Source organism: Gossypium arboreum, chromosome 10 (genome assembly GCF_025698485.1).
Source record: "Gossypium arboreum isolate Shixiya-1 chromosome 10, ASM2569848v2, whole genome shotgun sequence".
NCBI lineage: Eukaryota > Viridiplantae > Streptophyta > Magnoliopsida > Malvales > Malvaceae > Gossypium > Gossypium arboreum.
Genome location: NC_069079.1, coordinates 127497469 through 127610372, shown reverse-complemented (window position 1 = coordinate 127610372; position 112904 = coordinate 127497469). Strand labels below are relative to the sequence as shown.

Below are 112904 nucleotides of genomic sequence, written 5' to 3'. Positions count from 1 at the left end.
TTTTCTTATGATATATTAATTATTAATCCAACCAGTTCAGTTTAAATATCATTGCCAATAAGTAGATGGATGAGTCAAAATTAGTTCTTTTTCTTCAAATATTTAAATTAAGTTCAAATTTTGAAGTCAATTTGAAAGAGTTTTACTTGAATACTACCTAATTTAAATAGGGTTAAGTTTAAATTGTAGAATGGATAAAAACACTTATGAAAATACCAAAAATAGTCTATAACACGACAAAGAGACTTATGATTATATCCAAAAAGAAAAAAGCTTATTTTATAGTAGGAGTTCTGAAAGCAATTTTATAATTTGAATTGATTTAATTAAATTAATAATTAATTATTTAAATGAAGTATAAAAATATTAATATTTTATTTATTTTATTTTATTTTACTTTGAGAGGATTATGAAGTTTAGTTCACTCAAGGTTGATAGACTCCTCAACAAGTTCAGTTTCGAGAGTCCTGTTTTTTAATTTTCTTAATTACTTGAGTGTTTGAAAACAAAATTTAAGTACCTCATCAGATGTCTTAATATGTGAACTATTCACATAGCGCATAGTCTGGATTAAACCCATGCCCTATAATATAAGTATAATGCATTTGTTGATGAGCTAGCCTAAGTAGTACTAAACTTACACTTATGCCTCATTTAAGGTACAAGTTTAAACCCTATTAACGGTGAACTCTTCATTTTCTTTGGTGATTTAACGAGATATACTAATATTCGAGTTTTTGAAAACGTTAAAACAATGCTAAATTTATTTAGAGATTCATCAATTCACAACAATCACCTTTCACAAACTTCTTCCAAAAAACAGTCATGAATTTTTCAACAATAATATTAATTTAGGAGTCAAATTGAGGTGAAAGGAGTGAGTTGCCGGTGAAATTCCAACCCAAGAACTACGGCATACAATAATATGATGGTATGCATTCTTGAGGAAAGATTTGATTAATAATATATATTAGATGGGATTTAAATTTAAATCCATTTATTGATGAGAGTAGTTGGCGGTTGATCCACTACTAAAATAAAGAGGTGCCAACTAATTAACAAGTTATTCACCCATCAATTCATTCAAGGCCTATGGCCGATTCACCACTCACCCTTCTGTTTTTATTTTTGACAACTTAAGTGTGGACTGGTAAGGGGTAGGGGTTCAACCCTCCACCCTTTCCCAAGTAGAGGCGGCTGCCCCATCATGTCATTAGGGTGCCGAAATAATTTAAACCAGAAGTGTTTATTTGCCAGATGTTAAATTCGGGTTAGATCAAACTTAAATATAATATTAATTAAAATATATAAAAAATTTAATTGAAGTGAACTGAATTAAAAAAAACTTAATTTTTTGATTTATTCAATTTTTGGTAATCAATTTTATATTTGATTTATGTAAAAAAATTGAAGGAAATAAAATTACAAATACCTGTAGTAGAAAAAAAATTCCAACTAAAAAAAAGAAGCTAAAATAAAAAAACGAACCGAACTGAACCAATTGGATGCACACCCTTAATTTTAATCCATTTTATACTTTTTAAAACTTGACTCAACCAGAAATATGAACTTAAAATATTACCCAAGTTCACCCGTATGGATAAAACATCAAAAACAGTTGATCATAAGAAAGCCTTTGTTTAGCCACCTGACTAATATCCACAGTGGCTGTTCAAAGCATTATAGTGAAAAATCCATCTTGCATATACAAGTTTTGGAGACTATTAGTTCTAAAACGAATCATCGAACTCGGACCCGAGCTTGAATAAGATGATATAAAACAGATCGGATCAAAATCTGATCCAGGCGGTGAACAAGTCTATGCAAAATCCAATCAACAGCGCATGTATACCCGATGCTTAAGGCCACTAAGCATTGTAACACTAATAAAACTGCATGAAACAAAATTTCTAGCAGAAACAAGTTTTGCTATAGGCAGAAGTCTAGCTATTTCAGTTGGAAATGGGGCTTTGCTATCAATGGGAACCTAGATCACATTTCATAAGGTTGGCTACCACCTTACCACACAACAATCATTCCACAGATTTGACATTAACTTGGAGGCAAATATTATCAAATTCACAAGCTACCAAACAATAAGGCATCACAAGGTGCAACAAATGTAGGGGTAGAATGCTGAAAGTTTTCCAGATAACTGATATAAAGTTTCAACAAGGACTATTAGCATTTATCAAGCAAAGGATACATTACCAAACAAGAACCATGCATTGCAAAACTATGGAGTTTTTTTCGACGAACAGCTGACAAAGAGCATAAACATTAAATTCCATCACTGTAAGCCAGAATTCCAGGCATAACTCATTAAGCAACTTTGCAAATATCCTCATACTCGATAGCCTTAAGCACTCTGCCGTCATATACTCCCTTCTCTATCTGCACCTTTGCACAAAACTTCTCTGTATCCACACCTAACAATCTTGCACTTGACCCACGATACGCTCCGTTTACTATCCTTACCATACCCCCAATTTGTGGAATCACAGTTTCGAGCTCTTCTTGGTCAACTCGTAACACGTGCTTACTCTCAAGCATTTCAATCTCACCTACATACCTATCGATAACTTTCCTCACAACTCCTTTCTGCTTATAGTACCCCTTTTGCGCCAATGCCTTACTCATCACCTTCACAATGATCCCCTCACAAAGCCAATAGTCTTTCCTATTACTCCTCTCCTTTGCTTTCTCTTCTTCCCTCATCAACTCTTCCAAAGCATTTTTTCTCCCACTATTTTCTTTCCTCTCAATCCTCGCCTTTGCCTTCATCTTCTCGTTCTCTTCATCTTCAAAAACCAACCGAGCAGTACTCGAACTCTCCCCTTTCTCACCTTTCACAACACTTCCTCCTCCTAAAGAAAACCCTATTTTCATTCCATTCTCTAAATTCACCTCTTTGATTACAGCTTTTTTCTCGTTCTCCTCAGCTTCTGAAGGGTTTTTTAACTGCTCAGCTTTCTCAATTTGCTTCTGAATTTCCCTTTCGTGTTTCTCTTCCTCTACCATATCCAATTTAATCCTTTTATTCTTCATTTTCTCCTTAAAAAGCGTCTCTGAATCTCTATCAATATAAGTAATAAACCAACCTTTGGGTGTCTCATCAACCTTACATTTCCCTGTCCTTCCCAAATACTTAACGAACTCAGTTAACGTAGCCCATTGGGTCGAATTCATATGAACATGATGTCGGTCATTAATAAACTCATTGTAAACAACAGTGGCAGCGACCCGACTGAACCGGTGGCTCCGTTTCATAAGGTCGAGGAAGTTCCGTTCAAACTCTTCAGAGTACCCAGATACGACCCGGTCAGGGTTTTGCCCAAAGATCTGCATTTGACGTTGGTGAGATTCGCTCATGCAATGGCATTTGAATCCGTTTTCGTCTCGGCATTGCTTTTGGCACATTTGACAGTACCATCTCAACTTCTGGAGACCTTTGGCTTTGATTCTATTTGCGATTGCTTTGGGGGTTAAGAAATCATTTTTTCCCATTCGCGAACAAATCGAAAACCCTAGCTAGGGTCTGGAAAAATAAATTAAGCAGAAATTACAATTGACGAAAAAAACAATGACGATTAAGCAGGCATTACAATTGAACAAAAATTAAATCAATCATAAACTACAATTAAACCAGAAAATCAATGAGGGAAAAATATTGAATTTCCTCCTAACTCGATAGCTTTAAAAAAATTCGCCTTCTCAACAAAGCTAACAGAGAGAGATTATGAGATGAGACCGAGAAACAAACAGTTGAATGGAAACACACAAAAATCAAATATAGCAGAGATCAGATAACTGAAAATCTAATGTCTCAAGTAGAAATCAACCTTCAAGCTTAGGGCTTTTAAAATTACCTTATTTAATTTCCTGCACTTTCGGAAACTTCAAGGCAAGAGAAGCTTTGGGTCAGGGCCTGGAGGCGAAGGAAGAGGAGGAGAAGCTTGGTCGGCGGCTAGGATGTGGGAGGAGAGCTGGAGTCGGCAAATTTTAAACGAAATTTTAGAAAAGCTTTTCTCGAAAGTTGAGATTTTTAATATAAAATAAGATTATGGCGTAAATAAATAATAAAATATCTAATTACCGTATCTTTATAAAATATTTATATAAAAGCTTGATTGAAATTATAAAGTTAAAAGATATTAAAAATTTATCTATATTTTTAAAATTTTATTTCAACATATAAAAAATTAAAATAATCATTATAATATATTTTTGTCTTTTAAAATAATTTAATATTTTATAATTTCTCAATTGAATTGGGAATTTGATAATTTTTAATTGAGTTAAATATATGTGAAATTAACTCAATTAGTCACTTAATATAAAGTATAAATAAAGATTTTATATATTACGCTGATATTATTGAAATCAAATTTATTAAGCGTGGCGGACTCGGGATGTTAATCTTATGGGAGCTAAACTAAAATTAAACGTGCTACACAATAATTGATTTAAACATATAAAAAGTAGCGTATTCCAACAATATTCCACTATAATAATCAGTCACAAAGAAGTAGTATTCTAACATGACAATCGACTTAGACATATAAATAATAGATTCAGAAGAAATAATATTCCAACACGATAATTGATTTAAATATAAAAATAATTAACCCAAAAGAAGTAATATTTTTAAAAAAAATGGAAAAATCTTAAATATGGAGAGTGAGTGAGTGACCATGGAACTTGAAAATTGCGAAGAAAATTAGTGAAATCTTAATCCTTGACAGAGGTACAAAGAATTAAGGACATATGTCATTAACTATCAGTATTCAATTGAGTCGAATCGAGTTAGTAAATTTTGAGTTAGTTGAGTTGATGAATCTTATTTTAGCAACCGAATTTAATTTAAAAATTTTTCAAACTGAAATGAATCGAGTAAAAAAATTTTGAATCAAGTTGAGTTGAACTAATGAATCTTATTATTTAATTCAATATTATATTTTTATGAACTGATTATTTAACTAGTAAACGAGTTAATAAAGATGGATTAAAAAGATGGGAAGAGTTAGCTGAAGAAAAGCATACACTGCAGTCGCCTACATATTCTTGCAAGTCGCCATCTTTTACTTCCACCATTCAGTTGACTATTTGTTGAATGAAACGCAATCACATGAGTAATTTTTGTTAGAATTTGAATTAAAATAATAAATATTGTAAATATTGAGAATTAATTTTATATTTAGGATTAAATTGATAAAATTTATAAATATTAAAATGTTAAATTTATTATCGAGCCAATAAAAAAACCAATATTAGCACTTTTTTCAAATTTCAAACCGCAATTAAAAATATTATGTTCAAGAATTGTCTTTCAAAAAAATACTTAATCGAGTTTAAAATGTATATTTGCCTTCACCTTCAATATTAAAAGTTGGTCCATGTTAAATGTTGTATTATATTTTATATTACGTAAATTTTATCACATAAAATTATATCAATTATAATATATATAATATTATAATGTAAGTATTAAAAAATATGTTATCTACGTTTAAAATTTTTAATAAAAGAATATAAACAAATAAAATATTTTTAAAAATAAAAATAATATACCAGAATTTAAAACTCTTTACATATAAATATGTTATCAAATATTTAAAAGGTTTGAGTTAACTATTTACAAAAATAATCGAATTTACACAAAATTGAAAGCTCATATATTAAACCAGATTGAGTTTAAGTAACAATGAATAACACCATACCATATCCATATATAAGTTTAATCCAAAATCGACTCAACTCGATTATGAACACCAGTAACATAGGTGGATCTAAATTCATGAACACAAAATTATTAACTGAAGATAAAGACAAAGAGACATGATTTTATTTATCTAAGAAAGTTTGTTTTCATTTACTGTTTATTTATTAATTTAATTTTTTAAAATTTGTAAAAAGACAAAGAAATTAAAAAAGAAAAGAAAACGAACAGTAAAATAATAATAAAAAGAAAATTTTATTTTCTTCAGAAGGAACAAATTAAAAATTAAAAAAATATGGTAACCTAAATTGACCTAACAATGAAATTAATAAATCTTGTTCCTCACAAATAAGAAATCCTAAATTTACCTAATGAATAAAATTAATAAATTTTGGTCTAAAAGAGATAAAATCCTAAGAACATGCAGATGCATTGAAATCTCTTATGGTTACAAACGCGATTGAATGAGCAATGATGCTAATGGGTTTCAAACCATCCATAAGCTTTGGCTTCAACTCTGGTATCTCCAATGAGTCTGAAAGTTCTAATGTTGTTCCGTTCAACAATACAATACTACTTAAGATATTTCCATCTTTTGAAGTCAAATGATACTTTTCTCGCTCTTTATGTCCTTTAAATTCAAAATTTGGACTCCCACCATTAAAATTTAAATCATGGAAAAAATCGATTTCAAACGAGGTATTTTTCGATAAGTTGATAAAAAACGAAAGAAATCCCAGGCTGCAACAAAACAAAAAATTTAATAAATAAAAAATAAATTAAAATGAATTGAGTCAACTAAAATAATAAAAATTACCTCTTTTTTTGCACAATGAGAGTATACACGCAAATATGAAGAACCCTTATGCGTGACGGAAAGAACTTTACTTCCCATAATTTTATGCCACAAAAGCGCACTGCAGAAGAGATATTTTAACAAATAAAATTAACAACAAATACGGTGGAAAAATATTAAAGTTACCCGTAATAATCTGGATTAGGAACGAATGTGGTAGTATTAAGAAGAGCATAATTGCCCCCGTTAAAACTTGTTTACAATAAACTTTGTGGTTATAAACTGATGTCATTCCCAATTGGTCCAAATCCCTATGGGAGAAGTTAATCATTAGATTTTAATAGGGCCTTGAAAATAATCAACTAATAAAAGATTTAAAAAACAGTTACCAAAAGCCAAATGCAAATGTATACGACACTAATTGGCCACCACTGTTATAAGCTCCACCCGATTCAATAACCCATGCACCAGACCATGGTGCAAATTTGTCAATAGCATTTGGAACATCTATAAATGTTTGAGTAATTTGAGTCAATAAAAATGGATCTTGGACACAATGAACCACATCTGGGTTATTGCCTGCATTAATCATCAATAAAATTAAACAAATTAGGGAAAAATAATAAATTAAACAAAAAAATATTTTAATTGACATATAGATAGATACCGGGTCCAAGATTATAAATATGATGTGTAACTCCATCAATAACATCATGTCCTGAAGCATCCAAAAAAGTATCGAACCATTTCTTGTCATAGAAACCTTCCGGGCCTAAAATCTTAGGTTGAGTTTTAGGATTTGGATACATCTCTTTTACAAGATTTTCAAGTGTTGCCATATCTTTTGCATATTGTTTAGCTTCAATCCTAGTACTAACTCCGGATCCACACAGTTCATTTCCTAAAAAAAGAAATTGCATTAGATGAAAGTCAATAATATATAAACTAATTTGAAAACATAAAAATATTAATATTAATTAAATACCTAATTCATAAGAGTCAATTTTATATCCTTTGGAAATTGTATAACTCATAAGATCTCGAGCATTACGTGAATACCAATCACCAACTCAAAGAGTCTTTTCAGTTTCAGACTCTTTTCTTCCAATAAGAGCATTTAAACCAAATGTAACTTTGGCTCTACAACATAAAAAAAAAGAAGCTCATATCGTAACTATTATTTTAAAGTAACATAGATGTCATAAATATGTACCGAGTTTGATGGAAAAACTCATTAAGTTCATCTCATCTCTTCATGTCAAGACATCCAATGGAGAAACCAAATAAGAAATCCTTGTCTTGTTTTTGAAATGGTTGGCAATTTTCAACATTATTTCGGACGTTGTACACCACTTGATCTTGATGAACATCCAACTCTAATTCTCAAAGGATTAAATGCTGAAACCATAATTATTCACCAAAGTTAATTAGCATATTAGAAGCTGCTATATCAGTAGAAAAAATATTCATTAAAACAACTCCAATACTCACATTTTACAGCCTTTTCAAGAATCTTGTTTTTCAAATCCTACATATGGAATATATAATATAAATTAATAAACATCTAAATAAATAAACCGTCTTTAATCAATATATACTCAAAATATAAAATAAAACTACCAAATTAAAAAGTCCAGCTTGACCCCACGGACATTGATCGTAATCACACTTGTTTGTAGGCCACCAATCAAGGGTAAAACAAATAAAATCTTCATTGGTTTGAGCAATGGAAATTGCTCCTTCAACCACAATTTCAACTTTTTCAGCCTTTTGAGACCAAAAGGCATGACAAAAGTAGGGGTGAGCATTCGATCGAATCGAATCGGATCGAATCGAAAATTTTCGAGTTAATCGAGTTTTCGAATCTTATTTTATCATCCTAACTTTATTTGAAATTTTCTCGAATCGAGTCGAGTGAGATGGAATTCGAATAGAATTGAATCCAATATATTTGTTCGAGTTAAATTTTAAAAAATGATTTTGGGTTCTTGTAACCACTGTCATCCATCGTAATAAAATTTATCCACCTTAATTAAAATTTTTATTAACTTTCATCACCTCATAATTTATTTATTAATCTTTTATATACGGGTTAGTTTCTTTGTTTGCTTAGTTGCTTCAATTATCTTGATTCTTGTCACTATGTATTTTGAATTAAAAATATATTAGATGTAAAATGTGATTTTTAATAAAAATTATTTTAAAGATAAAATGTGAAATTGATACCAATATAAAATTTTAACATGAATATTTAATAGCATAATTAATAATTTAATTTTAATATATGTTATGCTGAAGCGTGTGAAAGAGTAAAATTATTGTCTTGAAAAATCACACCAAGTTCAATTCCGGAAAGAGAGGTAGATCACGAAGATCACTTAAATACCAAGTCTTTCCTAGCAGAATATCCCTCTATCGTAATTTAATAGCACAATAAATCACTACAATCACATTCACAAAATATGCAAAATAAATAATAAAGAACACCAGAATTTTAACGAGGTTCAGCAAATTTTTGCCTACGCCCTCGGGCACTACCAAATATATTTCACTCCAAAAATTACAAGTGAAATTTACAAATAGAGAGAGAGAATAATTCCTTAAATAGAGAATGGCAATTATGGGATGAAGAAAGTAAGAAATGGTTAGGCCTATTTATAGTTGAGGTTCAAGGATCAACTTGCAATGTCCCTATACAATTAGGGACCAAAATTGCAATTATCCCATGCCAACTTTTAACCCAACTTGCCAACCAATATTACTTTCTACTTTCGGTGCCCACCCCATTTGACTTTTCAAACAATGGTGGGTTCCAATAATATAAATATTCAATATGACTAAACAATCCAATAATATAAATAATATAAAATGTAAAATTTAATTTAATAATATAAATAGTAGATATAAATAAAATTATTACTATTTATGTTTAGTGATTTTTTAGATAATTTTAATTTTTATTTGAGAGTATAGGGTGAGAAGTAAAAATTTAGGGGCAAATAAAAGTTTTGGGAGATAAAAGTTTTGAGGGAAAGTAAATAAGGGAGAGTAAAATTTTGGAGGGAAAATATTAAAAAAAATTGGGGGTGGATTTGGGGTAGATAGGAGGTGGGATTAAAAGGAAGTAAAAATTTTAAGAGGAAAATGGGAGGGAGTAAAAATTATGGGGGAAAATAAAAAGTTTTGAGTGTTTTTGGGAATAAAATTTTGAGAAAAAGTAAATGAGCGAGTAAAATTTTAGTGGGAAATGGATTTTGGGTAGATTGGGGGGTTGGAATTGAAGGGGAGTAAAAGTTTTGGGGAGAAAGTGGGAAGGAGTAAAAGTTTTAAGGGAAAAGTAAAAAGGTTTGGGAGTTTGGGGTAAAAATGTAAAATATTATAGTTTGATATTCGAATTATTCGAGTTATTCGAATTCGAAAACTCAACTCGATTCGAACTCGAAATTCGAAAAAAAATTCGAGTTGACTCGAATAACTCGATTAACTCGAATAACTCGATTCGTTTAACTCGAAATTCGAATTTTTTTTCGATTTTTTCGAGTCGAATCGAGTTTTACTCACCTCTAGACAAAAGCACGACAAAAAAAGTTATATTTTTAAAATTCATCATTGAAAAAACACAAACAAAACTTGAATAAATTGATATGATAAAAAATCAATGAATCAATTAACTATTTATAGATCAATAATACACTTGAAAAATAACTCAAATAGATTAGAGTTGAGATTAAATTGAAACAATTAAAACTCTTGAAAGCAATAAATGATATAGTAATTTGATTATAATGAAAATATTTTGATTATTTTAAATAAAATTATCCTAACATCCTAAGCTTTTAATTGGGTTTATATTTTATTTTAATTAAAATTGTCGAAATATGATAGAGTTTTAGTTGGATTTTATATAGAGGTGTGCATGGGTCGGGCTACCCGGCCCGGCCCGAAGGGCCACTCGAAAAATGAGATGGTTCAGGTAAAAATATAGGCCCGAAATATGAGTTTGGGCAAAAAAAAGAAGCTCGTTTAAAAAAGGGCTGGGTCTCGGGTAAACCTTTTTTACCTTGGGCCCGACCTAGCCCGACTCGAATTATATACTAAATATATATATTTTTTATTTTTAATCATATTTACATTCTATTTTTAATTTTAGTATAACCACTTTTAATTATATTTTCAATTTGTGTATTGTTTTAAGAATTGTTTTAGTCTCATTTTTTATATGTTTCTTGTTTTAATATTTGTTTTATGTTTTTAAATGTATTTGATTTATTATATTTTAAAATTTTTTATTTAATGAAATAAGCTAAAAAAATCTAATATGGGCTAGGCTGAGTTGGGCTTGGGCTTAACAATTTATTTCAGGTAGGACTTGAACAAAATTTTAAACTCATTTTTTTAAACGAACCGGGCTTGGGCCTAGAAAATGGGTCTAAAATTTTGTATGACCCAACCCATGTCCACCTATAATTTTATACATGAGGAAAAGTTAAAATTGATTAGGAAAAGTACACGCTGACCGTGGGATCCGAACCCACGTCCACATGTTAAAATCTATAAGCGCTCTACCAGCTGAGCTAAACCATCATATCTTTTTAGTTCAAGTGAAACCATGATAGCTTTTTTCAAGTGAAACCATGGTAGCTTTCTTGTTTTTAGATTATCGTAGACAATAGTATATTTCAAGAGAAAACTGACATAACAAGACATTTGGAACGAGGATTAATCATATATAAATTCTGAAAATCAGAAGCTAAAAAATCTATTGATGTCAACATACCTCAACTTAGAGGTGTGCATGGGCCGGGCCGGGCCGGGTCTATAAAAAATTTCGATCCATTTTCAAGGCCAGGGCCTAGCCCGGCCCGAAATATGGGCCTAAAAATTTGTCCAAGTCCAGCTCGGAAAAAAAATGATAGGCTGAGCTCTGCCCACCCACTCGACCATATCAATTTTTTGGCTTTTTATTAAATAAAAATTTTAAAATATAATAAATCAAATACATTTAAAACATAAAAATAAAATAAATAAAAATGAGATTAAAATAATTCTTAAAATAATATATAAATTAAAAATATAATAAAAAGTAATTATATTAAATTGAAAAATTAAAACAAATTAGAACTAAATTAAGAACCAAATTATATTAATAACAAAAGTATTACAATATCAAAATAACATTAAAAACAACAAAAACAGTAAAGTAAAAGTACTAAAGTTACTTAAAATTAAAAATAAAAATTTTAAAAATAATTTAATATTAAAATTGGGCCAGGCTCGGGCCAAAAAATCTTACTCTGGGCCTAGCCCGTTTTCTAAATAGGCATCGTTTTTTGTCCAAGGCCATTTTTTAGGCCTATATTTTTACCCAAACCCTCTCATTTTTTGGGCAGGCCTTCGGGCTGGGCCGGGCTGCCCGGCCATGCACACCTCTACCCCAACTTAAAAAATCTAGTTTTGTTGATGCTGAAAGAATGCGACAAATTCCTGTTGTTGAAAAGAAAGCATTGTAATGTCATTGAGCAAATTAATCTCTATATATTAAATCAAAAGACGATAGAATAATCGAATAACTTCACATAACGTGTCACGTGCACCTCAAGGCAACGCACAAGAATCAATTTTTAACAATAAAAATGAATAAATTTTCTAACAAAAAAGTTAATTTATTATTATATATAGAAATTAATTTACTCATTTTTTAAGTAGATGGACAAAATGCAAATTAAAAATTTCTTAAGTGTATTGAATTCTAACATTTTTAATAAAGAAAAGATTATCAATTTCAGAAATATAAAGTTCCCATGAAAAGCAATTGACCAACATATTCAATACCATGACTGATACAATGCAAAGACAAAAACGAAGTATTATACAAATTACACTGAAAATTATTGGCAGAAAACAGGAAAAAGAACTCCATACTTCTTCTATTTTCTTGGAGAACATCAAGCAAGTTGTCGGACTTGAGCCTCTTTGATGTTGATCCACACAACACCTTAGATACCTGCAACTTAAGAAACAAGGATTTATTTAAGCACAGTAGGAATGTGGTGGGCTTTGAGTGGAAAGAGAAAAAAAAAAAATTAAGTGTAATTGATAGGAAAGAAAAGTGAAAGAAAAAAAAAAAATGACAGAGGTATATTTGTTAGTTCAACTTTATTCATTTTTTAAATGTTTTACACGAAACACACCTATAAAATATATATATATATATACTTTCCATCTTTCCACTTTATCAAAAAAAGCTTAATTAATAAAACAAATGAGTATTTTATTAAGATAAGAAGGCATTATTACCTGCTGATTGAGTAGCATACAAAGTTCAAACACCACAACGTAACCGAGTTGGATGAAGAAGCTTGTCTCTAATCGAACAAAGCTTGGTAATAACATTACTCATATCCATCCTCTCACTCGGTGATTCGGTAGAACAAGTCAGTCCTATTTCGAATATTGAATTCAAGCACTGAAGATGTATGTCATTTCCCAAGTTGTTTTCATTGAGAGTGATGTCCGCCGCTGTTCCTCCTCTGACACTTTCTTGAAGAAGAATGGGATCTATAATTTCAACCACTCGATCGGGCAAAGCTGCTTTGACAAAGTTACGAAGACTTAAACCTTCTTTGAACCTTTCATTCGTTGGCCTTTTCCCTGTTAACATCTCTAACAAGAGGATGCCATAGCTGTACACATCGCCATTGGTTGACAACTCGCTTCCCATGCCATATTCTATAATTAATTCGTCACAGAATACATATATAAATAATTGTAGTGGATAACCTCTAAATATACAACAAGACTGCTTTTAGATAATTTTTCTTTTAAATAATGAAAGAAATGAAAAAAATGAACATACCAAGTGGAGCATAGCCGATTGTTCCTCTTACTCCAAGGGAGCTTGATTCATTAGTAGAATAGTTTGGCCATTCTCCAGGAAGGATTTTTGCTAAGCCGAAGTCACTTATATGACCAACCATTTCCCCATCGAGTAAAACATTGCTTGGCTTGAGGTCACAATGAATGATTGGCGTCTCACAACGATGGTGCAGATATTCAAGTGCATGAGCAACATCTATGGCCACATTAAGTCTTTGAAAGAAGTTTAGGTTTCTCATCGTCTCTGGTTTATTCATGCCAACCACTGGATGTAGCCAATCCTCCAAGCTTCCATTTTCCATGAACTCATAAACCAAGGCTTTAAAATCATTGCCTTTATAATCGATACCTGAAATGGCTGTTAATACCTTGACAAGATTACGATGTCGAATGTTCTTCAAAGCCTCGCATTCAACCAAGAAACTCCTGGAAGCTCTATGATTCAGAAGATTAAACACCTTTACTGCAACAACTGCTCCATTCGCTTCAAGAATTCCCTTGTATACAGATCCAAAACTTCCCGAACCAACCAAATTCTGAGGGGAGAATCCGTTAGTATCCCTTAGGATGCTTTGGTATGATAACTGTAAAAGAGAATTTTCAACATGAGTTATCGTTGGCTTCTGCTCTTTTTTCTTTCTAAACCAGATGAAGAGGAAAATAAAGAATACTAAAGTGACTCCTAAAATCACAACAATTATTGTGATCTTCAATTTAAGGGATGTGTTTGCTGATGTTTTGGAGTTACATCTTGACAAGTGTAACTCAGGGATGCCTCCACAAAGCTTACTATTTCCCTCAACAAATATAGCACTTGCATTCTTAAATACTCCTTCACTTGGTATTACTCCCTCAAAATCATTGAAAGAGAGATTTAGATATTTTAATGCCCCAAATCGCACAAGAAATTTTGGAATTCCACCAGAAAGATTATTGTTAGATAAATCCAATGCCTCAAGACCTCTCAATGAACTCAAAGATGATGGAATCCGTCCTTCAAACAAATTGCCTTCCAAGAACAACTTCTCTAGACTTACACAACTACCTAGGTTTTCTGGAAGCAAACCAGATAATCTATTTTCAGAAACATCCAATGTACCTAGATTTTTCAGTTTTTCTACTTCAACAGAAAGTTCACCAGTCAAGTCGTTTGACGATAAATTTAGTACAATGGACAAGGATGGAAGTCCAAGTACTTCAGGGGGTATTGCTCCACTAAGATTATTACTAGAAAGATCCATTAGAAGCAAATTTTTGCAATTACCTAGACCTGAAGGAATGCTGCCCTGAAGATAGTTAAAATTTAAACCAAGTTGGATTAACTCTGTTAAATTTCCAATAGAGTGGGGAATAGTCCTAGAGAGAAAATTCATATAAGCTAAAAATATTTTTAGCTTTTGAAGCCTCCCAATATTAAAGGGAATGGGACCTGATAATTGATTTTTGAATACCACAAGCAGCTCCAAATTGATGAGATTTCCAATCCCCTCCGGGATTCTTCCCGATATTTTGTTATTATATATTCCTAATTGTAAAAGAGTTTTAGAAAAATTACTAATGCATTCAGGAAATTCCCCTCCGAAATTATTTTCACCTATATATAAAAATTCTAGACTGGTATTATTGACTAAACTGCAGAGAAAGTGCAAGTCACCTTCTCTCCCATGTCCCAAATAATTTTGGCCTAGTTCAAGGTCATACAGTTTATCTAGCTTTTCTAATGAAGGCACATTTCCATTGAACCTGTTTCCATTAAGTTCAAGTACATTAAGATATGTGGCATTGAATATTGAAATTGGAATTTGTCCCGAGATTTGGTTTTCCCCTACAGAAAAGTACTCAAGATGAGGCATATTGATTTCTAAATCAGAACGAAGAGTACCTTGAATCTTGTTTATACCAATATCAAAGCCTCTAATATTGGAGAGATTGAACATTGCGACAGGAACAATACCAGAAATCGCATTTCCGGATATGGAGAAAAGTGAAAGATTTCTCAGTTGTCCAAAAGCTTCAGGTATAATCCCACTCAATTCATTATTCTGCAAACCAAGTTTCTCCAAGGATGACAAGTTCCCCAACGAAGGTGGGATACTCCCAATCAAACGATTGTGGAAAAAACCCAATACTTTCAGGTTTGACAAGAGACCCAACGAAGATGGTATTTCTCCCGTTAGCTGGTTGTTTGTCATATCAACTAATATAAGCTTAGAACAAGCAGATAAATTAGAAGGAATTTCCCCACTGACGGAGTTATTGGTGAGGTCTAATGCTTCCAGTCTTCTTAAACCACCGATTTCTTGAGGAATTTGGTTGTAGAAGCTGTTGCCTGCAAGATCCAACTCCCTGAGGAAGCTCAAGTTCCCAATGTAGGGTGACAATGATCCAGAGAGTTTGAGGAATCCAAGTTCCAACTTGGTGACTCTCTGATGCTTGCGACCGCATCTAACACCGGGCCACTGACAGAAGTGAATGGAACTATTCCAGGACTCCATAATCTTGAGTTGATCACCAGTTATCTTGGCTTTGAACTGGAGTAAAGCTTGTTGATCAGTGTCATTTCGTCTAACTACAGGGCTTGCTGTTGCTAAACTAAGCAAGTTAAGACCCTGCAAGTTGAAGAATGAGAGAAGCAGCAAAAGGAAAAAAGAGCTAGACGCTTGAAAATGTTTTTTTGATGGCTCCATCAACATTAAACAAGTTGGTAATTGATAAGATGGATTTGTAAATGAGAGTCGTGGTTCATCATGCAGAAGCAGAGTGGGATATATAGTCTTAGAATGATGATATTATCGTATTGTATCTACTGTCATGTGGCTATGATTTCCATGGGCCTACTTTAGTTAAATGCGTCTACTTGGGGTTGGTTTTTATCGTATTCTATCTACCGTCAATTGGTTTAGACTTTAAAAGTGATGTGGGTAGCATTTGCATGGGCCACCGCTCCTTAAACTTATAGCATATATGATGTTTACTTAATTAAACATTGACCTCATATATAATGAACTGATAAGGGGAGACTTCAACGTAAGCGCTGTGTTCATCTCTCAAAATTTACTCCTTAAAATGAAAAAAATTTTATTAAGTCCCTTAAAAAATAATTTAACCAGAAATTAATAGATGATAAAATTATATTATCATCTCTCAAAATTTATAATTCAATTTCCCTCCCCTAATTTTTTTTGAATTTAATCTTTAAAATCATATAAAAATATAAGAAAGGGTGTTTTTATACGGTTGTAAATATATCCCTCTCTCCTTAAATCAACAAGGGTTCTTTGAGGTGATTTTTGGATGAATCCCCCATAAAGAAAGTCATTGCCCCATTGAATAAGCTAGACGATATACATCAAACGTTAGAAATGGATTTTTCCATAGGAAATTATGGTAATTCAATGCTGAACGTTTGTTAAGCAACTAATTGGTGCAATTTGCCACCACTTTCTACACTTCGCATTAATTTCATGTAGAAAAAAAAAAATGAAGGATACTTCTGAGTAGGGTCCCAATTGTGGAGCCACCATTCACTATTAATGTTGTTTAAATTTCCAACGTCTAAACAAAGTTAAGTTCCCTTTCATTTCTTTCTGGAACAAAAATGGAAAATATAATTTTCTATTTCCAAGAACATATATATGATAGCTGATGGATAACCAGATTTGTTGCTTCTTTCTAGTTCTTGGGTCAATGCCCTTGAAGAACTGCCATTTCTGGAGCAATGAGTAAAGCATAAGCTTATGAAATTTCGTTTCTCTGGGACTGGGCATCAAACATATGATGCTCTAATTTTGTAGAAAAGTTAGTAATATATGATATTTGATTGTATGTATGTGTGTGTTTAGGGTGATTATTAGGTATGAATTTATGTTTGAAATGAGTATGCTTAGGGTGTAATATTTATGCTTGTATGCTATTCAGGTTTGAGCTAAAAGAACACATATTAGACACAATTATCATTGAGTCAAGCTTAAACTCAAGCAACTTGAGCTATTGAGTGACTTGATTTTTTGTGTCTTAATGTTTGAATAGTTTCTGAACTTAGAACAAGTCTAGTCAAACTAGTTTGTTATGGTTCAAAGTCAAACTAGTTTGTTATGGTTCAATCTTTATGTTTAATTTTAGAAATTAATTCTAATTTAGCTCAAGCCGAATTTTGAGTCAAGCTCAGAGACGAATCTAATAAAAGGGGCTGGCAGGGGCTTCGACTTATCTAAAATGAAAAATTACTATTTAGGCCCTTTAAAAAATTTTTAAAATTTTATATTAGTAAAGGTAAATTTGTACCTTGTCCCCTCCAAAATTATAAAAATTTGATTTATTAATCTTTTAAAAGTTATAAAGATATAAACTGTTAAAAATTAAAATTTCATTTTGACCCCTCTAAATTTTTTTTTTGGCTTCGCCTCTGGTCAAACTTGAGCTAAGCTATTCCATAACGCTATATCAGTGCCATAAATGCAAAGTGTAACGCCCCAAAGTTTTTATTTGTAATTTGTGAAATTTTATCATGTGATAAATACTTGCTTCAATGGTTAAGGGCCTTATTTATGTGTTAGAGGTCTTTGGTTTGAATTTGAGAAAATAACAACACTGTCGATGCTACATGGCCATGTGGTAGGTCGTGTGTTAGATCATGTGCGACACACGGTCTGAGCTAGTCGGGCCGTGTGGGCCCAAAATTTTGAAATTTTATCCAAAATCGTACACATCGTTCTGAACAATCGTGGGCCTTCCGTGGGGTCAGTATGTGATCAAATAATCTATAAAACATAGAATATGGTCATTTATTAGTGTACTTCTATTGTATGGATGTGTATTTGTGATAACATATGATAAGTTAATCTTGTAATAGGCTATCTGTTATGACATGTGTAAATAACTGTAGCATGTATGATTTCTGTTATGATTATATCTACATTGGGGATGAGTTATATTATGTGGAGGAAGTGTTTTTGTAAGAGGCGATATCTCGCCCATTATACTGGTAACACAGCTGCAAATATTCTGAAAATTATCTTAATGACACTAAGTGGTGTGTAGGGTAGGATGAGTGTTTCATACCCCATATGGTATGTTGGGATAGTCAGAGATAGTGTGCAGCGGATGGGGGTAGGAAAGCATGTCTGTATCTGTTCTGCTCTCATATGATTTTGTTTTTGTAAAATCTGTCTTATATAAATTAATGGTTACGTTGTTTCTATAAAATCTGTCTTATATAAATTAATTGTTACGTTATTTGTACACACTGAGTTTCGAAAAATCATATTCTGTTTGATGGATATTTTCAGGTAATCCTCAGGCTTAGGCAGGTCGATGTGATGGGAGCTCGGTTATTAAAGTTTTCTGTTCATTTTAAATACTTTTAATTTGGGATTTAAGTGTTTTGAAAATTTTGGACTATTTTGGGTTTTGGATTTTATTTTCCGTTTTCCATATAATATTATTTAAATGTTTTATCGACAATGATTGTTTTTTGCAAAAACAACGGGCTTCAAATAACAAACAGTGTTTTCAAAAAAACAATACAACTTTGTAAGGGTTTCCGCTGCAAAATCATAAGTTTTAGAAAATATAAAAAAAAATCGTTTTCAATAAAATATTTAGATAAGATGTGTTTTCGAATAATTCGAGATTTTAAGAGTTTGCGATGATTTTCAAGATACACGAAAACCAAATTTTCAATCATTATACGTAACAACTCCAGATTTGGCAATAACGTCTAGGCCAGGTTTGGGAGTGTTACACAAAGAACTAGGCTCGGTTCATGTTATCAATACAATAACAAGAAGTGTGACTTTCATCTTCACGAAAATTGTGGGGCGGCCAAGCCTATCGCCACCCATTCATTCTTCAAAAACAACAACTAAAAGCTCAAAGAGAAAGGGAAACGAGGCAAAACTTGTAAAGCATGTGGCAAAGATGTTCAAGGTTTCATGTATAAATCCAAGGAAACATAGTTGCATCCTTGTTGTTTGATGCTCCTGATGCGTCGTGAACTAACTAAAAATTTTACAAAGGCAAGTGCACCTATCAATTAATAGTATAGCTACGGTGAGTAAATATATTGTTCCCACAAAGACTACAATTACTAGTAATTACCGTATTTCTATTATTTAATCAAATAATTCAAGTGATTGATTAAAAACTAAAAATAACTAATTTAATTACTAACGAACACGACAAAAAAAACTAATCAGGAAAATAAATGATTAACAACGAAGAAATGAAACAAAACATAGGAAAAAATCCACCTAGATTTCATTTGTTATTATTAATCTAAATTATGCAATTTCTTTATTTAATAACTTGATCCGTTGAAATTCCTAAATTATACAAATATCTCTTTCAAGCATAAAAGTAATTGACTTTAAGTTGATTAATTAATTTTTTTCTAATTAAAAGCCTTATGATGGCATTAACTCGTGTTATGGATTCTCCTATTAGATTTTACTCTAATTCAATAGATTTATATTGTCTTATTTCTAGGATTGCATGCAACTCCACTCAATTACGTAAGATCTACTCCTAAACAGAGTTTATTCAACTCCCGATTTAAGCACACCAAACATGGATTAATAGTTTAGAAATATTAAACTAAGAATTAAACACATATAATTGAGAATAAGAAACTAAGTATTTATTTCAAAAAATAAAAATTAAACGACATACTCTATTATAGGGTTCATCTTCCCTAGGTATTTAGAAAATTAGTTCATGCTTAAAAATAAAAACATCCAAGATACAATATATCCTAAAGAAATAAAAAAACTCATGATTATTTCTTTAGAAATCAATTGGGAATCTTCAATCTTGACAAATGGATTAGTGATTATCAAAAAAAGAAAATAGGGAAAGTTCAAACGGGAGAAAGGAAAATGAAGGGTCATTGATGTAGTATGCTTTGAATCTCATAGTCCAAGCTGTTTTTGGGGGTGTGGTTTCTTCCTTGCTTGATTTTTAGACTATTCTCTCTATTGCAAATAATTGGATGCTGGTCAGTGTTTGATTTTTATTTTTGTGGTAATTTTTTATGGATTTCAAGTTGATTAGCATAAAGTTTAGGGTTCATTCCTGTGTTTGTAAACCCTCCCTTCCCCATTATAATATAATTGTTGACTTGTATACAAAAATTATTTTAATGTCAAAACAATCAATGAGTGAAATGATAAGAACTTAAATGTAATTTCTAAATTTCTTAGTGCTCCATCATAGCTTTCTTGTGTTTATATTATTGTAGTATATTTCAAGAGAAAACAAACATAACAAAACACTTGGAATGAGGCTTAGTCATGTATAAATTCATAAAGTCAAAAGCCAACTAGTTTATTCTTGTTTGAAAAGCTATTGATGTCAACATATCCTACCATAAAACATTGAAATTATTCGATCATCAATACGGTAGATCAGAATCTATTGGTGAATAGAAGAATATATTTTAGGTCCAAGTTAATCTGATGGTTTTAGAGATTGGAGAAGAAATCCTTTTAAATTTTGGCTTGCAAATTCATGTTGTTCGAGAGAAAAAAGAGACCTTTTAATTGGTATAGGTGGTGCAAACAGAGAGGGCCATACAACAATTATTTTAACAGTCTAATGACTTCAATGAAAACTTTTGAGTAGTTTAGTTACCATCTTGTAACTTACAATTCGACTCCTAATACAAGAGCCTTTATGATATTTTTACTGTCAAAAAATTAGAAAAAAATAAAGATTTCTTAGACCTTTGAATTTACGTAACAATCGTATTGTTCCCTCCATGCAAATTAAGGATTTCTTGAATGTACTCATGTCTAACATTTTTAATAGAGAAAATATTATCACTTTCAAAAATATAAAGTTCACATGAACAACCATTGACTAACATACTCAATAACATGACTGATACAATAAGATGCAAAGTCAAAATTCAAAAATAATCTATCTTGCGAAGTGGCCATTCAAGCAATGAAGAACTCAGTTCAAAAAGTTGCAAGTTCATTGGAAGCTTTGAGCTCATTCAAAACTGCAAGCTCAAACATTACTGCAAGCTCAAGTACAACTATGAGCTCATCGAAAGCTGCGAGTTCATTCAAAGACACGAGCTCATTCAAAGATGCAAGCTCAACCCAAGTTGCAAGCTCATCAAAGTGCGAGCTTATAAAGGTTTTGGCGAACCCTCAAATGAAGTGAGAGCAGGGTTTGCATGTGCTGGAATGATGATTTTGTTTAGCCTATTTGTTAACGTTATCTTGCTAAAAACAAACAGAGTTAGCACTGAAATGATGTTTTTAGATACTGATTTCTTCCAATCTGTTTGTGTATAAGTTTTATCTTTACTCTTCCAAGTTGAGTTGGTAGGATTAGTTGATTACTTGTAACCACTTCACCTATATATTGTAATTTTTGGAATGAAAATCAATACGAAATATACAACCAGTTTTATTTCATCTGCTAAGTTTTCTTGTTCTGATCTCTCTCTCGATAAAAAACACCAACAGTCTGACTTGATCACAATCTAGTAGCTTATGATGCAAAGGAAAAAATAAAATATTTTACAAATTACACTGAAAATTATTTGTAGAAAATAGAAAAAAAAAAAAACCCCTCATATTTATTCTATTTTCTTGGAGAACATCAAGCACTTTGTCGGACTTAAGCCTTTCTGAAGTTCATACACACAACACTTAGATACCTGCAACTAAAGAAACAAGGTTTTGTTTAAGCACATCATATCATCAGAAAAGTAGTAGAAATGTGCACTTTGTTGATCGGTTAGAACGAAAACCAATCGATATACCAGTTTTAGACGAAGGAATTCAATCAAATTCTAAGTGAACTACTTGCAACCTGTAAAAAATAATAATAAGAACAAAAATTTCTACAATTAAATCAATTTATAATTTTTTATTTTATGAATTTTAAGTATATATTTAATTATTGTTAAATTGATGATCAAAATAATCGGAGTCTATTTTTTTAACATTGTACAACCCACGCTAAACATTTTAATCACTCATTTTAAGACTTCTATTAACATATTTAATTTAAAAACAATTATAAAATTAATTAAAGGATTGTAAAATTAAATAGCATGCTTTACTATATTCATTACATTATTTGACACATATAAAATTTAAGAATAAGATATATTTGAACCTACCAAAATCAATTGCATACTTGATAAGTTATTTTTGAAAGCAATTAAACTTCGTTAAACAATCCAAGTACATAGAAAAGGCCCATAAGCCCAAACATGTAAGACACTGGGACCAAATAGGCCGAACCCAAGCCTATGGAAAGCAGACCCTAAACTCCGCCATACAACCAGCCCCCCTTACCAGAAGTCTGGGACAGAGGAAACCGGTCGTCAGGACCCAAGCAAGCAAGGCTGAGGTACCCAGGTTCCAGCAGGTTCGCTGGTGAAGTTGGAGCCAAGGTTGCCGTCGACATCATGGAGCTTGTCGGGGAAGACCAATCGACTGGGTTCACTTTATACTTAAGTTCGGATCTTTAAAACAAATTGCCAAAAGTATTTGGATACTTTATATTGTCAAATATTTAGGATTAAATTGAATTCAATAGAGTTCAGACATAATAAATAAATAAATAAACTCATTTAAGTAATAATAATTCTCATATCATATATAATTGGTCCCATGCCCCTGAAAATCATAACAATGCAAAACTTTCAATATTTATGGCTTAGATTTCTCTCACAACATGGGGAAAGCTGCTAAAGTCAAATTGCCGCCTTCACCAACACAACCATCTTTGTCACCTTTCTTTCTGATCTCCATTTATACACTGGCTTGGAGGTTGGACATACTAACTCGTCTTCACGGAGTTTCCGCTTCTGACCCTTTTTCCGTACCATGAAATCGATTCGAAAATTTAAATGCATTGTCCACATTATATTGAAATTTTCTTAAAACATTCGATTGATTGCACTTGATGTTCCTAGAATATAATCTAGATTTTAAATTGGTTCATAAGCTTTCGAAACGATTTAATTGAGTCCAAAGCATCAATATCATATCAATCATGCCCTTCCATCAGTCTAACATCAGCTCAGACATTAAATACAAGTTTAGATTTGACATAAATCATATTTAAAACACATGCTCGAATTTTAAATACATGTATACCTATCGTATGAACAACATGAATCTAAAGTGAGTTCCATTTTTTCAACACTTGAAACCCACACTATCTATCCAATAAGTAGATATGTATTTAAAATTTGTTTTTCGTGTTTTAAACATGCTCAACATCAAAATCAAAGCTAATATTTAATGCCTATGCTGATGGTTAGGTTGACAGGACTTGATTAATACAATAATAATATCATAAGGGCTCAATTACTATGTTTTGAAGTTTGGATTTGGATAATAGTTTAGACTTTGGACTATAGTTTGAGAACGTCTGATGCAATTAAACCCTAAAATATTACCCTTACCTGTAATTCCTTATTCAGTGACATTTCCATATATAGCTTCTCCAGCTGATTCACTCTACTCTTCCTGGATTCTAATTCCCTGTAAGAAGCAGCTGTCTTCCTACATGTGAAAGGTCAAAAATGTGTAAAGATGGGAAATCATGGTCAAGATGAAGACAACTTATGGCAGTGAACATATTGTCAATGGCCATTCCAGTTTTTTATCAAACACACCATGTAAAATATTGTCAATTAACTAACCTTTTAATAAGATCAGGGATATCACCAGAAGGGAGAGTAACTCTGCTTTCTGAAGCTTGTGACTGTAATTCTCTAGCTTCTTCCCTGTAAAGAAGAATATATATGAATACATATTTCTTATATTTCAAAACAATATATAATATCAGTAAGTATAAAATTTACTTTGATTCATCAAAAGGTCTTTTTTTTTTTTTTCAGTTTGTGAAGATAATGAGAACATATACCGCTAAACTGTTATATATCTTAGGGCTCAAAAACTATATTTCAATTAATTTTACCGGTCCAACAACCATACCAATGAAAGCAACCACGGATGCAAAATCAGAGTATTTGTTCTAATCAATGAAAACAAAAGCAAGCAATTTCAACTATATTTCTTTTTTGTTTTTCTCTTTTGGCCAATCAAGGCTGCATTTCTGACACTGTAGAAGTATCACAAATTAATATGATAAATGTTACTAAAACTTCCAAAGAGCTTAAAAAATCAAATGTCATGATGGATATTATTTAAAGAATGTGGAAGAACAATTGAAGATAAGCAGATACTTTTCGGTTGAATTTCAAAGGCGGTAAACTAAAGGTAAATCACTTTTTTACTTGAAAGGTTATCACCCTATACTAGTCTTGTACAACAACAGCTCACAATTTCTGTTTCTAGCTAACAACCAGAGACAAGGAATAAAAAAAAAGGGTGATATACTGATATTAAGAAATCAAACCTATCCTCGGCATAGTAAATGTGTCTGTTAGATGGATGATTATCAACAGAATGCAACACTGCAGTTAGCTTCTCAATTTTCTGCAGCAGAATAAAATAGTAGCGATGATTAGTTGCACATAGTTTTCATCACCATGACCATGTAGGAAATATCATATACCCCTTGATAAACCAAAAATCATTCATTGGTACCTTCCTTTCACTTTGCAATTTCTGTAGTATATATCCTATGTCTTGAGTCTTCATTAGCATGAGTTCTTCTTGAGTGTATTTTTTAGCCTGGCTCCTATACAAATAAAGAATTCAGAAAAGAAGAAAAGAAAACCAAATAAGCTTTCTAGATTTGCAAGCCTAAATAGAAAACAGTATAAGCAAGAAAACTGTATTTTACTCAGGTTTATGAACTCCATCCACAGTTCTCGTTTTTATCATCTGAAAGTAAAATTCATCTGTGTTTCTGAATGCAGCTTTCTCCTTGAGTTTCTGTAGAGCAAATCAACAAAAAAAGCACAACAAAAGAGGAAGAAATTAGTGAGCACATACTATAATATAAACAACAAGAAATTGAATGCAGTAAACAAATAAACTTGCCCGTAACGTTTCTTCCTTCTTGTGGAATGCTTTTGCACGAATGACATAATCCTTGTGTTTCTCAAGAAGCCCAATTTTTTTCCTCGATGACCTAAAATATAACAAGTATTGAACAACACGAAAGCAAATGCACAATAAGGAAAAGCTATGTAGAATGCATGGCTATAATAAATGAAAAAAAAAAAAAAGAGAGCTGAGACTCCCGGTTGAGCTCGTTCCTTGTGAGCACGTCTGCTGATAGCATTCCTTAATGATGACATTTTTAAGGTAAGGTAAAGCAAGCAACCAGCAGAACTTCACGGTTACAACCTAAGTTGCGGATGAAGCAACTTAAGAATATGGTGCAATGCTACAAAATCAAAATAGCCATCAAAATAAATAGAAAAGACTGCAGTCTAAATTTAACCCTAAAACCCTATTTCCATCGAGAAATTAATAACAGCCAAATTCATTAATTCAAATTAAAAGCAGAAAAAAATCCAAAAAAAATTAATCAACTACAAATAAATAATAGTAACATAAACATGATAAAATTTGCTACCGGCCAGTGACAACAGAGGTTTTTTGTTTTTTTTTAAATTCTGTTTAAAGACCTAAGTTATTGATTAGGTATATTTCCAGCACAATTAGACTTAATTTTTTTAAATTCCTTCTTTTCCTGTACAATTTTTTTAAGGTAAAAAAAATCAATTTTAACACCAACAGCAGTGCGTAAGTTAAACAATCACAATTCAACTGAAAAACAAAAAGTTAAATTTTGAAGCCTCATATGCCTACTGCTAAATACACATAAAAACTCAAAATTTAAATACAGAGTAAACAATTAATCCAAATTTGAAGACTTTAACCGAACTTTGAAAAAAAAATAGCGAGCTACTAAGTGAAAAGCGAAGCAAGCAATTGATGGAGACAATGAAAAAAGCAGCGTGAAGGAAGCAATCGACGACGTGAATGGATGCTCCCGGTGGGAAGAGGGATAGGTTTGGGATTTTGGGTGGGAAAGAGATGGGGTTTGGTAGAGAACAGATTGTTTTTAATTGGGCTTGGGTTAATTTATTAAAGGGTTAACTGCACTCAATTAGTGAGATTATATTTTACTCAATTAATTTTAAAAAGTTATAAAATTATTATTGAATTATTAGAAAGTTTTTATTTAAGTCACAGAACTAATTAAGTTTTTTTCAAAAGTTCGACTAGCAAGCTCCAAGTTGATCTGATGGTCAGTGTTGGAGATCAAAAAAGAAAGTTGTCTAGATATTGTTTTGCAGATCCATGATGTTCACGAGAAAGGGAAGGAAGGAGACTTTTCGATTAGTATAGGTGGTGCAAACAAATAAGGCCATATAACAGTAATTTTAACAGTCCAGTGACTTAAATGAAAAGTCTTGAATAGTTTAAGGATCATCTTATAATTTTTAAATTTTAGTGATCAAAATATAAACTTACTAATAGTTTAATGTGGTTAGGTGTAATTTATCTTTAATTAAATTGATTGGGTAATTGGGTTTGTGTTAAGTATAATAAATAAATCTTGTGCTAGTATTAATGGATTGTTGGTTGGGTAGTTAAATTTTGAGTTTAGAGAATTAAATTAAATTATATATTATATTATAAATACATTTGAAATAAATTAAATTAATAATTGTGAGTCAACTAAGCTAGTTGATTCGACTTTGTATATTTTAATAATCGATAATTCATAGTTTAAGTTGATTAAATTTTTAAAAATATGATTATAATAAATTATTATTATTTTAATAATCTCATTATAGGTTCTAATCATATCTTTTTTTTAACACAATACGTAGAATTATACATAACATAGAGGTGCTCATGGCCGGGTTACGTCGGCTCGGGTTCGAGCCGAGTTTAAGCATGATATTAACATACTTTATACTTGCCTAAGCTTGGCCCGACCTGAAATCTAGGCCTAAAATTTTTTTCAAACCCGTCCATATTTGCAAAAGACTAACCCATTAGGTCTGTCCTGATTGTTTTTTTATTTTTAAAAATATTTATATTATATTATTTTAATATTTAATATATTTATTTATTAATTTTTTTATATAGTCATCTTAACATTATTTTAATGTTTACATTAAAGTAATATTATATATTTAGTATAGGTTTATTTTTAACGTGTTCTAAATTGCATAATATATAAAAATAATGTAATATAAAGTATTATAAACTTAAAATGGGTTAGGCCAGAAGCAGACACAGGCCTTGAATGTTCAAGCCCGACCCATATTTTAAACGAGTTTAATTTTTTACCCAAACTCTCTCAAATTTGGAATGGGTTTTCAGACTTGGGCGGGTAGCTCGACCCATGAACATATCTACCATATCCTCTTCTCAACCCATAAATAGGAAGATTATGCGCTTCAGCACACTCAAACCCACGTTTTCTAGCATTGACAACAATACTCATGATAAATTATTTTTAAATTTTATAAGATTTTTAATATTTTTGTTTTAATTGCCAAAAGTAAAAATCTAGAAAATATATTTTTTGAAAATTTTCTAAATTTTATTTGTTAAAATTTATTTTTATTGTTTCTTTTTTGAAATATTTATAATCTATATTATAGAATTCAACTAAGAGCAGCCTCCAAATTCAAGAAGAAAGTTTGACCAAAATATATTTATTTATTTTGAAAACTTGGGATGAAACTTTCTGATTATAGAATACAAAGGGCTTTGGAAAACTATGCAATTCTAAAACGTTGAAAAGTAGGCTCTCTCCAAAGAATTAGCAACACCATTTTATTTACTATATGCATACTAGACATATACAATTTTCATACATTTAATAAGTTATTAGAATTTTTATCAGACACGTATGCATTACCGAGAGATATATGTACTTATGGATGAAATTTGTCGCTAAAACCTTGATACATCGACAATTTGTAATTGTAATAATTTATACAATCGAATAATAATCTGAACACATAATATATGTTCTTTTTTGAGAAGTTGTTGTATTAGAACCACATTATTCAATCTTTGCTCTTTAGAGAGATATAAAAACACATTATATATGTTGTTCCTAAATCTTAAGATATTTTGTTGTTGAATAAGCTAAAACCCATCCACTAAATAGTGGCGAAGCCGATGGGGTTAGCGAGAACCAGTCCCTTAAATAAATGTTATTTATTTATTTAGATCCCTTTATAATTTATAAAATTTTAAATTAATAATGATAAAATTACGCTTTAATTCCTAAAAACGACAAAAATTTTATTTAATCTTTAAAAATTATAAAGATATAGTTTATTAAAATGGTGAAATTGTATTTTTCTATAAAAAATATACAATTTAATTCTAGCTCCCAAAAGTGATAAAAATTTGAGTTAATCATTTAAAATTTATAAAGATATAATCTATTAAAAAGGTAAAATTACATTTTTACTATCGTAAAAATATACAATTTAATTTCAGTCCCTTGCTTTGCGCCTGTCACTAAGAATGCTAGTATTTCACCATTGGTTAATGTCTTTAGGTTTCCCACCTTTGGCATCTACTCAACTAGGGGGAATAACTGGTAAGTATTCATGGTTCAAGTATAATGTTTTAGGTATTCAACTCAACCTAGCTCTAATACACAAGTTTCTGCTCCTTCAATTAATGTTATTTGGTTAAGGTAAGCATTCAAATCACTTTTCTTTTTTGGAGGAATAATTGTTTTTTGTTGGGCATAGCTTAAGCTTTCTAGTCATTGTAATGATCTCAGATTTAGATATCCATAAATACCATGCCTTAAAAGTCTTTTTAATTTGTTATAAACATTCTATGAAAATTAGGGCCTTGCCTTTATTAATCTTCTGCAATTGTTTACAAACTAGTTGTCTACATGTTTAAGGTCAAAGATTGAAGCTTGAGTTTGTTCAGATTTGAAATAAAAATAAAAGAAAATATTTAAGCTTGAATGATCATGTCTTATTGACCTTGATACATGGTCAAGTTGTTTCACAAAAATTGACTTTCAGAAAATAAATTTTGGACTGTTGATATTTTTGTAGACACTCATTGAAATGGATTTAAGAGAAAAGGTAATTCTTAGAATTGATGGAGGTTTTAAAGCTGAAGGTGATGTTCTAATGGCTACAATAATGGGGTGCTGATGAGTGGGGATTGACGCAACTTTTAGCAACGGAGTTTTCCATAAGTATAAGATAAATGACTATACCGACGATGATCTATCAGTATAAGGTTATACAGATGAACCTTTTTCTAACAGTCACCTTTCGTCAGTGTTAAGGAATAAAATGATTGTAATAGTTAGTAGTTAACAGTTAAGTAGTTAAAATTAGTAGTTAGTAGTTTATGTAGTTAGTCAACAGTTAGTTATTAGTTAATCAGTTGTTTGCTAGATTGTATATATAATATAGCTTGTTATTCAGCTATATATATGAATATCAATCATTTTATGCTCATCACAGTCTATTCTTAACATGGTATCTGAGCCATAATTGTTTTTTCTTTCTTTCTTTCATCTTCTTCATGGCAATAGAAGCTATTTCTGGCAATGATAATGAGAACCGCTAGTCGTTCAATACGGCTGCTCTAGTAGATGGCTCTTCTCCCGATCCTGGTAATGGTTTTTTAAGAAAGATTCAGCAATTTCTTAAGCATGACATCGTGAAACTCAGTGAGCATAATTTTCTTTTATGGAAACAACAAGTTATGTTAATTCTTGAAGGGTATGGCCTACATGACTTTGTTCTTGGAATTATTTGTGTTCCTCTGCAGTCGATTGTTGATAGTAATGGTAATCTTGTTGCCAACCCTGAGTTCTTGTTTCACAAGAAGCAAGACAAACTGTTAGCTTCCTGGCTATTATCCATTATTTGTGATGATATATTGGTACATCTCACTGGGGCCCAATTAAGCTTTGAGGTGTAGAGCACTGTTTTGTGTCGTTTGCTTCTAAGTCTATTTTGGCAGTCTCTACTCTGAGACATTCCTTATATTCTCAGAAAAAAAGGGCAGTTAACTGTTAAAGAATACTTAGCCAAGGTTAAAAGCATGTGTGACATTCGCATGGCTGCAGGTAATGTTATTTCTGAGCAAGAACAGATTAGCATCATTCTTGCTGGTCTGCTAGTGGGGTACGAGTCCATTCGAATTGTGGCCTCTGCGATGAATGTTCCTCTTGATCTTCTTGCTGAAATGCTCATTGATTATGAGACTCGACAACAAGATTTGGTTTCAAGTATGTCTCTCTAGGCTAATATTGCTTTGCAACGTGGTACTATTGATAGCAGCACAAGTCAGTTTGATAGAGCTTCTAGGCCACCCTATAGGGGTAGTGGTAGGTCCTCTCGAGGCAGAGGTCGTGGAAGAAAGTTTGTTCATAATAAGCCTCAATGCCAGTTGTGTGGACGGATTGGTTATACAGTACAGAAAAGCTATTATCGATTTGATAAATCTTTTGAAGGTGTTTCTAATCAGTCTATATAGGTGCATTATCATTAGTTTCAATGTTCTTCCAATTTGCTATATAATGGACCCCGTTGTTATTCTTATAGTGGCAATGTACAGTGTTCTAGTTTGCAAGCTAATGCAGTCTCCAAACAAGGATAGTTTCCCATGAGTCCCTTAAATGTAAAGGTTTAGTACCCTGACTCAGGTGCATCTAATCATGTTACCGATGATCTGGACAATTTATTGGAAGTAGCACAGTACACAGGTAACAACAAGCTTTTTATGGGGAATGGTGTGCTAGTACCTGTGGCTTATATTGGCTCAAGCTTTTTTACAACTGACAGTAGAGTTTTTCACTTGAAAAATGTCTTGCATGTTCCTTGCATTTGCAAAAACTTAATGTCTGTTGCTCAATTTGTAAAAGATAATCAAGTTTATTTTGAGTTTCATCATTTCCATTGCTTTGTGAAGGATATCAAGATAAGGAGCATCTTGTTGGTGGGCTGCATAATGGTCTGTACCAACTTAATCTATCAGACTCTCGAAAGTTTAAGACTATTTCTTCTTCTCTAGCCACTGCTCATGCTGCTCATATTGGGTCACCTATTTCTAGTACTCATGTTTTTTATTTGTGGCACAAATGCTTTGGTCACCCTTGTAATAAAACTGTTACTGCAGTTCTTCAAAAGAGTAATATAGTTTCCAACACTTGAAAGTTAAGTTTAATCTATTCAGTATGCCAACTTGGCAAGTTTCATAAGCTTCTTTTTTCTCTTTCTACTACTGTGTATTCAGCTCCTTTTGAGCTTATTGTTTCTAATTTTTGGCAGCCAGCTTCTGTGGCGTCTGAGGGTCACTCTTATTATGTCTCTTATGTCGATGCACACTCAAGATACACTTGGTTGTATCTCATTAAACGCAAGTTTGAGGCTCTTGAGAAATTTCTTCATCTACAAAGGTTTGTTGAAGTTCAATTTGGCTGCCACATAAAGGTCCTTCAGAATGATTGGAGTAGAGAATTTCATTCCTTTTCAACAGTCCTTTCTCAGTTGGGAATACAATATCGACTCTCTTGTCCTCATACCTCTGAGTAAAATGGCTTGGTAGAGAGAAATCACAGGCATATAGTTGATACTGGGATGACTTTGCTAGCTCAAGCTAGTGTCCCTATGCATATTTGGGCTTATACATTCATCAATGCTGTCTATCTCATTAACAGGCTTCCCACACCTGTTCTCAATGGAAAGTCTCCTTATGAAATGCTGCATAAGACTCTACCTAACTACATGCACTTGAAAGTTTATGGCTGTAGGTGCTATCCATACCTCAGGCCGTTTAACACTCATAAGCTGTAGAATCAGTCTAGGCCTTGTGTGTTTCTTGGCTATAGTCCTGTTCACAAAAGGGTATAAATGTCTTGATGACACTGGTAAGTTGTTTATCTCTTAGCATGTGGTGTTTGATGGAGCTTGTTTTCCTTTTGCTGTTTCTACTAGTTTAAGTAATGACTCTGTCTCTCCTAGTTTTCAACCCCAGTTCTAGCATCAGTAGTATCAGATACCAGTTGTGGTCTCTTCTTTGCCTCAGTCTGGTCTTGGTATTCCTCCTATACTTGTTCCTTTAGGATCCACTGGCTTGCAGTTGAGGTCAGCTGCTGACATCGTACCAGGCAATACAGCTAGCAATCGTAGGTCTACTCCCTCTTCTTATCCTCCACCCTCCTCTCATCATGCTGAAGCTTCTCAAATAGACTCACAAGTGGTGTCTAGCAGCAATCAGGTTGTTGCGGCATTAGATGACCCCTGTCAATTTTCATCCCATGCAGACCAAGTCCAAAAGTGGTATTTTTAAACCCATAGTGTTTTCAACTAAGTTAGGTGTCATTATGTCTATCACAATTGAGGAGGCTTTGTCGAGCAAGGAATGAGAACTGGCAGCTCAGCAAGAATATGATGCTTTGCTAAGAAACCAGACATGAGACTTGGTTCCCTTACTTGCAAACATGAGAGCTATAGTGTACAAGTGGGTGTTCAAGCTTAAACGCCATTCAGATGGCACTATCACTTGATACAAGGGTCGTTGGGTGGTCAAAGGGTATCTTCAGGAAGTAGGAGTTGATTTTTACGAGACCTTCAGTCCAGTTGTCAAACCAACAACTATTCGAGTTATTTTAACATTGACTGTGAAGTTTGGATTGCAGCTAATATAGATTGATATCAATAATGCATTTATTAATGGTGACTTTTCTAAGGAAATTTACATGGTACAGCCTCTTGGTTTTGAACAAAAACATGGTGACTTAGGTATACCGACTGAAGAAGGCACTGTATGGTCTTAAACAGGCTCCCAAGGCTTGGTTCTCCAAACTGAGAGATTTCTTGCTTCTCAATTCATTCTAGCCAAGTCAGATGGTTCTCTTTTTGTTAGAAGAGTTAAGGGTGTGCTTTTGTATGTTCTCGTGTATGTGGATGACATCATTGTCATTGGTAATCATCAATGTAGCATTGATGATTTTGTCACAACTTTGGATACAAAGTTTTTATTGAAGGATTTAGAGCCTCTTGGTTACTTTCTTGGAATTGAAGTCCTTCCTACTATTGAGGGGTTGCTTTTGAGTCATCGCAAATATGTTATTGATATTTTAAAAAAAGTTCGAATGGATCAAGTAAAAGGCTTCCTTACACCTATGGTTACTTCAACAAATTTGTCACAACATGTTGGAAGTTTAATTGAAAATGCATCTGAGTACAGGAGCATTGTGGGAGCTCTGCAATATGTGGTCATCACCAGGCCTGATATTACGTTTGCTATCAATAGAGTTTGTTAATTTATATACAAGCCTCTAGACCAACATTTTAAGTCTGTGAATCGTATTCTCAAGTATCTTCAAAGCACCTTGGATTGTGGTCTTCAGCTACTAACTTGGATTTAGTAGGATACTCGGATGCAAATTGGGGAACTGATATGGATGATAGGAGGTCTACTACAGGATTTTGTGTGTTCCTTGGTGGGAATCATGTGGCATGAGGGTCCAAGAAGCAACAAGTTATTTCCAGGTCAACTGCAGAAGCTGAATGAGGCTTTGCTCATACTGTTACTAAGGTAGTTTGGCTTGAATCTCTCTTGTCTGAGTTGCATGTCTTTTCTTCCAAAAAAGCTGCAATCTGGTGTGATAATTCTGGAGCTGTTACTGTTTCGGCTAATCCAGTGTTGCATTCAAAGTTCAAACATGTCGAGTTGGATTTGTTTTTTGTTAGGGAAAAGGTTGCTGCTGGAAAGTTAACTGTAGGGCATGTTCCAGCACAAGAACAAGTAACAGATGTTTTCACCAAACCTTTGTCAGCCTCTTTGTTCACAAAGTTTAGATCGTATCTCAAAGTCATTGCTAAACATGAACAAATAGTAGAAATTAGGAAGATGGAGGCATGTTAAGGTATAAAACGGTTGTAACAATTAGTAGTTAACAGTTATGTAGTTAACAATTAGTAGTTAGTAGTTGATGTAGTTAGTCAACAGTTAGTTATTAGTTAATCAGTTGTTTGCTAGATTGTATATATACCATAACTTGTTATTCAGCTAGATATATGAATATCAATCATTTTATGCTCTTCACAGTCTGTTCTTAACAGTCAGGGTAATACTTTTTCTAGAGTTTAAGATGCTATACAAACAATTTTTAGGTATTTAGCTCCATATGTTGGACCATTGGTAAATGCCAATTTTTTTTTTGTGGTGATACAGATGTAATAAATAATAACAAGACATATGCAATATGTACGAAATTGAAATATAATTTAGTTTAAATTGTGAGTAAAAATAAATTTAAATAGATAAATATACCATATTAAGAAAATTAAATGCACTCCTATTGTTCATTATGGTATTGCCATTTTTCTTGAATTGGTATCGAATTGACTTGTAATATGAACTCAATCAATGACAGTATCAATATATACAAACAATGTACGTGAACCAATTTGTGTAATAAAATTGAAATGCATATAAATATTAAAATAAAACTTTGGTTGAAGAGGTAAAAATGATTTTATTGATGTTGATGACTTGGGTTCAAATTTTAATATTTGCAATTTTATCCTTTTTATAAATAAGGAAAAGGCAAAAGTATTCTTATAATAATACAACTTATTTAAAATATGTAAGGGCATTTTAGTAATTCTTTGATTAAATTGATGTAGAGTTGATTTGTAATACAAGTTCAATCACACAATTAAATAATAGTTTATATATATATATATATAATAGTTTTATATATATTATTTTATTGAAAAAAACCGTATGTTTTATTTTTTCTATTAAAACCTTAAAAGTGTATTTTGATGAAGAATTTTAAATAATATAAAATATAAAACATTAAATATGAATATTTTAATATTTGTAAAAATTTATAAATAGTTTTAATAAAATAAAATAAAAAATATATTGTAATTAAATAAAAATAATTTTCAAGTTTAAGTTTTATCTTATAATAGTACCATGTGTATTAAATAAAATAAAATTAGTAGTAATTTTGAAAAACGATTTATTTAGGTGGAATTTGAGCTATTAAAATTTCATCTTAAAATTACTTAAAATATTTAAATTCTACGATATATTTACCTAAATTAGTTTTAAAATTATGAAAACCTTCGCACAAATAAAAATATATACATCTCCTTTTAAACCTTATTTTTAGAATTATTTTTTTCTAATTTTCATATATAAAATAATGCGAAAAATTGGAAGAAGGGTAAGCCAATAGTTGGCTAGTCAATTCTTGAGAAAATTGGAAACAAAGAAAATTCTCATAACATAATATAATTTTGAACTTTCTTGGAAATGAAGGAGGTCAAACTCCAACAAATCAATAAATACAATTAATCCTCAGGTTTACTTGTAAAGCCTTTTGGAAAATTGGAACAAGAGTAAACCAATAGTTAATTAGTAGATGTTAGAGATTGTGTGATTCGAATTTCGTCATTTGTTGAAGAAATAAATATAATGCTAAAATAAAAGCATTTGTGGGAGCGAAAGGCCGAGGGCCGTAGTCTACTACAGATCCCGTTAAGCACAAAATTGGACTAGGGTTGCAATCTGCCCCCTCAGTACAGACCATATAGCACAAGTTAAGTCCTTATATAACTATTCTTTTTCTATTTAACTTTGATTAGAATAGGATTTTTCAAATTTATAACATTAATGAATTTTTCCTCTACTGCCTGTGATTTTTTTCTTGAAAGAATTTCACAAAAAATCTATCTCTTTTTATTGCTTTGCGATGGTTCTATAGCTATTATTGACATTTATTATAACAGTAGAAATTAAAAACATAAAAATTCTTAACATAATATAAATTTGAACTTTCTTGGAAATGAAGGAGGGTCAAACTTCGACTAATCAATTAATAAAATTAATCCTCAGGTTTACTTGTGAAGCCTTTTGGAAAATTGGAACAAGTGTAAGCCAATAGTTAATTAGTCAATTCTTGAGAAAATTGGAAACAGACAAAACTCTCATTAACATAATATAATGTTGAATTTTCTTGAAAATGAAGGAGATCAGGCTTCAACTAATCAATAAATAAAATTAATCCTCAGGTTTTATTATAGAGCTTTAAATTTACCCCTTAAAAGCCTGCTGCTGAATTACTAAGCTCGGTCTCACACCAATGAATTTACTATAATCTGTCGTCTTGGTTGCTGGTAAGTCTTCATCCTATTACTTATCTCTATGATTTTACTTGGTTTTTTTTTTTTTTGAATTACCTTGATTAGCTTTGTGGAAATCCAATTCCAATAATCATCTTCTTTAAAGCATATGATGCTCTAATTTTGTAGAAAAGTTTGTAGCATATGATATTTGATTGCATGTATGTGTGTTTAAGGTGATTGTTAGATGCAAATTTATGTTTAGAATGAGTATGATTAGGGTGTAAATAAGATATTTGTGTTTATAAACAATTTGAGTTTGGGTTAAAAGAATCCAGATTCGACACAATTAATATCGAGTTAAGCTCAAACTCAAGCAATTTGAGCTATGGAGTGTTGAGTAGTTTCAGAACTTTAAACAAGTCCAATCAAGCGAGTTTGAGTGAAGCATGTTTTAATTTTTTAGAAACAGTGAAAGCAAGAGCTGCAAAAGGGCAAACGCGAAAGATATGAAAATCACGGAGATAAACCATTTCAGTCATCAACACAAGCTTGAGCTAAGCTATTCCGGAACGCCATATCAGTGCGACGGTTGCAAAGAACTAGGCTTCGGTTCATGTTATCAATGCAATAACGAGAAGTGCGACTTTCATCTTCACGAAAATTGTGGGGTGGCCAAGCCTATCGCCACCCATTCATTCTTCAAAAACATCAACTTCAAGTATGAAAAGAAAGGGAAACAAGGCAAAACTTGTAAAGCATGTGGCAAAGATGTTCAAGGTTTCATGTATAAATCCAAGGAAACATATTTGCATCCTTGTTGTTTGACGCTCCCAAGCACCTTGAATGGCAATTTCAACGGAAGGTCGTTGAGACTCAACCTTGAGGTGAAGGCCTCAACCAAGTGTTTGATATGTCAAAACAAGGAAATTTCTAAAGGGAAATTGAAAGGGTGGGCTTATATTTCGAGTTGTGGGAAGCACTGTTACCATGTTGGGTGTGTGAATAATATGAACTTTGAGAATTGGAAAATGGGTTATTTCAATCAATCACAAAGCGGTGGTGTGACAAATGGGTTAGTGTTTATCAAAGAAGAAAATGGGGGAAGTTCAAGTGGGAGAAAGGAAAATGAAAGGCCATTGATGGGATATGCTTTGAATCTCATAGTCCAAGCTGTTTTAGGGGCTGTTGTTTCTTCCTGGATTAGTTAGACTATTCTCTTTATTGCAGATAATTGAATGCTGGCCAATGTTTGATTTTTATTTTTTGTACCCATTAATGTTGTTAAATAATTGCTAATCACATCATTCCTACACCGGCAAACTTTTGTATGTTTCAAGTTGATTAGTATGAAATTTAGAGTTCGATTCCTGTATTTGTAAACGCTCTCCTCTTTCCCTCATTGTAATATAATTATTGACTTGTATAAAAAAATATTTTAATGTCGGAACAAGCAATGCGAGTTGATCAATTTTGTTCATAAGCATGACAATTTTCTAGCTGTAGATCAATAGTATATTTCAAGAGAAAATAGAAATAACGAAACACATGAAATGAGGCTTAATCATGTATAAATTCATAAAGCCAAAAGTTAACTAGTTTGTTCTTGTTTGAAAATCTGTTAGATGTCCAACATATTCTAACAAAAAACATGTAAATTATTCTACCGTTAATATGGTAGATCAAAATTCATTGACTAGGGGAGGAACATACTTTAGATTCAAGTTGATCTGACGGTTTCAGAGATCGAAGAAGACAACTATCTAGATTTTAGTTTGCAAATTCACGATGTTCAAGAGAAATGGAAGGAGACCTTTTGATTGGTATAGGTGGTGCGAATAGAGAATGCCATACAAGAACATTCTAATAGCCCAATGACTTAAATGAAAACTTTTGAATAGTTTAGTAACCAATGGCGGATCCTAAAATTTTTTTTGGGGAGGGGACGGAACTTAATTGTGTATTTTTATGATAGTAAAAATGCAATTTCATCATTTTAATAAGCATGTACCTTTATAATTTTTAAAGGGTTAAATCACATTTTATCATTTTTGGAGGGTCAAAGTGTAATTTTACCATTATTAATTTAAAATTTCATAAATTATAAAGTGCCTAAACTAAAATTTACTATTTTAGGGGAACCATTATGCTCTGCCACTATTAATGATCATCTTTTAACTTTTAAAATCTAATAACCAAAATATAAATTTATTAATAATTTAATGACCTTACGTGTAATTCATCTTGAATTAAATTCATAAGTTAATTCACTTTGTGCTAAGTAAAAATAAATAAATATTGGGCTAGTATTAATGGATTATTGGTTGGGTTGGGTAATTGAACTTTGGGTTAAAGAAATTAAAATTATATTATATATTATATTATAAATATATTTAAAATAAATTAAAAATAATAAATGGGAGTTAATTAAGTAGTTGAATTCAACTTTATATATTTTAATAACCGATAATACATCACTCAAATTGACTAAATATTAAGAAAAATTAAAATTTAGAAATATGATTATAATAAATTATTTTTGATTTTTATAAATTTTTAATATTTTGTATTTTTATAATTATTTTAAGTTCCAAAAGTAAAAGTTCTAGAAAAAAATTGTTTTTCAATTTTTATTTTTATTTTCCTTTTTTGGAAAATTGGGAGTTATTTATAATCTATATTACACAATTCAACTGAGCAACCTCCAAATTGAAAAGAAAGTTTGACCAATAGATATTTGTTTATTTTGAAAATATATCATTATAGAATTAGCATGATATATGCATAATATACATATTAAAAATAATTTTTGAAGTTTAATTTTAATAATAACTAAAAAAACACGTATTTAGATGGAATTTGAAAAATGAATTTGAACTATTAAAATTTTTTATTAAATTATCCAAATATTTTGATATATTTACTCAAATAAGTAAATTCGATTTTAAAATTTTAAAAATTTTGATGCAAATGAAATTCTTCATATAAATTTCTCATCGAAACACACCCTAAAATATATACATCTCTTTTAAACCTTAACTTTAGAAATTTTTTTCTAATTTTTCATATATAAAATATTAATGTGAAAATTGGAAGAAGGCTAAACCAATAGTTGATTAGTCAATTCTTGGGAAAATTGGAAATAGAAAAAATTCTCATAACATAATATAAATTTGAACTTTCTTGGAAATGAAGGAGATCAGACTTCAACTAATTAATGAAATTAATCCTCAGGTTTTCTTATAAAGCTTTAAATTTCCCCCCTAAAAGCTTGCTGGTGAATTGCCAAGCTCGGTCTCACACCAATGAATTTACTATATATAATCTTTCATCTTTGTTGCTGGTAAGTCTTCATAGCCCTCCCTATTACTTATCTCCATGATTTTACTTGCTTTTTTTTTTTTTAATTTACCTTGATTAGCTTTGTCGAAATCCAATTCCAATAATCATCTTTAAAACATATATATGATGCTCTAATTTTGTAGAAAAGTTAATAATATATGATATTTGATTGCATGTATGTGTGTTTAGGGTGATTGTTAGATACAAAATTATGTTTGGTATGAGTATGTTTAGGGTGTAAATGAGATATTTGTATTTATAAACTATTCTGAGTTTGGATTAAAAGAATATGGATTTAACATAATTATTATTGAGTTAAGCTCAAACTCGAGCAATTTGAATTATTGAGTGACTCAAATTTTTGTGTCTTAATGCTTGAGCAGTTGAAGAACTTAAAACAATTCTAATCAAGCAAGTTTGTTACGGTTCAATCTTTATATTGAATCGAGATTGAATTTTAGAAATTAATTCTAATTCACTTACGTCTTGGACTTTGCATTACACCCTTAAAAGCATGTTTTAACTTTTTAGAAACAGTGGAAAACAAGAGCTGCAAAAGGGCAAACGCAAAAGATATGAAAATCACGGAGATAGACCATTTCAGCCATCGCCACAAGCTCGAGCTAAGCTATTCCGAAACGCCATATCAGTGTGACGGATGCAAAGAACTAGGCTTCGGTTCATCTTATCAATGCAATAACAAGAAGTGTAACTTTCATCTTCATGAAAATTGCGGGGTGGCCAAGCCTATCGCCACCCATTCGTTCTTCAAAAACAGCAACTTCAAGTTCAAAAAGAAAGGGAAACGAGGCAAAACTTGTAAAGCATGTGGCAAAGATGTTCAAGGTTTCATGTACAAATCCAAGGAAACATATTTGCATACTTGTTGTTTGAAGCTCCCAAGCACCTTGAATGGCAATTTCAACGGAGGGTCATTGAGACTTAACCTTGAGGTGAAGGCCTCAACCAAGTGTTTGATATGTCAAAACAAGGAAATTTATAAAGGAAATTGAAAGGATGGGCTTATATTTCGAGTTGTGGGAAACATTGTTACCATGTTGGGTGTGTGAATAATATGAACTTTGAGAATTGGAAAATGGGTTATTTCAATCAATCACAAAGTGGTGGTGTGGCAAATGGGTTAGTGTTTATCAAAGAAGAAAATGGGGAAAGTTCAAATGGGAGAAAGGAAAATGAAGGATCACTGATGGAGTATGCTTTGGATCTCATTGTCCAAGCTGTTTTAGGGGGTGCTGTTGCTTCTTTGCTTGGTATTTAGACTCTCTCTACTGCAAATAATTGAATGCTGGTCAATGTTTGACTTTTATATTTTTTACTCATTAATATTGTTAAATAATTGCCAATCATATCACTGACTCGGTTGATTAGCATGAGGTGTAGAATTCGATCATTGTGATTGTAAGCTCTTTCTCTCTTCTCCCGTTGTAATGTAAGTATCAATTTTGGTCGATAATTTTATAGTTAAAGTGAAATAGTAAGAACTTAAATGTAATATCTAATTATTAGTTCTCCATCATAGCTTTCTTGTGTTTAGATTATTGTAGACAATAGTATATTTCAAGAGAAAACTGACATAACAAGATACTTGGAATGAGGCTTAATCATGTATTAATTCAGAAACTTAGAAGCTAACTAGTTTGTTCTTGTATGAAAATTTATTGATGTAAACATATCCTAACATAAAAGATGGTAACTATTACTAGGAAATCTAGTTTTGTTGATGCTGAAAGAATGTGACAAAGTCTTGTTGTTGGAAAGAAAGCGTTGTAACTTATGCCTTAAAGAAATCATTCATTTTTACCATTAAAAAACTAGTATGGCTGATAAAATAACCACAGTTACACATGTCATGCCATGTGTATCTTATTTTGACATATAGGAACCAATTTTGAACTGTAGAAATAGATGAAACTTTTAATAATAGAACCAATTTACTCTTTGTTCTAATGTATAAAAACTAATTTCCTCATTTTTTGAGGAGAAAGAACAAAATATAATCCGACTCTTAATACAAAGACCCCATTATTTTTTTCTCAGTCAATTGATTATAAGAAAAGGCATTGGGATCACCCAACCCATACTAATTCGAACAAGGAATCAAAAGCAACCAAACAATTCTAAACTATTAAAGAATATTTTTACATCCGTATTAGATTTGTATATTTTTCATGTCATAATTAAATTACATTAATTTTCATGGTTGAACTTGTCTTATAATGGTTTTATGAACTTTAACCAAAGTTGGTTTTCTTGTTTCTATAAAATTTTAACACGTTTTACGTGTGGATTTTAGTAACTTCATAGATTTTTTTTAGCATTTGATTTTTGTTATTATTATTCGACTATATATTATTTTTATTATCTTTTTTTTTTTAATTTGATTATATTATAGTTGTACAGTTTTCAAAAAGTTTAACTAAAGTATATAAATAGCTGTAAAATTTGTGACCCTATAGACACTGCAACCGCTGTTATTATTTAACTCAGTTAATGGAAACGTCCATCTTTGAGCTTTGTTCAGACCATGTGCCTGTTGTTCCAATAGGGTCGGAAGCGTGTAAATTATTGTACTAAAAATCACGAAAGTTCAATTCTGTGGAAGAGAGGTGGATCACAAGGATCTCTTAAATACCAAGTCTTTCCTTAGTCAGAATATCCCTTTTATAGTAATTTAATAGCACAATTAAATACTACTATTATACCCTCAAATAATGAAAGAAAAATAGGACAAGAAAGAACACAAGAGTTTTAACGAGGTTCGGTAAATTATACCTACGTCCTCGGGCACTAACACCAGATGATAACTTTACTATCTCCAAAATATTACAAACAAATAGAATTCCTTAAGAATTCTCAAATGGGAGAAGAGAGAAAACTAAAAGAGAAAGATTGGTTGGGATAGTTGAAATGAGAAATGGTTAGGCCTATTTATAGTTGAGGTTCAGGGACTAACTTGCAAATGGCCTAAAAAATTAGGGACCAAAATTGCAATTATCCCATTCAACTTTAAACAACTTGCCTATCACTTTTTTTCTTTCGGTGCCACTTGCACCTCCCAATTTTGACTTTTCAACACCCATTTTTTTTTAATTTGACTTTTCAACAATCTCCACCTTGAAGATTTGATTAGGATAATCACATCTTCACATACTTCCTTCAACTCCCCAAATTCGATAAAGCTATCTTTTGTAGTGCCTCCAAATGCGCTCTCGAGCGCCATACACCTGAAGGTGCTCAAATTTTCAGGATGTTAATCAAGTTCAAACAATGATTAAACTTGATTGTTGTTACCACCTTAGTCATCATATCTGCGGGATTATCTGCTGTCGGAATCTTCTGAAGTAGAATTTTTCCTTTTTCAAAGACTTCCCGCACAAAGTGATATCTTACGTCGATATGCTTGGTTCTTGAATGATAGACTTGATTTTTCGCTAAATGAATAGCGCTCTGACTGTCACAATATAGACTAATGTGACTTTGAACAACTCCCAAGTCTTTCAACAATCCATTAAGCCAAATAGCCTCCTTAATGCCTTCTCAGAATCGCCATATATTCGCCTCAGTAGTAGACACACCACTCAGAGATCGTAAGGTAGACTTCAACTCACTGGGCTTTCGCAAGAGTAAACAGATACCCGTAGTTGAACGACGTTTATCTAAATCACCAGCAAAGTCGGAATCAACATATCCGACTACAAACCGACCAAGTGCTTCATCCTGTTCAAAATTAAACCAACATCTACGGTTTTTCAAGATACCGTAGAATCCATCTCACTGACTTGCCAATGTCCTTTTCGAGGATCATGCATATACCGCTCACAACTCCAACAACTTGTGAAATGTCGGGCACAGTACACACCATCAAGATACATCAAACTCCCAACTGCATTAGCATATGGGACTTTTGCCATATATTCTCTTTCTTCTTCGTTTTGGAGATAATTGAGCACTAAGTTTCAAATGAGAAGCAAGTGGGGTACTTACATGTTTAGTGTTTTCATTTACACCAAAACATTGTAATACCTTTTTCAGATATTGCTTCGATTCAAACAAAGCTTGCCTCTCTGTCTATCTCTACTTATCTCCATGCCGAGAATCTTCTTGGCCTCACCTAGATCTTTCATCTCGAACTCTTGATTCAACCGAGCCTTCACTTATCTATCTCTTTTGGCTCTTGAGCGATTAACATATCATCAACATACAAGAGTAGATAAATGAAAGATCCGTCATAAACTTCGCAAATACACACAATTGTCATATTTGCTTCTTGTGTACGCCTTTTCATAAAGCTATCAAATCGCTTGTACCACTTGTCTCTGGGATTGCTTCAATCCATATAGCGATTTGTTCACTTACAAACCCAATTTCTACCACCAGCATTTGTGTATCCTTCAGTTGAGTCATATAGATCTCTCTTCTAACTCACCATGCAAGAAAGCCGTCTTAACATCAAGTTGAGCTAGCTCCAAATTCAACTGTGCTACCAAGGCCAACAAAATTCTAATGGAGGAATGCTTCAACAGGGAAAATACATCATTGTAGTCAATTCCCTCCTTCTGGGCGTAGCCTTTAGCTACCAACCTTGCCTTGTAGCGAACATCTTTCTTACTAGGAGATCCATCTTTCTTTGCGAATACCCACTTACATCCGATTGCCCTTTTACCTTTCGGTAATTGCGCCAACTCCCAAGTATTGTTCTTCAGGAGAGATTGCATTTCTTCATCCATGGCGCTTTTCCATTTATCACTTTCTAAGCTTTGCATTGCTTCTTGATAAGTGATAGGAATATCATCATCAACAACGGGAAGGGCGTAGGCCACCATATCGAAGAATCGAGCGGGTTTTTGAATTTCTCTCCTTGGCCTTGCAAGCGCAATCGGTTCGTGTACTTAATGGTTCTTGGGTCGAACCTCTTCAACCTCTAATTCCTCCATTGTGGCTGGAGAATTAGACTTATTAACTGGCAAATCCCCATCCGCTCAAACTCCACTGCTTTTGGAGTACACTCCACCGCTTGTGGAGTATCGCTTGTCTGAATATCTTCATCTCGCTACCTTTTCAATGTGGCAGATTCATCAAAGGTAACATCTCTCTCTGAGATCATTTTCTTTGTGCTTAAGCACCAAAGACGAAATCCCTTCACTCCGTAAGTGATTCCCATAAAGAGAGCTTTCTTTGCCCTCGGATCTAACTTTGACTCCTTCACATGGTAATATGCGGTGGATCCAAACACATGTAAGGAATCATAATCAGAGGCGGTTTTCAGACCATACCTCCATAGGAGTTTTTCTTTCTAATGCAGATGATGGCAAACGATTAACAAGATGGCAACAGATGTCACAACCTCACCAAAATTGCTTGCCCAACCCAAAGATTGGACAACATACATCGAACTTTCTCCAGCAATGTTCGATTCATACGCTCTGCCACTCCATTCTCATTGTGGTGTATCCTTGATTGTGAAGTGTCGAACAATACCATACTCTTGGCACACATCGAAGAACGGATCACTTTATATTCCCTCCATTGTCCGTCCTAAGCCGCTTGATTTTCTTGCCAGTCTGGTTTTCGATCATAGTTTTCCATTTAAGAAAAACTCCAAGCACTTCATCTTTAGTTTTCATGGTATACACCCAAACTCTTCTGGAAAAGTCATCAACAAAAGTAACAAAGTAGTGTTTTCCTCCCAACGAAAGTGTTTTGGAAGGCCCCACACATCGAGTGAACATATTCCAAAATACCTTTTGTATTATGGATAGCGATCTTCAATTTCACTCTCTTTTGCTTTCCCGAACACAATGCTCGCAAAATTTTAATTTGCAAGCCTTTGCACCTTTCAACAATCCTTGCTTTGCGAATTTGCAAGGATTTTTCATTGCATGTCCCAATTTCATATGCCACAACCGCATTGAGTCCAATTCTTTGTTACTGGGAAGTGCAATGATCGCTCCAATAACTGTACTACCTTGGTAGTAATACAAGTTATTTTTCCGATGCCCTTCAATATCACAAGTGCGCCAGATGTCACTTTCAAAACCCCATCTCTCATAGTAATAACCTGAACCATTGGATTCCAAGGCTCCCAATGAGATGAGATTTTCTTCAAACCGGGCACGCATCAACATCGTTAGAACTCGGTTGATCCATCTTGATTCTTTAATTGGATTGAACCTATCCCAACAGCTTTCTGAGCATTGTCATTGCCCATATAAACAACTCCTCCATTTAGTTCTACTAAATCGAGAACCACTCCGGTTAGGGGACATATGATAGGTACAACCCGAATCCAATATCCACTCATCCGAATGGAACGACGATGATGATGCAACCAGTGATAATTGAGTCATTGGTATCATGCTTTGCAACACAAGCATCTCTGCAGACTTTTCCCTTATTCTTCACTTTGGACAATTTTTCTTCCAGTGGCCTTTCTCATGACAAAAGGCACATTCATCTTTCCCAGTCCGGACTTTGACTTTGATCTCCCTTTTGAGTTTTCTTCCGAGTGTATGAACGACCTCGGACTACTAAAGCTTCAGTATCTCGATTGAGTTTTTCTGTTTGTCCTTCTTTCTCTGCTCATAATCAGTATAAGGCCGCATGCAGACTTCGCTCGAGATATATCACTCTGCCATGAAGTAGAGTAGTTTCTAGGAACTCAAACTCCTCGAAGTGACCCCAACAAACATCAAAGCCAAATCTTCATCTTTGAATGTCTCATCCATATTCAACAAATCGGTGACTAACGATTAAATTTGGTGATGTGATCATTCATTGTGGTACTTGGGACGTAAGTGAAGCGAAAGCATCTTTTCTTCAAGTGAAGCTTATTTTGACTGTTTTTCTTCAAAATTTTTCTTCAAGTGCCACCCACAACTTATTTGCAGAAGTCTCCTTTGAAAAAGCATACCTCTGCTCTCGAGAAAGGCATGATCGAATTGTGCCACATGCCAACCGATTGATCGCCTTCCAATCTTTCTCCTGTACATCATCTGGTTTCTCTTCATCAATGGCAATGTCTAGACCTCGCTGAAAAGGGCATCTAGAACCTCACTTTGCCACATACCAAAATGGCCCGTGCCATCAAAGATCTCCACGGCCAATCTTGCATTTGCAATTGTCGGTCTTGTCCACATGGACGATGTTGAAGCTCCTACACCGACCGTTTTCTCCATAATCTTTCAATATACCTAAGGAAATCTTTTTTGATGTGGAAGATCGGTTTAAAGCGCAACCACAGAGCATACTACGATTAACCTTGACTCTTGATACCACTTGTTGTTCCAATAGGGTCGGAAGCGTGTAAATTATTGTACTAAAAAATCACGAAAGTTCAATTCTGTGGAAGAGAGGTGGATCACAAGGATCTCTTAAATACCAAGTCTTTCCTTAGTCGAATATCCCTTTTATAGTAATTTAATAGCACAATTAAATACTACTATTATACCCTCAAATAATGAAAGAAAAATAGGACAAGAAAGAACACAAGAGTTTTAACGAGGTTCGGTAAATTATACCTACGCCCCGGGCACTAACACCGGATGATAACTTTACTATCTCCAAAATATTACAAACAAATAGAATTCTTAAGAATTCTCAAATGGGAGAAGAGAGAAAACTAAAAGAGAAAGATTGGTTGGGATAGTTGAAATGAGAAATGGTTAGGCCTATTTATAGTTGAGGTTCAGGGACTAACTTGCAAATGGCCTAAAAAATTAGGGACCAAAATTGCAATTATCCCATTCAACTTTAAACAACTTGCCTATCACTTTTTTCTTTCGGTGCCACTTGCACCTCCCAATTTTGACTTTTCAACACCCATTTTTTTTTTAATTTGACTTTTCAACAGTGCCAATTAACAACTTTTTTTTAATTTTATTTTCATTGATCGCATAAATTTTGTGGATGATTTGAACTCCAAAATACATTAAAAGATGGAAATTATTACTGGGAAATCTAGGTTTGTTGATGCTGAAAGAATGTGACAAATTCCTGTTATTGGAAAGACAGCACTGTAAATTATGTTTTAGAAAATTGAATAAATTAATTTCTGTACATTAAATTTAAAGGTAATGAAAAAATCGAATAATTTCACATGGCGTGTCACATGTATCTTATTGCAACGTACAAGAACTAGTTTTTAATAATAAAAATAAATAAAATTTTTAACAAAAAACTAGTTTGTTATAATGTATTGAGACTATTTTATTCATTTTTTTAGTAAAATAGACAAAATATAAATTAAGAATTTCTTAAATTTAGTCAAGTCTAACATTTTTAATATAAAACAAATTATCAATTTCAAAAATAAAAAGTTCCCATGAACAGCCATTGACTAACATATTCAATACCATGACTGATACAATAATTAAGATGCAAAGTCAAAATCCATCTAGTAGCTTATGATGCAAAGTCAAAAACGACGTCTTATACAAATTACACTGAAACTTATTGGTAGAAAACAGGAAAAAGAACTCCACATTTCTTCTATTTTCTTGGAGAGCATCAAGCAATTTTTTGGACTCGAGCCTCTTTCCAGTTCATCCACAGAACACCTTAGATACCTGCAACTAAAGAAACAAGGATTTATTTAAGCACGTAGTAGAAATGAGGTGAGCTTTCTTGAGTGAAAAGAAAATAAATTTTAAGTGTAATTGGTAAGGAAGAAAAATGAAAGGAAAGAAAATAATAATAAAAATATATTTATTAGTTTAAAATTATACATTTTTTAAATATTTTACACCGAACACACCTATGTACTGAAAAATTAGATTTTCCATCTTTACACTTTATCAAGAAAAGCTTAAGTGATGAAACAAATGAGTATTTTGCTAAGAAAAGAAGACATTATTACCGGCTTGTACCAGCCCACTTTTGCCCTGCCCACTGAATTAAAATACCCAAACCCCAACTAAAATTACATAAGCCTAAATTTAAACCCAAAATAAAAAAAACCCTAAAACCCAAACTCTATGGCCCACTACCTAAACAGATTTTGGCAAAAATCAAAAACCCTAGACCCCTAGTCGCCGCTTCTGTCCCATCGCCCATGCCAGTCGGCCACCTGCTCCACCGCCTTGTCTCCCACTTGCACCCGCACTATCAAATGGAGAAGAGACATAAAGTGATAAAAATGCATGTAAAATGGCTATAAAAGCCGAGCCAAAAATCCATTGTAAAGGTCGGATTTTTTTTGAAATACAAAAAAAATTACAGTAAACATTGAACATAAAGAAATCAGAGATCCAAATACAAAAACAAAAATCCCAAAAACAGATTCGGAGAAAGAGCAAGGTATACAAGGGCAAAGGTTCATTTTTTATTTTATTTTCTTTTTTTTCGAATCTATTTGCAGACATATATCAATATTTTTCCCATTTTTTCTCAAAAAATCATTAGAATATAATAAAATAAAAAAGGAAAAAAGGCACCTTTTTGGGAATTCCAGCCACCGCGCACGGTGGCCGGCGACAGCGAACGACGGTGGTCTGGTGACTGGGGCTCTGCCGGAGGGGAAAGGCTTGAGAGGTTTTGGGGGGAGAGGTTTCGGTTTTTTTTGGAAGAATGAGGAAATGAAATTTTTTTAAAAAAATTTTGCCTTAAATAGCCGATCAAAACGACGTCGTTTTGGTCGGCCTTCTTAATGCCAAAACGACGTCGTTTTGAGATGACCCGACCCGATCCGACCCGCTCCACTCAGGATCCGCGCGTTTTTCATTGGAAGGGTTAATTCGCTTTTAGCCCTTCCGCTTTTCTGCTACTTCACAATTAAGTTTTCATGGATTTTTAATTTTGCCCCGAATTATGCTTGGATTTGAATCGAGTCCCTTGCGATGCTGCGTGTTTTGGAGGGAGGGTTTATTGCCCAATCTAGTCCCTCTTCTTTGTTTGTACGTGCAATTTCATCCCCTTATCTTTTATTTATTTCGAATTTGCCCCAAAACTTTGTTTTAAGATTCAATTACGTCCTTTTCATTACTTTTGGTTGTGTTATTATATTATTTATATTATTATTATTATTATTATACTTGTACTTATATTTATTTATTTCTAATGACATTATTATTACCACTTTTATTATTATTATTATTTTTACTACCATTATTTTTCATACATATATACGTTATTGTTTATGTTATTATTATTATTATTTATACCTTATTATTATTAGTTATTATTTTATTATTTTTATCTAATATATTATCATTATCATTATTATTATTTCACTATTGTAACTTAATATATTAGTATTGTTATTTTTATTTTCATCCTATTATTATTATTATTATTATTATTATTATTATTATTACCACCATTTTATTTTTACCATTATTATTATCTTAGCATTAAACCCATAAATTTCATATCGTTATCATTATATTATATATAAATATATTTTATGTATATATTATTATTTACATTATTATTATTATTACAATTTTATTTTCCTTATTTTATTACTATTGACATTAGTACTATTTTTATTGCTATTACTTTATTACTATTACTACTAATATCACTATTATTATTATTATTTTTATTACTATTATTATTATTTTATTTTTACTATCTAATATATTATTATACCTTTTATTATTATTACTATTGTTTATTACTACTATTATTATCATATTTTCTTTTTTATTACTATTACTATATTATTTTTATTTTTACTACTATTATTATTATCATTACTATTATATTATTAGCATATTATTTATTATTATTATTATCCTCATTAACACATTTTTACCTTTTGTCAACATTATTATTATTTTTCTTTTACTATTTTATATATTACTTATTTATTTATTGGTTTACTATTAAGTTTCCTTTTTACTTATTCTCATTATTCTTATTTATTTTATTTTATCATTTTTATTATTTTTACCTATTATTCTCCTCTTAAGTTACATAGCTTGTTTATTTCTTTCATTTTGTCATTCATACTACTCATTTATTATTATGCTTGTTAACATCATGATTTATTTCTTTTCGTTTTTTACAAATTTGCGTTATATCATCCTTTACCCGACGAAAATGACTTTCTCATAAAAAGCGATACTCCGTATTTGGGATTTCGAGAAAATCGTGTTCTAACTTACTGGGTTTCGATTTTTCTCGCTTAACCTAAATTATGGAATATTCTTTTAAAATCGCAACATGAATTTTGAATAAAATACTTATTCTCGGAGATACGAGGCGTTGTGTCCTAACTTACTGGATATGACATCTTGTTACCTCAAAATAAGGTTTTTGCAAATAAAGGCAATATCCAGTATTTGGAAGTTTGAGATATCGTGCCCTAACTTACTGGATTTCGATTTTTCTTGTTTACTCTAAATAATCGAATACCTTTTAAGAAAGGTTAAAATACACGAATTTCAAATAAAAGGCAAGCTCATTCTCAAAAGTTCGAGATGTCGTGTCCTAACTTACTGGATGTGACATTTCATCACTTAAAGACGAGAAGGTCTTTAACATTCAAGTGTTTCTACAAAAAGAGGGATCGTATTTTAAAGTCTTTCAAGTTTTCAATTTTTGATACTAAGACGCTAATTAATCAACTGGGTACCAATTTTTGGGCGTATCGAGGGTGCTAATCCTTTCTCGTGCGTAACCGACTCCCAAACTCATTTTTTGATTTTCGTAGACCAAAAATTATCGTTTTAGTAAATCTTAACTTTTATTAAAATGATTAATTTAAGGTGACCCGATCACACCTCATAAAAAAGGATTGGTGGAGACTCCCATTTTTTTATTTTCATTTCCAAAACCAAAGTCGACCCCGTTTTTCCAAAAAAATGGTTTCGACAGCTTGGCGACTCCACTGGGGACCCAAATAAGAGAGTCAAGCCACAAGTTGATTAACTTTTGTCTTTTTTCGAAAATTGAAAATTTGGTTTTGAAATACGATCCTTTCATTGCATTTCATCTGTTATCTTTGTGGTTTATGATATAATACCTGCTGCGTTGGTTCGAGTCTTTAAATAGTTTTGCATATTGCATTGCATGACTGCTGTGGTCACACCCTTTTAAGTGGGAGTGAGAAACTACTCCTTCGTGAGGTTTTCACCTCCGTGCAGAATAGTGGATCGCTTTCGGGATACATCCGTACCTATGTTTTCGTGAGATTTTCATCTCCGTGCAGCCATAGGGAAATGTATTACACTGAACTGAACTCGATCTGTATGAGCCTATAAGGGTGAAGATCGAGGACTCTGCTAGTTTAGGTACCTTTACTCTAGAACCGAACTCCATGTAGTAAGCCTTAAGAGCCCATCCTAGGTAGAGCCACTCCGAAACCCTAGTGGTTACCTGAGCAAGTGCTATATTTGTTAGTCATTGATTGCTTTAAACTGCATATGAAATACTGACTTGCTTTGTTTTACTTTGATTGTATTTGCATGGCATTTTCATCACAAAAGTTGTTGATTCACATTCGGTTGCTAAGTAGATAGCTTATCATGGAAAAGGGGTTTTTTTGATAAAGTAGAGGACAATGCGGCTGTCCGGATATGGGCTGAGACAATACAGCAAGAGAAAGGTGATAGTCTTACCGAGGGGTACGTGTCGGAGTTGTTGGATTTTACTCGGATCAGCATAACTCAGAATAATCTCCAAAAAATGAAAGAAATTTGGGGTCTGTGAGATGACGAGGTCAAACAGCTATTCTATTGTCATTATGGTGATTTACCTTATCTGCTCGATGTCAAGGTAGACGAACACCTGTTTCGAGCCCTCGCCCAATATTGGAATTCTGCTTGCAGTTGCTTCATTTTCGGGAAGGTAGATTTGGTACCTACTATAGAAGAGTACACAACCTTGCTCCATTGCCCGATGATTCAGGTTAACAAAATTTATTCCAGAGCTGCCAAAGTCCCAGCATTTTCAAAAAAGCTGATGAACATCACAAGGATGAGCGAACGGTGGGTTACAACCCGGATCAAACAAAAAGGAGATTGTAAGTGCATTCCTTGGAATTACCTGAGGGATCTAATCTTAGCGTACCCCGATGTGAAAAAAAGGGTAGATGTCTTCGCCCTAAGCATTTATGGATTGGTTATCTTCCCCAAAGCTTTGGGGCATGTAGACGAGGCAGTTTCTGATCTTTTTGACAGGCTTGGTAAAGGGACCACACCTGTACCCGTAATCTTGGTTGAAACTTTCAGATCATTGAATGCTTGTCGAAGCGCGGGTTCCACAACTATTTTTGAAAAGTAGAAAAGGTCTTGTATCGTATCTTCTCTGAAAATTACTCTCCACTGAAAGAGTTAGTAGCTACACTGAGGCGAGATAATATTACAGAAGAAAATTGGATGACGGTTCTTCAAAATTTGCAAGAGGATGACGTTGAATGGAGAGCCCCGTGGATGGTTCCTGATGAAATATTATATCGATGCGGAGATTTCGATTGGGTTCCATTGTTAGGAGTATGAGAAGGCGTCGAGTATGCTCCTCTGCTTGCATTAAGACAGTACAGATCCAGACAGTTTACATCACCGATATACGGGTTAGCTCAGTGCGAGTTCGTATTCACAGGGAATAACTACAAAAAGAAAGTTCGCGAGATATCAAATGCCTGGAACCAGACTCGTAGAATGAAAAAGTTTACTGCCAATCCCATGACTACCCCTGAGTATGACCGGTGGTGGGATCAGAGGATTAATGACAACATCCCTACGTTAGATCAATGAAGTCCTCGGTTAATGGAAGAACACTTGAAAGTAATCCCATCTGAGCTAGAAATTATCAGGCAAGATTTCAAGAGAAAGAGTCGAGAACTAGAAAAAGGATCGAGCAATTGGAGGAAGAAAAAATGCAACTGGGGTTAGATGTCAATGTCTAGAAACTAGAAGTTGAAAGACTCAAAAAAGGAAAAAACAAGGCTGAAGAGGATTTGGATAGTTTGAAAATTGACTACAAGAAGCTGCGAAGGTCAATGAGAACCGCTGGGTTAGGAAAAATATCTGAACAGTGGCGACAGGAAGTTAAAGAAGAGAAAAGCAAAGCCAACCAATGGGAAGAAAAATTCCGGGATGCTCAAGCTCGAGAAGGTGCTCTGAAAAGAAGTTTGGTAGAAAGCCAGAACGAGAAGGAGGGGTTAAAGATTCGGGTGTCAGAGTTAGAGAGGTCCTTGTATCAGTATCGTTCACGTAACTCTGTAATCGAGTTGAAAGCTAGTTAGAGCAGAATCGAAGAATTAAAAGAGAAGATAGAAGAACTTAAAGTAGCACTGCAAAATCGTGAACTCCAGATTAAACTCCTGGAGGTAAATAACGAGCGATGGAAGGAGCAACTTCATCAATCTCAAGATCAAGTCAGAAACAGGGACTACGTCATAGGCGAAGCTTTGACTCAAGTGCGAGAAGTGGCTGATCACTTACAAATATTAGCAGTACAGGACGATGTGCTGAGTTTAAAATACGAGTCAGAATCGGGCCGAGGCCGAGAGCTAGCTTGGCTTCTTAGGCAGGTCAAGACCTTAAGTATCAGGGCCAAGCCTTATATGTAATCTGTTTTATGTAAAGAAACTTGTTTTCTAGAAAAGTTACTCTAATGAAATCGAATTAGAATCAACGCTTTTTTGCATCATTGCATTCATTGCATTAATGCATCAGCATTGCATCATACGCACTAAAACTCACAAAAAAACCCTAAAAATCATGGCAGTTATCCTGTAACATCGTTACGATACAAGAGGAAAAACAAAAGCAATGGACCAAAGGTTAGAGAGATTAGAACAAATGCAAAAAGAAATGCAGGATCAACTACAAACGCGTATGCAAGAACATCTGTCCAAAACCAGCAAGATGTAAGGGACCAAATGCTGGAGTCCTAAAAAAGTATGATAGATCAATTAACGCGTCTATTGGCCAGCGGATTAGAAAAAGGGAAAAACCCCATAATCAATGCGGAAGGTGATAATGAAGATCCTATCTACCCTCAGGGTTTTGCCCCAACGGACGTTCAGACGCAACCTGATATGTACCCGAGAAGGCCATCAGTGACAATTAGGCCCCAGCCATTTTAGGCTGGTGTTTTGGTGCCAGTAAACTATCAGGCTAGCTCGGGCTCCAATCCGAGGGATAACCCGACTAACCCTGTTGTCCTCAATCTTGATGAAGTAATAGAAACAGAAAAGACAAGGGTAGAACTCCCGAAAGAACTTGAAGAAAGGTGTAGATGGTTAGAATAAAAATTTAAAGAAATGGAAAGCACCGACTATCGTGGTGGAATCGATGCTAAGGAATTAAGTTTGGTTCTAGACCTGGTACTCCCTCCCAAGTTCAAAACTCCGGAATTTGAGAAATACAATGGGACTAGCTATCCCGAAGCTCACATCATTATGTTCTGCAGACCAATGGCAGGCCATGTCAATAATAATCAACTCTTGATTCACTGCTTCTAAGAAAGTCTGGTTAGGGCCACTTCTAGATGGTACAACCAACTGAGTCGCACCTAGATCAGTTCATAGAAAGATCTAGCACAAGCTTTCATGAAACAGTACAGTCATATGGCAGACATAGCCCTTGATAGAATCACTTTATAGAATATGGAGAAAAAGCATAATGAAAGCTTTAGGCAATATGCCCAACGATGGAGAGAGCTGGCCACACAAGTTCTACCCCCTCTGTTGGAAAAGGAAACCACTATACTCTTCATCAATACCCTGAAGGCACCTTTCATTAACCACATGCTGGGTAGCACAACTAAGAGTTTTTTAGACATAGTAATGTCTGGAGAGATGATAGAAAATACGATAAGATGTGGGAAAATAGAGGCGGGAGAAAATGCCAAAAGGTCAGCACCGAGAAAGAAAGAGCACGAGGTAAATAATGTGAGCACATATTCGAAATCGATCACCGTAAGCCAACCAAGGTTGACAACCATTGGTCAGCAGGGCCCACCCAGAAAAGAACCCAACACAAAACAAAATAGGGAGAAACTCCAATTTATGCCCATTCCAATGCCGTAGAAGGAGTTATACCAAAGTTTATTTGATGCACATGTCGTGTCTCCCTTCTATCTAAAGCCAATGCAACCTCCATACCCCAAATGGTATGACGCAAATGCCCAAAGCGAATACCATGCGGGAGCCATAGGACACTCGATAGAAAACTGCACCACTTTCAAGAAATTGGTTGAAAGACTCATCAACATTGGCATCGTGAAATTTGATGATGCATCTAGTGCAGGTAATCCATTACCTAACCATGGGGATAAGGGGATAAATGTGACAATCGAGAGTTCGGGGAAAGAAACTAAGATGAATATTGCAGAAGTGAATACCCCGCTGAAAGAAGTATGAAAGAAAATGGTGGAAAGAGGGTTGATAAGATAACACAGAATTCAAGGGTCAGACCTCGAGAAGCAATGAATTATTGCGAGTTTCATAATCAAGAGGATCATGAGATCTAGAAATGTAGCGAATTCAGGGCTTTAGTACAAGGATTGATGGATAATAAGGAGGTAGAATTCTTCGAGTATGTCGGGCGCCTAGAAGGAATAGAAGTGTGTGCCTCAGAAGAAGGGTCGACGATGGATGTTTACAAAGTCAACCACCCGATAGTTATCATATCACATCCAAGAATTAATGAAGCCGGGGCACAGTTAGTGCCAAAAGTCGTAATCCAGAAGCCCGTTGCTTTCCCTTATAAAGATAGCAAAAAGGTACTGTGAAACTATAGCTGCAATGTAACAATCCCGGAAGAGGAAATCCTGATTAATGCATCAGAGGAAGGTCAAGACGAGGGTTTTTATATGCGCAGCGGAAGGCGTTATGATACCCCAAATACAAAATTCGAGCATTTTAAAGGAAAATCATTGGCAATTAAGCAAAAGAAAGGGAAGCCGGCAAGACTTGAACCGGCTGTTAATGAATCAGTGACAGAAAAAGAACCAAAGGAATTCTTAAAATTTCTAAAGCACAGTGAATATAGTGTCGTGGAATAGTTACACAAACAACTAGCTCGTATATCGGTACTGGCCTTATTCTTAAGCTCAGAAACTCATCGCAGCGAATTGATGAAGGTGCTGAATGAAACTTATATTGCTAACGGTATTTTTGTAAACAAACTGGACCGCTTAGTTACCAATATAAGTGCCAACAACTTCATATTCTTCAATGATGATGAAGTACCGCCAAGAGGCAGAGGATCGACTAAAGCTTTGCACATCACGACTCGCTGTAAAGGGTATACATTACCGGGGGTATTGATTGACAATGGGTCTGCACTAAATGTCCTACCCCTATCTACGCTGAATAGGTTGCCAGTGGATAGTTCCTATATAAAGACATACCAAAATGTAGTGAGAGCATTTGATGACAGGGAAAAGAAGGTAATGGGGAGGATTGAAATACCCCTTTTAATCGAGCCAAGCACGTACGAGGTAGACTTCCTGATCATGGACATTAAGCCTTCGTATAATTGCCTATTGGGGAGGCCATGGATACACTCAGTAGGGGCAGTCCCTTCATCGCTACACCAAAAGTTGAAATTGGTAATCGAAGGTCGGTTAGTAACGATCAATGCTGAAGAGGACATCATCGCAGCAATAACCAGTGACGCCCCATATCTAGAGGCAAATGATGAAGCAATCGAATGCTCTTTTCAGTCTTTAGAGTTTGTAAATGTGACATTCATTATCGAAGGAAATAGGATTCCAATGCCCAGGTTATCTGAGACTACAAGAATAGGACTACGACTAATTATTGGGAAAGGGGCCCTACCCGAAAGAGGACTCGGGAGATACCTCCAGGGAAGGCTTAATGCACCAATGATGAAGGAAAAACAAGACCGTTTTGGGTTAGGATTGAAGCCAGACACGGAACAAAGAAAGAAGGAACTGGTGAAGAAGCAAGAGAGAAGGAGAGCGCGATTGAGCGGGGAAGAAATCAAATGGGAATCAATGATCTTTTCCCATATATCGAAGACTTTTGTGTCTAGAGGAGTCATTCACCCTGAGTGGGGGACGTCGAAAAAAGAAATCATGGAAGGAATGATGGAAAATTTGGACATCAACGCCACATACGAAGAAGGAACTAGAGTAGAGAATTTGTCGGGCATTCGCCCTTATGAGTCGGGAAGTGTTCAGAATAATTGGACTGCGGAAGAGATTTCTATAGTCTTTAGAACTAACACAGAGTAATGTTCAAAACACACTTATTACTCTAGGCGTAGGAGTAATAAGAGTCCCTTTTGTGAAATAGGCTTATGTTCAAAATCGTTATTTCAATGAAATGCATCCTTTTGTCTTATTCCGTGCAAATATTCTTTTATTCTTTTATTCATGATCATACCATACATATCATTATTCTTAGATTCTCTTGTTCTTTATATCTTCCTTCGCACCTACAATAGCTCTCCAGATATCAACGACATAGCGACGTTACTACTAACTCAGAGTCTCCTTTTGAGCGGGATATGTGTCTAGGGGGATCTCAGGACTTTGAGGATGACAGAGACTGTAACTTATCCCCGGATATGTTAAGGATGGTAGAACAAGAGGAGAAACAGATTTTACCCCACAAAGAGACAGTAGAAGTCGTGAACTTGAGAGATGAACTAGAAAAGAAAGAAGTAAAGATCAGAGCTTATTGAGTTACTCCAAGAGTTCAATGATGTCTTTGCATGGTCGTAACAAGATATGCCTGGGCTAAGTACTGACATTGTGGTACACAGGCTCCCCATCAAGGAAGAATGCAAGCCAGTTTAATAAAAGCTTCGAAGGATGAGGCTCGATGTCTTATTGAAAATAAAAGAGGAGGTCAAGAAGTAATTCGATGCTGGTTTCTTACAAGTAGTTAAGTACTCGGAATGGGTAGCCAATATTGTCCTCGTCCCTAAGAAAGATGGAAAAGTACGGATGTGCATAGACTATAGGGATTTAAACAAAGCCAGCCCGAAGGATAATTTCCCGTTGCCTCATATCAACACTTTAGTGGACAACACGGCAGGCTATTCACTGTTCTCCTTCATGGAGGGTTTCTTAGGATACAATCAGATAAAGATGCATCCTAAGGACATGAATAAGACCACATTTGTAACCATTTGGGGAACGTTTTGCGATAAGGTGATGCCGTTTGGACTGAAAAATGCGGGAGCAACATATCAGAGAGCCATGGTAACATTGTTCTATGATATGATGCACAAAGAAATTAAAGTCTATGTTGACGACATGATCGCCAAATCTCGGACAGAAGAGGAGCATGTGCAAGTCTTGAGGAACTTATTTTTGAGATTGAGGAAATTATTTTCATCCTATTATTATTATTATTATTATTATTATTATTATTATTATTATTATTATTATTACCATTATTATTATCTTAGCATTAAACCCATAAATTTCATATCGTTATCAATATATTATATATATATTTTATGTATGTATTATTATTTACATTATTATTATTATTACAATTTTTATTTTCCTTATTTTATTACTATTGACATTAGTACTATTTTTATTACTATTACTTTATTACTATTACTACTAATATCACTATTATTATTATTTTATTACTATTATTATTATTTTATTTTTACTATCTAATATATTATTATACCTTTTATTATTATTACTATTGTTTATTACTATTATTATTATCATATTTTCTTTTTTATTACTATTACTATATTATTTTTATTTTACTATTATCATCACTATTATATTATTAGCATATTATTTATTATTATTATTATTATCCTTATTAACACATTTTTACCTTTTGTCAACATTATTATTATATTTCTTTTACTATTTTATATATTACTTATTTATTTATCGGTTTACTATTAAGTTTCCTTTTTACTTATTCTCATTATTCTTATTTATTTTTATTTTTATCTTTTATTATTTTTACCTATTATTCTCCTCTTAAGTTACATAGCTTGTTTATTTCTTTCATTTTGTCATTCATACTACTCATTTATTATTATGCTTGTTAACATCATGATTTATTTCTTTTCGTTTTTACAAATTTGCGTTTTATCATCCTTTACCCGACAAAAATGACTTTCTCATAAAAAGCGATACTCCGTATTTGGGATTTCGAGAAAATCATGCTCTAACTTACTGGGTTTCGATTTTTCTCACTTAACCTAAAGTACGGAATATTCTTTTAAAATCGCAACACGAATTTTGAATAAAATACTTATTCTCGGAGATACGAGGCGTTGTGTCCTAACTTACTGGATATGACATCTTGTCACATCAAGATAAGGTTTTTGCAAATAAAGGCAATATCCGGTATTTGGAAGTTCGAGATATCGTGCCCTAATTTACTGAGTTTCGATTTTTCTTGTTTATTCTAAATAATCGAATACCCTTTTAAAAAAGGTTAAAATACACAAATTTCAAATAAAAGGCAAGCTCATTCTCAAAAGTTCGAGATGTTGTGTCCTAATTTACTGGATGTGACATTTCATCACTTTGAGACGAGAAGGTCTTTAACATTCAAGTGTTTCTACAAAAAGAGGGATCGTATTTTAAAGTCTTTCAAGTTTTCAATTTTCGACACTAAGACACTAATTAATCAACTGGGTACCAATTTTTGGGCGTATCGAGTGTGCTAATCCTTCCTCGTGCGTAACCGACTCCCGAACTCATTTTTTGATTTTCGTAGACCAAAAATTATCGTTTTAGTAAATCTTAACTTTTATTGAAATGATTAATTTAAGGTGACCCGATCACACCTCATCAAAAAGGATTGATGGCGACTCTTATTTTTTTGTTTTCATTTCCAAAACCAAAGTCAACCCCGTTTTTCCAAAAAAATGGTTTCGACACGACTGATTGAGTAGCATACAAAGTTCAAATACCACGATGTAACCGAGCTGGACGAAGAAGCTTGTCTCTAATCGAACAAAGCTTGGTAATAACATTGCTCATGTCCATTCTCTCACTTGGTGATTCGGTAGAACAAGTTAGTCCTATTTCGAATATTGAATTCAAGCGCTGAAGATGTATGTCAGGCGCCGTTGTTCCTCCTCTGACACTTTCTTGAAAAAGAATGGGATCTATAATCTCAACCACTCGATCGGGCAAAGCTGCTTTGACAAAGTTGTGAAGACTTAAACCTTCTTTGAATTTTTCATTCGTTGGCCTTTGCCCTGTTAACATCTCTAACAAGAGGATACCATAGCTATACACATCGCCATTTGTGGACAACTCGCTTCCCGTGCCATATTCTATAATTAATTTGTCATAAAATACATATATAAATAATTGCAGTGGAAAACCTCTAAATATACAACAAGACTACTTTTAGATGAATTTTTTTCTTTTAAATAATGAAAGAAATGAAAAAAATGAACATACCAGTGGAGCATAGCCGATAGTTCCTCTTAATCCAAGGGAGCTTGATTCATTAGTAGAATCGTTAAGCTTATCTCTAGAATGGATTTTTGGTAAGCCGAATTCCCTTATATGACCAACCATTTCCCAATCGAGTAAAACATTGCTTGGCTTGAGGTCACAATTAATGATCGGCGTCTCACAACGATGGTGCAGATATTCGAGTGCATGAGCAACATCTATGGCCACATTAAGTCTTTGAAAGAAATTTAGGTTTCTCATCGTCTCTGGTTTATTCATGCCAACAGATGGATGTAGCCAATCCTCCAAGCTTCCATTTTCCATGAACTCATAAACCAAGGCTTTAAAATCATTGCTTTTATAATCGATACCTGAAATGGCTGTTAATACCTTGACAATATTACGATGTCGAATGTTCTTCAAAGCCTCGCATTCAACCAAGAAACTCCTGGAAGCTCTATGATTCGAAGATTAAGCACCTTTATTGCAATAATCGCTCTATTCGCTTCAAGAATTCCTTTGTATACATATCAAAACTTCCCAAACCAACCAAATTCGAGGGAGAATCCTTAGTAGCCCTTAGGATGCTTTGGTATGATAAGCGTAAAGGGAATTTTCTACATGAGTTGTCGTTGGCTTCTGCTCTTTTTTCTTTCTAAACCAGATGATGAGGAAAATAGAGAATACTAAAGTCACTCCTGAACTCACAACACTTATTGTGATCTTCAATTTAAGGGATGTGCTTGCTGATGTTTTGGAGTTACATCTTGACAAGTGTAACTCAGGGATGCCTCCACAAAGCTTACTATTTCCCTCGACAAATGTAGCACGTGCATTCTTAAATACTCCTTCACTTGGTATTAGTCCCTCCAAATCATTAAAAGAGAGATTTAGATACTTTAATGCCCCAAATCGCACAAGAAATTCTGGAATCCGACCGGAAATATTATTGTCAGATAAGTCCAATGCCTCAAGACCTCTCAATGAACTCAAAGATGATGGAATGGGTCCTTCAAACAAATTTCCTTCCAAGAACAACTTCTCTAGACTTACACAACTACCTAGGTTTTTTGGAAGCAAACCAGATAATCTATTTTGAGAAACATCCAATGTACCTAGATTTTTTAGTTTTTCTACTTCAACAGAAAGTTCACCAGTCAAGTCGTTTGACGATAAATTTAGTACAATGGTCAAGGATGGAAGTCCAAGTACTTCAGGGGGTATTGGTCCACTGAGATTGTTACTAGAAAGATCCATTAGAAGCAAATTTTTGCAATTACCTAGACCTGAAGGAATGCTGCCCTGAAGATTGTTAAAATGTATATCAAGCTCGGTTAACTCTGTTAAATTTCCAATGGAGTGGGGAATGGTCCTAGAGAGAAAATTAATATTAGCGTCAAATATTTTTAGCTTTTGAAGCTTCCCAATATTAAAGGGAATGGGCCCTGATAGTTGATTTTCTGCGACCACAAGCACCTCCAAATTGATGAGATTTCCAATCCCATCAGGGATTTTTCCCAAAATGTTGTTCTCATCCATCGCTAAACCCTGAACGGTGCTAGAAAAATTGCTAATGCAATTCGGAAATTCCCCTCCAAAATTATTTTCGAATATAGATAGAAATCCTAGTTTGGTATTGTTGACTAAAGGGCAAAGAAAGTTCAAGTCACCTTCTCTCCCATGTCCCAAGTGGTTTTCTCCTAGTTCAAGGTTATACAGTGTAGATTTTCTAATGAAGGCACATTTCCATTGAACCTGTTTCCATTAAATTCAAGTACATTAAGATTTGTGGCATTGGAGATTGAAATTGGAATTTGTCCAGAGATTTGGTTTCCCCCTACAGAAAAGAACTCAAAATGAGGCATATTGATTTGTAAATCAGAATGAAGAGTACCTTGAATCTTGTTTTCATCAATATCAAAAATTCTAATACTGGAGAGATTGAACATTGGGACAGGAACAAGACAAGAAATCGCATTTTCGAATATGGAGAAAAATGAAAGATTTCTCAGTCGTCCAAAAGCTTCAGGTATAATCCCACTTAATGTATTAGTCTCCAAACCAAGTTCCTCCAAGGATGACAAGTTCCCCAACGATGGTGGGATATTCCCTCTCAAACTATTGTGGACAAAACCCAATACTTTCAGGTTTGACAAGAGACCCAGCAAAGAAGGTATTTCTCCCGTTAGCTGGTTGCCGCTCATATCAACTAATATAAGCTTAGAACAAGCAGATAAATTGGAAGGAATTTCACCACTGATAGAGTTATTGCCCAGGTGTAATGCTTCCAGTCTTCTTAAACCACCGATTTCTTGAGGAATTTGGTTGTAGAAGCTGTTGTCCACAAGATCAAACTCCCTGAGGAAGCTCAAATTTCCAATGTAGGGTGACAATGATCCAGAGAGTTTGAGGTTTCGAAGTTTCAACTTGGTGACTCTTCGATACACCGATCCATTGACAAAAGTGAATGGAGCTATTCCAGGACTCCATAATGTTGAGTTGATCACCAGTTATCTTGGCTTTGAACTGGAGTAAAGCATGTCGATCAGTGTCATTTCCTCTAACTACAGGGATTGCTGTTGCTAAACTAAGCAAGTTAAGACCCTGCAAGTTGAAGAATGAGAGAAGATTCAGAAGAATCATAACTTCAATGTAAATAAGGAAAAAAGATCTGGACGCTTGAAAATGTTTTTTTGAGGGCACCATCAACTTTAAACAAATTTTTAATTGATAAGATTGATTTGTATTTGAGAGTTTGTGGCTCATCATCAAGAACCAGAGTGCAATATATAATCAGTTTTCCAACTATGGAATTTCAGTGGCAAAGAATTTGGGATTCCCTAAATGTGGAGATTGACTGTTTCAAATCATCTGGTAAACTGATTATATGATTCAGAAAATTAGTCCAGTTCGGTGCAGTTCATCAATCATCAACCCTCTTCTTCCATCATCTAATCAATCAAAGACCTCCCTGACATTAGATGGTGATGGAGGCTGACTCGTATACCGTAAGAAAAGACTTTGATAACTGATTGGGTAGCTGTTGAAGACTTTGAAATTTATGCATCTCCTGCCAATAGATGTAGAAGATAGTGGGATCAAAAGATATCTAAGGTTAGTGCTATGTTAATGGCACAAGACATTGAGTGGGTTGTTAGTAATGATTATGAAGAATTACCCCCCAAGTCTTGCACGATAAAAGAGTTGACTGGAAATTTAAGGCAAGACATTCAATTGGTCAATGGTTGAAGCATTTGGCAGCAACTACACCAAGCATTTGGTCAAACGGTTGACTCGCTAACAAAGGAAAAAAAAAAAAAACAAAGAAAATAAATTACAAAGGATTAGTTAATGATTAAGGGGTCCAAAATCAATGCAACTCATAAAAGAATTGATTTTTTGGTTTTAATATTTTTATGGGTATATTACAAGAATAGTGACTCGACTATTTTGTTTGTTCTATTTTGGTCAGCCAACTATTAATATTTTTCATTTCAATCACTCAACTTTTCGAAATTAAATATTTTAGTCACTCTTCCCTTAGTTGCCCTAATAGAAGTCTAACATAAGATTTGTTTTATTGGCCTAATAATAAATTTTTCCCTTCAATGTTTACACATTCTATCAATTTGAGTCTAATGCAGTCATCAACCAATTTAAAATTTGACTAAAGCAAGTCCACCATCAATTAATAGTATAGTTTCGGTGAGCAAATATATCGTTCCCACGAGGACTACAAGTACTATTAATTACTGTCTTTCTATTATTTAACCGACAAATTTGAGTGATTAATTAAAGACTAATTTTAACTAAATTAATTAACTAACGAACACGACAAAGAACAAATAAACGATTAACAACCAAGAAGCGAAACAATACCTAGGAAAAAATTCACCTAGATTTCATTTATCACTATCAATCTAAATTATACAATTTCTTTACTTAGTATCTTGATCCGTAGAAATCTCTAAATTATACAAATATCTCTTTCGAGTGTAAGAGAAATTGACTCTAGGTTGATTAATTAAAATTTCTTTCTAATTACAACCCCAATTATCACATTAACTCGATATATGGTCTCCCCTATTAGATTCGACTCTAATCCAATAGATTTATGTTGTCCTATTTCTAGGATTGCATATAACGCCACTAAATTATGCTAAATATACTATTAATCAATGTCTATTCCTCCTCTGATTTAAGCACATAATATGAATTAATAATCTAGAAATATTAAACCAATAGTTAAGCACACATAATTGAGAACAAGATCTAAGCCTTTATTGCGTAAAGTAAAAATCAAACGAAAAAATTCATCATAGGGTTCATTTTTTAGGTATTTAGAAAATTAGTTCATACTTGAAAATGAAAACAATCGAGAAACAGCATAACCGAAAGAAACAAAGAACTCATGATAATCTCCTAAAAAATCAAATGTGAATGTTCAAACTAGATGGAAATCTGCTTTAAAGTCGGCTTCAACGGTATTTTCCGAGTTGTTTTCTTGAGTATTCTATAACGACTCACTCCTATCTTCTTATTTTTGTCAAATATAGGTCTTAAAATTCCTGAAAAACCTAAAAATCGTGTTATTTCGTTGTTCGGAGTGCAAATCCGTGCAATTGACACAACCTACCACATGGTCGTGTGGCAATCCGTGTGGCTCACATTGTAACACCCCCAAACCGTCGCCGGAATGAGGTTATGAGGCATTACCGGACATATCAGACAACTTACGAATAATTTACAATTAATATAACTTTTATAGTATAATATAATAATTAAGTCCCTATCTTGGACTCTCGAAGTTCAAACACGTATTAAAAGTAGAACGGGACTTGTTCGAGTATTCCAAATTTTTTTATAAAAATTTTGTGAGATTCGCTTATTTTTACCTAAACCTCCCGCAAATTCAAACCAAAATCACCAACACCAATGTTTCACATTCATATAACTAATATTTATATCATTAACATAATTTTAACTTAATAACTATCATAGCATCATTCAAAATTGATTATAAACTTCATTCATTTAACAACTTAATGTTCATGTATCAAAATATCATGTACTTTCCTTACCATTTCATTTAACCATCTAAATCTTATAATTCATCCTTCACTACTCAAAGTAATATACATATTCAAGTGACTAAACAACACCTATGTACATGCCACCTTTACCCAAAAGAAAATATACATCACCAAGTTTGTGTTGGAGTCGGGATTGTTTCGGATCTTTGGAGGGACACTCACGGAAACAACCGTATGCTGAGTATGGATATACTCAGTGGTATTACTATGAATCAAGACTATTTAACATTAATAAATTACAAACATCAACCATAAATTTTATAATTATTTAAACTACTTTTATATATAATTATTTTACTTCATAAATCTTAAATTCATAATTCATTTTTCTCATACTAACTCAATTCATAATTTAGTTCATACATTCTTTCTCGTACTTTTCAATAGTGCTAAAACAAATAATCTCATTTTCAAAATTTCATTTCAATTATTTACCCTATTAACAAAGCTCGGACTATGAGCAGAGATACGCGGATTTTCACCCAAACACACCGAATGTCCAACCCAAACACATCCGAATATTTTAAATCCTCCATAACACACCAATAAGGCATTAAGTGCCTCTTCGGATAAATCAAGTATATAATAATGAAACATCTTCTCAAATAGAACTACAATCTCCTCATCACATCACAAATCCAATGGCATGCCATTTGTATCAAATCTAGTCCGACAAGTTAATAGGGTATTATTTTACTTTTTCTAATTTCAATTTCATTTACACAAAAATTTTCAATACTCATTCAATTCAAATATCTATTATCTTGATTCATATACAAATTAATTTTCACACAAGTGTATACCATCAACACCAGACAGTTGTCACCATTTATTTATTTTTCAATCACTACACTTTTCAAATAATCACATACTTACCTCAAGTCTTACTTACCATACATAACAATTAAAATTTCAACAATCAATAATAATTAAAATTTGAATTATAGTAATACACACCGTAATTCTCCCGTTTTAGTCCTTGATGACTTTCTCCTTTCCTTTCGATGCTGACGTTTCAGGTTCTTTTTTGGCTACGAAAATAATAGTAATTTATATTATTATTTATAGCATTAATTATAATAAATAATTAAATTTCTAAACAATTCCTACCTTATTCCCAATTTAATCCTAACTAAATTTAATTATTTTCTTAATCCAATTCACTCTCTTTTCTATTCAAATTTTGTCTAAACTTATATTTAACTATAAAATTTCCAGCATATTTCCCTAATTTCGAAATTTCTTCAATTTATTCCTTTCAACATAAAACTTATAGCCTAGTTTACAATTTAATCCCTTAATCAATTCTAACTTAGAATTCATTCAATTAAATCCTTAATTCCATAATTTATCCAACATGAACCATATTTGGAAACATATGAACTCTTGAACTATCAACTTAATTTCATCAAAATCTTGTTTTAAAGCTTCTAAAACATCAAAATTAACTAAAAGGATTTAATTGACTTACCAAATTAACTCCAAGCTTCAAATCCTTAGTTTTCTCTTTTATTTTCTTTCCTTTTCTTTCTCTTTTCTCTCCCTGCTTCCCGTTTTCAATTCTGTTTCTATTCCTTTTGTTTCTTTATTTCTCTTTTATATTTATTTGTTTTACTTATTTAATTAGCATATATTATAATATATTTATTTTAAATATCTATTTTAACATCATTTACATATTTTACAATTGTACACATATTTAATTCTACATTTGTACCAATAAATTTATTACATTTGTCATTATTTAATTTGTTTATCAAACAAAAATCTCATAATTTAATAATTTAATTATTTAATTAACAAATATCTTTTTACTTAAATTATAAGTAATTAAGTATTTAAATTACAAATGTACCAATATAATTTTTACACATGTATATTTTTATTACCATACAATTATCTACTATTTAATTTATTTAATAATAATGCTAATAATAATAATCTAATATAAAACCATAATGTTAATTAATAATTATAATAATTTAATATAAAACCATAATAATAATCATTATGATATATAAAACCTAAAAAATCTTTGATTTTATTTCACCAATATGCCGCCTCATTTGTAGTCAATGGCTTAATTGCCGTTTTAATCCTTTTTATTTTCTATTGCTTTATAATTAAACTTTTACCATTTATTCAATTTAATCCTTTTTATTACTTACTCTAAATTAAGCTAAATTCACCTAATTAGATCCTAATTAGACACACCACTAGGCTCATAAATATTTTTAATAATTATTTTTGAACTTATTTCACTAAGACAGAGGCCCTATAACTCACTTTTCCGGTGCCCGTGAATTTCGGGTTATTACACACATGGTCGTGTGGAAGGGGTCAACACGTGTGGCTCCTGTAACTTGTTCTGATTTTCTGGTTTTTGCTCTCAAATGCTCTGCTATGTATATAAATATGAATTTAAAGGATTAGAAGCATAAATTTCACAATTAACATCGAATAATTAACCAAAATCGCATTAAGAATGATGTTAAAACATGTTACTTTTAGCAGTTATTAGAACCTAAATCTAAAAAAATCAACAAATTTAGCTCTCAATGCTTACAAGATTTGTCATTTTAATCCTAATTATATAAAATTATAAAAATATTAAAAAGTTTTAAAATTTAAAAATAAATATAAATTATAAAAATTAAAATTTTTAAAAAATATATTTAAAATTTTTGTACCCAGAATGACTTTCAATAGCATCTACCACTGTGTTCTTTCTTTCATTCAATTTTCGAAGTTAGAAATACAAATGCCATGGCTTTGACCTGCAATCTCTCTCTCATGCTTGAGCTAGAAATGATAAAAACGAGAGAACACTAGAGCTTGAAATTGGTACTATCTCTACAGCAAAGATTAAGACCATTGGAGTTGGTGTCGTCAACCCAACTATTTTTCTAGATTTATAAATTTGTTAATTTTGAACTTTTTTTTGGGATTTAATTAGGCATTTGAGACGAACTAAAGTAGCAAAAGAAAAGGTGACAAAAAAAGATATTTAATAAAAAATTACTTTAATTTCTAAATTTTTCATATGTTTGATTGATGAAAAAAGTAAATATAAAAAATATTTTAGAAAAATGAAAATAAATCCAAACTTTAGTGCCATAAACCTTTTATTTTAAGTGCCTAACATCTACCCTACTAAAGAGCTGATAAGATTAGGGAAAAGAAATTACTATCATAATTATATTTTCTAATTTGTAGTTTTCCTTCAATTTTTGAAGTATCATCATGAAATATGATTCTTTTGAAAAATTAGAAGATATCAAATTTGAAAAAGAAATTGAATTAGTAAAATTATATTTTAAAAGAGCTGAATAATTGTTTACCACATTTAATTAATGTTGCAAAGTTGAGTTATGATAATTATTCTTCAAAAATATGCTTGGAATATTTTATTCCTATAAATATAATAATAATTAATTTAAAGTATACCAATCGATAATAATTACTCAATTATTTTATTTAAATATATATGTAATAATTTTGAACTTTGATTGTGAAAATAAAAACACCATGATAATAAAAGATTATGCATCTATATTTATTGAATCAAATTTAATATTTTTGAGAAAAAAGAGATAAATTGTTAGTGTTTATTTATTTATTTATTTATTTATTTTTGCTCAGTTGATGTGCATATATTAGTAATAGAAAGACATTGGGAGAGATCAACCTCATCCTTAGTCAGAATTACAAAACACCCAATTAAATAAGAAAACAAAACATCCGACATCTGATCAAACTACTAATAAATAATTAAGAATAAATCACCGCTAAGCTTTAACTAAGCTTTAACTAACGGTGATATTTTCACCCCAGCAATAGCCAACGCTGTAGCCATGTCATTACCATTCGTATAAACTAATGTGAAATTAACACTAACCAGTTAGTGTCACAATTCCATACCGCTTCCTTAATCACTTCAATGTGAAATATAACTCTAGTTTCGTTGCAGCTTCCTCGGAAATCTTCTTAAAGTTCAAATCCATACCCACAATCCATTTTCTCGATAAGCAAATTAAGTTGATTTGCTTAGTAATTGTAAATTAATTTGCAATTAAATAAACAACTGAAAGAGCAAAATAATAAAGATGAACACAAGAATCGGCTTATAAGTATTTTGCACTAAAAAAATTTCCTCTAATAATAGAATAACTGCTCTCTCTAATTTGTACATAAACACATTAATAAGTTATTTTTAAATACGTAATTGTTGACAAATAGTCTTCTTTTAAGGCATATCATAATTAAGAAAAGATTGTCTTTATCGATTGAACTTCTATAAAATAACATCTATTCAAATATGATAATCGGATCTCACTAAAACCCTTTAAATAATGTCTTTGCTTGAGCACATATCTTCAAAAATCACAAATCAATTTCAATCTTGTATATTGTTGCTCAAAACCCTCAAAGAGATGTAAGAAATTCAACAAGATTTTTTTTATAAAAAAATATGCCAAGAAATATAGCAAAAATTTACACATCGTTTACTTGCAAAGCGAGTTGCAATTGATGATGCAACTAGCATTAACGTAAACAATAGTATTAATTATTATTAATTTATGCATCTAAAGTCTTAACATGCTTGATATGGCATCAAGATATTGGCCAAGTGATAGTAACTTGTGTGGAGTCAAATTATGTTGGTACGATGTACAAAGTTCCATCTTTCTGTATAACTAATTTATATACGTTTTGTTTAACCAAAATAAAAAAAGTCATATGTTATGACGAGTGGTTATCTTTTTGGCTCAACAATTGATTGTTGTTAAAATGGATTGTCTTAATAATAAAGAAACTTGGGATAAGATTGTCTCATGTCTGAATTCAGAAAGTCAAAAGCCAACTAGTTGGCTCTTGTCTGGAATTTAATGACGTTAACATAAAATATGGAAATTATCAATGGGAAATCGAGTTTTGCTGATGCTTGATGAAATTGACAAAGTTCTGTTACCTGAAAGAAGCATTGTAACTTATGCCTTACTAATTGAAGGGTATTACTTTATTTCATCAAGTGTCATGTCCAATATTCTACATTATTGATTTCTAAAGTCAAACATTTTGACAGACACTTCCAATTCCAATACAATAAGTTGTAGAGTCAAAATCCAACATTGTTATTTAATATCTGATTTGATCACAATCCAGTTGCTTATAATGCAATGACGAAAACCAAACATTAATACCAATTATTGATGGAAAATCGGACAAACTCTCCAAGCAAAATGTGAATAAAAGAGAACAACAAGCACTTTCCTGGACCAGAGCCGATCAGTTCATCCATATGACGCCTCAGATATCTGAAACTTAAGAAACAACGATTTACCTTAACTGATCATATCAACTGAAAAGTAGTGGAAATGCGACTTGAGTGCTGAAAGGATTCACTATTTTGCCAAGACAAGAAGACATTATTACCTGCTAAATGAGCAGCTTGTGAAGTTTGAATCTGATGAGGTACTCGAGTTGGACGAAGAAGCTTATCTCTAATAGAACAAAACTTGGAAACAACATCACTCATGTCCATCCGTTCACTCGGTGATTGAGCAGAACAAGTCAGTCCTATTTCAAATATCGAATTCAAGCACTGAAGATGTCTGTCATTTCCCAAGCGAGTTTCATTGAGAGTGATGTCTATGATTGTTCCTCCTCTGTCACTCTCTTGAAGAAGAATGGGGTCTGTAATCTCAATCACTCGATTGGGCAGAGCTTCCTTAACATGTTTGTGAAGACTCAAACCTTCTTTGAATCTTTCATGGGTAGGCCTTTTCCCTGTAAACATCTCTAGCAAGAGGATTCATAGCTATATACATCGCCTTTCGTCGACATCTCACTTCCCACGCCATATTCTATAATTAATTCATCAAAAATAACATATAGAATTAATTGCAGAGAGAAACACTCTAAATATTAAAAAAAAAAACTGCCTATAAGATGTATTTTTTTCTTTTAAATAATGGAAGAAATGAATACAATTGAATTACCTGGTGGAGCATAGCCAATAGTTCCTCTTAATCCAAGGGAACTTGATTGACTGGAAGAATAGTTAAGCCTGTCTGCAGAAAGGATTTTTGCTAAGCCAAAGTCACCTATATGTCCAACCATTTCTCCATCAAGCAGAATATTGCTTGGCTTCAGGTCACAATGAATGATTGATGTTTCACAATGATTGTGCAAATATTGTAGTGCATGAGCAACATCTATGGCCATATTAACTCTTTGGAAGAAGTTCAGGTTCCTTGTCATCTCCGATTCATTCATGCTTACATATGGATGCAACCAGTCCTCCAAGCTTCCATTTTCCATAAACTCATAAACCAAGGCTTTAAAATCATTGCCTTGATAATCGACACCTGAAATGGCTGTTAAAACCTTGACAAGATTTCGATGTCGAATGTTCTTCAAGGCCTCGCATTCTGTGAAGAAACTCTTGGAAGCTCTATGATTTAGAAGATTAAGCACCTTCACTGCAATAGCTACTCCACTCTCTTCAAGAATTCCTTTATATACAGAACCAAAACTTCCAGAACCAACCAAATTCTCCATGCAGAATCCGCTAGTTGCCCTTAGGATGCTTTGGTATGATAATTGTAAAAGTGAACGTTCTGCACAAGTTGTTGTTGGTTTCTGTTCTTTCTTCTTTCTAGACCACAAGACGAGGAGACAAATGAAAACCAAAGTCACTCCTAAAATCACAACAATAATTGCAATTTTCAATTTAAAAGAAGCTTTTGATGATGTCTTGGAGTTACATCTTGACAAGTGTAATTCAAGGATGCCTCCACAAAGCTTATTATTTCCCTCAACAAATATGGCACTTGTATTCTTGAGCACTCCTTCACTTGGTATAACTCCTTCAAAATTGTTGAAAGAGAGATTTAAATACTTCAATGCCCCAAACCTTACAAGAAATTCTGGAATCCCACCTGAAAGATTATTGTTGGATACATCCAATGCCCCAAGACCTTTCAATGAACTCAAAGATGGAAGAATGGGCCCTTCAAATAAATTGCCCTCCAAATACAGCTCCACCAGACTTACACAACTACCAAGGTTGTTTGGAAGCAAACCAGATAACCTGTTGTGAGAAACATCCAGTAGGCCTAGATTTTTCAGTTTTTCTACTTCAACAGGAAGTTCACCAGTCAAAGAGTTTGACGATAAGCTTAGTACAATGGACAATGAAGATAGTCCTAGTATTTCGGGGGGTATTGGTCCACTAAGATTGTTATAAGAAAGATCCAATAAAAGCAAATTTTGGCACTTACCTAGATTCGAAGGAATGTTGCCTTGAATATTGTTAAAATCTAAAACAAGTTTGGTTAACTCTGTTAGATTTCCAATAGAATGGGGAATAGTCCCAAAGAGAAAATTACTTGAAGCGTAAAATATATTTAGCTTCCAAAGCCTTCCAGTATCAAAGGGAATGGGTCCTAATAGTTGATTATGCCCTACGTCTAGCACCTCCAAATTAATGAGATTTCCAATCTCATCCGGGATTTTTCCCAAAATATTGTTCCCACTCATGTCTAAACCCCGAAGGTTGCTAGAAAAATTGCTAATGCATTCAGGAAATTCCCCTCCAAAATTATTTTTGACTATAGATAGGTATTCTAGTTTGGTTTTATTGACTAATGTGCAAAGAAAGTTCAAGTCACCTTTTCTCCCATGCCCGAAATGGTTTATTCCTAGTTCAAGGTTAAACAAATTATCCAACTTTTCTAATGAAGGTACATTTCCATCGAGCATGTTATTATAAAAAACAAGAATATTCAAATTCGAGGCATTGGATATTGAAATTGGAATTTGTCCAGAGATTTGGTTTTGCCCTACAGAAAAGAACTCAACATGAGGCATATTGATTTCTAAATCAGAATGGAGAGTACCTTGAATCTTGTTTGTACCAATATCAAAGGCTCTAATATTGGAGAGATTGAACAATGCTACAGGAACAATACCAGAAATTGCATTTCCGAATCTGGCGAAAACTGAAAGATTTCTCAGTCGTCCAAAAGATTCAGGTATAATCCCACTTAATGCATTATACGTCAAAAGAAGTACCTCCAAGGATGACAAGTTCCCCAACGATGGTGGGATACTCCCTCTCAAACTATTGTGGACAAAACCCAATACTTTCAGGTTTGACGAGACCTAACGAAGCAGGTATTTCTCCTATTAGTCGATTGCCCATCATATCGACTGATGTTAGCTTAGAACAAGCAGATAAATTGGAAGGAATTTCACCACTGATGGAGTTATTGACCAGGTGTAATGCTTCTAGTCTTCTTAAACCACCGATCTCTTGAGGAATTTGGTTGTAGAAGCTGTTGCCCACAAGATCCAACTCCCTGAGGAAGCTCAAATTTCCAATATAGGGTGACAATGATCCAGAGAGTTTGAGGATTCGAAGTTTCAGCTTGGTGACTCTTCGATGCTTGCGACCACATGTAACACCGATCCATTGACAGAAGTGAATGGAGCTATTCCAGGACTCCATAATCTTGAGTGGATCACCAGTTATCTTGGCTTTGAACTGGAGTAGAGCTTGTTGATCAGTGTCATTTCCTCTAACTACAGGGCTTGCTGTTGCTAAACGAAGCAAGTTAAGACCCTGCAAGTTGAAGAATGAGAGAAGAATCATAAGGAAGAAAGAGCTGGACGCTTGAAAATGTTTTTTTGAGGGCTCCATCAACTTTAAACAATTTGTTAATTGATAAGATTGATTTGTAATTGAGAGTGTGTGGCTCATCATCAAGAACCAGCGTGCAATATAGAAGTAGTTTTCCAACTATGGAATTTCAGTGGCAAAGAATTTGGGATTCCTTAAATGTGCAGATTGACTGTTTCAAATCATCTGATTATATGATTAAGCAAACCGGTCCAGTCCAGTTCATCAATCATCAACCCTCTTCTTCCATCAACTAATCAATCAAAGACCTCCACTGATTGGCTAGCTGTTGAAGACTTTGTAATTTACGCATCTCCTACCAATAGATGTAGAAGATAGTGGGATCGAAGGATATCTTAGAATATTAGTGCTATGTTAATGGGACATCACATTGAGTGGGTTGTTAGTTATGATTATGAAGAAGAACCCCCCCGAGTCTTGCACTATAAAAAGAGTTGACTGGAAATTTAAACCAAGGCATTCAATTGGTCAATGGTTGAAGCATTTGGCAAAAGCTAAACCAAGGAGTCCGAAGAAACTTCGATTGAAACTGGGAAATGGGCAACTCGCTAACAAAGAAAACAAAGTACAAGAATATTCACCCTAATCGATTTATTCTATGTTATCATTCAACTATTAAATTTTTTATTTTAATTTTTTAATTTTTTAAAATTAAATATTTTAATCACTGTTCCCGTAGTTACCTAATAAAAATTTGACCTAAACTCTGTTTTATTAGCTTAATAATAAATTTAATTTAATAATAAGAGTTGTTTTCACTAAATACTTTTGCCCCCACTAGTATGTTTGTTCCATTATGGGAGTTGAGTGGGAATTTAAGCCAAGGCATTCTATTGGTCTATGGTTGAAGCATTTGGAAATGGGTGACTCTGTAAGAAAGGAAAAAAATTAAAGAAAAAAATTATAAGAATAGAAGAATGAATTTGTTCTTTAATTTAATATATAAAAACTAATTCCTCTACATTTTAAGTAAAATGAGTAAAATATAATTTAACTCTTAATATAAAGACTTACATGATATTTTTACCTCAACATTCAAGAATATTAAATATGATATACTATATCTGCATTAAATTTGTATATTTTCATATCATAATTAGAAAGTGATAATTAAATTACATTAATTTTCATGGTTCAACTTGTCAAGTAATTTCTCATAATGGTTTGTTGCTAATTCTTGGCAATGTAGCAACATGTGACTGAGGTAGTTGATTTATATGAACTTAACCAAAGTTGGTTTTCTTGTTTCTAGAAAATTCTGTAAAATTGTTTTTAGCATTTGGTTTTGTTATTATTATTCCACTATGTATTATTTTTTATTATATTTTTAAAATTGTGATTATATTATAGTTGTGCACTTTTAAAAAATAAAAATAAAAATACATGATAGAGTCTTGTAAAAATTTAAAAGTTTTAACTAAAATATATAAATAGTTGTAAACTGTTAAAATAGAACGTTGATAATGTCAATATTATAGGTTAAGAAGAAGAAAATTCACTATATCGAATTCGAATGACACGAGAGAAATATAGACTGCGTCTATTTATAAGTTTAAAAATATTATTCTAATCAATATCAAATAGAAATAATGTAGTAAGATATATTGAAACACCTTATTAAAATCAATATCAAACAAAATTACTGTTTTGACAAAATTGTGAAGACTTAAACCTTCTTTGAACCTTTCATTCGTTGGCCTTTTCTCTGTTAACATCTCTAACAATAGGATATCATAGCTATATATATACGTCGCCATTTGTTGATAACTCGCTTCCAATGCCATATTCTATAATTAATTCACCACAAAATACATGTATAAATGATTGCTGTGGAAAACCTCTAAATATACAACAAGTCTGCTTTTAGATCATTTTTTTTGTCATTTAAATAATGAAAGAAATGAAAAAGTGAACATACCAGGTGGAGCATAGCCGATAGTTCCTGTTAATCCAAGGGAGCTTGATTCATTAGTAGAATAGTTAGGCTTATCTCCAGAAAGGATTTTTGCTAATCCGAAGTCACTTATATGGCCAACCATTTCCCCATCGAGTAAAACATTGCTTGGCTTGAGGTCGCAATGAATGATCGGCGTCTCACAACGATGGTGCAGATATTCCAGTGCATGAGCAACATCTATGGCCACGTTAAGTCTTTGAATGAAGTTTAGGTTTCTCATCGTCTCTGGTTTATTCATGCCAACGGATGGATATAGCCAATCCTCCAAGCTTCCATTTTCCATGAACTCATAAACCAAGGCTTTAAAATCATTGCCTTTATAACCGATACCGGAAATGGCTGTTAATACCTTGACAAGATTACGATGTCGAATGTTCTTCAAAGCCTCGCATTCAACCAAGAAACTCCTGGAAGCTCTATGATTCAGAAGATTAAACACCTTTACTGCAATAACTGCTTCATTCGCTTCAAGAATTCCCTTGTATACAGATCCGAAGCTTCCCGAACCAACCAAATTCTGAGGGGAGAATCCGTTAGTAGTCCTTAGGATGCTTTGGTATGATAACTGTAAAAGAGAATTTTCTACATGAGTTGTCGTTGGCTTCTGCTCTTTTTTCATTCTAAACCAAATGATGAGGAAAATAGAGAATACTAAAGTCACTCCTGAAATCACAGCCATTATTGTGATCTTTAATTTAAGGGAAGTTTTTGGTGATTTTTTGGAGTTACATCTTGACAAGTGTAACTCAGGGATGCGTCCACAAAGCTTACTATTTCCCTCAACAAATGTAGCACTTGCATTCTTAAATACTCCTTCACTTGGTGTTAGTCCCTCAAAATCATTGAAAGAGAGATTTAGATACTTTAATGCCCTAAATCGCACAAGAAATTCTGGAATCCCTCCGGAAAGATTATTGTCAGATAAGTCCAATGCTTCAAGACCGCTCAATGAACTCAAAGATAACGGAATGGGTCCTTCAAACAAATTGCCTTCCAAGAACAACTTCTCTAGGCTTACACAACTACCTAGGTTTTTTGGAAGCAAACCAGATAATCTATTTTGAGAAACATCCAATATACCTAAAGTTTTTAGTTTTTCTACTACAACAGAAAGTTCACCAGTCAAATAGTTAGAGGATAAATTTAGTACAATGGACAAGGATGGAAGTCCAAGTACTTCAGGGGGTATTGGTCCACTAAGCTTGTTACTAGAAAGATCCATTAGAAGCAAATTTTTGCAATTACCTAGACCTGAAGGAATGCTTCCCTGAAGATGGTTAAAATTTAAATCAAGTTCAATTAACTCTGATAAATTTCCAATAGAGTGGGCAATAGTCCCAGAGACAAAATTACTATTAGCGAAAAATCCTTTTAGCTTTTGAAGCCTCCCAATATTGAAGGGAATGGGACCTGATAGTTGATTTATTGAAAACACAAGCACCTCCAAATTGTTTAGGTTTCCAATCTCATCCGGGATTTTTTCCAAAATGTTGTTCTCACCCATCGCTAAACCCCGAAGGTTGCTAGAAAAATTGCTAATGCATTCAGGAAATTCCCCTCCAAAATTATTTTTGACTATTGATAGGTATTCTAGTTTGGTTTTATTGACTAATGTGCAAATAAAGTTCATGTCACCTTTTCTCCCATGGCCGAAATGGTTTATTCCTAGTTCAAGGTCAAACAAATTATCCAACTTTTCTAATGAAGGTACATTTCCATCAAGCATGTTATCATGAAAATCAAGAACATTCAAATTCGAGGCATTGGATATTGAAATTGGAATTTGTCCAGAGATTTGGTTTTGCCCTACAGAAAAGAACTCAACATGAGGCATATTGATTTCTAAATCAGAATGGAGAGTACCTTGAATCTTGTTTGTACCAATATCAAAGGCTCTAATATTGGAGAGATTGAACAATGCTACAGGAACAATACCAGAAATTGCATTTCCGAATATGGCGAAAACTGAAAGATTTCTCAGTCATCCAAAAGATTCAGGTATAATCCCACTTAATGCATTATACGTTAAACCAAGTTTCTCCAAGGATGACAAGTTCCCCAACGATGGTGGGATACTCCCTCTCAAGCTATTGTGGACAAAACCCAATACTTTCAGGTTTGACAAGAGACCTAACGAAGCAGGTTTTACTCCATTAGTCTATTGCCCATCATATCGACTGATGTTAGCTTAGAACAAGCAGATAAATTGGAAGGAATTTCACCACTGATGGAGTTATTGACCAGGTGTAATGCTTCTAGTCTTCTTAAACCCGATCTCTTGAGGAATCTGGTTGTAGAAGCTGTTGCCCACAAGATCCAACTCCCTGAGGAAGCTCAAATTTGCAATATAGGGTGACAATGATCCAGAGAGTTGGAGGATTCGAAGTTTCAGCTTGGTGACTCTTCGATGCTTGCAACCACATGTAACACCGAACCATTGACAGAAGTGAATGGAGCTATTCCAGGAATCCATAATCTTGAGTGGATCACCAGTTATCTTGGCTTTGAACTGGAGTAGAGCTTGTCGATCAGTGTCATTTCCTCTAACTACAGGGCTTGCTGTTGCTAAAAGAAGCAAGTTAAGACCCTGCAAGTTGAAGAATGAGAGAAGAATCATAAGGAAAAAAGAGCTGGACGCTTGAAAATGTTTTTTTGAGGGCTCCATCAACTTTAAACAATTTGTTAATTGATAAGATGGATTTGTAAATGAGAGTGCGTGGCTCATCATGAAGAAGGAGAGTGCATTATTGTTGAAGTTAGTTCCCATGCAACACATGTAGCTCATGCAAATTCATGCACATAAGTTGTCCGGGTAAAGTACGTGCAAGAATTCATGCACATAAGTTTCCCGAGTAAAGTACGTGCAACTGAATATGTTAATGCTACTGCTTCAATTCAGTTTCATTTTATTACCTTTTAACAATATTTTTGTAATTTAGTTCATTTTGAATTATGCTTGGATGACAAATTGATGTAACTTGATGGTCAAAGAGCTGGTTACCAGCTTTTTTAAAGTGTGCAAGTAATATCACCTAGTTCCAATGTAATAAGTGGAGTTAGGTAGTGTTCAGGTGATGAATTTGTTGATTTTTTTGACCAGCCAATGACTGGTATATGTAATGGCTTTGAGCCAAAGTTTCTTTTAAAAGAAATAATCAGATTTTCTTCCATATGCTCCATCTTTCTTTGCCTTCTAAGTTTTGTTCTCCATTCTTGACAGTAGCTGAAAGCTTGAACTTCAAGCATTTTTCCTTCATATTTTATCCGGGTATAATACGTTGCTGTTAAAGTCTAGATTGAAGTTCTTACTTCATCCGGATAAAGTGTGTCTAACACCAACAATTATATAATTTTAGAATTATGATATTATCGTATTGTATCTACCGTCATGTGGCTTAAATGCCTCTACTTGGGGTTGGTTTTATTAACATCATCTTAAAATATATAATTTTAGATATTAATAAAATAATTTCATTTTATAAATTTTAAAGGCAAATATTATTTTATTCTCAATGACATTCAATATTATCTTTAATTTAATTAATTTTAATTATAATAATTAAAATTTTAGGAGAAAATATTGAAACTATATGGAAAAAATAAAAAATAAAATTTAAATAACACTTAAATCAGAAATTAAAAATAAAAAAACTGATAAAATTATAAGCACAATTTTTTAAAAAAATAAAATCAACCATTAAAATCTTGAAAAAAACACTACTAAAAAATCAAAATTTGAAAATTATACCACCATTGGTGGTTTTATAAAAATTGAAAATCGATTAAAATTAAAAAGAAAAAAATTACTCGCCTAAAATATAAAAGAATTAAAAAAATTGATTACATACAAATAAAACACGATTTGAAAGTAAAGAAATAAAAATACTTAAATTAAAAAATAAAATGATTGAAAAATTATGATAAAAAAACTTGTTTGTTTATTTATTAAATTTTAATTTGTTAAGTAATTTAAATTAAATTAAAATTAAATTAAAATATATTAAATATGGATGAATGTATAATAAAAATTTTATAATTTTAAAATTTAATGATATGACATTTTATTATTAATTTCTAAAAACTAAAATATTTAGGAAATCTTAATATAATTTATTTCCTATAATGATAAGGGAGACTTCAAAGTAAACGCTGGATAGTTCACAACTATGGAGCCCCCCATTGACAACACGATATTTCTAATAAACTTTGTTTACTTTTCAAATATGTAAATAGGCAGAAACTGACCTACTATATTTGGAAGGGTCAGAATAAGGTTATTCTTTTTATAATAATAAAAATATAATTTTTCATTTTAATAATATATATCTTTATAATTTTAAGAGATTAAATTAAATATTTAGTATTTTTGAAACCATCAAAATGTATTTATCATATATTATTTTAAAATTAGATAAATTAATTAATTGATCACTTAACTTTTAAGACGTTTTATATTGATCACTTAAAATAAAATCCTTACAAATTGGTCATTTAATTTTTATGTTGCTTTCATTTTACCAACCAAAAAATATTTTTAAGTAATGATTGGAGTAAAAAAATCAAAGATTAAAGTGAAAAGTTGTAAAACTAAAATAATATATAAAATTGTTAAACTGTACTTAATTATCTCATTGTCAAAAATTTAAAATTTTTAATATTAAAATTTAAATTTGAAGAGATAAAATTTTTTTTATCCCTTGACGAGTTCTAATGTTTCCAGTCTTCTTAGACGACCAATTTCTTGAGGAATCTTGTTGTAGATGTTGCCCACAACACTCAACTCCCTCAGAAAGCTCAAGTTCCCAATGTAGGGTGATAAAGAGCCGAAGAGTTTGAGGAATTTCAATTCCAACTTGGTAACTCTCTGATGCTTGTGACCGCATCTAACACCAGGCCACTGACAGAAGTGGTGGAACTATTCCAGGACTCCATAATCTTGAGTTGGTCACCAGTTATTTTGGCTTTGAACTGAAGTAAATCTTGTTGGTCAGTGTCATTTCGTCTAACTAGAGGGCTTGCTGTTGCTAAGCTAAGCTAGTTGAAGAATGAGAGAATAATTATAAGTTCAATGTAAATAAGGAAAAAAGAGCTGGACGCTTGAAAATGTTTTTTTTTTGGGTAGCTCCATTAACTTTAACCAAATTGTTAATTGATAAGATTGATTTGTAAATGAGAGTACGTGGCTCATCATCAAGAACCAGAGTGCAACATATGGTTTTAGAATTATGATATTATCGTATTCTATCTACTGTCAATATGTATTTGATATTTTTAGACTTTAAAAGTCATGTGGCTATGATTTCCATGGGCCTTGTACAAGCCCAATTTTGGGCCCAAAACCCCTAAACCAACTTAAACCTACCCAAAACCCAAATAACCTAGCCCAATACATTAAAGAAAAATAAATGAAAACCTAAAACCCTAGCCGTCAGCACATGCTCCCCACCCCATCCACCAGCGACGCCTGCAAGTGGCCTCTGCTCCACCACCGTTAGCCTGCAGCAATAAAAGAAGAAGAGACAGATTAGTTAGAAAGAGCAAGTTGTAGAAAAAACGCCTATAAAAGGTTGAATCCAAAAACCATTGTATATTGGGCATTTGGTGAAATGAAAAAATAATCTTAGGTTTTAAAACACAAGCAAAGAAGCTAAAAACTCTAGCAATATCAAAAAGCAAAGAAAAACAGTTTAAACACAGGAGCAAAGTTGGAAATCTAAGGTGATAGTTTTATTATTTTCGTGTTCTTGTTTCTTTTTTTTTTCTTTCTATTAAAGACATAAAAAAAATACAAAAAAAATAAATAAAAAATAGATACCTTTCGAAATTCCAGCCACCGCACGGGGTGGCCGGCGACGACGATCAACGGTGACCCTGCGAAGGTCTGGTGACTCTTCTTGGCCAGATTCTGGCTTTGGCCAGAGAGAACAGAGAACCCCTCCCCTCTTATTTTTCTGAGGCAAAGAAAAATGAATTTTTTATAAAAAATTTACTTTTATAACACTAAAGAAACATCATCGTTTTCATTGGCCTCCCCAGACGCCAAAACGACGTCGTTTTGGGGAGGCCGACCCGATCCGACCCCCCCAACAATAGGATCCGAGTGTTTTTTAAGCGGAGGGGTTATTTGCGCTTTTGGCCCCTCCGCTTTTTTGTGATTTCGCAATTAAGTTTTTTTTTTAATTTTAATTTCACCCTTAAATTTATCCCGGTTTCAATTTGGCCCCTATTAGGACAACGTCGCTTGGGGGGCGGGGATTATTTCATTTTTGGACCCCGTGTGTTATTCGTGCTTTCAAATCAGTCCCTTCCTCCTTTATTTATTTTCGGATTGGCCCCGAATTCTCGTTTTAAATTCAATTTAGTCCCTAGCTTAATTATTTAACACCTTTATTATTAAATTAGTTAATTTCATTATTTTCTTTCATTATTATTTATTATATTTTTACTATTATGTTTTTTACTACTTTATTATTATTGCACTATTGTTATTATTTTCCTTCTTATTACCATTAAAATTATATTCTCTTTCTATTTATTTATTCATATTTTTTATATCATCATTACTATTATTGCTATTATATTTTAATATGTATTCATTGTATCTAATTTTATTTATTTATTTAAATTTATGTTATTACTTTATTTTATGTATTATATTTATATTTACATTTACGTATAAATATTACTATTTTACTATTGCTTTTTTTTATATATATTATTTTCATTTGCATCTTACTTATTATCATTTTGCATCTTTATTATTATTATTATTATTATTATTATTATTATTATTATTATTATTATTATTATTATTATTATTATTATTATTATTATTATTATCATCATCTTAGCATTGAACCCATAAATTTCATATCGTTATCATTATATATATATATATATATATATATATATATATATTAGGTATATATTGTTATTGTACCTTTTATTATTACTACTATTGTTTATTATTATTATCATAATTATATTTTCCTTTTATTACTATTACTACATTATTTCTACTTTTACAACTATTATTATTATCATTACTATTATATTATTAGCCTATTATTTCTTTATTATTATTATTATCCTTATATTTTTATCTTTTGTCAACATATTTATTATTTTTCTTTTACTATTTTATATTTTTTATTTATTTATAGGTTTACTATTAAGTTTCCTTTTTACTTATTCTTATTATTCTTATTTATTTTATTCTTATCATTTTTATTATTCTTATCTATTATTTTCCTCTTAAGTTACATAGCTTGTTTATCTCTTTCATTTTGTCATTTATACTACTCATTTATTATTATGCTTGTTAACATCATGATTTACTCCTTTTCGTTCTTACAAATTTGCGTTATATCATCCTTTATCCGACAAAAATAATCGTTTCATAAAAAAGTAAATATTTCGTATTTGGTAATTCGAGATAATCGTGCCCTAACTTACTGGGCTTCGATTTTTCTCATTTAACCTAAATAACGGAATACTTTTTTAAATCGCTATGCGAGTCTTGAAAAATGCTTATTCTCGGAGGTACGAAGTGTTGTGCCCTAACTTACCGGGTATGACATTTTGTCACCTCGAAATATGAATTTGTTTTAAAACAAAGGCAATATTCGGTGTTTGAGAATTCGGGAAAACGTACCCTAACTTACTGGATTTCGATTTTTCTCGTTTACTCTAAATAATCGAATACCCTTCTAACAAATTAAAATACGCAAATTTTACATAAAAGGCAAGCTCACTCTCAAAAATTCAAGATGTCGTATCCTAACTCACTGGATGTAACATTTCATATTTCAAGGCGAGAAGGTCTTTAACACTTGAACCTTTTTTTATATGAAAAGGGGATCGTATTTCAAAAGTCTTTCAAGTTTTTAATTTTCGACACTAAGACACTAATTAATCAACTAGGTACCAATTTTGGGCGTATCGAGGGTGCTAATCCTTCCTCGTGCGTAACCGACTCCCGAACCCATTTTTCTGATTTTCGTAGACCCAAAAATTATCATTTTAGTAAATCTTCACTTTTATTAAAATGATTAATTTAAGGTGATCCGATCATACCTCATCAAAAAAGATTGGTGGCGACTCCCGTTTTAATTTTCACTTTCAAAACCAAAGTCGATCCCCTTTTTCAAGAAAATGGTTACGACTGGCCTGCTTTAGTTAAAGGCGTCTACTTGGGGTTGGTTTTTATGGTCAATATTTTTTTTTCTCAATGCTCGACAACTGACATCAATCAACATCATGATTGAGAACGTAATGGAAGCGTTGTAAACAGAGTCATATTGCCCCCAAAGACTAAGAAGTACACCGGATAATTCAACGGTTGCTACTTGCTATGCATCTTCCAAATTACAAATTAATATACAGTGAAATTATAATGTGGTCTCTCAAAGTTTTACAATTCAATTTCTTTATTCTGATTGTGGATTTACCCCTAACAGATGGATCTTTAAAATTTTATAAAATATAAGAAATAATATTCTTAGACGGATGTAAGTAAGAAAAGATTTTTTGGCGTGATTTTTGAATGAATCACCCATGAATAAAGTTATTTTACCGCAATGAATAAGCTAGAAGGATTGTTTGACGTGATTTTTGGATGAATCCCTCGTGAAGAAAGTTATATTGCCCCAATGAGCAAGCTAGACGATATACATGAAACGTTAGAAATGGATTTATGATCTTTTTCCACTTTCCCTCTAGGAAATTCTGGTAATTCAATGCTGAACGTTTACTAAGCAACTAATTGATGCAATTTGCCACCACTTTCTATACTTCACATTAATTTCATGTAGAAAAAAAATGAAGGATACTTCCCAATTGTGGAGCCACCATTCACTATTGTTGTTTAAATTCCCAACGTCTAAACAAAGTTAAGTTCCCTTTCATTTCTTTGTGGAACAAAAATAGAAATTATAATTTTCTATTTCCAAAGTCATTACTGATAGCTGATGGATAATCAGATTTGTTGCTTCTTTCTAGTTGTTGGGTCAATACCCTTGAAGAACTGCCATTTCTGGAGCAATGAGGAAAGCAAAAGCTTATGAAATTTCGTTCCTCTGGGACTGGCCATCAAACCTATGATGCTCTAATTTTGTAGAAAAGTTAGTAATATTAAAAATAATTTTTGAATTTAAAATTTTATTTTAGCAATATGTATTAAATCAAATACAATTAATAATAATTTTGAAAAATCAATGGAATTTGAAATTTGAATTTAAGCTATTAAAATTTCCTCTTCAAATCATCCAAATATTTTGATATATTTATCAAAACAAGTAAATTCAATTTTAAAATTTTGAAAACCTTGATACAAATAAAATTCTTTCTCTAAATTTTTCATCCAAACACACCCTAAAAGATATACATCTCCTTCTAAACCTTATTTTTAGAATTATTTTTTTCTAAATTTTCATATATAAAATTATGCGAAAATTGGAAGAAGGGTAAACCAATAGTTGATTAGTCAATTCTTGGGAAAATTGGAAATTGAAAAACTCTTATAACATAATACAATTTTGAACTTTCTTGGAAACGAAACTAATTAATTAATAAAATTAATCCTCAGGTTTTCTTATAAAGCTTTAAAATTTCCCCCTAAAAGCCTGCTGGTGAATTACCAAGCTCGGTCTCACACCAATGAATTTACTATGACCTTTCATCTTTGTTGCTTTGTCGAAATCCAATTCCAATAATCATCTTTAAAACATATGATGCTCTAATTTTGTAGAAAAGTTAGTAACATATGATATTTGATTGCATGTATGTGTGTTTAGGGTGTAAATGAGGTATTTGTGCTTATAAACTATTCAAGTTTGAGCTAAAAGAACATGGATTTGGCATAACTATTATTGAGTCAAGCTTCAGCTCGAGCAACTTGAGCTATCAAGTGACTCGATTTTTTGTGTCTTAATGATTGAGTAGTTTCGAAACTTAGAACAAGTCTAATCAACCAAGTTTGTTATGGATTAAATAAGATCCTAACTAAATTTTATGAAAAATGGGCCCACACGATTTGGCACAGAGCCGTGTGACGTCGACAATGGGCTTTTCAGCATCACGTCGTTTGCTATTTTTCGAATTTTCGTTACATACATGGTCATTTTTCGATATAAACCCAACAGACGTAATTCTAGTACCTAAAATTGACATTCAACTTAATTTATTAGCAGCTAAATCCGAGATACAACCCTTTCCTTCCTAAAATTTAAGCCTAAACAAATAGGCACTCGACCTTAACACCGAATCGATCACTTACCCTTGAAAAAACAACAGCCTAAAATGGTGACTAGGTTGCCGGATGGACATTCTACGCACCACCTTCTTCTCCATTCGGAAAACCAAAATGATCAGTAACAAAGATTACAAAATACTATACCTTTAATCGACACGCGAAAATGGACTATAATTAATCTTATCATCGAAAAACACACTTGCGAGACTTACCTGTTAGAAAATCAATAATAGAAAAATGATAATAGAGTAGCAAAGATAGAAATTGCAATTTTGGAAGCCAACAAAACAGAAAAGGGAGAACAACCAAATCAGAAAATGAAAAAAGTGGGAAATGAGGGAGTGTGAGGGATTTTAGGAGTATTTTTGGGAAAATTTTCAAAAAGAATACTTTAAAAAATAAATAACTATCCAGATCCCCACTAATTTTAATTAGTTATCCTATCAGATCTTCTCTAGAATTCAAATTCTACCCATCCTATCAGATCTTCTCTAGAATTCAAATTCTACCCAACCTCCACTACATGGGTGACACAAGCAAGGGAATTTGGAAAAAGTCTTTTCATTTGCACACATAATGATCCAAACATAGAAACAAAGGATAAGCTGAAGCCTTAGCATTGAACCAGTAAGCTCATTCTGTCATTTGTTGATCGAAAATAATGTATAACCCTAATATCCAAAGTCAAGGGTAGGACAAAAATTAACAAAATTTAAAGAAAAATAATTCAAACCCAGAACCTCTCACATACTACTCACAACTCTTAACCACTAAATCAAATTAATCACTTTGATAATTTTTTTAACAATTCAAAAACACAAATTTCTCTCCCCTATGAGAAATTTTGACCTTGAAATTTACCTGATTCAAATAAATGTGGGCATTGCTGACAAATCGAATTGATAACCGAATTAAATTAAAAATAATAATTGTGAGTCAATTAAGTCGATGAGTTCGACTTTATATATTTTAATAACCTAATTGATTAAATATTAAAATTTATTCAAATATAATAAAATATGATTATAATAAAATATTTTTTTGAATTTTATAAAAATTTTAATATTTTGTATTTTTAATTATTTTAAGTTCCAAAAGTAAACAATCTAGAGAAAAAAATATTTTTGAATTTTTTTAAGCTTGACTAATAGATATTTATTTATTTTGAAAACTTGGGATGAAAGTAAATCATTAAATACAACGGCCTTTGGAAAACTGCAATTCTATAAAGTTGAAAAAATTGGCTTTTTTTCATTATAGAAAAATACAGTAAAATAGCGGCTACAAGGCAAAGAAAATACTAACAAGAGACATTGGACATAGTAGCAAGATTGTTATTAAGTAGTTTCTGGATCAGGATCGGAGGTTCTTCAAACAACGGCAAGCTATTATAATCTAAGTTGGCAATTTTAACCATACGACTTGCAACTTTATTGTGATCTTTAGAAATATGTTGAATTCGCACTTCGAAAAAAAGAAAGTCTCCTGACATATGAAGGAAATAATTAGTACAATATGAAAACACAATTTTATGTAATAAATATTGTAGAATACATTTAATATATGCACAGTATATATATATTAAAAATAATTTTTAAAGTTTAAGGTTTTATCTTATAATAGGACTATGTATATTAAATTAAATAAAATTAGTAATAATTTTGGAAGAAAGTTAAGTCAAGAATTGAGTCCTAGTTGAATTGGAGAGGCCCGAACTCATGCTGATGTCATAGAATTTTACAACTTAGTTGATTGAGTATCATATGAGTAGATTGTATCATATGAGTAGGCCTGAAAAAAACTCTTGTATAGGCTTCTTCGATTTCTTGATAAAGAGAAATATGACCAACTATGGTTCGAATATATATACAATTTTTTTTTTTTTTTGGAATTTGAAAAAGGATTTTGAGCTATTAAAATTTCATCTTTAAACTAATTACATATTTTAAATTTTCCAATATATTTATACAAATAAATAAATTTTGAAAATATTAATTAGTAAATTCTTGGAAAAATTGGAAATAAAAGGGTAAACGAATAGTTGATTAGTCAATTCCTTGGAAAATTGGAAATAGAAAAAATTCTCATAACATAATATAAATTTGAACTTTCTTGGAAATGAAGGATATCAGACTTCAAACTAATTAATTAGTAAAAGCCTGCTGGTGAATTCCCAAGCTCGGTCTCACACCAATGAATTTACTATAATCTTTCATCTTTGTTGCTGGTAAGTCTTCATAGCCCTCCCTATTACTTATCTCCATGATTTTGCTTGCTTTTTTTTTTTTTTAATTTACCTTGATTAGCTTTGTCGAAATCCAATTCCAATAATCATTTTTAAAACTTATGATGCTCTAATTTTGTAGAAAAGTTAGTAATATATGATATTTGATTGCATGTATGTGTGTTTAGGGTGATTGTTAGATACAAATTTATGTTTGACATGAGTATGTTTAGGGTGTAAATGATATATTTGTGTTTATAAACTATTCGGATTTGGATTAAAAAAATATGAATTTTACATAATTATTATTGAATTAAGCTCAAACTCGAGCAATTTGAGTTATCGAGTGACTCGAATTTTTGTGTCTTTAATGCTTGAGTTGTTGAAAAACTTAAAACAATTCTAATCAAGCAAGTTTGTTACTGTTCAATCTTCATATATATTGAATCCAGCTTGAATTTTAGAAAATAATTCTAATTCACTTACGTCTTGGACTTTGCATTACACCCTTAAAAGCATGTTTTAACTTTTTAGAAACAGTGGAAAACAAGAGCTGCAAAAGGGCAAACGCAAAAGATATGAAAATCACGGAGATAGACCATTTCAGCCATCGCCACAAGCTCGAGCTAAGCTATTCCGAAACGCCATATCAGTGTGACGGATGCAAAGAACTAGGCTTCGGTTCATCTTATCAATGCAATAACAAGAAGTGTAACTTTCATCTTCATGAAAATTGCGGGGTGGCCAAGCCTATCGCCACCCATTCGTTCTTCAAAAACAGCAACTTCAAGTTCAAAAAGAAAGGGAAACGAGGCAAAACTTGTAAAGCATGTGGCAAAGATGTTCAAGGTTTCATGTACAAATCCAAGGAAACATATTTGCATACTTGTTGTTTGAAGCTCCCAAGCACCTTGAATGGCAATTTCAACGGAGGGTCATTGAGACTTAACCTTGAGGTGAAGGCCTCAACCAAGTGTTTGATATGTCAAAACAAGGAAATTTATAAAGGGAAATTGAAAGGATGGGCTTATATTTCGAGTTGTGGGAAACATTGTTACCATGTTGGGTGTGTGAATAATATGAACTTTGAGAATTGGAAAATGGGTTATTTCAATCAATCACAAAGTGGTGGTGTGGCAAATGGGTTAGTGTTTATCAAAGAAGAAAATGGGGAAAGTTCAAATGGGAGAAAGGAAAATGAAGGATCACTGATGGAGTATGCTTTGGATCTCATTGTCCAAGCTGTTTTAGGGGGTGCTGTTGCTTCTTTGCTTGGTATTTAGACTCTCTCTACTGCAAATAATTGAATGCTGGTCAATGTTTGACTTTTATATTTTTTACTCATTAATATTGTTAAATAATTGCCAATCATATCACTGACTCGGTTGATTAGCATGAGGTGTAGAATTCGATCATTGTGATTGTAAACTCTTTCTCTCTTCTTCCATTATAACGTAAGTATCAATTTTGGTCGACAATTTTATAGTTGAAATGAAATAGTAAGAACTTAAATGTAATATCTAAACTTATTAGTTCTCCATCATACTTTTCTTGTGTTTAAATTATTGTAGATAATAGTATATTTCAAGAGAAAACTGACATAACAAGACACTTGGAATGAGGCTTAATCATGTATAAATTCAGAAATTCAGAAGCTAACTAATTTGTTCTTGTCTGAAAATCTATTGATGTAAACATATCCTAACATAAAAGATTTTAATACAATACGATTCTTAATACAAAGACCTATATGATATTTTTACCTCGATATTAAAAAATGTTAAATATGACATATATATCTGTATTAGATTTGTATATTTTCATGTCATAATTAAATTACATTAAATTTCATGGATCTAACTTGTCAAGTAATTTCTTATAATGGTTTTATGAACTTAACCAAAGTTGGTTTTCTTGTTTCTATAAAATTTTCATACGCTTTGTTCAGACCATGTGCCAATTAACAACTTTTTAATTTTATTTTCATCAATCGCATAATTTTTGTGGATGGTTTGAACTCCAAAATACATTAAAAGAAGGAAATTATTACTGGGAAATCTAGTTTTGTTGATGTTGAAAGAATGTCACAAAGTCCTGTCGTTCGAAATAAAGCATTGTAATTTATGTCTTAAAAAATTGAATAAATTAGTTTTTATATATTAAATTAAAGAATGATAGAATAATCGGACAATTCCTCATAGTGTATTATGTATATCTCAGAGTAATGCACAAGAAACAACTTTTAACAATAAAAATAAATAAAATTTTAACAAAAAATTAGTTTATTTTTAATTTAAAACATAAAACTAATTTATTCATTTTTGAAGTAAAATAGATAAAATGCAAATTATAAACTTTTGAATGTACTCATGTCTGACTTTTTTAGTATAAAAAAGATTATAATTTCAAAAATATGAAGTTCTCATGAACAGCCAATGATTAAAATGTTCAATACCATGACTGATATATACAATAAGATCCAAAGTCAAAATCCAACATTGCTATTTAAAGTCTGACTTCATCATAATCTAGCAGCTTATGATGCAAACACAAACAAGTATTATACAAATTACACTGAAATTTTTTGGCAGAAAACAGGAAAAATTCCTCCATATTTATTCTATTTTCTTGGAGAACATCAAGCACTTTGTCAGACTTAAGTCTCTTTGTAGTCGATCCGTACAACACCTTAGATACCTGCAACTGGATTTATTTAAGCACATCGTGTCATCAGAATAGTAGAATTGGTAGGGAAAAGTGGAAAAGTGGGAAGAAAATAAAATTTAAGTGTAATTGGTAGGGAAAAAAAGTGGGAGGAAAAAAAATAAGAGAGATTCATTTTTTACCATAATGCATAAAAATTAATTATTTAAAATCACAATCATAAGAGAAATGTGTTTATTAGTTTAAAAGGGTAAACTATAAAAATAGTCACTTTTGTTTGCCTCATGTTACATTTTAGTCACTTATGTTTGAAATGTTACGTTTTTGTCACTTATGTTATTATTTTGTTACGAAGTGATCACTCTTCCGTTAAGTTCTAGTTATCTCCCTAAAAGTAATCTTACGTGGCAGTCCAACTAGATATTACTGAATCTGCTAATACATACTTCATCCGGATAAAGTATGCATTATTAAAATTAAATTAAAATATTAAATAAGAAATAAAATTATAAAACAATATGTTATTTGGAAAATAACTATTATTGTAATGAGATACATGTTTTATTAGGTATAAGTATTTAAAATTTTGTTTTTGTAATATGATACGTGTGTAAATATATATATAATCATATTAGTGAATCTGCTAATACATAGTTCATCCGGATGAAGTACGTATTAGCAGATTCAGTAATATCTAGTTGGAATGCCACGTAAGATTACCGTTAGGAAGATAACAAAACTTAACGGAAGAGTGATCACTTCGTAACAAAATAATAGCATAAGTGACTAAATGTAACATTTCAAACATAAGTGACTAAAATGTAACATGAGGCAAACAAAAGTGACTATTTTTGTAGTTTACCCTAGTTTAAAATTATGCATTTTTATAAAAATGTTTTATACCAAACACACTTTAAAAAAAAAAAAAGTTCCATCTTTCTATTTTTCTACTATTTAATTTTTCATCTTCCCGATTTGAAACAAAAAGAGTATTTTACAAAGATAAGGAGAGATTATTACCTGCTGATTGAGTAGCATACAAAGTTCAAATACCACGATGTAACCGAGTTGGACGAAGAAGCTTGTCTCTAATTGAACAAAGCTTGTTAATAACATTACTCATGTCCATCCTCTCACTCGGTGATTCGGTAGAACAAGTGAGTCCTATTTCGAATATTGAATTCAAGCACTGAAGATGTATGTCATTTCCCAGGTTGTTTTCATTAAGAGTGATGTAGGCGGCTTTTCCTCCTTGGAAATCTTCTTGAAGAAGAACGGGATCTATAATCTCAACCACTCGATCGGACAAAGCTGTTTTGACAAAGTTGTTAAGACTTAAACCTTCTTTGAACCTTTCATTTGTGGGCCTTTGCCCTGTTAACATCTCTAACAAGAGGATGCCATAACTATACACATCGCCATTTGTGGACAACTCGCTTCCCATGCCATATTCTACAATTAATTTGTGACAAATTACATGTATAAATAATTTCTGTGGAAGACCTCTAAATATACAACAAGACTGCTTTTAGATGGACTTTTATTTTTTCATTTAAATAATGAAAGAAATGAAAAAAAGTGAACATACCAGGTGGAGCATAGCCGATAGTTCCTCTTAATCCAAGGGAGGTTGAATCCTTAGTAGAATAGTTAAGCTTATCTCCAGAATGGATTTTTGCTAAGCCGAAGTCACTTATATGACCAACCATTTCCCCATCGAGTAAAACATTGCTTGGCTTGAGGTCACAATGAATGATCGGCGTCTCACAACGATGGTGCAGATATTCCAGTGCATGAGCAACATCTATGGCCACATTAAGTCTTTGAAAGAAATTTAGGTTTCTCATCGTCTCTGATTTATTCATGCCAACAGATGGATGTAGCCAATCCTCCAAACTTCCATTTTCCATGAACTCATAAACCAAGGCTTTAAAATCATTGCCTTTATAATCGATACCTGAAATGGCTGTTAATACCTTGACAAGATTACGATGTCGAATGTTCTTCAAAGCCTCACATTCAACCAAGAAACTCCTGGAAGCTCTATGATTCAGAAGATTAAGCACCTTTACTGCAATAACTGCTCCATTCGCTTCAAGAATTCCTTTGTATACAGATCCGAAACTTCCCGAACCAACCAAATTCTGAGGGGAGAATCCGTTAGTAGCCCTTAGAATGCTTTGGTATGATAACTGTAAAAGGGAATTTTCTACATGAGTTGTCGTTGTTGGCTTCTGCTCTTTTTTCTTTCTAAACCAGATGATGAGGAAAATAGAGAATACTACAGTCACTCCTAAAATCACAACAATTATTGTGATCTTCAATTTAAGGGATGTGTTTGCTGATGTTTTGGAGTTACATCTTGACATGTGTAACTCATGGATGCCTCCACAAAGCTTACTATTTCCCTCAACAAATGTAGCACTTGCATTCTTAAATACTCCTTCACTTGGTATTAGTCCCTCCAAAACATTGAAAGAGAGATTTAGATACTTTAATGCCCCAAATCGCACAAGAAATTCTGGAATCCCACCGGAAAGATTATTGTCAGATAAGTCCAATGCCTCAAGACCTCTCAATGAACTCAAAGATGTTGGAATGGGTCCTTCAAACAAATTTCCTTCCAAGAACAACTTCTCTAGACTTACACAACTACCTAGGTTTTTTGGAAGCAAACCAGATAATCTATTTTGAGAAACATCCAATGCACCTAGATTTTTTAGTTTTTCTACTTCAACAGAAAGTTCACCAGTCAAGTCGTTTGACGATAAATTTAGTACAATGGACAAGGATGGAAGTCCAAGTACTTCAGGGGGTATTGGTCCACTAAGATTGTTACTAGAAAGATCCATTACAAGCAATTTTTTGCAATTACCTAGACCTGAAGGAATGCTGCCCTGAAGATTGTTAAAACTTAAACCAAGTTCGGTTAACTCTATTAAATTTCCAATGGAGTGGGGAATAGTCCCAGAGAGAAAATTATTGTCAACGGAAAATTGATTTAGCTTTTGAAGCCTCCCAATATTAAAGGGAATGGGACCTGATAGTTGACTTTCTCCCACCACAAGCACCTCCAAATTGATGAGATTTCCAATCCCATCCGGGATCTTTCCGAAAATGTTGTTCTTACCCATCGCTAAACCCCGAAGAGTGCTAGAAAAATTGCTAATGCATTTCGGAAATTCCCCTCCAAAATTATTTTCGCCTATAGATAAAAAGCGTAGTTTGGTATTATTGACTAAAGTGCAGAGAAAGTTCAAGTCACCTTCTCTCCCATGTCCCAAGCGGTTTCCTCCTAGTCCAAGGTTATTAAGTGTATCTAGCTTTTCTAATGAAGGCACATTTCCATTGAACCTGTTTGCATTAAATTCAAGTACATTAAGATTTGTAGCATTGGATATTGAAATTGGAATTTGTCCAGAGATTTGGTTTCCCCCTACAGAAAAGAACTCAAGATGAGGCATATTGATTTCTAAATCAGAATGAAGAGTACCTTGAATCTTGTTTCCACCAATATCAAAGGCTCTAATATTGGAGAGATTGAACATTGCGACAGGAACAATACCAGAAATTGCATTTCCGAATATGACGAAAACTGAAAGATTTCTCAGTCGTCCAAAAGCTTCAGGTATAATCCCACTTAATGCATTGATCTCCAAACCAAGTACCTCCAAGGACGACAAGTTCCCCAACGATGGTGGGATACTCCCTCTCAAACTATTGTGGACAAAACCCAATACTTTCAGGTTTGACAAGAGACCCAGCAAAGAAGGTATTTCTCCCTTTAGCTGGTTACCGCTCATATCAACTAATATAAGCTTAGAACAAGCAGATAAATTGGAAGGAATTTCACCACTGATAGAGTTATTGGTCAGGTGTAATGCTCTCAGTCTTCTTAAACCACCGATTTCTTGAGGAATTTGGTTGTAGAAGCTGTTGTCCACAAGATCAAACTCCCTGAGGAAGCTCAAATTTCCAATGTAGGGTGACAATGATCCAGAGAGTTTGAGGTTTCGAAGTTTCAACTTGGTGACTCTTCGATGCTTGCGACCGCATGTAACACCGATCCATTGACAAAAGTGAATGGAGCTATTCCAGGACTCCATAATGTTGAGTTGATCACCAGTTATCTTGGCTTTGAACTGGAGTAAAGCATGTCGATCAGTGTCATTTCCTCTAACTACAGGGATTGCTGTTGCTAAACTAAGCAAGTTAAGACCCTGCAAGTTGAAGAATGAGAGAAGAATGATAAGGAAAAAAGAGGTAGACGGTTGAAAATGGTTTATTAATGGCTCCATCAACTTGAAACAAATTGTGAATTGATAAGATGGATTTGTAAATGAGAGTGCGAGGGTCATCATGAAGAACCAGAGAGCAATATATAGATTTAGAATGATGATATTATCGCATTCTATCTACTGTCATGTGGCTATGATTTCCATGGGTCCTGCTTTAATTAAATGCGTCTACTTGGGGTTGGTTTTTATGGTCAATATTTTTTCTACTTGTATGATATTATCGTATTAAAAATTGCATGGGCCACTGCTCCTTAACTTATTGCATAGATGATGTTTACTTAATTAAGGATTATCTTAAAATATATAAGTTTTAGATATTACTCAAATAATATCGTATAATTAATTTTGAAGACATACAAATATTATTCTTTTCTCAATCACATATAATATCATCTCTAATTTAATTAACTTTAATTACAATAATTAAAATTTTGGAAAAAATATTGAAATTATATGACTGAAATAAATTAATAATAAATAAATAATATTTAAAAATATTTAAATCTAATTAAAAATAATAAAACTGATAAAAATCATAAACAAAAATTGAAAAAAGAATAAAATTAACCATTAAAAATCTAGAAAAACACTAGTAAAAAAATCAAATTTTGAAAAATTATAACCACCATTAGTGGTTTTATCAAATTTTGAAATTCGATTAAAATTTAAAAGAAAAAATTACCTATCTAAAAATTAAAATAAATAACAAAATTAAATGCATAAAAATAAAAAACGATTCGAAAGCAAAGAAATAAAAGACCATTAAATTTGAAAAATTAAAATAATTTAAAATTATAAAACAAAAAAAACATGTTATTTTATTTATTAAAAATTTAATTTGTTAAGTAATTAATTTAATTTAAATTAAGTTAGAAAATATAATAAATATAGATGAATGTATATTTATTTTTGGTGAAAAAACATAAAGAGAAATACAACTTAAGAAATTCTAAAAGACGCAAAAAGCTTTGTCTTTCTAGATAGTTGTAACCTCCACATCAGGAGGAATCTCAAATATCTGGAGGGAAGTCTTCCAAAAAAGACTGATCTTTGCCAATTGGTCCGCAATTAAATTACACTATCTAATAACATACTTGGTTTCCCACTGATCTTCAGAATGTAAAACTCGTTTAATTCTTCTAAGCAAGGTAATGCCGAGGTCCACAGTTTCTTCCATCTTCAAGGCCCTGACCACTTCTAAATTATCCGTCTGGATCCTGACTCTCTTATACCCTTTATTTAACAAAATGAGAATGCCGTCAAGAATACCCCAAAGTTCTGCTTCCAAAGGTGAACATCTACCTAGATAATGAGTGAATCCCAGGATCCAATTTACATCTCGGTCCCTAACCACTCCACCCGCTGAGGCATTTTCGGAGGCCCTAGCCATTGCTCCATCAATAAATAAATGCACCCAATCCTGTGAAAAGTGATGATGAAACCCCGAAGAGCTTGATCTAGCCTTGGTCCTAAGAAGGAAAGGCTCAAAATGTTGGGCCCAACTAAGAGAGGACTTGAGAACATCATAAGCTGTCCAATTAATATTTTGGAAGATGAACAAATTCCTATTCTTCCAAATTCTCCAAGTGATTAGTCCAAATAGGCATGACCAAGTAATTCCCTTATCCTGCAACTTAAGATGACAACAAAGATTAGTTGAAAACCAAATTTGAAAGGGATTAGAAAAGAACCTGTCTTGTTTCTTTAGAGGACTATAAGCTTCCAAACTTCCTTGGACTTCGAGCAATCACGAAACACATGCATGATGTCTTTAATATCATGACCACATTGTGAGCACACACTACTTTGCCCAATACCTCTCCTAACTCGTTCAGAATTAGTAAAAAGTCTCTATTTGGCCATAATCCAAAGGAAAAGATGAACCCTCTGAGGACTTTGATACTTCCAAATGAACTTCCAAATATCATCTTTAGGGCTCCAAGAATTTTCCTTTAAGGCCTAATAAGCACTGCGAACGGAAAAGGATCCTGATCCAGAACGAGCCCAAATGATTCTATCCTTACCACCAGTCGAATAAGGAGGAGGAATACTTACAATCCGTCTTATCATGTCTTCAGAAAACCAAATACAAAGTATGTCAACATTCCAAGAGCCGTCCTGAAGCACCTAGTCCTTCAGAGTACTATCCAAATTAAGTTTATCATGAGCAGAAACATAGGGGAAAAGGGAACATCAGGTATCCAAGCATCTTTCCAGCTACGGATTGTAGAGCTTAGATCAATGAATGTATATTAAGACTTACATTTTAAAAATTGATGATGTGGCATTTTATTATTAATGTCTAAAAATTATATATTTTAGAATCATCTTAATCTAATTTATTCCCTATAATAAAATGACAAGGGGAGACCTCAAAGTAAACACTGGATTGTTCCAGTAAGATCACAACTATGGAGCCCCCCATTGACATGATGTTTCTAATCAACTTTGTATACTTTCCATATATGTAAATATGCAGAAACTAACCCAGTACGCTAAGTAAATACTATATTCTTCTTTTTTACAAAGAAGGTCCAAATTTGAAGGTAAGGATATTAGGATTGAAGTCGGAATTTTTTTCGAAGGTCGGAATAAGGTGGTTTATTTTTATAATAGTACAATTTTTTTCTTGTTGTAGATGTTGTTACCCACAACACACAACTCCTTTAGAAAGCTAAAGTTCCCAATGTAGGGTGATAAAGAGTCGGAGAGTTTGAGGAATTTCAATTCCAACTTGGTGACTCTCTATTGGAACTAAGAAAATAGAATGAGAAATTTGACAGAAACTTGAGCTAGAAGGCTCGATTTCTTGTTGAAAAAAAAATGCAAAAATAGCTTAAAAACTTGAGTAAAAAACCAAAGAATGAAGAAAAATTTCTGAAAGATTTCATTACTACTGAATTGAGGCATAAAGCCATTACATATACCAGTCAATAAGTTGATCAAAAGTAAGGAAATGTCACCTAAACATTTACCTAACACTGCTAAGTAACCTAGTAAATTGATAAACATAACTTGCACACATAGTAAAGTTGATTTATCAATCCATCAGCACCTAATTACATCAAATATGTTACCAACTTAGTTCAAATCTAACTAAGTAACAAAATATTTTCTTGAAGTGACAAAATCAGTAGCATAGGCTCTAGCTACAACATGTATGGCTCGAGCTGCATGGTCTGCTTCTTGTGCTACTCCTTGTCCTGCATGGAAGCTAACTTCAACACTCCTCCTTAGCTTGCATGCTGCAAACTCCCAACTTTGCTCTCAAATCTTTGAACCTTGACACACAAAGAAGCTTGGTCAAGATGTCAGCTAACTGATTTTCTGAACTGCAATGAATCAGTTTAACTTCTTGAGATTGTTCCATTTCCCTAACAAAATGAAACTTTATCTTGAAATGCTTTGTTCTCCCATGAAACACTGAATTCTTTGCATTGCAATAGCAGATTAGTTATCACATTTGATCTCTGTTGCTTCCCTTTGGTGTAGATTCAAATCTGTCTTGATTTTTCTTAGCCAAATAGCTCGATTAACAGCTCGTGCAGCCATACCATTACCATTCGTATAAATCAATGTGAAATTAACACTAACAAGTTGGTGCTGTTAGATTTGTAAAATAAATCTGAAATAAAACTTAATAAACCAGGATCTATCATGTCAAATCATCAAGAATAAATTAATAACAAATCAAGAACAAAGCTAAATGCAGAAGCGTACCTGAATTCATGAATTTTTTGAAGTTTTACCGGATCTTGGGGATTTGATCTTCCAAATTAGTACACAAGAAATTCAGAGAATATCTGCTCTCTCTTTCCTAATGATGGGATATTAAAAAAGATAGCTTGTGTATAATTTGGGGACCATAACCCTAATATTACGTTAACATATTAGTTCTAATCAAATTCTAATAAGCCCATCATTAATCAGAATTTGATTAGAATTCAATTACTAGAGTATCTACACATATTTGACCCATAATTTATTTAATAATTAAAGCCCAATAAAATTTTAACCAAATTAGATTACTTTTAATTTGGGCTAACCTATTATGATAGTAAATAATAACATGTAATTACCTTTATTATATATGTGATATCCATATTTTTCAATAGGTGCCACAACTCCATACCGCTTCCTTAATCTCCTTCAACGTGAAAGATAACTCTAGTTTCGCTGCATCTTTCTCAGAAATCTTCTTAAAGTTCAAATCCGTATCCACAATCCATTTTCTCGATGAGCAAATTATTATTTGTAAATTAGGTTGCAATTAAATAAACAACTGAAAGAGCAAAATAACAAAGATGAACACAAGAATCGGCTTATAAGTATTTTGCACTAAAAAAAATTCCTCTAATAATAGAATAACTGCTCTCTCTCTAATTTGTACATAAACACATTAATAAGTCTTTTTTAAATACGCAATTGTTGACACGTGGTCTTCTTTTAAGGCATATCATAAAAAGAGATTGTCTTTATCGATTGAACTTCTATAAAATAACATCACTTCAAATATGATAATCGGATCTCACTAAAACCCTATAAATCATGTCTTTGCTTCATCACATATATATCTTCAAAAATCACAAATCAATTTCAATCTTGTATATTGTTGCTCAAAACCCTCAAAGGGATGTAAGAAATTCAACAAGATTTTTTTTGATAAAAAAATATGCCAAGAAATGTAGCAAAAATTTACACATCGTTTACTTGCAAAGCGAGTTGCAATTGATGATGTAACTAGCATTAACGTAAACAATAGTACTAATTATTATTAATTTATGCATCTAAAGTCTTAACATGCTTGACATACCATCAAGATATTGGCCAAGTGATAGTAACTTGTGTGGAGTCAAATTATGTCGGTACGATGTACAAGGTTCCATCTTTCTGTATAACTAATTTATATACGTTTTGTTTAACCAAAATAAAAAAGTCATATGTTATGACGAGTGGTTATCTTTTTGGCTTAACAATTGATTGTTGTTAAAATGGATTGTCTTAATAATAAAGAAACTTGGAATAAGATTGTCTCATGTCTGAATTCAGAAAGTCAAAAGTCAACTAGTTGGCTCTTGTCTGGAATTTAATGACGTTAACATAAAATATGGAAATTATCAATGGGAAATCGAGTTTTGCTGATGCTTGATGAAATTGACAAAGTTCTGTTACCTGAAAGAAGCATTGTAACTTATGCCTTACTAATTGAAGGGTATTACTTTATTTCATCAAGTGTCATGTCCAATATTCTACATTATTGATTTCTAAAGTCAAACATTTTGACAGACACTTCCAATTCCAATACAATAAGATGTAGAGTCAAAATCCAACATTGTTATTTAATATCTGATTTGATCACAATCCAGTTGCTTATAATGCAATGACGAAAACCAAATATTAATACAAATTATTAATGGAAAATCGGACAAACTCTCCAAGCAAAATGTGAATAAAAGAGAATAACAAGCACTTTCCTAGACCAGAGCCAATCAGTTCATCCATATGACGCCTTAGATATCTGAAACTAATTAAGAAACAACGATTTATCTTAACATATCATATCAACTGAAAAGTAGTGGAAATGCGACTTGAGTGTCGAAAGGATTGACTATTTTGCTAAGTCAATAAGACATTATTACCTGCTAAATGAGCAGCTTGTGAAGTTTGAATCTCATGATGTACTCGATTTGGATTATAAGTCAGCATTTCTTAATGGTTTTCTCAAGGAGGAAATTTTCATTGAACAACCAGATGGGTTTAAGGTCCTAGGAGAAGAGGACAAGGTCTATAGGTTGAAAAAGGCACTGTATGGCCTAAAGCAAGCACCAAGGGCCTGGTATGACAGGGTTGATGCATACCTGTCTAGGCTCGGGTTTGAGAAAAGTGTTAGTGAAGCTACACTTTATGTGAAGAGGTCAGAAAGTGAGACTTTGCTGATTGTGTCACTCTATGTGGATGATTTGCTTGTGACTGAAAGCAAAGATGAATTGATTAGTGAATTCAAAGTGCAAATGCAAGAAGTGTTTGAAATGACAGATTTGGGAGTTATGTCATACTTCCTTGGTATGGAAATGAACCAATTTGATCAAGGCATTTTCATTAGTCAACATGTCTTTGCTTTGAAGATTCTCAACAGATTTTGCATGACAAATTGTAAAACCGTCAGCACACCAGTGGCTTAAGGAGAGAAGCTGACTAGTAGTGGGAATCAAGAGAAGGTTGATGAAAAGAAATATCGAAGCCTAGTAGGTTGCTTGCTTTACTTAACAGCAACTATGGTGTTAGCCTCCTATCGAGATTTATGCACTGCTGTGATGTGGTTCATTTTAAAGCAGCTAAAAGAATCCTCAGATATGTCAAGGAGACTTTGAACTATGGAGTCAAGTTTGAAAAAGGAAAAGAGCTTAAGCTGACTGGATATTCTAGTAATGATTGGGCTGGCTCTATTGATGACATGAGGAGCACCTCTGGTTATTCCTTTACCCTTGGATCAGGAGTTTTTTTGTTGGAGCTCAAAGAAGCAACAAACTGTTTCTCAATCCATAGCTGAAGCAGAGTACACTGCAGCTATTAATCAAGCCATTTGGCTTAAAAAGTTGGTATGTGATTTGAATGAAGAACAAGTTGAAGCAACTGAAATCAGGGTTGGTAACCAGTCAGCATTTTCCATAGCCAAAAATCCAGTTTTTCATGGCAAAACCAAACATTTTAAGATTAAATTTCACTTTGTTCTAGAAGCTGCGCAATCAAAAGAAGACAGTCTTGTTCATTGTAGCTCAGAAAACCAATTGGCTGATATTTTAAATAAGTCACTCGGTACTACAAGGTTTGAAGTCTTAAGGAGCAAAATTGGTGTTTGTTGCGTACAGTCCAAGGAAGAGTGTTGAGCATTGGTCTGCAATGCAACATGTGACCAGCAGCAGCTCATCAAGCAGACCAGCTTTGGTGCTGAACCGAGTGCAGCAGCTAGTTTCATTCATTTTGCTCATTTTGTTTCTATGTAACTTAAATTAGCTTCTTCGTAACTTGTTATCAAAGTTGGTAGGATTAGTTTTGATTTGAACTTGATGTAATGGCTGATATGTCAGCCTACTCTTGTGTGTAATTCAAGCTTTGTTTTAGTCGTATTAGTGGGAGCAGTTAAGTCATTAGGTAACTGCTATGCAAACTTGTATTTCATGTATATTTTGCAATCTTAATGAATAGATTATTAGTTTTTCAGTCATCTTCAATTCCAAGCTTTCTCCTATGTTTCTTTGCTTCGGTGTCTTTTAATCTCTTAGCAAATTTAAGTTTGTTTCATGTTATATTGCTGTCAATGTTCCAACAACAATACTATAGGAACAATACCAGAAATTGCATTTCCGAATATGGCGAAAACTGAAAGATTTCTCAGTCGTCCAAAAGATTCAGGTATAATCCCACTAAATGCATTATACGTTAAACCAAGTTTCTCCAAGGATGACAAGTTCCCCAACGATGATGGGATACTCCCTCTCAAACTATTGTGGACAAAACCCAATACTTTCAGGTTTGACAAGAGACCCAACGAAGCAGGTATTTCTCCTATTAGTCGATTGCCCATCATATTGACTGATGAAAGCTTAGAACAAGCAGATAAATTGGAAGGAATTTCACCACCGATGGAGTTATTGGCCAGGTGTAATGCTTCTAGTCTTCTTAAACCACCCATCTCTTGAGGAATTTGGTTGTAGAAGCTGTTGCCCACAAGACCCAACTCCCTGAGGAAGCTTAAATTTCCAATATAGGGTGACAATGGTCCAGAGAGTTTGAGGATTCGAAGTTTCAGCTTGGTGACTCTTCGATGCTTGCGACAGCATGTAACACCGATCCATTGATAGAAGTGAATGGAGCTATTCCAGGACTCCATAATCTTGAGTGGATCACCAGTTATCTTGGCTTTGAACTGGAGTAGAGCTTGTCGATCAGTGTCATTTCCTCTAATTAGAGGGCTTGCTGTTGCTAAACGAAGCAAGTTAAGACCCTGCAAGTTGAAGAATGAGAGAAGAATCATAAGGAAAAAGGAGCTGGATGCTTGAAAATGTTTTTTTTTGAGGGCTCCATCAACTTCAAACAATTTGTTAGTTGATAAGATTTATTTGTAATTGAGAGTGCGTGGCTCATCATCAAGAACCAGAGTGCAATGTATAAGTAGTTTTCCAACTATGGAATTTCAGTGGCAAAGAATTTGGGATTCCTTAAATGTGCAGATTGACTGTTTCAAATCATCTGATTATATGATTAAGCAAACCGGTTTAGTCCAGTTCATCAATCATCAACCCCCTTCTTCCATCAACTAATCAATCAAAGACCTCCACTGATTGGCTAGCTGTTGAAGACTATGTAATTTATGCATCTCCTGCCAATAGATGTAGAAGATAGTGGGATCGAAGGATATCTTAGATTAGTGCTATGTTAATGGCACATCACATTAAGTGGGTTGTTAGTAATGATTATGAAGAACAACCCCCCAAGTCTTGCACTATAATAGAGTCGTTTTCACTAAATACTTTTGCCCCCACTTATATATTTGTTCACTTTATGGCATTATGGGAGTTGGCTGGAAATTTAACCCAAGGCATTCAATTGGTCTATGGTTGAAGTATTTGGAAATGGGTGACTCTGTAAGAAAGAAAAAAAAAAGGAATATAAATTACAAAGGATTAGTTAATGATTAAGGTGTCCAAAATCAATGCAAGTCATAAAAGAATTGATTTCATTGTTTTTAATATTTTATGGATAAATTACAAGAATAGAAGAATCGGTTTACTTTTTGATTTAATGTATAAGAATTAATTTTCCTATTTTTGAGTAGAAAGAACAAAATGTAATCTAACTCTTAATACAAGAACCTACATGATATTTTTACCTTAATATTCAATAATATTAAATATGATATACTATATCTGCATTAGATTTGTATATTTTTCATGTCATAATTAGAAAGTGATAATTAAATTACATTAATTTTCATGGTTGAACTTGCCAAGTAATTTCTTATAATGGTTTGTTGCTAATTCTTGGCAATGTAGCAGCATATGACTGAGGTAGTTGATTTATATGAACTTAACCAAAGTTGGTTTTCTTGTTTCTATAATATTTTAACACGTTTTACTTGTGGGTTTTAGTAATTTCATAGATTTTTAGCATTTGATTTTTGTTATTATTATTGGACTATGTATTATTTATTATTATATTTTTTTAATTTGTGATTATATTATAGTCTTACATTTTTTAAAATTAAATAAAAAATACATGATAGTAATAAAATTTGTTCCTATGAACAGCCATTGACTAACGTGTTCAATACCATGACCGATACAATAAGATGCAAAGTCAAAATCCAACATTGTTATTTAAAGTCTGACTTCATCATAATCTAGCAGCTTATGATGCAAAGACAAAAACCATGTATTATACAAATTACAATGAAAATTATTGGTAGAAAACAGGAAAAAAAACTCCATATTTATTCTATTTTCTTGGAGAACATCAAGCACTTTATCGGACTTAAGCCTCTTTGAAGTTCATTCATACAACACCTTAGATACCTGCAACTGGATTTATTTAAGCATATCATATCATCAGAACAGTAGAAATCTGTTTAAGGGTGAGTTTGGTTAAATTAAAAATTGGAGGATGAGAGGACCGAGTGGAAAAATGAAATTTTTTTAAGTGTAATTAGTAGGGAAGAAAAATGAGAGGACAGAAAATAAGAGAAATGATTATTTTTCATCTTAATATATAAAATCAATCCTTCAAAGTTGCAATAGTGAGAAGAGAGAATATGAGAGAGATGTGTTTGTTAAATTAAAATTATGCATATTTTAAATGTTGGGAAAGGATTATATGAAATAGTGACGCCACATCATCTGTATCCTTTTCCAATAGTTTTATGCCACATCAGTACTCTTATCCTGAATTTCAAGATTTTATCTTGAAAAAAATCAAATTTAAATTAAAATACTAAAATTTAGGATAAAAATACTGATGTAACATAAAACTATTAAAAAATGATACAGATAACGTGGCGTCATTGTTTCATACAATCCTTTCTCTTTAAATATTTTACCCCAAACACACTTCCGAATAGAAAAATTATATTTTTCATTTTTTTAATCTTCTTTCCACTTTATCAAACTAAACTTAAGTGACGAAACAAATGAATATTTGACTAACATAGAAGACACTATTACCTGCTGACGGAGTAGCATACAAAATTCAAATACCACGACGTAACCGAGTTGGACGAAGAAGCTTCTCTCTAATCGAACAAAGCTTGGTAATAGCATTACTCATGTCCATCCTCTCACTCGGTGATTCGGTAGAACAAGTGAGTCCTATTTTGAATATTGAATTCAAACACTGAAGATGTATGTCATTTCCCAAGTTGTTTTCATTAAGAGTGATGTCCGCAACTATTCCTCCTCTAACACTTTCTTGTAGAAGAATGGGATCTATAATCTCAACCACTCGATCAGGCAAAGCTGTTTTGACAAAGTTGTGAAGACCTAAACCTTCTGTAAACCTTTCATTTGTTGGGCTTTTCCCTGTTAACATCTCTAACAAGAGGATGCCATAGCTATACACATCGCCATTTGTTGACAACTCACTTCCCATGCCGTATTCTATAATTAATTTGTCACAAAATACATATATAAATAATTGTAGTGTAAAACCTCTAAATATACAACGAGACTGCTTTTAGATCCATTTTTTTTTCTTTTAAATAATGAAAGAAATGAAAAAAAGTGAACATACCAGGTGGAGCATAGCCGATTGTTCCTCTTACTCCAAGGGAGCTTGATTCATTAGTAGAATTGTTTGGCCATTCTCCAGAAAGGATTTTTGCTAAGCCGAAGTCACTTATATGACCAACCATTTCCCCATCGAGTAAAACATTGCTAGGCTTGAGGTCACAATGAATGATCGGCATCTCACAACGATGGTGCAGATATTCGAGTGCATGCGCAACATCTATGGCCACATTAAGTCTTTGAAAGAAATTTAGGTTTCTCAATGTCTCTGGTTTACTCATGGCAACAGATGGATGTAGCCAATCCTCCAAGCTTCCATTTTCCATGAACTCATAAACCAAGGCTTTAAAATCATTGCCTTTATAATCGATACCTGAAATGGCTGTTAATACCTTGACAAGATTACGATGTCGAATGTTCTTCAAAGCCTCGCATTCAACCAAAAAACTCCTGGAAGCTCTATGATTCAGAAGATTAAACACCTTTACTGCAATAAATGCTCCATTCGCTTCAAGAATTCCTTTGTATACATATCCGAAACTTCCCGAACCAACCAAATTCTGAGGGGAGAATCCGTTAGTAGCCCTTAGGATGCTTTGGTATGATAACTGTAAAAGGGAATTTTCTACATGAGTTGTCGTTGGCTTCTGCTCTTTTTTCTTTCTAAACCAGATGATGAGGAAAATAGAGAATACTAAAGTCACTCCTGAAATCACAACAATTATTGTGATCTTCAATTTATGGGATGTGTTTGCTGATGTTTTGGAGTTACACCTCGACAAGTGTAATTCAGGGATGCCTCCTCAAAGCTTACTATTTCCCTCGACAAATGTAGCACTTGCATTCTTAAATACTCCTTCACTTGGTATTAGTCCCTCCAAATCATTGAAAGAGAGATTTAGATACTTTAATGCCCCAAATCGCACAAGAAATTCTGGAATCCCACCGGAAAGATTATTGTCAGATAAGTCCAATGCCTCAAGACCTCTTAATGAACTCAAAGATGATGGAATGGGTCCTTCAAACAAATTGCCTTCCAAGAACAACTTCTCTAGACTTACACAACTACCTAGATTTTTTGGAAGCAAACCAGATAATCTATTTTGAGAAACATCCAATTCACCTAGAGTTTTTAGTTTTTCTACTTCAATAGAAAGTTCACCAGTCAAATAATTAGAGGATAATTTTAATACAATGGACAAGGATGGAAGTCCAAGTACTTCAGGGGGTATTGGTCCACTAAGATTGTTACTAGAAAGATCCATTACAAGCAATTTTTTGCAATTACCTAAACCTGAAGGAATGCTGCCATGAAGATTGTTAAAATTTAAACTAAGTCCGATTAACTCTGTTAAATTTCCAATGGAGTGGGGAATAGTCCCAGTGAAAAAATTAATATTAGCGGAAAATATTTTTAGCTTTTGAAGCCTCCCAATATTAAAGGGAATGGGACCTGATAGTTGACTTATTGAGACTTCAAGCACCTCCAAATTGATAAGATTTCCTATCCCATCTGGGATTTGTCCCAAAATGTTGTTCCCACCCATCACTAAACCCTGAACCGTGCTAGAAAAATTGCTAATGCATTTCGGAAATTCCCCTCCAAAATTATTTTTGCCTATAGCTAGATATCTTAGTTTGGTATTGTTGACTAAAGTGCAAAGAAAGTTCAAGTCACCTTCTCTCCCATGTCCCAAATGATTTTCTCCTAGTTCAAGGTTAAACAGTTTATCTAGCTTTTCTAATGAAGGCACATTTCCATTGAACCTGTTTCCATTAAATTCAAGTACATTAAGATTTGTGGCATTGGATGCTGAAATTGGAATTTTTCCAGAGATTTGGTTTTCCCCTACAGAAAAGAACTCAAGATGAGGCATATTGATTTCTAAATCAAAATGAAGAGTACCTTGAATCTTGTTTACACCAATATCAAAGGCTCTAATATTGGAGAGATTAAACATTGCGACAGGAACAATACCAGAAATTGCATTTTCGAAAACGGAGAAAAGTGAAAGATTTCTCAGTTGTCCAAGAGCTTCAGGTATAATCCCACTTAATCCATTATGCGACAAATGAAGTTCCTCCAGGGATGACAAGTTCCCCAGTGAAGATGGGATATTCCCTTTCAAACTGTTGTGGGAAAAACCCAATACTTTCGGGTTTGACAAGAGACCCAGCAAAGAAGGTATTTCTCCCGTTAGCTGGTTGCCGCTCATATAAACTATTATAAGCTTGGAACAAGCAGATAAATTAGAAGGAATTTCACCACTGATGGAGTTATTGGTGAGGTCTAATGCTTCCAGTCTTCTTAAACCACCGATTTCTTGAGGAATTTGGTTGTAGAAGCTGTTGCCCACAAGATCTAACTCCCTGAGGAAGCTCAAATTTCCAATGTAGGGTGACAATGATCCAGAGAGTTCGAGGATTCGAAGTTTCAGCTTGGTGACTCTTCGATGCTTGCGACCGCATGTAACACCAATCCATTGACAGTAGTGAATGGAGCTATTCCAGGACTCCATAATGTTGAGCTGATCACCAGTTATCTTAGCTTTGAACTGGAGTAAAGCCTGTCGATCAGTGTCATTTCCTCTAACTACAGGGCTTGCTGTTGCTAAACTAAGCAAGTTAAGACCCTGCAAGTTGAAGAATGAGAGAAGAATCATAAGGAAAAAAGAGCTGGACGGTTGAAAATATTTTTTTGAAGGCTCCATCAACTTGAAACAATTTGTTAATTGATAAGATTGATTCGTATTTGAGAGTTTGTGGTTCATCATCAAGAACTAGAGTGCAATATATAAGTAGTTTTCCAACTATGGAATTTCAGTGGCAAAGAATTTGGGATTCCTTAAATGTGCAGATTGACTGTTTCAAATCATCTGATTATATGATTAAGCAAACCGGTCCAGTACAGTCCAGTTCATCAATCATCATCCCTCTTCTTCCATCAACTAATCAATCAACGTATAACACCTCAAAGCCCGGCCCAACAAAATAATATCAAATTTCTAATTTTTTTTTCCGAAACCTCTTTCGCTCTAACTTAACAAAATTCTGTAAAAGGCTTAATTACTTGGGTTTTGAAAACGATTATCTAAAAGTTGTTGGAATAAAGTTAAAACCATACCGATTTGTCCTTAATCAGTTTGCAGAGATTTTAGATTTAGCAAATTGTTACTTGAAATTAAAAAGAAAAAACAACATTGCAGCGGAAAAACCGTCATTTTACAATAAAGCGAAATTCATTAAATTGACACTTAAAATTAGGTCGATTATTATTAAAGAAAGGAAAACAGTTGAGTTGGGAAAAGCCAATGTATGAAAACACAATTTTAATCGAGTCCAAAGTTCAAAACTCATATCATAGTCCATATAATTTAATTACAAACCGAATGAAAATAGCTTATTCAAACTTAATAAAAATTTATTAAACCAAACTCAGATTGAATAACGAGACCTCCTGTTAGTTGAATCTAACACCTAATTTCATGGATTACTTAAGAAGGAAAAAATTAAAAGAATGAACTACGAAGCTCAGTATGAGAACAATTGGTCATACATTGAAGTACCAATGTCTAATCATACTCAGAGATCACATAAAATTGAGTTACCATATCACTTAACATATACGTATTTGTGGGAAGTTGCTCAAACATACAATTACCAAGATCAAATCATAATTAGATATCACATCATAATAGAGCACCAAAATGCTTTAACATTAACAGATATGCAAATTTTATATCCATATGTAACAGGACCCAAGGTCCCACCTATCCAGCCGTTATACACCAATTCTATCATCCATTACACACTAATAAAGGTATATATAACGACCTGATGGTCAGAGGTGACGGAAAGTGAAGTTTGGGACTTTGTTCCCGTAAAAGAAACTTGTAAATATTTTTATTAAATATTTACGAAGTTAGTTTAGTAGCGAATTAAATGTTGGAAAAATAATTTTCATGAAATTGAGAGTTATTAAGGTACGGGGATTAAATCGCGTACGGATAAAAAGTTGAATTATAAACTGAAATAACTAGAAGGGATTAAAGTAAAAATTATACCATTAATTAAAATGGTTGGGAGGTGGACGGTCATGGTTTAATGATATATATGCATGAGTATATTATATATATGTTTTATTTATAAGTTAAATAATAATAATAGTAGATAGTGGAAATGAACAACCAAAAGCATTTCTTTCTTTTTTTTATTTTTACATGCAAAATTGGTTTGAGAAAGGAGAAAAGAAGAGATCCACGACACTAAGAGTTTTAAACATTCAAACTTCAATTGCAAACGTAATTTTGGAATCCTCGAGTAAGAAGGGGAAAGACAATGTCGAAGTCAAGTAGCTCGGAATAGCTCAGAATATATGGTTTGTGTTTCTATAATCCAAGCTAAGTTATAAATTACTGCATATTGAATTGTTGTGTATGGTAAGTATTTGAGGTGAGAACTCTTGTACATTAGGCTGAATTGAATCCATAACTGATTGGAGTGGACTAATTTCGTATATCATGAAATATGTTGCTTATGTGAATATTGAATTGAATGTATGTTTATATGTTATAATGTATATATATGAGATTGGGGCATTGGATGTATTGAAAAGTGAAATGAAATACTATTAACTATTTTGGGCTAAGTCGGATATAGATGGCATGCCATAAGATAGGAAAAGTTTAGAGATTTCTTTGACTTCGAGTTGATGAGGCACTGGGTGTCAATTTACTTTGGTTTAACTGATGAGACACTGGTGTCAATGTATTATAGCGCTGGGCGCAACTATTACTTCGAAATTATCTGATGAGACACTTGGTACCAAACTGGAATGTTGGTTGGATTCGTTTATCCGTTCGAATCCGAGTCATGTTAATATGGGAAATTAAATGATAAAATTTAAGTGTTTCATATTGAAATGATAAGGATGTGAATTGGCTAATGAGATGTGAAATGAAATATGAAATGACAAATTTTGTTGTCATTATTGATGAATTATGAATAATGAATTCATGGATTGGAAAGGGAGATGAATAATGCCTTTGTATGGATTGATTTATTAGATGCCTTATGAAATGCAATTGTCATGTATTAGATTTTACAAGAATTGTTGAGTATGAAGAAGAATGAGTAAATTAGCATTATGATTTTGATATACTATATAACATTTCTTAATTATATTTTACATCCTATCTGTTTATACTCAGCGTACGGTTTTGTTTTTTCGTGCACAAGTTAGGTACTTTTCAGTTTGTTGTTAACTTAGCATCCAACAACGAATCCCAGACTCAAGTGTGGTGATGTTCTATTTTGTAATGGCATGTGCCTAGGAGGTCTTTGGCTGATGGTGTTGATAATTTGATGATATTTTGGTTTTCAAGTAAAATAATGTTGATATGCATATATGGTTGAGGTTGAGACTATGTTTTGGCATGTTTATCTTTAGTTTGTTAGCTTTAATAGCTAGAACATTGGCCTAACCTTGATAATTTGGTATGAATGTGGAATCAATGGTTGATTGGCTTACTAGTGTGTTTGAAGAATAAAAAATCTGGTACCAATGAGGGTACATTAGTTAGGCACTAAAGGTGGATGTTTTGACATATTTTGAACATGTTTATTTGTGTTTTGAATAGTTTAAATGGCTAGTAATTGAGTTGCTTAGTGTCTAAGTAAACATGATTTGGTAAACTTGAGTTTTAAGGTACATTTAAGTACACACGGCCTGATACACGTCTGTCACATGGCCATATGTCACACACGGGCAATACGCACAAACGTGTGCCCTGAA

The 112904-nt window shown here is 32.8% G+C and overlaps 10 protein-coding genes, 3 long non-coding RNA genes and 2 pseudogenes across 19 annotated transcripts; 3 read left to right on the top strand and 12 right to left on the bottom strand.

Moving 5' to 3' along the window:
- Window positions 1-2019: 2019 nt before the first annotated feature.
- LOC108464604 (KIN17-like protein) lies at window positions 2020-4056 on the bottom strand. The gene is made up of 2 exons (XM_017764969.2): window positions 3870-4056; window positions 2020-3538 (listed from the first exon to the last, which is right to left on the bottom strand). The coding sequence occupies exon 2, from the start codon at window positions 3505-3507 to the stop codon at window positions 2323-2325; it is 1185 nt and encodes a 394-aa protein (XP_017620458.1). The 5' UTR covers window positions 3508-3538; window positions 3870-4056; the 3' UTR covers window positions 2020-2322.
- Window positions 4057-5961: 1905 nt separating this feature from the next.
- Window positions 5962-8409, bottom strand: LOC108462299 (heparanase-like protein 2). Of its 2 annotated transcripts, XM_053020780.1 has the most exons (7): window positions 8136-8409; window positions 8007-8043; window positions 7729-7913; window positions 7183-7416; window positions 6905-7094; window positions 6537-6636; window positions 5962-6460 (listed from the first exon to the last, which is right to left on the bottom strand). In XM_053020780.1, exons 3-7 carry the CDS (start codon window positions 7757-7759, stop codon window positions 6410-6412), a joined length of 606 nt encoding a protein of 201 aa, XP_052876740.1. In that variant the 5' UTR covers window positions 7760-7913; window positions 8007-8043; window positions 8136-8409; the 3' UTR covers window positions 5962-6409. The 2 variants fall into 2 exon arrangements, with proteins under 2 accessions (XP_052876740.1, XP_052876739.1); XM_053020779.1 differs by having other exon boundaries at window positions 7729-8409.
- Window positions 8410-11637: 3228 nt separating this feature from the next.
- Window positions 11638-16204, bottom strand: LOC108462300 (probable LRR receptor-like serine/threonine-protein kinase At3g47570). Of its 4 annotated transcripts, none has more exons than XR_008273009.1 (4): window positions 13372-16204; window positions 12813-13244; window positions 12438-12525; window positions 11638-11999 (listed from the first exon to the last, which is right to left on the bottom strand). XR_008273009.1 is itself a non-coding variant. In XM_053020782.1 (3 exons), exons 1-2 carry the CDS (start codon window positions 16082-16084, stop codon window positions 12838-12840), a joined length of 3120 nt encoding a protein of 1039 aa, XP_052876742.1. In that variant the 5' UTR covers window positions 16085-16204; the 3' UTR covers window positions 12271-12525; window positions 12813-12837. The 4 variants fall into 4 exon arrangements, 2 of the variants coding, with proteins under 2 accessions (XP_052876742.1, XP_052876741.1); XR_008273008.1 differs by having other exon boundaries at window positions 12438-12519; XM_053020782.1 differs by lacking the exon at window positions 11638-11999 and having other exon boundaries at window positions 12271-12525.
- Window positions 16205-22911: 6707 nt separating this feature from the next.
- LOC108461524 (probable U3 small nucleolar RNA-associated protein 11) lies at window positions 22912-27721 on the bottom strand. Its single transcript, XM_017761388.2, has 8 exons — window positions 27650-27721; window positions 25376-25537; window positions 25176-25267; window positions 24977-25070; window positions 24786-24865; window positions 24067-24150; window positions 23827-23926; window positions 22912-23229 (listed from the first exon to the last, which is right to left on the bottom strand). Exons 1-8 carry the CDS (start codon window positions 27719-27721, stop codon window positions 23110-23112), a joined length of 804 nt encoding a protein of 267 aa, XP_017616877.2. The 3' UTR covers window positions 22912-23109.
- Window positions 27722-36264: 8543 nt separating this feature from the next.
- LOC108463199 (uncharacterized) lies at window positions 36265-37773 on the top strand. The gene is made up of 2 exons (XM_017763139.2): window positions 36265-36504; window positions 36917-37773. Exon 2 carries the CDS (start codon window positions 36960-36962, stop codon window positions 37659-37661), a length of 702 nt encoding a protein of 233 aa, XP_017618628.1. The 5' UTR covers window positions 36265-36504; window positions 36917-36959; the 3' UTR covers window positions 37662-37773.
- Window positions 37774-39615: 1842 nt separating this feature from the next.
- LOC108463197 (uncharacterized) lies at window positions 39616-41294 on the top strand. Its single transcript, XR_008272859.1, has 2 exons — window positions 39616-39793; window positions 40324-41294. It is a non-coding gene; the product is annotated as an uncharacterized LOC108463197 (long non-coding RNA).
- A 19339-nt stretch (window positions 41295-60633) lies between these two features.
- Window positions 60634-62676, bottom strand: LOC108462302 (putative receptor-like protein kinase At3g47110; annotated as a pseudogene).
- A 161-nt stretch (window positions 62677-62837) lies between these two features.
- Window positions 62838-64204, bottom strand: LOC128282195 (probable LRR receptor-like serine/threonine-protein kinase At3g47570). Its single transcript, XM_053020358.1, has 3 exons — window positions 64145-64204; window positions 63645-63741; window positions 62838-63610 (listed from the first exon to the last, which is right to left on the bottom strand). The coding sequence occupies exons 1-3, from the start codon at window positions 64202-64204 to the stop codon at window positions 62838-62840; spliced, it is 930 nt and encodes a 309-aa protein (XP_052876318.1).
- A 7028-nt stretch (window positions 64205-71232) lies between these two features.
- Window positions 71233-71856, bottom strand: LOC128281549 (uncharacterized). The gene is made up of 2 exons (XR_008271777.1): window positions 71667-71856; window positions 71233-71548 (listed from the first exon to the last, which is right to left on the bottom strand). It is a non-coding gene; the product is annotated as an uncharacterized LOC128281549 (long non-coding RNA).
- A 176-nt stretch (window positions 71857-72032) lies between these two features.
- Window positions 72033-73775, bottom strand: LOC128282194 (probable LRR receptor-like serine/threonine-protein kinase At3g47570). The gene is made up of 2 exons (XM_053020357.1): window positions 72233-73775; window positions 72033-72097 (listed from the first exon to the last, which is right to left on the bottom strand). Exons 1-2 carry the CDS (start codon window positions 73773-73775, stop codon window positions 72033-72035), a joined length of 1608 nt encoding a protein of 535 aa, XP_052876317.1.
- A 583-nt stretch (window positions 73776-74358) lies between these two features.
- Window positions 74359-81826, bottom strand: LOC108462305 (probable LRR receptor-like serine/threonine-protein kinase At3g47570; annotated as a pseudogene).
- A 307-nt stretch (window positions 81827-82133) lies between these two features.
- LOC128281540 (uncharacterized) lies at window positions 82134-82855 on the bottom strand. Its single transcript, XR_008271765.1, has 2 exons — window positions 82710-82855; window positions 82134-82390 (listed from the first exon to the last, which is right to left on the bottom strand). It is a non-coding gene; the product is annotated as an uncharacterized LOC128281540 (long non-coding RNA).
- A 6395-nt stretch (window positions 82856-89250) lies between these two features.
- Window positions 89251-90932, top strand: LOC108463198 (uncharacterized). 3 transcript variants are annotated; one of them, XM_017763138.2, is made up of 2 exons: window positions 89251-89373; window positions 89905-90932. In XM_017763138.2, exon 2 carries the CDS (start codon window positions 89949-89951, stop codon window positions 90651-90653), a length of 705 nt encoding a protein of 234 aa, XP_017618627.1. In that variant the 5' UTR covers window positions 89251-89373; window positions 89905-89948; the 3' UTR covers window positions 90654-90932. The 3 variants fall into 3 exon arrangements, with proteins under 3 accessions (XP_017618627.1, XP_052876612.1, XP_052876613.1); XM_053020652.1 differs by having other exon boundaries at window positions 89264-89373; window positions 89911-90932; XM_053020653.1 differs by having other exon boundaries at window positions 89265-89373; window positions 89887-90932.
- Window positions 90933-91845: 913 nt separating this feature from the next.
- On the bottom strand, window positions 91846-96459 carry LOC128281423 (probable LRR receptor-like serine/threonine-protein kinase At3g47570). The gene is made up of 3 exons (XM_053019635.1): window positions 93623-96459; window positions 93055-93486; window positions 91846-92073 (listed from the first exon to the last, which is right to left on the bottom strand). Exons 1-2 carry the CDS (start codon window positions 96393-96395, stop codon window positions 93080-93082), a joined length of 3180 nt encoding a protein of 1059 aa, XP_052875595.1. The 5' UTR covers window positions 96396-96459; the 3' UTR covers window positions 91846-92073; window positions 93055-93079.
- Window positions 96460-103647: 7188 nt separating this feature from the next.
- Window positions 103648-110038, bottom strand: LOC108466393 (probable LRR receptor-like serine/threonine-protein kinase At3g47570). The gene is given in 4 exon segments (XM_053020356.1): window positions 103648-104337; window positions 106788-106981; window positions 107115-109743; window positions 110009-110038. Coding segments are annotated over 4 exon segments (3543 nt in total).
- Window positions 110039-112904: the final 2866 nt, after the last annotated feature.

Coding starts and splice junctions, on each gene's coding strand:
- LOC108462300 (XM_053020782.1), bottom strand. CDS start 16,084: ATGTTGATGGAGCCATCAAAAAAACATTTTCAAGCGTCTAGCTCTTTT. Junction 13,245..13,371: donor AATCGGCTATGCTCCACTTG/GTATGTTCATTT, acceptor AATTAATTATAG/AATATGGCATGGGAAGCGAG.
- LOC108463198 (XM_017763138.2), top strand. CDS start 89,949: ATGAAAATCACGGAGATAGACCATTTCAGCCATCGCCACAAGCTCGAG.
- LOC108463199 (XM_017763139.2), top strand. CDS start 36,960: ATGAAAATCACGGAGATAAACCATTTCAGTCATCAACACAAGCTTGAG.
- LOC128282195 (XM_053020358.1), bottom strand. CDS start 64,204: ATGCATAAATTTCAAAGTCTTCAACAGCTACCCAATCAGTTATCAAAG. Junction 63,742..64,144: donor TATCAAAGTCTTTTCTTACG/GTATACGAGTCA, acceptor TTCAACTTGCAG/GGTCTTAACTTGCTTAGTTT. Junction 63,611..63,644: donor GTTCAAAGCCAAGATAACTG/GTGATCAACTCA, acceptor GTCCTGGAATAG/CTCCATTCACTTTTGTCAAT.
- LOC128281423 (XM_053019635.1), bottom strand. CDS start 96,395: ATGATGACCCTCGCACTCTCATTTACAAATCCATCTTATCAATTCACA. Junction 93,487..93,622: donor TATCGGCTATGCTCCACCTG/GTATGTTCACTT, acceptor AATTAATTGTAG/AATATGGCATGGGAAGCGAG.
- LOC108462299 (XM_053020779.1), bottom strand. CDS start 7,759: ATGAACTTAATGAGTTTTTCCATCAAACTCG. Junction 7,095..7,182: donor TATTTATAATCTTGGACCCG/GTATCTATCTAT, acceptor TGATTAATGCAG/GCAATAACCCAGATGTGGTT. Junction 6,637..6,904: donor ACATTTGCATTTGGCTTTTG/GTAACTGTTTTT, acceptor TCTCTTCTGCAG/TGCGCTTTTGTGGCATAAAA.
- LOC128282194 (XM_053020357.1), bottom strand. CDS start 73,775: ATGAGTGGGAACAATATTTTGGGAAAAATCCCGGATGAGATTGGAAAT. Junction 72,098..72,232: donor TATTGGCTATGCTCCACCAG/GTAATTCAATTG, acceptor AATTAATTATAG/AATATGGCGTGGGAAGTGAG.
- LOC108461524 (XM_017761388.2), bottom strand. CDS start 27,721: ATGGTAGATATGTTCATGGGTCGAGCTACCCGCCCAAGTCTGAAAACC. Junction 24,866..24,976: donor AATTGCAAAGTGAAAGGAAG/GTACCAATGAAT, acceptor ATTCTGCTGCAG/AAAATTGAGAAGCTAACTGC. Junction 24,151..24,785: donor ATTTACTATGCCGAGGATAG/GTTTGATTTCTT, acceptor TCTTCTTTACAG/GGAAGAAGCTAGAGAATTAC.
- LOC108464604 (XM_017764969.2), bottom strand. CDS start 3,507: ATGGGAAAAAATGATTTCTTAACCCCCAAAGCAATCGCAAATAGAATC.